Source organism: Schistocerca serialis, chromosome 9, assembly GCF_023864345.2.
Source record: "Schistocerca serialis cubense isolate TAMUIC-IGC-003099 chromosome 9, iqSchSeri2.2, whole genome shotgun sequence".
NCBI lineage: Eukaryota > Metazoa > Arthropoda > Insecta > Orthoptera > Acrididae > Schistocerca > Schistocerca serialis.
The window spans coordinates 281458795-281602973 of NC_064646.1; the positions used below are offsets into that span (position 1 = coordinate 281458795).

A 144179-nucleotide genomic window follows, 5' to 3' on the forward strand; every position below is an offset into this window, starting at 1 on the left:
TCTTTTTACGGCTCAGAGATGTCGGAGATTTGATGTTTTACCGGATTTCTGATATTCACGGACACTCATGAAATGGTCGTACGGGAAAATCTCCACTTCATCCCTACTTGGCCGGTCGGTATGGCCGTGCGGTTCTAGGCGCTTCAGTTTGGAACCGCGTGACCGCTACGGTCGCAGGTTCGAATCCTGCCTCGGGCATGGATGTGTGATGTCCTTAGGTTAGTTAAGTTTAAGTAGTTCTGAGTCCTAGGGGACTGATGACCACAGCAGTTAAGTCCCATAGTGCTCAGAGCCATTTGAACCATCTGTATTTGAATACGAATGCCTACACCAGTTTCTTTGGTGCTTCAGTGTATGTTTTATCTTATTATGCGCATTGTCAATTTCTGTAAGGACATGCATACTTCTGCACATCTTAATGACGTTCCTTATAATAATACGGTATTTTTGTAATACACAAATAATGTCGGATCTTGAGTTATTCTTGCCTTCATATAAATTTCACCCTTCCTATTATAAGGTATTTTAATTCCTTTTGTTATCCATGGCTCACTTGTTTTTTAATGAATTTTTTTGATTAATTTTTAAGAAAGCTACTGTCAAATATTGGCAAAAACTCACTGCGAAGTAAAATGAATTTGACAATAGCATCTCTTTCTGGGTATACCTCATCCCACACCATCACGTTTACCATATTTTTAAAACACTACACCTAGTTCTCATTAATAAACCTCACCACTTGTAAGAATTTGGGTCAGGGCTGTAAGATGCCACATTGTCTATTTCCTGTAATTGTGGCATCCACATAGCAGGAATTTGTATGTACTCCACATCCGTTGTCATATTATCCTAGTACGGATCTGTAACAATAGACTAGTTTAGACACAGATGTTCATATGCATTTTATGAGAAAACATTTATCCTAACCAAAATGCAGTTCTCCGGTACCCTACCAAAATCCGAAATCTGGCGTATGTACTCAGTGGTTATAATTGAAGTCTGAGGTCTAGTGTGGCCTACAATTATCGTATGGCAGCGAAACTGTGTAGATATGTTAATGCGTTAATGGGAAACCGATTTGTGCTGGAAAACAAATTTCGTGCCATCGTGGCCACCACGTGCAAATCTGGCGCTGTACGCTGTTTGTTTGACGGTATGGCATCCACGCTGTCAGCTGACAAGCCACAACTCAAGTGAACAGTATTGGCAACCAGAAGAGAGACCGAGCACGGACAGTAAATCTGTTTTATGTGAAGAGCAGCAGTTATGGTATTGCATTGAGAGCATCGCCAACTTAAAGGTGTGAGGAGAGGTCCGGCGTCATTAAAAGGTTCAAATAAGATGACAAAGAAATTCGAAAACAAGGGTGAGCTTGGTGTGGCATCTGGAAGAGGAATTGTTCTATTCCGTTGGAAGTCATTCACGAGGTTACCATTGCTGTAATTGACCATGCTGTGCGTGCCACGAGTGCCGCTAGTTCTCACGAAGTATCACGAGAATTGTCCATGTCACAGTCAATAGAACGCGAAGTTTTGCGGTCTATTTTACGCCAGTACCGGTAAAAGGTCCAGACGGCACAGAAAAAGAAACCCCATGATCCGCAGCAACGTCCTGAATTTGCCCTTCGGTTTCTGGCACGAATCGAAGTTGACAAGTGGCCGGGCAATATTCTATGGAGCGACGAGGCACATTTTGCGCTACAGCGTGCAGTGAATACACTGAACTACTGAATTTGGAGTACTGTTAAACCGCGTGATTTGCACGAAGAGTCTCTGCACTCGCCGTATGTTATGGTGTAGTGTGGATTCACAAGCATCTTCTATGAAGATGAACTACGTCAAAGCTGAACTGGATACGTATATGATGTTTGCCCTGTGTCGAATGTTTTCTCGCTACCTTGAATTCTTCGCGCTGTAACTCTACGTAAGTAGTGTTATTATTCAGCAGGTTACAAAAGTGACACTCGTCGCGCTTTTGTTTGGCAAACACATGCCCAGAAAAATTAAAATATTTTTTATATTTGATACGCAATCGCATCTACCCACTTTCGCAGTGCCCAGTACGTAGCAAAAAGCCAACCGTTCTGAGATTAGTACAGCATATACATAATTACTTTACCTATTATTACGTATCTCAGTTAGACTTTAGCGACTGACAGTGACTTGAAGAGTCAATAACACCCACGGTTTACGTGTAAACACAAGGCACCAGCATTATCACTTTCAAACCACGTATACGTAACAGCTTCAATTACGTATCGTATTATCAAAACTACTGCTTTATTGGCAATTCTATTATTCGCAAAGACTCTCAAAAACCTTTTTACTTCTTATAGCTAAGCTATTCTCTGTAGGAAATCACTGTAATTAATACAAAATAGTACCTTAAATATAATTAATCCAGTAAAATGTTAAGGGCTCGTCGGATTATTCTCATATACTATTACTGATTGCCGAATATATTGAGACCATTGTTAATATAACTCGGATTAAATTGTTTTAATACATTTTGTATGTAATTATTTTTTGAGTCATGTACTTTAGCGTAAAAATATATATTTTCTTTTGTTCACTCAAATATATAATAAACTTCTCATTCAGATGCCACTATTACGTAAATAGCGTCTCTGATCTAGAATTACTAGTACTAAAGTATTAACGAAAATTTCATTTAACTTTATTTTTTATCTCGCTTTGGATTTACTTCCTATTAAATCTGGCCCTTTTTCGCATTCGTTTGACGTAACACAGAGAATAATTAATACCTTTGATTCAAAATTCTGTTACACATCACGCGTACTCGCAGATAGTTTATCATATGTAAATCACTTTCAAATAGCTAGAAACTGTACGTGGAATTTGGTCGTATTGATATATTTCATCAAAAAAAAAGTTTCCAAATAACATGATGAATATCCACACCAAATAAAATCTTGTGCTTCTCATAGCATACGTTAATATACTTGGTTGGGTGGTTTGGGGGATTAAAGGGACCAGACGTTAATATACTCTCACTACGAAACTAGGAGAAAGGTTTTTGAGTTTTACTTCTTTTACTAGTCTCACCTATCTTTCTATTTGATAACAGCTCAGTTATCATTTACACACTTCGCACACACGTGCGATCGAATGACAAGACAACCATGTCAGGTCCAACAGAATCAAATTAACAAAAAACCAAAAAAATCTACGTGTCACCGGCACTATAAATACTGCAATTGAATGGTAACTCGAAATTCAACCATTTCGGTCGTTGACAATGTGCGGTCCCATTACTTCAAACAAATTACGGAAGTCACTCGTCAAGTATCTCTTCAATAGTCTTAAAATGGTTACACAGTGCCTCGTAATATGGTTCGAACTTTTCTGTTTTCTGATCTTCAATTCCCTTTCTTTACACGTTGGCGTGGATGACAAACTTCACATAACAAGCTGCGTGCAGTAGCAAAATAAGACAAAGTTCCCAACCTATTAGTCGTTAGCGATTGCCAAACAAAATATGAATTACATCGACACCTCCGCTCGGAAATCAAAATAAACCTACAACCAACAACCACCAAATTAGCACGAACTCTATCACCTCAGATTCGGCCGGCAGATTTGCTAATACCCTTTCACGGAACTGTAGAACGAACCCCTAAAGTCCAAATAAACTAAATTCCACAGGAATTATTCAGCCTCACAAATGCACAGCTTTTCTGCACTAGCTTCTAACTCAAGTAGGCGACCTCCCTAATTCATGTAATTACATTCGTGGCTTAATTAATCAAATTCTAACATGCGGAGTTTCTCGGTAAGGAACGCTACTAAATATCGCAGATCGTACAAATTTCGGAACGAGCTAACTCTCTCAACAGTTACATTTACCAATGCGGGCAAACTGTTTCCCAATATTATCTCCCGTCGGACAATCTGCTGCGTCGTGTGGCAAAACGGGGACTCAGCTAACTGTCTGACAGTGTCAGAATCTCCAGGAACCGTATCACAAACAAAATGCAACGGTTTTTTGACTTCACAATAATTTTCACATTGTAGAAAATTGATCTCTCGGCATTGTATAGCAGATAGATATCTGCGATGGTGGACATCTCTGGACTCTGCCGTTCCCGCTGCCCGGTCTCTGATTTACTGCACATCTAATGGGTTTTGCAGCTATTTGTCGATCTGGATATCTACAACATACATACAAAAATGCTGAGACTACAATTACGACATTACGACATTCGTATTTCTTCCCTATAACTCACATGACATAGTACACATATGGAGGCGGGAAACGTCTTCCAATGTATGTCAAATCTGACGCAGTAGAAGAAGGAGTACACCCAGAGGCCCTGCCAGGTGTAACGTGACGTCTGCGTGTTATCGAGGGTTCCTTGTACAGTATGTGATTTCCGCTTTGGAAGAGCGCAGCTGCATGGAAACCACCGTTTTCACGCAAGATAGGCAACATCTCATGTCACTCGCCCAGTGAAAGATCTGCATGATGCAACTTTCCACGAACTTGTTATCACTAGAGGTTTTCCAGATGCATGGCCCACGAGATCACCCGATCTGAATCCAAGTGACTTCTGGTTGTGGGGATATCGAAAAGAACGCGTTCACCAGGGACACGTTCGGTCTCTACCTGATCTGAAGGCCAGTATACAGGAACACGTCGTCTTACGACTGTACTACCTCGTCGACGTCTCCGGTGGTCATATTGAACGAATTGTGTCAGCAGCGGTTAATGATAATATTAACATTATGCCTTTCTCATTTGTTTGACCTTTTTCGCCCACGTCCCGTTCCTAATTCATTGCATATGCTAACATATCTATACGTCTTTCTTGGAATCGCAGCTCCAGATTTTCACCTGGTGACGAAAATTGCACTTCGTTTTTTTTCCAGCGTACATCGTTTTCCCATTAATGCATTAGAATATCTACTGAGTTTCGCTGCCATACGACAATTACAGTCCACACTGGACTCTGTGAGTAGTTGCACTTTAATTATAACCAACCGGTATTAACTTCGACTGAGTCTGTGTGATTATCGTGCTTCATATATACTTACGGTTGTGAAACTTGGACAACTGGAAGAGAAGAGAGAAGACGGCTAGAGGCCCTGGAGATGCGGTGCTATAGAAGGACGATGAAGATCAGCTGGAAAGCCAAAGTAACAAAAGAAGAGGTGCTTAAAAGAGTACAGGAAACCAGATCTCTGTGGAGGCACATCCGAACAAGAAGAGACAAACTTGTAGGGCACATCCTACGACACAACATCATTTGAACAATAACAGAAAGAGCTAGTAAGGGAAGGAATCGGCGGGGGCGACCAAGGATATCATACATGCAACAGATCACGAATGTCGTTGGATGTAACATATACGTGGAAATGAAGAGGAAGGCAGACAGAAGAGAGGAATGCCGCTCTGCTGCAAACCAACCTCAAGGTTGAACACTAAAAGAAGAAGAAGAAGAATATATTTACTGCCGGCCGCTGTGGCCGAGCAGTTCTATGCGCTTTAGTCCGGAACCGCGCTGCTGCTGCGGTCGCAGGTTCGAATCCTGCCTCGGGCATGGCTGTGTGTAATGTCCTTAGGTTATTTAGGTTTAAGTAGTTCTAAGTCTAGGAGACTGATGACCTCAGATGATAAGTCCCATAGTGCTTAGAGCCATTTTAACCGTATATTTACTACAAAGTGTTCAGATGCAGACTAATTCATGTTGTGAGTACGTCACCATGTATTCGAAAGCTACATCTGACGTGAACATTCCTTTAGAAACGAAACTGTATTGAAGAGAAATTAGTGCGAACTGGGAATGCGAGCTTTAAGAACTCGTGGGCTACGGATATTTTGAAGTGTGGCTTTAGCTTTTCTACAAAGGAGGTAACTGCCTTGTCACGAGATGAGGCGCACTATATCGTGCGACAGGAGACTTATCTGCTGAAGTCCAGTGCAGATACGTGGCTGTCGTCTCGCCCTTTGTGCTACGTCCTCCGCTGTTATTGTTATATAACTTCTTCTTATCGACCGGCGGGGAAAATCATTAAGAGCCTGACTCAGCAAACAACTGAGTACTACTGGCCGACGTAGTGCAAGGCTGTCACCTGAGTGACTGCGACTTGCTTTCCGTAGAGGATACTAGTAAACCACATACGAAAGTACGTAAAATTAAATTTTTTTGAAGCCAGCAAAGGTGTTCCTTCCGTGTAACATTTGTATGAAATGGCCTATAACATAAAAACGGTCAGTAATGAACTCCTATCACGGCCTTCTGTTCAGGATACGAAATGTTATTGAACTGCATGAACTCTCTCTCATAAGCACTGTCGTTGCACACAACACTATGGTTTCCAGATACGCAGTACACAATGTCTACGGCATCGACACCCCGTGATATCGAGAGAGCAATGTATGATGTCCTACGCAGAAAAGTGGGATCCTAAATTTCTCGTTTGGCGCGCTGAAGTGTTTCTTGAGCAATCAAAGCAACAGGCAGCTATGCATTGCCTGTGAGGTTGAAAAGTCATATTGAAAGCTATTTCTCTGAAGACTGTCGAATATCTTACTTACATTACATTTCTGTTCGCTTGTCAGTATTATCTCGATGGTTCTGACCTTCCTAAATCAACATTGGCCTACTATTGACCACGTGAATAATGCTTATAATTCTGTTCTCTTCATTTCTGCTTGGTTTCTCTCGCCCCCTTTCCTAATTGTTTCTACTAGAGTAATGTATCTGCTTTCTAAAATACATGGTGTTCGGAAATTGCCGTTACAGTCATCCAGTACTTGTAGAAGGGAGAAGAATGTAATGTAATTCCCTAAAATAGTGACGTTCGGGAAGCTGAAAAAGAGATCAGTTATGTGAAAACCATTTCATTGTTTCACTGTAATTCGAAGATTCCCTTCAAAGTAAACGATGCAATAGACAGTGAGGAAAGGACTGTGACAATCACGTACCACTCGACTGAAAAATATTGACGAGAAAGAGTGTTGGAGTTCGATTGATAGAAGAAGAGGAGAGGAGAGAAGAGAAGAGAAGAGAAGAGAAGATAACAGAAGAGAAGAGAAGAGAAGAGAAGGGAAGAGAATACAGTGGTGCACAAGAATTTATGAAGTAACATTGCTAAGAAGTGGAACAGGTTTTATTTATGATTTTCAGTACTGCTTTGCTTCTTTGCGTCTCAGCTTAGATATGCACTGTTAAATAATTGTTTGATTTCTGGGCTGTGGCAGTATAAACTCTACCACGATTATTCACGTAGAATCATTGAAAAGGAACACGTTAATTCTTAATATATAACGATCTTTCTGAGGTTTCAAACTCCTGTGGGTATCATTCTTTCTTTTTTCATTGTTTGCGAATCAAAGACTTCGTTTTAATCTCCGCAAAAAGAAAAACAAATGAGACGTACAGACGACGAAACACGTATGGAAACACAAAAAGTTAAAGTCTAACAAAGCAGAGATGGAGTCTTTTTAAAAATATATATTTAAAATTATTTTTAAATTTCTCTAAGAAACCTCGCATTAATGACATTAAACCTATTTAGTATCTTAAAATCAATTTCATATTGCAGTATGACGTCTTTAGTTAAGGTTGAGTAGCCGAGTAACACAATGGTCAGTTAGAAGCTTTGTTCGTTGACATTCTGAAGGCATTTGATGTAGTATCTCACTATTGCCTAATTATGAAGGTATGCATTTACGCAATATCGCAGGACAGTCGACTGGATAGAAGCTTTCATATCAGGTAAAACTCATAGTGGCATTTTATGGAAACTAATCGAATTATTTAAATATAATATTTTCCAGAGTTGCATTAAAGCTGTAGCTATATTTTCTGGCTTTTGTCTGTACTGTCTCAGAGTTAAGTTGTTTTTTTTTTTTTTTTTTTTTTTTTGCAGCTACTACAAAAAGATATGGCCATCAAACTCCACTTAAAGTTTTTACAAAGCGTGTTCCTTCGCTGCATATTTATTGGTGTCCATTAGAACCAATAAGAGCTTTCAGATTACTTTGCCTGCCATTTCATAGCAATACGAGGCGGAAGTATTATAGAAATCTTATAGCTAGGTATCATAATTCTGGATGCTGTCAACTGGAGAGACATGTAGCTTGTCTAAGGGGGATGCAGCTGAGGAAACCAGCCAGTGCACTGCTAGTACGTTTATGGACCTGATCCTGTAGTGTGACAACCAAACACGAATATGTCCATAGGAGCCCTTTGAATTCAGCAGTAACAGAGTGCCAATGCAAACGTTTTAGGTGGGAGATTCTACAGGAATTGCTTTTTGCATGAAATGAAGCGTCACTTTTAAGCTTCCGTGATCAAAAATATCCGGACACCTGGCTGAAAATGACTTACAAGTTCGTGACGCCCTCCATCGGTAATGCTGGAATTCAGTTTGGTGTCAGCCCACCTTGGCCTTGATGACAGCTTCCACTCTCGCAGGCATACGTTCAATCAGGCGCTGGATGGTTTCCTGGGGAATGGCAGACCATTCTTCACGGAGTGCTGCACTGAGGTATCGATATCGGTCGGTGAGGTCTGGCACGAAGTCGCTGTTCCAAAACATCAAAGAGGTGCTCTATAGGATTCAAGGTCAGGACTGTGTGCACGCCATTCCATTACACGGATGTTGTTGTCGTGTAACCACTCCCCCACAGGCCATGCATTATGACAGGTGCTCGCTTGTGTTGAAAGATGCAATCGCCATCCCCGAATTTCTCTTCAACAGCGGGAAGCAAGAAGGTGCTTAAAACATCAATGTAGGCCTCTGCTGTGATAGTGCAAAACAACAAGGGGTGCAAGCCCCCTCCATGCAGTACACGATCACACCATAACACCACCGCCTAAGAATTTTACTTTTGGCACTACACACGCTGGCAAATGATGTTCACAGGACTCTGCCATACCCACAGCCTGCCATCGGATCACCACATTGTGTACCGTGATTCGTCACTCCACACAACGTTTTTCCATTGTTCAATCGTCTAATGTTTACGCTCCTCACACGAAGCGAGACGTCGTTTGGCATTTGCCGGCGTGATGTGTGGCTTATGAGCAGCCGCTGGACCATTAAATTCAAGTTTTCTCAGCTCCCGCCTAACTGTCATAGTACTTGCAGTGGATCTTGATGCAGTTTGGAATTCCTGTGTGATGGTCTGAATAGGTGTCCGCCTATTACACATTAAGACCGTCTTTAAATGTCGGCGGTCTCTGTCAGTCAACAGACGAGGTCAGCCTGTACGCTTTTGTGCTGTACGTATCCCTTCATGTTTCCACTTCACTATCACTTTGGAAACAGTGGACCTACGGATGTTTAGGAGTGAGGAAATCTCGCGTACAGACGTATGACACAGGTGGCACCCAATCACGTGACGACGTTCGCAGTCTATGAGATCCGCGATTCGCCCCATTCTACTCTCTCACGATGTCTAATGATTACTGAGGTCGCTGATATGGAGTACCTGGCAGTAGGTGCCAGCACAATGCACCTAATATGAAAAACATATGTTTTTGGGGGTGTCCAGATACTGTTGATCACATAGTTAATAGTGCCTCAATAGGATAGACACATGTGATGATATCATATACTGTGTCCAGACACATCAATGTGACCACCTGTCAAATGTCTGAAGAACGATCTTTTGCAGCCTCAACCGCTGCGAGACGTGCGGGAAGAGGGTCAGTGAGGTTCTGGAAGGTACGGGCCGAGATGTGGAGCCATGCCGACTCCAGTGCTGTGGCCAGCTGCGCAAGGTGTCCCCGTTGAGGATTCATGGCGTGAACAGCTGGATTGAGGTGGTCCCACAGATTCTCCTGGGAGCTTGGTGACCAGGGGAGTACAGTGAACTCATTCTGGTGTTTTTAGAAGCACGCACGTACCCTACGAGCTATGTACATGTTTCATTGTCCTGTTCGTAGATGTCCTGGTATCGAGCAAAGAAAACTTCATATAGCGATGGACATGGTCTCCAATGATAGATGTACACTTTTGCTTATCCACTGTACTTCCGGCATTACGAGATCACCAGGGAATGCCATGGAAACATTTCCCAGACAAAAACTGTCGCAGGATGTTTGCTTTCAGACATTTCAAGACGTACACGTCAACTCCCATCTGTCTGGTGGAGCGTAAAATGGGATTCATCTGGAATGGCCAGCTGTCGCCAATCAGTGGGCGCCCATATCCAGTACTGGGGTGTAAATTCAAGACTTCGAAGCTGATGAACAGCAGTCAGCATGGGTACATGAACCATGCGTCTACTGCGGAGGCTTATGCACCGCCACTTTCACTGGACGGTCGATGAGGAGTCGCTGCCGGTAGTCCCTAGGTTTATCTGGGCGGTCAGTTGATCAAGAGCAACTCGTTTATTCGTCCATACACATCTCCGCAGCCGTCGTTCACTCTTGTCATCTCTGACCCGTAGTGCGTAACAATTGCCTCGGCGTCATTTTGCCATGCGCGGTCCACGTAACCACAGTGGCCCGCGAACGATTTACAAACTTAGCTGTTTCGAAATGCTTCCACCCTTGACCCGTAAGCCAATGGTCAGGACCTTTTTGGGCACCAGGTAAACATCTCCGTACAGTACACGATTTTTACATATTCGTAAAGAATAGCATGTATTGCGCGATAAAGAAAATCGAAGACCGTTTGTTACTTCCCGAAATTAACTGGTGTCTCATATTTGAAAATTAGCAGGAACCTAAGATACTCCGCTTAGGCACTGAAGTTTTGTACCTGGCAGACCATATAAACGTAGAAAAATATGAACTAGTTAGTAGGAAAAAACGTTAAATCGGAGGCAAATGTAAAGAGCAGAAGGGGAGACGGACGAATCGTTGAATAAATCAAACAGATGACTACATACAACTAGAGAGACTAGACTTGTCCTCCACAAGGCGAAATCTCGTGGAAATTAATCTCCATGATTTAATTAGGCCAATTAACACCTGAAGGCATATTTAAATCTAACCTCCTGACAGTGATGACAGAAGAAGTTGTCGAGAGTTCGAGGTCGACATGTCTGCAGCGGCAAGAACTTTGAAGAATTTATGCGAAAATCTCGCAGCAAAAAACTACGATCTCGAGTGAACTGTATAATTTATCGTTTACATGTGTTGTTTCCTATGTACTTCTGCATCGTAACTGCTGTTGTAAACGAAATAAAACAATATCCTGAATGAAAGCTTAATGATCTCGTGTCTGAGACAACTGTTGCAAGGGAAATAAACTTATACGTTCACTCCTCAGCCGACCTAATCTTCTTTCCCAGTTCTGATAACTGTTACAAGTAAAATTAACATTTCAGGTTACTGGCATGACACCAAGATTTTTCAGTTTCCTCTGCTATTGTGGATAACAAAGTATCTGGCATTTCCTGACCAATCAGCAACTTCATTTCTTCAAATTAGCTCACGGTGTCAGCATATACAGTATATTTTCCAACCTACTTCCTGGTCGTTTGTCATTTATTTTTCCAGTTCTTTTCGAAAACTATTCGGAGCAAATTGAATTTCTCTCGGTCTCGACGGGAACTGACGTGTATACACGGTAATTACATTGCACAATATACTGAACGAGCCTCAATATTTTTGAAGTTCTGTAGTCTTCTTCGATATATTACGCAAACAGTCAATATAGCTCTAAGACAGTATTGTGCAATACTGAATATTGCATTCAGCATGCAGAATACAGTGCAATAAATATTGAGCGTGTGATGGCCTCTGTCTCGTTGATGAGGAGTTGTAAGAGACGGATCACGAACTCACGTTGCGGAAAAATGGGAAAGGGACCATCCAGGCATTCAATTTCACTGATTTAAGGAATAGACGGATAATGTAAACCTGAATGGCCGGATAGGGGTTTCAACTACTCCTGTTCCGGACGCGAGTTGAGCGTTTTACCAATGCGCCACCTCACTCGGTACATGGCTCCATAAAAGCAAGAGGAAAAGTTGTGAGAGTGCTTGATACCTGTAGGTAATTTGCACCAAGTATCATGAAATCTGTTAATTTGTAGAATACTTTGAAGATCTTCCTGGAAATCATTGACATTAGAATTACAGAGACAGAAGAAGTTGTAGAAGAGGTTTAATTCGCTTTCAGAAAGTGAAGAACAAAATAATACCCAAAGAACGGCATCATGAACCACCAGACGCTGCTGTAATGCGTAATTATTTTGTATCGACAACCTATTTCGGTCAAATCACCATCTTCAAGGCAATCTGGTTTTGGCGAGAGTAGTTTGAAAAGTTCTCGAAATCACAACCAGATGTGAGCGCTAGCGCAACCAGGTTCCCACGAAATAATACACGAAATATTAATAATAATAACGGGGTGCCTCCTAATTTCGTGTCGGACCTCCTTTTGCCCGGCGTAGCAACTAGACGTGACATGGACTCAAGTCTCTGGAAGTCCCCTGAAGGAATATTGAGCCATGATGCCTATATAGCCGTCCATAATTGCGAAAGTGTTGCTGGTGCGGAATTTTGCACACGAACTGACCTTTCGATTATGTCCCATATCTGTTCGATCGGATTCACATCGGGTGATCTCTGTGGCTAAATCATTCGCTCGAATCGCCCAGAACGTTCCTCAAACTAATCGCGAGATACGTGGCCCGGTGACATGAAGCCCTGTCATCCACAAAAATTCCATCGTTGTTCGGAAATATGAAGTCTGTGAATGGCTGTAGATGGTCTCCAAGTAGCCGAACATAACCATTTCTAGTCAATAATTGGTTCAGTTGGACCAGAAGAGCGAGCCAAACCACGTAAACAGAGCCAACACCATTATGGAGCCACCGTCTGCTTCCACAGTTCCTTGTTGACAACTTGGGTTCGTGGCTTCGTGGGGGCTTCGCCACACTAGAATCCTGTCATCAGCTCTTATCGACTGAAATCTGGACTCATCTGATCAGGCCACGGTTTTCCATTCGTCTAGGATTCAACGGCTATGAGCACGAGCCCGGGAGAGACGCTGCAGGCAAGGTCGTGCTGTTATCAAAGGCTCTCGAGCCACTCGTCTGCTGCTACAGCCAATTAACGCCAAATTTCGCCGCACTGTCCTAGCAGATACATCCGTCGCACATCTCGTACCTATTTCTGCGGTTATTTCACGCAGTGTTGCTTGTCTGTTAGCACTGACAGTTCTAGTTAGTTAAGTGAAGGCCATCGGCCACTGCGTTGTCAGTGGTGAGATGTGATGCCCGGAACTGGTATTCCCAGCACACTCTTGACAATGTGGATCTTGGAATATCGGATTCTCCAACGATTTCCGAAACGGAATATCCCATATGTTTAGCTCCAATTATCATTCCGCGTTCAGAGACTGTTAATTCCCGTCATGCGGCCATAGTTACGTGGGTGGAAATTACAGCTCCATCAACACACTGCCCTTTTATACTTTGTGTACACGATAGCATGACCATCTGCATATGTGCATTTCGCTTTCACATGACCTCAAGATGATCGCTTGGCCAAAACCGGTACTCGATGAATAAATACCAACTGCATCAGCTTTTGGTGGTTGGTTATATTATTCTTCAATTTCATTGAAGCTCTGCAGAGCTGTTTACAGAAAATATTTTGAACGAGAGGATAGTTCTAGTTTGCCAACGATAAGGTAACGTAATGTATGTGGCGCAAGATCGTGATCGGGCTGTTGGCTTCACTCTGGGTGGGGAACGGCAATTCTGCCCCACGGCAGTGGGAGGGGCAAGGTGACAAGCCTATCGTCTTGACCCCATTTACCCCCGTAAAGAACCTCGGTGGACATTTGATAGCAAGATGAGGAGATCTGGAGCCGTTCTGGTGGGGCTGGAACGAGGAAAAATCCCTTCCTCTATCCAAGATCGAATTAGGGACCTCCGTAGCCTGAGTCGAGTGCTCAACCTGCTAGACCACCAGAGCTACCGTTCTGCCCATGGTGTATAACTAACTCTAGAAATTCTGTTTCACACTAACTGGTTTACAAAAGCCTTTCGGCTCTGTTAACCGATAATTTAGGATTAGTCTATTGAAGAAAGTGGGCTTTGACGTAAAAGAAGATACATTCGACTTCATAATAACCAGAAGACAATAATAAAAAGTTGCTGTGAAAATGAATCCCAGATAAAGAAGGCAAGAGGGCAACAAAACATACCGCTTAAGAGTAGTAGCTTTAGGTCAGTACAGATAAAATAGGGCACTAAGGCCTTATCCGTTTGGAGACGCTTCTGACGTTTCCCGGTGATATGTGTTTTTAAAAATGTCTTTCTCACCTCCCTAATTGCCTGGCATCAGCTATGATCAGCCGACAAGTCGACATAGTCAAATACAACGAAAAGGCAAAATACCTTAGTGGCACGTTAGGCAAAATGCTGACGTCTCATAAACACCTTTCCAGCACAGCTAAAAAAGCACAAACACTGGTGAACCTGGCAAATAGTACAACAGTTGTATACCCTGGAGCAAACTATTGCGCACCAGTTTGGCTCAGCAAAGCCCATTTGAAGAAAGCTGACATTCATTTAAATGTATCTGTGAGGACCACTACTGGCACAATCAGATCTAAACCTACATACTGACTTCCAATACAACCGACCATCTGTCCGTCTCACCTGCAACGAAAGGCCGTTTTCTATAACCTTTGTCAGCAAATTTCTAAAAGTCAGTCGGCCCCTCCTTACGAAAATTTACTCTTGGCATCTAGGAAAGGCCTCAAATCCAGAAGAGCAGCATGTGAAGAAGAAGTCGAAAATCTCTCCACTGAATTCAACTGGGGCGCACAGCTCCCGAGCTGGGGAAGGTACGTCAAATACAATTTGCACAAGTGGGGCTTTTGTATTGATAGTACGTGTGACACTGGTGATATCCAGACAATGAGCCCCACTGTAAATGAGTGTCGTAGCAGATGTTTCCCTGGTGGATCAATAAACTGCATGAAGCATCCGACGAGGCGCTCCATTGGATTCAGTCTTTCAACATCCGAGTATAGTCTTGGCGCGTTGAACGTTTATTTGATCTACATAGTTGCACATATGATTTACTTTTCGTCGTAATACAATTCTTTTATTATGATTAATGGAAAATCTCATATAAATATGTGTAACAAATACTAACAAACAGATAGAGGGGCTGGCCAGTACTTACCTCAGCTCAGTACAGCCGATAGATACACAAAAAAGAACAGAAAATTTACGTTCCTTGCTTTCGGAACTTTGTTCCTTCGTCAGGGAGGAGAGAGGGGAAAAAAGGGAAGAAGGGAAAGTGGATCAGTTACTCACAACCCAGGTTATGAAGCAACATGGAAAGGGAGGGTAGCAAGGATGGAGGCATGGTTGTCAGAGGGAAGTCAAAGATATTCTACTGTAAGTACTGTGCCAGCTTCAAACCAAAGAGGATGCGCACAGAAGTAAAGAGGTATGTAGTATAAAGACAAACACAACTATGTAGGGTGAAAAAATGCGTGCATGGCTAAAGAGGAAAGGGAAAGAGGAGAAGACTGAAGAGTAAATGGGAGTGAGGTTGGATAACGTAGGTTCAGTCCAGGGGGATGGTGGATGAAAGGATGTGTTGGAGTGCAAGTTCCCATCTCCGCAGTTCCGAGGGACTGTGTTGCGTGGGAGAAGCCAAATGGCATGTACGGTGTAGCGGGTTCCTAGGTCTCTAGAATTATGCTGGAGGGCATGCTCTGCTACCGGGTATTGGGCATCTCCTAGGCGGACAGTTCGTCTTTGTCCGTTCATGCGCTCAGCCAGTTTAGTTGTCGTCATACCGATGTAAAGGGCTGTGCAGTCCAGGCATGTCAGCTGATAAATGACATGTGTTGTTTCACATGTGGCCCTGCCTTGAATTGTGTATGTTTTACCAGTAGCGGGGCTGGAGTGGGTGGTTGTTCATGGCATAATTCATGTATGTCTTGTGAAGATGTTCATGACAATAGTGTACCGTAGGTGTTGTATCGTAACCTTTTACACCACTCACTGGCTTGTGATGATGTTCATGACAATAGAGTACCATGTTAGTGACAATAGTGTACCGTAGGTGTTGTATCGTAACCTTTTACACCACTCACTGGCTTGTGATGATGTTCATGACAATAGTGTACCGTAGGTGTTGTATCGTAACCTTTTATACCACTCACTGGATGGAGCATAATTCATGTATGTCTTGTGAAGATGCTCATGACAATAGTGTACCGTAGATGTTGTATCGTAACCTTTTACACCACTCACTGGCTTGTGATGATGTTCATGACAATAGTGTCCCGTAGGTATTGTATCGTAACCTTTTATACCACTCACTGGATGGAGCACTATTTTTTTTTCATCTTTCATTCCTTCCCCAGATGGGAGAAGGCGGGCACATGGAGAGCCTAGTGCTCTTTGGTGCCTTAGCTTATCTTAAGGTGTTCTGTTAGGGCTCCATTTATTTCTTCATAAGGGAGAGTTTCTATTTGTTTTCTGCATATTCTTTTGTTTTTGTGTTGAGAGGACGTGAGGACCCTGGCATTTGCCCAAGTGCTAAGAGAAACCTCTCAAAAACCTTAGCAAGGGTCCTTGTGTTGAATGTTGTTGTCTTCTGCCTTTGTTCTTCGGCATTTCTTGTGTTATTCTTCTATTAGGTGGCTAATGTAGTTGGCGTGGTTGGTCCCGTTGTCATTGTCGTTGCTATCGTCGGTGTAGGCAATGCATTCTTTTATGGTTCTAGGAGAGAACGCATATTTATATTCCGGGAAGTTGAATTGTGTTGGTGTATAATTGAGTAGATCAGTCGTCAGTGTTTTGTTGATTTGTCGGTTTCTTCCTATTTTTGCTGTGAGTTGTATCCACCTCTCTTTTATTGGGGAGACCTTTGTGCTTCGGTAGACTGTGTTGTTGTCAGTTCTCCTGTCGAGTCGTCCTGCAATGCGAAGAATTTTTCTCTAGAGGGCTTGTCGTTTTTGGGTGTTGTTCTTGTTCGTTATCCACACTGGGGCGGCATATTCGAGGACCGGTCTTATAAACGTCTTGTATGTGTGAATTAGTGTCTCGTTATTTGCACCATTTGCTCTGCCTCTTATAAGTTTGATGAGATTGCATCTATTGTTTGCTTTTTGTGTCATTTTTTGGGTATGTGGGATACAGGACATTGTGTAATCTAAGGTAGTTCCTAAGTATACAGCTGTGTCTTGCGGTTGGATGGGCTCTCCCCACAAACTTATTCTGAGTTTTCCTAACTGTTGTTTTATCTTTTGCTGAAGTGCTTGTGATTGAATAGTACCAGTTGTGTTTTTTGTGCGTTTGGTTTTATTCGCCACGTTTCCAGTTGTTTGATATAGTTATTGTTTCTCCTGTTGATTTTTTCTATTGATTTTGCTTGGCGCCAGTGGGCTGTGTCATCAGCATAGTGGGCCGGCCCTGCATTCCAGCTCCCCTGGTGTGGTATATCTGGTGGAGTTTATAGTATATCCCCTGTTGTTTCTGAAATTGAATAATTAAGTACGCTCGTCATCATGTATACGACTGCGAGAGCGTAAAACGATCTGCATTTTAAGAAATATTCTAATACTATCTGCGTCTGTGCTTAGTCTCTAATAATCTCAGTGTCGACGGAGAACTACATTCTATGCTTCCTTCCCTTACCATAGTAATGCCCTGTTCTGAGAGATTATTATTCATTTGTAGAACCAAGAAAAATGAAAAAGTAAAACGTTCTTGCAAACTGCAGACAAAAGCAAAACTTGGTATGTGTAAGAAAGAATTAGATGTTCGAAGTACGTAATGCGTGGACTTGAGTAATAGACGTAAGTGAATAATTTACAATATCCACAGTAACAAAATGAATATAACATAAAAATGGCTCTGGGACTCAGCTTTAGACTGCCGAAGTTCGAGGTTGAATCCCTGTTGTGCAAGGATTCTTTTCTGTTACATGTCACTTCTTCCACCTCTGGTAATTATTTACTATCATGAAGAATGCCAACTTATGCTTTAGCTCAGGGTCCTACTACTAGCTGGGCTAGTTCGTTCAAAAGTGGGAGGAAGACGGTGGTACACCACCTCCAATAGGTACTTAAGGGAAGTACAGACCTACTTTCGGACTGATAACAGCTTTGAAAGGCCAATAATAGCAATCGTAAATACACCAGTATCTTACTTTGTGAGGAGTTTACGCACACCACCGACAGCAGCATCTTATATAGGTACATGTTTTAGCTAGAGTTGTAAGTCCAAACTCGTCATTTCAAGACTAGTGTTAGTCGTACTGTATGCTTGCCAACACCCATGTAAACAAACGTGGTCGAGCCCGGCCAACCCGTATCGCCGATTTTCGGCAACTAAAAACCTTAAAATCATACGTCTCTGATAGTAAACAAAAGGTCCTAATAGGGCAGAGTCCGGTATTAAACTATCAAGCATAATGCACCTGGGAATTTATTACTGTTGCGTCCCCACAAGGTATCATCTTGGCGTCCCTATTTTTTCTTGCGTATATCAATAACCTTTCATCAGTAACATTACCAAACACCAAGTCTTATTTGTTTGCAGATGATGCAATAAAGAGCAATTCAAGTCTAGTTTTTGAAAGAGTGGTTAATGAAATTTTCATGAACATTGATAAATGTTTTCTAGCTAGTACTCTGTCACTAAACTTTAAAAAACGTGTTATATCCAGTTCAGAACGTGCGTAAGATTTCTCTCCAGTTTATACCCAAAATATGAAGACAAGTAGATAGAAGAGTTTGACAGTGATTACAACTTCATAATAAATTCAACTGTGAGGAACGTACCTCAAAACTCTTGCAGTGTCTGTACAAATCATTATTTTTCAATACTAGCATACTTCGCTTACTTGCATTCCGTAGTGTCATATGAGATGAGATCAATTTTTGGGGTACTCATGAAGATAAGCTTAAGTTTCAACAACGTATAATACGATTTCCTAGTGGTGTAAACTCGAGAACATCCTGCAAAGGCTTTTTTCGAGGAACTGTGGAAACTAACTACTGACTCATAGTGCACAGGCTGCCACAGAAGGAATGGTCAATAGTCAGTGATGTAACAGGAACGATAACTCGAAGCAAAAATAATTAGTAAACATGAGCTCTACAGTGCATACATTAGAGCTATCAGCACTTCTTCATCTTCGAGAGATGGCAGTGTTGAGCAAACGAGGAAGAAAAGTCATGTGTTGCTTGAGGCTTTCCCGACGGACATGTTGTATATATGGTTCTCGGGCGAGACGTCGGATGTCATAGTGCAAACTCCACAATATTTAGTCAGCGCAACTGGCCGACATCTTCAGGTGCGACGAACACACTGCTAAGGCAGACGCAGACGCACTTGACCGAGGGCTGAACCCTCTGCTGGGGGCGAAGTACTAGCGCTTTGTGCGCTTCACCTTCTAAAATGATGGGGTGAAAATGTGGGATAACATGGTGGGTGTTTTTGCTACTTGACTTTTGTGCTGGGGGATTTTTTTTTATAAATAATAAAAGAAAGATTAAAGGTTAGTCAGAGGAACAGTAAGAGACGCTGAAAACGAACGGCCTAAATGGCTGGCCGGTAGGGTCGGATGACTCACGCTGAGTTGTGATGTTACTCTCTCCATGCTTTGCTACGTAGGCTCCAAATGTAGGAAGGTACCTGGCCCGTCACGTGTGTTTCTGCTAGCCCTGCGAATAATTGCCAGTCGTCTGGCGTAAAGATGGGGTATTTGTCAATTAGGGTTAATTCCTCCTTGGTCATGAAATTTAGCCACTTGAGCTCATACTTGCTAAAGCAGTGGGGGCGATGGGGGAGGGGGGGCGGGCTAGCACCTGCTGGGGAGAGGGGGTACGGTTGCTCGAATGGGTATGACCCGTCCAGTAGCGACGCCGCAATGTTCTTAAGGAACGGCTGCAACTCGTGCGCATCTGGTACTTTCATATTCCGTAGCTGTGACTTCTTGGCGGTAGACTTCTCGGCATGGGAGGAGTCGGTCGCTGCCACAGCACCCTTGCTTGCAGCTGCCTTGGTGGAGTGTGACGACTGTGGCGTCACATCGTCGGTTTCCATAGGGGCCGCGTCCTGCATTGCTGCAGGGGGCGGAGCGGCGGTTGTTTGCGTGGCCGCGTCGACCCCCACCGGACGACTCACAGCGGGGGCGGCGGCGGGAACTGGCGGCTTCTTCTTGATAGCCCGCAGCTCATCGCGCAGCTGTTGGAGCTGGCGATGGACTGCTGCGAGCTCCTCCTTCAGTGCGGCCCTTTCGGCCGCAAAGGCGGCTTGGAAGCCGGCCAGAGCTTCATCGGTAGCGGCCTCACGTCGGCGCGGCTCGCACCCCTCGCCGAAGCGGGGGGCGGGGGGCGCGGCGGCCGTCGAGGCGCTGGACGTCACCGCAGGACGTGGTGCGGCGAGCAGACGGCGTGACTCGCGGAGGTAGCCGCAGCTACGTGAGTTGGCGGCGTGTGGCCCGCCGCAGTTCACGCTGCCGCAGGCCACCCCACGAGGTTTCGTGCAGCTGCGGGTGTCGTGAGCCGCCGCTCACTTCAAGCACGCGACGGCGTTCTTACACCCGCGCGCGGTGTCCCCCAGCTGCTGGCAGTTGTAGCACTGGAGCATCGTCCCGTTCCGCTGCGTTCTCTTGTGCCTTGGCTGCCGTTGGCGGCTGCCGGTGAAACCCATCGCGTTGATGAGGACTTCCAAGGCAGGACCAGGGCCCCCTATTTATGCCAGTTTTAGGCAGGAAGTGCGCATGCGTGGAGACGCCAAATTCGATGGCCAATAGCGACGATATCAGCTGGTAGCTGGAAGGACAGTAACGCCACCTACAGGATGAAGAACCAAATACTTCGGCGCACGCGCGGAGGCTGCCGCCGCTGCTCTGCGCTGCCATCGGCCGCCCCAGCGACCTCTGACGGAAGCCGCAAGCAAAACTGCGCGTCCACGTAGGCGCCTTGATTATTCTCCCGTTTAACTCGCGAATATTGTGGAGTTTGCACTATGACATCCGACGTCTCGCCCGAGAACCATATATACAAGAAAAGTTATGTATACATGTGCTCGAAGCTACATACCTTAACAGCTATAAGAACTCGTTGATCTTTACTACTGTGAAACGCCTCTGTTCTACTAAACCAGTGCTCATAGCTCTTAAGGTATGCATTTTAAAGTCCATGTTTACTGGACAATTTCTTCTTGTTTTGTTCCATAGTACCTCTTCTCAAAATACGGAAAGCAAAGAGCTTTCATTACAAGACATTCGTTTCGCAATATCGAAGATGAGGAAGTGCTAATAGGTCTAATGTATACCTTTTAGAGCCCACGTGTAACATTTTTGCTTCGAATTATCGTTCCCAATACATCCTTGAATATTGTGTGTGTGTGTGAAATCTTATGGGACTGAACTGCTAAGGTCATCAGTCCCTAAGCTTACACACTACTTAACCTAAATTATCCTAAGGACAAATACACACACCCATGCCCGAGGGAAGATTCGAACCTCCGCCGGGACCAGCCGCACAGTCCATGACTGCAGCGCCTTGACCGCTCGGCTAATCCCGCGCGGCCCTTGAATATTGATCATTCCTCCTGTGACACCCTGAATTTATTCCTTAAAAATTAGTCATAAATAACATATTACTTCTTCAAACCAGCAACTCAGTTCATGGAATCATTACTAGAAATTTGAATAGTCTTTAGAAATATTTGAAGCAGTTATTTTGTTCGAGAAAAGTGTCCATTACTCAGGAACACACAATTTCAATAACTTGCTAGTAGTCATAAAACCATTATCTCTTAACAAAGTTCAGTTTAAGAAGAGCCTAAAGATTTATTAGTGGCAAAATTCTTTTCCATTGACGAATTTCTTAACAGAAGCGACGAATGTGTATATAAGTTATTAATAATATCAAATTACGGATTAAGCAAAATCTGACTCCTTTACTTCTTCAGTGCAGTAATGTGGCCAATGTACATAAGTGCTGTAAACTTATTTTTCTCTTTGACGATGCATTGCTTCGATAGAAATGTACACTGTCGGAAAAAAACACAGAAGCAAAATATAACTGATGTACAATAATGAAGTTTCGGGAATACGTATGTCTAGTTAACGTATTTGAGTGATTAACATTGCAACATCACAGGTTAATCAAAGCGAGAGATAAGCCATTGCAAATAAGAACTACTGTTACATTAATAACAGGTGTAACCGCCATAATGTTGAATACAAGCATGGAAACGTGCGTGTATTATTTTGTACAGATGCCGGACACCACTTTGTGGGACGGAGTTCCATGTCTCCTGCACTTGGTCAGTCAGTAAAGGCGGTTAATGCTGGTTATGGACGATGCTGGAGTTGTCGTCGGATGATCTCCCACATGTGCTCGACTGGGGACAGATCTGGCTATCACAGGCCTAGGAAATATGTCGACACTCCATAGAACACCTTATGACAGCCGTATGTGAGCGAGCGTTATCTGGTTGGAAAATACCCCCTGGTATCTTGTTCATGAATGGCAACACAACAGATCTAGTCATCAGATTTACATACATAGACTACTGGCCGTTAAAATTGCTACTCCACGAAGATGACATGCTACAGACGGAAAATTTAACCGACAGGAAGAGGATGCCGTGATATGCAAATGATTAGCTTTACAGAGCATTCACACAAGGTTGGCGCCGGTGGCGACACCTACAACGTACTGACATGAGGAAAGTTTCCAACCGATTTCTCATACACAAACTGCAGTTGAATGACGTTGCCTGGTGAAAGGTTGTTGTGATGCCTCGTGTAAGGAGGAGAAATGCGTACCATCAAGTTTCCCACTTTGATAAAGGTCGGATTGTAGCCTATCGCGATTGCGGTTTATCCTATCGCGACATTGATGTTCGCGTTGGTCGAGATCACATTGACTGTTAGAAGAATATGGACTCGGTGGGTTCAGGAGGGTAATACGGAACGCCGTGCTGGATCCTAACGGCCTCGTATCACTAGCAGTCGAGATGACAGGCATCTTATCTGCATGGCTGTAACGGATCGTGCGGCCACGTCTCGATCCCTGAGTCAACACATAGGGACATTTGCAAGACAACAACCATCAGCACGAACAGTTCGACGACGTTTGCAGCAACATGGACTATCAGCTCGGAGACCATGGCTGCGGTTACCCTTGGCATTGCATCACAGACAGGGGCGCCTGCGATGGTGTAGTCAACGATGAACCTGGGCGCACGAATGGCAAAACGTCATTTTTTCGTATGAATCAAGGTTCTGTTTACAGCATCATGATGGTCGCATCCGTGTTTGGCGACATCTCGATGAACGCACATTGGAAGCGTGTATTCGTCATCGCCATACTGGCGTATCACCCGGCGTGATGGTATGGGGTGCCATTGTTTACGCGTCTCGGTCACCTCTTGTTCGCATTGACGGCACTTTGAACAGTTGACGTTACATTTCAGATGTGTTACGACCCGTGGCTCTACCCTTCATTCGATCCCTGTGGAACCCTACATTTCAGCAGGATAATGCACGACCGCATGTTGCAGGTCCTGTACGTGCCTTTCTGGATACAGAAAATGTTCGACAGCTGCCCTGGCCCGCAAATTCTCCAGATCTCTCACCAATTGAAAACGTCTGGTCAATGGTGGCCGAGCAACTGGCTCGTCACGATACGCCAGTCACTACTCTCGATGAACTGTGGTATTGTGTTGAAGCTGCACGGGCAGCTGTACCTGCACACGCCATCAAAGCTCTGTTTGATTCAATGCCCAGGCGTATCAAGGCCGTTATTGTGGCCAGAGGTGGTTGCTCTGGGTACTGATTTCTCAGGATCTATGTACCCAAATTGCGTGAAAATGTAATCACATGTCAGTTGTAGTATAATATATTTGTCCTATGAATACCCGTTTATCATCTGCATATCTTCTTGGTGGAGCAATTTTAATGGCCAGTCGTGTATTTGTTGTCATGGTACATGCGATAACCAAGAGATTCCTCCCGCTGTCATAAGAAATCACACCCTAGACCATAACTCAAAATGGAGTTCCAGTATGTCTAGCACGCCGACAACTGGCCTCCTTCTAACCCACACATAGCCATCACTGGCACCGAAGCAGAACCAGCTTTCATCAGAAAACACAACAGACCTCCACCGTGCCCTCTGATGAAGTCACAAGTGACGGTGGTTTGGTGTCAATGGAGGGCACGCGAACAGGCTGAAGGATTGGACCAGTCCTTGAGGTAACCGATTTGCAACAGTTCGTTGTGTCAGTGTGGTGCAAAGTGCCCCTCAAATTGCTGCTGAAGATGCAGTACGATGCGCCAGAGCCATACTCCGAACACGATGGTATTCCCTCTGGGCAGTGCCACGTGGCCGTCCAGAGCCCGGTCTTCTTGCGTGACCACCGCTGACAGCAATCGTGTACAGTGGCTACATTCCTGCCACGTCTTTCTGCAGTATCGCAGAAGGAAGAACCAACTTCTCGTACAGGATCTCGCTCAAACAGGTGCTGCTGATAATGCCATCTTTATCACCTTAAGGACATTCTTAACCAACACAAGTCACCGCTCACGGCCATTACAGCGTGTATTTCAAGCAAACCTGATTTGCATCCTCATATTGGCGCTACTATGGCCACTCTTAAGAGGCTGGTGCAAAATTTGAATATATATCGTCTTTCACATGTAAAAACGCGCCTACCAACTTTCGTTTATTTCGCACAAGTCCTTGTTGTTGCGAATTTTATCTGTCATTGATTATGCACCTCATTGTACAGTTCATTTACATGTTTTGTGATAAGCTAGTCATTACCTTTCAATTAAAAATATGTTTAAGACCTTCCCTTCTTTTTTTTTACTTAGTCCGCATCCACGAAGACGACGTCACTTGGGATCTGTGGAAGGTACATCAGCATATATCTTTGCTTTGTAAAGTTGTTTGAAATGTTATACTTCCCTGAAGATCTTCTCACTGTGGATTAATTTGGATGAAAAGTACATTTAATCCCATCTGCACCAAGATAGGAGGCGCCAGAGAGAGGGCTGAGTGAAAGGGGGCGAAGAACAGTGTCCGGCCATTCAGTCACAAAATAACACTGAAGCAGAGGCGTGTGTGGTCTTGTAAATGACAGACGCATGTATGTACTCATGGGCTGAAACGGTTTGCTGTACACTGAACATATTACTATTTGAATCACTCCAGGTTGAATACATGGATACATTACGAAGCGTGTGCGTGAAGGAAAACTATCGCATTCGTGATGGTAATCCGTGGGCTGATAAAGTCAACTGCAAACTTATCGCTGGACTGTGAGACCTTAACGCCAGTAGCCTGATGGGCAAATACGCAGCAGCAGGATATTCCGTCTGCATTCAGGTTAAGAAACTTACAGTACTGGACATAACAGAATAATTTCGGAAATATTTTAAATAATATATGCCAAGCTGACTGTATTTACGTAGCCTGAGTGATGCAGACATACTTTCTAACTAATAACAACCAAGTACGCACTGTGGTCAAAATACACTCTCTGACAAGAAGATATAGTCGGACGTCAATGCAAATTCGCCCATCTACACACCATCGGCGGGTATGTAAAGGATTACGTTTGCAAGTCACTGTGATTGGTAAAACGGCCACCGGACTGCATTAAAGCTGTTCGTGTTTAGTGTTGTTACCGGGCCTGGTAAGGTATACATAAGGCACGTGAGGAGCATGAGAGCCGGCCGTTGTGGCCGAGCGATTCTAGGCGCTTCAGTCCGGAACCACGCTGCTGCAAGGGTCGCACGTTCGAATCCTGCCTCGGGCATGGATGAGTGTGATGTCCTTAGGTTAGTAAGGTTTAATTATACTACTGGCCATTAAAATTGCTACATCAAGAAGAAATGCAGATGATAAACGGGTATTCATTGGACAAATATATTATACTACAACTGAGATGTGATTACATTTTCACGCAATTTGGGTGCATAGATCCTCAGATATCAGTGCCCAGAACAAACACCTCTGTCTGTAATAACGGCCTTGATACACCTGGCCACTGAGTCAAACAGAGCTTGGATAACGTGTACAGGTACATCTGGCCATGCAGCTTCAACACGATACAACAGTTCATCAAGAGTAGTGACTGGCGTATTGTGACGAGCCAGTTGCTCGGCCGCCATTGACCAGATGTTTTCAGTTGGTGAGAGATCTGGAGAATGTGCTGGCCAGGGTAGCAGTCGAACAATTTCTGTATCCAGAAAGGCACGTACAGGACCTGCAACATGCGATAGTGCATTATCCTGCTGAAATGTAGGGTTTCGCAGGGATCGAATGAAGGGTGGACCCACGGGTCGTAACACATCTGAAATGTAAATTCCACTGTTCAAAGTGCCGTCAATGAGAACAAGATGTGACCGAGACGTGTAACCAATGGCACCCCATCCCATCACACCAGGTGATAAGCCAGTATGACGATGACGAATACACATTTCCAATGTGCGCTCACCGCGATGTCGCAAAACACGGATGTGACCATCATGATGCTGAAAACAGAACCTCGATTCATACGAAAAAATGACGTTTCGCCATTCGTGCACCCAGGTTCGTCGTTGAGTACACCATCGCAGGTGCTCCTGTCTGTGACACAGCGTCAAGGGTAACCGCAGCCATGGTCTCCGAGCTGATAGTCCATGCAGCTGCAAACGTTGTCGAACTGTTGGTGCTGATGGTTGTTGTCTTGCAAACTTCCCCATCTATTGACTCAGGGATCGAGACGTGGCTGCACGATCCGTTACAGTCATGCGGATAAGATGCCTGTCATCTCGACTGCTAATGGTACGAGGCCGTTAGGATCCAGCACGGCGTTCCGTATTACCCTCCTGAACCCACCGATACCACATTCCGCTAACAGTCATTGGATCTCGACCAATGCGAGCATCAATGTCGCGATACGATAAACTGCAATCGCGATAGGCTGCAATCCGACCTTTGTCAAAGTCGGAAACGTGATGGTTCGCATTTCTCCTCCTTACACGAGGCATCACAACAACGTTTCACCTGGCAACACCGGTCAACTGCAGTTTGTGTATGAGAAAGAGGTTGGAAACTTTCTTCATGTCAGCACGTTGTAGGTGTTGCCACCGGCGCCAACCTTTTGTGTATGCTCTAAAAAGCTAATGATTTGCATATCACAGCATCTTCTTCCTGTCGGCTAAATTTCGCGTCTGTAGCACGTCATCTTCGTGGTGTAGCAATTTCAATGACCAGTAGTGTAGTTGTCCGTCTAGGGGACTGATGACCCAATATGTTAAGTCCCATAGTGCTTAGAGCCATTTGCACCATTTTGAAGGAGCATCAGATGTTGAGTGATCCTTGTGAAGAACACGTACAAGCCGCATACCCGTATGATACAGCATTATTAGCTTGTAATGGTCCTCATTGTGGGTCTTTGTTTGGCTGGCTGGTAGAATCATGCAGTATCCGGATTTGTTAGGGATTCGGATCTGGCAGTGCTCCATGTTGGACAGCGTGGAAATGTGAGAGAATGCATATCTGTCGTCAAAACCAGATGGCTGCGTTTGGGGTGCCGCCATGACTGGGAAGCATGGACTGCTGATGAATGACGTCACAGTGTGTTCACATACGAATTGCAGCTCTGCACTACTCCGGACGACCATCGTCGGCAAGTATGGCGGCGACCTGGGAAGAGGTCCCATTCTTCCAATGTATTGGAGAAGCAAACCTGTGTTAGCCCTGGCGTCATGATTGTGGGAAGCCATTGGTTAATACTTCAGGTTAAGACTGGAAGTGACTGAGGTAACACTTGCGACTCAACGGTATGTTACGGGCATCCTACGTCCTCATATTAGTTCTCATGCGATAGTATTGTGAGGCCATTTTTCAACGGCGATGATGCCCGTCCACAAACGGTTGGAGTCTTTATAAACTGTGATACTGAGTACTCCCGCTGACTGTAGAATTTCCAGCTCGGACGTCGTCTCCATCTCAGTGGCGGTATCCAGGATATAAAGGAGAGAGCTTGCCCCAGGGGAGGATAAAACGGCTTTATAAGACGCTTCCCAAACGAATCAGACCTTGCAACCAGGCTGCAAAAGATGCAACGTCATACTGACAAGTGGGCCCCTACTGCCAAGTTCTTGATAAATTTGACTCAATATTGTAATCATTGAAATAACACCGCCTACTTTCAACCTGTGTGGTTTCATTTAGTTCCCTTTTCCCGTTCTAACCAGAACGTTTTAATCACGCAATGTAATAGCGAGCTTTATCTTGAAAGGAGACGGTACATCAATATATTTGAATACTGAGCTTGAAATATGGCTAAGCTGGCTGTACAGTATTATACAGAGTTTATTTAGCCTGTGTGACACAGACGTATCTTGTGAATGACATCAACCGCTGTACCCACCATCGTCAAAATAACAGTGAGTTTTACCTTGAAGAGAAACTGTCCATCACTATACATGAAGAGGTTGTAACAAAAGTACTGTCAATATGAGTCGTAACCTTCTGGTGGCCAGTACCCTAGTAGCACTCAAGTGCAACCTATTATTCAGCATTGCAACCTATAGAAGCCCTCTCTAGTTTCACAAATTATGGTCTTCTCACAGCGATTTCATGACACTACACAGAAAGCTTAGCCATGTACGGACAGGGTGTAATGAATGCCGCCAAATTTCGAGTGGTTTAGAGGACGTCTTGAGCAACAAACTGAGGATAAGTAATCTCTTTTGGAAACGACATTCGACGCCTGGCAGCAAATGCAAGTTTGTACGCTGAGTTTCCACAAGCTAAACTTCTCACAGTGGGCTGAGCTTGAAAGCTTTCTGGGCGTTAGAAGACGTCAAAAGAATGCAGGTCTGTCGGTACTGTAGGCTGTACAAATTTACGTTAGGTTTCGAAGAGGTGGCACAACGGCAGATGTTGCGCCGAAGCTTCAACGTTATGTACTATCATTGCGTGACCTTTTCAGGACAAGGTCTGCTGTCCTCAGTCTGTTGCTCGAGACACCCCGTATCACCCCTCGAAGATTATCAGTATTCGTCTGTTATACTCTGCACACCGCACATTATACTAGAGATCGTTTGTAATTTGTATAATTCCATAGGCTCATATACTTTAGTTAAAACTGTGCACAACTTATTCATTTAATTAGTACAGGATGGCCCTGATGTAACATCTACATGGTTACTCTGCTATTCACAATTAAATGCCTGGAGGGGGTTCAATGAACCACCTTCAAGCTCTCTCTCTCTCTTCCTACCGGGAAAATTCACTGTATTCTGTTAAACACTCGCACAGGGTGGGACTGCACTGTTCACAATTAATAATATTCCGCAATGGACGTGATTAGTATTTGTACTCCAAGTACGTGTCGTTGTGACGTATAAGGTTGCTGCCTAAATGATGGCATCCAATGCAAAAACACGGTACATAGAACACAAAAAAATCACTGTTCAATGGATGTTCTATGAGTCGAGATTGGCGCTGTTCTTGCAACAGTACTAAACAACACAATAGCTTATAACACGAGCGTGCGCGCGATCGAATCGCGACGCGAATGGTCCATAAAATTTCGGGCACGATACACGAGCGGTTCTAGGTACTTCAGTCTGGAACCGCGCGACTCCTGCGGTCGCAGGTTCGAATCCTGCCTCGGGCACGGACGTATGTGATGTCCTTAGGTTAGTTAGGTTTAAGTAGTTCAAAGTTCTAGAGGACTGATGACGTCAGATGTTAAGTCCCATAGTGCTCAGAGCCATTTGAACGATATACGAACCAGAGATGGGAAAACTCGTTCATCCTTGGGAACTAGTTCACCGCTGATCGTTCTTTTTTGGGAACCGTTCATTTTTACTCGTTCACCGTTCATTTGTGCTTGGTACGGTTCTTATGAAAAACTGAAATCTAGTAGTGTAGGTGACTGAAGGATGGAGGGCACCAAGAGGGGGCACTTGCCTCCCCCCTGGAGTATAGAGTTTTTATTCATTACAGAATTCTTACACACTTTTAGAAGTAATTTCTGTGATTCTGCAGAACCTCTCGTTTAGTCAACTGTAGCGTTCTGTGGCTGATCGCAGGGAAATAATATAAGGTGGCGCACGGAAAACCGGCCCCAAGTACGGACTGCTCGCCAATTACGGACGATGTGTTGTCCGTTACGAGCAGATACAACAGACAAACATGTAATAATTAGGCAGTGAAGAAATAACAAGCTAATGCAAGCAACAATTGCGAAACAATCGATGACGATGTGTAGAGAGCTGGAGAAGAGAACATGAAAATCTCACGCGACGCGCATGGGCTATAGCTCATATAGTCTTGTAAACCTATTGGTGGCTGTTTCCCACCTTAATAGACCACAAGTGTCAGGTATAAAATTCTTCGTTTCGACTTCCACTACATAGCTATGCTACGTTGTAAACAATAATCGTTTACACCCTATATATACTTCACGTTGTCTCTGAGTTCGTAGGCGAAGTAGAGACTTTATGGAAGCATAAAATAAAATGTGGTTTTCTCATCATACTTGGGTCACATGCTTATTAAAAATTAGGTTTTTATGTTGCATTATTAACGTTAATGCAGCAATAATAATAATAATTAAGTTCGCAGTACTAAAGTTTTTGCTTTGAAAGCTCCTTCTGAACAAATGTTTTTGAGATAATAAGTAAATACGATTTTATGGCAATCTTTGTCTTTTCAAATGGAGAGGCACCGCTTTTCCTACTGAGCCAAAATGACACACAACCCACTTTTTTTTTTAAAGAAACCAAAGTAGCAGGTAATGCAAATTGGAAACAACCGAACATAAAAATAATAAGAGCCTTCCTAAATGTAATGTTTTGTATATGAAAGATACACGAAAATCGTTTTATATGAATTTTCTTACACTAAAAATTAAGCAAATTATTTAAAGTTAGTTGCTAAATCAAGTCGACGAAACCACAAAATATATGAATAACAAAAAAACTTGCCTTGTTATAAGTATGTCTTCTGCTGTTCATCGATATAATGAAGTGAGCCGATATTCCCTTTTGTTACCTGAAAAGACATACCTATTACACACAACGTAACTTTTATGTAATTTACGTAACTGTAAAACACTTTTTGATTACCGGTCGTGGACGCTGAATAGCCAAAGCCAAGTGCAAGAACAGTTTGGAACATATGTAAAATGGGCGAGCGCAGTGAACGGAACGAACAACTGGATAATGAACTAACTAGGAGCAGTCGGAAGTGAAACTGAGACAGGTGGTCATGCGAAGAACGACGAGTGCGGCCGAGGGAAACCGAGACTGAGACGAGCACGCGACCGAGGCTGGAACGGGAACTGTCGAAGTGACCGCCGCGACCGAAGTGAACTAGTGAACTATGAACCGAACGTTCCTCGTTCTCGGGAACTATAAGCAGACCGCCGCGATCGAAGTGAACTATGAACCGATCGTTCCTCGTTCCCGGGAACTATAAGTAGACCGCCACGACCGAAGTGAACTATGAACCGATCGTTCCTTGGAATTCGTTCCTCGGTCCTTTCGTTCATCTTGGTGAACCGTTCCTTTGCACCCGTTCGTTCGCGAACTACCCATCTCTAATACGAACGAGAAACTACCTGCGCTCTTGTATTCAGCCAGTCAAAATGGTATGTGTTTCTTTCTTCTCGGCGCTTTCCGGGCGCAGCGGCGCTGCTATGGACGACTAATGAATTAAGTGTCTTTGAAGCCCCTTTCTGTTTGGCAGTCTCAGATTGTGTGTTGCATCTGTATAGTGAGAGCCTCGCTAGCATCAGGCAGCTTGCCGTGACTGTAACACGTCCAGATATTTAATGTGCATTAACTGTGTTAGATCTTAACGTTCGTTAATCGGTGAGGTGGTCAGTTTTTGAGGTGCATGGCAGAGAGACGAGTTTCCATTAGTCCGTCCGAATACTAGGGCCTTGGAATCCATCACACTCTCGTCTAGTAAAATGCTTCGAACCGTTTTTAATACATATGCAATTCTTTTTATCAATTTTTTTCTTTTGTGGTGAGCTATTACACCATGTGTTTACGCTCACACCATTTCAAGCTTTATTGTAGCAATCACTATGTTTTAGATGAAATAATTATCACTTGGTTCAAATGGTTCAAATGGCTCTGAGCACTATGGGACTCAACTGCTGAGGTCATTCGTCCCCTAGAACTTAGAACTAGTTAAACCTAACTAACCTAAGGACATCACAAACATCCATGCCCGAGGCAGGATTCAAACCTGCGACCGGAGCGGTCTTGCGGTTCCAGACCGCAGCGCCTTTAACCGCACGGCCACTTCGGCCGGCCAATTATCACTTGAATCAGTGCTGTTGGCACATGGTATACACTCAGCCCTTGTGATGCCAACTGAGGAGCTACTTAACTGAGAAGTAGTGGCACCAGCCACGAAGACTGAACAATGACCTGGAGAGTGCTGTGCTGACCACATGCCCCTCCATATCCGCATCTAGTGATGCCTGATGGCTAAGGATGACACGGTGGTCGGAGGGCACAATTGAGCCATCCAAAATCTGTTCAGATGGAGTTAAATTTAAGTATTACTATTGTAATAACAAATGTTGGATTATTATAAAATTTTCCAACGATATTGTTATTTCTTGATAGTTACTTGAATTCGTAATATCTATATTTTCTGAATTTTTAACAAGTCTGTAGCACGCACCCTCACTGTCTGTCTGTGTTCAGCAGGAATACCAGTCGTAGTGAGCCCACAGTATACTTAGTATACACGTTTCTCGAAACTGGAAGCAGCAGTACACTTTATAGTTTCGTTGTACGCTTTTCGGAGCAGTCAGTGCGTCAAAATCAGGAGATTCATAGAGAGTTGGCGATACGTCACCTTATATTACTCATTTAGAAAATATTAGGTTAACAGATTGAGCCATGCATGCTCACTGCACATAACTTGCCTATAAGGTAGGTTACCAATTATTACAAGTGGGTATGATCATAGAATTAAATCAAATGTTCATTTACTCTTTGGTTGCGCAAAGTAAGTAGTACCTATCCTTTCTTTTTAAAATTACAGTCAGGTAGTCTTACAAATCGTTTTTAGGGACTACACTTATGTCGAAGAGGGTATTTATTAAGGGCATGTTTCTGGGTACATATTTTCATGTACTCCGAATACTTTAGAAGGTAGGCAGCTTACAAAGTGTTATTAATCCAGATCCTTTACTGCATGGCAAGATCGCTTTTTGTAATATTGAGTTTTGTTATTTTATATGCGCCTACGCTGTTGCAGATGGGTTACCGAGAGCTAAGCCCGGAGCTGCTAGCAAGAGCCCAGAAGGAGCTGAATGAAGACCCGAAGAGGAGGGACCAAGACATCCAGCACATCAAAGACTGGCTGAAGAAACAACCGCACATCAAGGCGCGTATGGGTAAGTTGAAACTGAAGTATCAATGGCTGCCACCATTGCTTGTGTTAGGTGAGTATGTTGAGAATTATGTAAGAGTGCTTAGGGTGCAATCTGAGGCACTCTTTGCCATTTGCCTTGTATGTTTCTTATAATACAGCCGCTTGTTCCGTATGAAAAGGGGGTAGGGTTAGCAAAATTAAAGTTCATGGTTCGTTCTAAAATATCCTTTCTCTGCTTAGAGACAATCGTTCTTAAACTTTTCATATTAAGAAACAACCTAAGAGTTTACTATGCGGCGGCGCGGTTCCTTTCGTTCCTTTACGACGAACCTGCACCTACCTGTGAACATTGTCTCAGCAGATCATCAGTAGGGAAGCCGAGTGAAACCTACTGTACTTCCACGTGAACCAGGCTGCAATTTAAGTCACTAATCTACGATTCGGGAGAAAGTTTTCACACGAAATAAAAGGTTGGAAATTTTGTCCTTAATTAATATATTCTGAAACTTAGGTGAACAAGTATCACTGCCAAGCCCGTGCTAGTCTTAACACAGTCACTCACAATCCCTTTCACTCACGTTAGCAAGTTTATGGTGTTGCATTTCCCGAAAACGTAGTAGCTGCAAAAATGCGGATTGTTTTTGATTGAGAATGCTCGACAAATATTAAGTCTGTCGGTACCTGATGCAGTCACAGTTTTTAGCCACCGACCTGGTCAATACGCGACGCGGAATATATGTCTTTTCTCGTCATAAAATTCACTACACACCCTCGGAATAATTATGCCGTCACTTTACAACACCTTTGATGTATGAACACTGCTAGATCCGACACTACTACACACGTCTGAACTGTTTCATGGCTAGGCTCCCACTCTTCTGTTGAATACTCTTTCTCTACCAGCAGAGAAAGGCGCGCGAAGAATATTGCTTTACCATTGGTCAGTTTACTCAACAGTCAATATCAAAACAACATTCTCCCGCGTCAGTCCGCGCTTTTCATCAATAACCAATCGCAAAATAGTAAACCTAACGACTGCACTTTTTACCGACGTAATTATCTAAAAAGTGGTTCAAATGGCTCTGAGCACTATGGGACTTAACATCAGAGGTCATCAGTCCCCTATAACTTAGAACTACTTAAACCTAACTAACCTAAGGACAGCACACACATCAATGCCCAAGGCAGGATTCGAACCTGCGACCGTAGCAGTCACGCGGTTCCGGACTGAAGCGCCTAGAACCGGTCGGTCACCGTGGCCGGTAATTATCTAATATACTGAAGTTTTGTTTATGCATAAAGTTATTTATTATTGTTATTTATACCTGAATTAACTTTCCCTTTACCATAAACTTACTTTACAAATCTATTCTACAAAAATCCCCTTTGTCCACATCCATACTTTTTCGAAATGTTCCCACACTAAATCCCACTACATAACTCGTTATCGCATTCGGGAGGACGACGGTTCAATCCCGTCTCCAGCCATACTGATTTAGGTTTTCCGTGATTTCCCTAAATCGCTCCAGGCAAATGCCGGGATGGTTCCTTTGAAAGGGCACGGCCGATTTCCTTCCCCGTCCTTTCCTAATCCGATGAGACCGATGACCTCGCAGTTTGGTCTCTTTCCTCCAAACAATACAATCCAATCCAATAACTCGTTAAACAATTATCTTCATATTAACCTTAAACCACACTCACGCATCATTCATACTGCTAAAACACATTTATAACATTTTACATACACAAAAAGACATAATAACACTTTATAAAAATACTAGAACAGTTTATGGAAAACATTCTATTACTTTAGTGCACTCTAGTAGGTATAATCAAAACTAAATCACAGTCCCCTATCCAATACTGTCCTCTATCGGCCGATACATAAACTACGTGCGCGTCCAGTCTCGCGTCACCATCTGTCACTATCCAGCTCTGAGACACATCTCCTACTTAACCGCCTCCAAGGTAGGATCGGTATACGGCGCTACGCCTCAACTGGGGTGGTAAGCGCGCAATACACCTGATAATACCTGGTAGTTCAGTGAAATCACTTCGTTCAGGGATGATGGATGCTTTGCTGGGAAGCGTCAGCGAACACTTTGTGTTAAAAAAAGTTTTTCCCCACAACGCAATATGCCACCCCTAACAAAAACTTTGAAACAACTTGTATACCTTTGACTGAAGGAAGAGGTGTCACGGCGCGGAGTGGACGCGCGGTTAGAGGGGCCATGTGACGAACTGCTCGGCCTCTCCCGCCGGAGGTTCGAGTCCTCCCTCGGGCATGTGTTGTCGTTAGCGTAAGCTAGTTGAAGTAGTGTGTAAGTCTGGGAACCGATGACCTCAGCAGTTTGGCCCCTTAGGAATTCACACACATTTGAACATTTTTGAAGAGGTGGTTATATGTGTTACACTCATTTCTGTTTGAGCACTTTGATTAGAAGATAGTAATGAGATCGCGTGGACCTTTCAGTTATTAGAAATGCGTGATTCTTTTCTGTAGAATTCTGTAAGAGACTTCATCCACCTGTTTCTGAAGAACTTCCACTACCAAAGGAAACGTGCAGAACTTGGCTGTTTATAGACATCATGCGTTTCCATTAATTTATTTATTGTAATTGTAAAATGTGATCAAAAGTTTCAGTTCGAAGGCCGTACAGTCCAGGATCAGTATGCCAATCAGGTAAAATCGCCGTGAGCACCGAGGCAATCATTCCACCGACACACCAACTAGAAAACACCCATTTGGTAAAACACAGTGTCCTGCTGCGTGAGGAAGACCGTACCTGACTGCTGCCCATCTTCGTCCGACAGGAGTCGTCGGCACACCAAGGCCTTATTTAAGAGAACGAAGGCGTGATAATGGGAAGAGATTACGACTTGAGTTGGCGTAACTTCTGCGTTACAGTATATGCGATATTGGAACGAGCGTTATCATGTAGCAGAACTGCCCCTTAGCGCACCTTTCCACAACGGTGATCTTCGACAGACATGCTGCCCCATACAAATTCTTCATTTTTCAGTGGATGTCTACAACTGTTTGTCTTTCGACAACCAAGGAAGAAATAACCTGGATGTTGGTCCTATTTGGACGCATCTGGAAATAACATCGCCATAGTGCACGTCCGCATTTACCGCACGCGCGTCGGAAAGGCACGAATGCCGCACTAATCCCTCACTTATAAGTCAGTGCTTTTATACCAGCATCGGTTTCGTGCTACGTTTCATATACGCTGCAGCAACGCCTCAAACATAAAAGCATCGGTTTCGTACTACGTTTCATATACGCTGCAGCAACGCCTCAAACATAAAATTTTTGATTGCCCCTTCTAAATTATTAAACGTGAACCACTGGATATCCTCTGTCCCAATGAGAACAGTAGTTTGTTAGTGGTGGCTTCATGTCTATCCCTTAGTAACGTCGCTCCAATATTTCTTGTGGCGGCAAAAACGCAACCACACTAATCTCTAAATCTCTAATCTCAAAAGGTATAACCCGCACGTTTAGAGGATGTCCACTGCCTGTTGATCAAGGGGTCCCTGGTTCGATTCCCGAGAGGGTTGAGCATTTTCTCCGCTCGGGGACTGGGTGTTTGTGTTGTCTACACATACATCTACATGGATACTTTGCAAATCACATTTAAGTGTCTGGCAGAGGATTCATCGACACACCTTCATAATTCTCTATTATTCCAATCTCGTATACCACGCGGAAAGAAGGAACACCTATATCCTTCCGTACGAGCTCTGATTTTCCTTTTTCGTAATTGTAATTCCTAGGTATTTACTTGAATTTACGACCTTTAGATTTGACTGATTTATCACGTCGTAGTTTGACGGACTCCTTTTAGCACTCATGTGGATGACCTCACTTTTTGTTCTTCATTCTAATTCTGAGATATTTACTTCGTCGTCTTTTGTGAAGGCATTTCGGAACGCTGTGTTTAGTAACTCTGCTTTGGCAGCACTGTCTTCGATAGTAACTCCATTGCTATCGCGGAAAGGAGGCAATGACTGTGTCTTGCCGCTAGCATGCTTCACATACCACCAGAATCTCTTTGTATTTTCTGCCAGGTTTCGGCACAAAGTTTCGTTGTGGAAACTATTATAAACATCTCGCATTGAAGTCCGTGCTAAATTTTGAGCTTCTGTAAAAGATCACCAATCTTTGGGATTTTGCTTCTGTTTAAATTTGACATGTGTTTTTCGTTGTTTCTGCAACAGTGTTCTAACCCGTTTTGTGTACCAAGGAGGATCAGCTCCGTCGTTTGGTAATTTATTTGGTACAAATCTCTCAATTGTGCCGATGCTATTTATCAGAATTCAAGCCACATCTGGTCTACACTTACGTTGTTAATCTAGAAGGAGTGGAGATTGTCTCTCGTGAAGACATCATATAAATTTTTATCTGCTTTTTTGAATAGGTATATTTTTCGTTTATTTATGGAGGATTTGGTGGTTTTAGTATTGAATCTCGCTACGGCAACCCTTTGTTAACTAATCCCTGTATCCGTTTTGATGCACGTTGTTAACTCAGGATTATTTGTTGCTAAGATATCAAGTGTGTTTTCACAACCATTTACTATTCGCGTGTGTTCATGAACTAACTGCTCGAAATAATTTTCAGAGAATGCGTTTAGCACAATTTCGAATGATGTTTTATGCGTACCTCCTGAATTAAACATGTATTTTCGCCAACATATTGAGGGTGAATTAAAGTCGCCACCAACTACAATAGTAGTTGTCCTCATCATCCGATCATCATTCGTTAAAGTGGCGACGACATTGGAATGAATAAATATTGGGAAATTGTACGGGCGCTAATAACCACGCAGTTGAGTGCCCCACAAACCAAAGTTCAAATGTTCAGAGGATAGCATACCGAGTGCTAGTATAGTCAACGATAGGAAAACGGATAATGGTTGACTTATTAAAAGTTTGCGATAAAAATAATATTTTCATAACTTCGGTGTAATCAACACAAATCGCTACTTCAATATTTTTGTTCGCGACTATCCATGATCTCGCTATATCATCTAAGGTGACTATCTGTGGATATCTGAAAAACAGTCATTCATCCATGTCGATCTCTAGCCTTTAGAGTAATGAGGATAACAAACAGAGACGAAAACAGGATCCAGAACTCCTTCATTTCACTCCTCGATATGTTGAACATTGAACCATTCGCAGCAGACAAGAGATAGGCGAGTATAGGAAACATTTCCTCCTACCATATTATGAAGAAAATTTAGGAGAGCTACTATAGATTTAGTTCCGTACGTCTCTTCAGACTTCACCACACCACCTCACCAACTCACATCACTTTTCTGCCGTTGGCAAGACTATAAAACTCGAAGTACCGTCGAGAAGTACATCGAATGTGGAAACTCTGCAATCGACACTGCCCGAAGCAGGGCAAGAGTGCGATTGCTGCTAACCGGTTTAAAATATAGCTCGAATAAAATAACTTTGTAACTAGCAGATTGAAGTCCTACGGAGCGGGTGGCGTGCAGCCATCCACACTGTACATGGTTCTGCCTGTATCTGCAGAATAGGCGACAGAGTCGGCGTGTGTCGCTCGAGTAAGAACTGCCGGAGTGAACGAAAATATGGAAACACCAAAAGCACAATACATTACCACGTCTGATATGAAGTAGAGAAAACATTAGCAATCAGAACAGCTCCCATTCGTCTCGGAATGGGAAAGTAGAGGTTCTGTATCGTTTTCGAAGGAGCCTTATACCATACTTCCTGCAAAATACACTATTGGCCATTAACAATGCTACACCAAGAAGAAATGCAGATGATAAACGGGTATTCATTGGACAAATATATTATACTAGAACTGACATTTGATTACATTTTCACGCAATTTGAGTCCATAGATCCTGAAAAATCAGTACCCAGAACGACCACCTCTGACCGTAATAACGGCCTTGATACGCCTGGGCATTGAGTCAAACAAGCTTGGATGGTGTGTACAGTTATAGCTGCCCGCGCAGCTTCAACACAATACAACAGTTTATCAAGAGTAGTGACTGGCGTATTGTGACGAGCCAGTTGCTCGGCCACCATTGACCAGACGTTTTCAGTTGGTGAGAGATCTGGCCAGGGCAGCAGTCGAACATTTTCTGTATCCAGGAAGGCCCGTACAGGACCTGCAACATGCGATCGTGCATTATCCTGCAGAAATGTAGGGTTTCGCAGGGATCGAATGAAGGGTAGAGCCACGGGTCGTAACACATCTGAAATGTAAATTCCACTGTTCAAAGTGCCGTCAATGCGAACAAGAGGTGACCGAGACGTGTAACCAATGGCACCCTATATCATCACGCCGGGTGATACGCCAGTATGGCGATGACGAATACACGCTACCAATGTGCGTTCGCGATGTCGCCAAACACCATCATGATGCTGTAAACAGAACCTGGATTCATCCGAAAACATGACGTTGTGTCATTCCTGCACCCACGATCGTCGTTAAGTACACCATCGCAGACGCTCCTGTGATGCAGCGTCAAGGGTAACGGCAACCACGATCTCCAAGCTGATACTCCATGCTGCTGCAAACGTCGTCGAACTGTTCGTGCAGATGGTTGTTGTCTTGTAAACGTCCCCATCTGTTGACTCAGGGATCAAGACGCGGCTGCACAATCCGTTACAACCATGCGGATAAGATGTCTGTCATCTCGACTGCTAGTGATACGAGGCTGTTAGGATCCAGAACGGCGTTCCATATTACCTTCCTGAACTCACCGATTCCATATTCTGCTAACAGTCATTGGATCTCGACCAACGCGAGCAGTAATGTCGCGATACGATAAACCGCAATCCCGATAGGCTACGATCCGACCTTTATCAAAGTCGGAATCGTGATGGTCCGCATTTCTCCTCCTTACACGAGGGATCACAACAACGTTTCACGAGGCAACGCCGGTCAAGTGCTATTTGTGTATGAGAAATGGGTTGGAAACTTTCCTCATGTCAGCACGTTGTAGGTGTCGCCACCGGCGCCAACCTTGTGTGAATGCTCTGAAAAGCTAATCATTTGCATATCACAGCATGTTCTTCCTGTCGGTTAAATTTCGCGTCTATAGCACGTCATCTTCGTGGTGTAGCAATTTTAATGGCCAGTAGTATAGTTGTACGTTCAGGTAACGATAATGGAGATGGATGTCGATCACCTACACTTCTCTCAAAAACAGACTATAAAGGCTCATCAAAACTGGTAGCTTTAGTGGCCAGGGGAGATGCGACAGTTCATCGTTGTGATTACAAAAACAGTCGTGGACGATGCGGGCTATGGCAACAGCGGCTCTGTCTTCTTGGAACGCAGCATCGCCATTGGGGCACCAATGGGTCGCACGTTACGGCAAGAGAAAGGAATAAAAGTGAAATAGGGTTATTACTTTCATCCTTCTTTACCTCCTCTGCATTACTGCAGATGACGTGTCATTGAGCACATTTGTACTCTGTATGCAGTACACGTGAGGTGCCTAGTTGTTTCCACTGCCCTGTGTGGAGTACATAAGTTCTTGTACACATCACCAACCTGCTGTCTTCTTGATGATGATGTCCCTAACGCAGAAATCAGCACGCAGGACGTGGATTCTTTTTCTTGAGGCTGAAATTAACTTCGCAGGGAACTGTTGCTACGAGTTAACTGTAACTCATTTGGTATGCCACTCGCGTTTTTATTGATATAGACACGAGAAACTATTCTTGATCACAACGTATTGAACATATCTTTCCACAGTCATTATATCTGGCTAAAATAACATTAAATACATCCTGCCACAGACAACATGTCTGTCTACTGGAACCGTCAGAACTGGAGAATAAAATTACATGAATCAAATACTACTATTACAGACAATATGTCTGTACCTAGCGCCGGTTGGAACTGTGGTATTGCATGAAACAAATACTGCTATAATAGACAACATGTCTGTCTACTGGAACGGTCAGAACTGTAGAGCCGGACTGCCCGAGACACTTCGCGCGCCAAGCCAGCAAGGCGTGACCCAAACGCCACCGAAGTGCATCGGCAGTAATATCGTCAGTCTTTTGTTTTAGTAATACTTTGATTTTAATAATTTTGGAATGACTGACTGAAAGCTGGCTGTTGAGAGATGTTTATTTTAAAAAATGAAGTAATTTGGATGACAGGTTTAATTAATAGTAGCTACTAAAGTTTAACGTTTTGGCGCCCTACCGCCGAACACAGCAGCCAATCACAGAGCAGCAGCATCATGCAGGCGGTCTTTCTCACGGGAATGGTACGGAATCTAACGTCACCGGTACCTCATCTCACAATGCGTCATCTCTATGCTTCTTGCATCTCCACTGCCCTGGGAATAGCTTCCTGGAGCCTAATATGATGACTGAATAAGCCAGAAATATTACAATGTGATCAACAAAAATGGTCAAATAATCCTTGTTAGTAATGCGTCCTTGCAGAGTTACCATGGAGCCCACGGAACACCAAGCTATGGCTGCTCAGATCATCACCGGACCGCCACGGCGTTACACTCTTAGCAGCAAGCAATGTGCATCGCAGCCTTGGGACGGCATACGCCAAACGTAAACTGGGCGTGAAGTTTGAAACAGTGTGGGGCAAGACTCATCCGACCAAACGATACTCCTCTCCTGTTCCATAGTCCTGGTTTAATGACTTCGGCACCACGTTTTCTTGTTACGGGCATTTGTACCACTGATGGGGGTTCTGGAATGCGTCTCGCTTTGTATTTCGCAGCTTTGGAGTTTCCTTTGTGCTGTTTCGGTGCTGAAATGGTTCGGTAGATCGACATTCAGTTCTTCATCGACTTATGCATCTGTCGTCCTCTTATATTTTGTCACAGTCCTCTTCAGTGACCGTGCGCATAGTGAGTTATTGGATGATTCTTTCTTTTAACTTTCCCTGTGTGCGGTGAAAATCTTCGATACGGTGCCTCTTGGCTACGGATGCTCCCAGCGTACGTGTGCAAGCAATTTGGCCACGTTCGAATTCACTCAGCTTCAACACAATGCACTCACAATTACATAGAACACTGTTCCGACCACGACTGACGCTTGCAATGTATTCACGACATTGCACAGGTGCAGTTCATGGTCAAATACAACCTTGCAATCTCTAGGCTTGTCTTGCATCTGCATTTATTTTCAAGTATGCATTTCTCGCAGTGTTTTCATATTTTTGTCCAACCCCTGTACGATTGGCGGCCGGCTGGTTCCTACCACTGGATTCGCTGAAACGCCAATCACAAATTTAGTTTGATCGAAGTATACTTACTATTCGGCAGCAAAAGAACTGGACTGCTTTCGGCGGCAATACACCAATGTGAAATTGGCACTGGCGGCTGCCATTATATTGCCACTTCCGCACGCAAAGCACTGTGTTTGTCACGACTCAAGCACAAAGCCTTCCGGTACACGAATATTCTGCGTATTCTTCTCTGCCTCGTGATGGCTGGGTGTTGTGTGATGTCCTTAGGTTAGTTAGGTTTAAGTACTTCTAAGTTCTGGGGGACCGATGACCATACATGTTAAGTCCCATAGTGTGAATATAATCCCCAGATAGCTCGGGAGCCGTGAATTAAGCTGCCTCACGCCATTACGCGTATTCAAGACAAAATTTCCGGCCCTAAATGAATGATCAATACATTCTTGACATGCTTGGAGACATTAAAGAGGTCTTTACCATAATTACAGAAAGGTTGCACGCTCTTTCTAGCAGGTAAGGGCTTTAAGCTTCCTTTTTGTTGTTACATAGCGACAAAACTACAGGGAAATGTCGTTTACCGAGTATTATAAAGAGCAAACACATTGTGATATCAAACTTTTGAAAGAGGCCGTTGCGAAGGGTGTTGAGTTGCTAATCACCGAAAAAATATGTGAGTTTATTCAGTACAGTTTACGAGATATGTTGTGACAAGATTGTGGTCTGTTTCACGGACGAAAAGTTTCACCCGCGGCAAAAACTTTAGTTCTGGTCGTAATTAAACTTAAGAACAGAATTCTAACATGCTTAGAGATGCCATCTATTATCACTACACGTCTAACTCGGTTCATAGTACAATGCCCCAATTGCAGGTTGCCTATCTTTGCGAGGCAAAAAAAATTATTTTCAGTATTCCATACATCTAACGACCTTGTTTAAAAATTTGAAATGCTGTCATAATCTACTCTATAAGACGTGTAATGTTGTGTTGAAGATTTAACGCACTGAGACAAGTATTAAAGTTTGAAACTGTTTATGTGTCTTGAGGCAGCTTAATTCACGGCTCCCGAGCTATCTGGGGATTATATTCACACAGTATTTTAGTTCGCGACTACCAACTATTTTTACACGTAATTTCAAACCATTATCAAACTTTTATCTCTATGGTCGTGGAGAGGGGAGCGCTTTGCGGCTAAGGCTACGCAGGCAGTACTCGTCCCGATGACATCGCCACTGTGGGCCTTAAATGTCAGATGACAACTAGTTTAAATCAGACTATAGTAACGCAACCCGATCCTGTTCCGCAGAACGAAGCCAAGATACCGCACACTCACACGAACACACAAAGACGCGCTACATATGGACAGAGTTCCATTTATGATTCCGAGTCTAACTATTGTTGATTCCAATAAGCGAACTACGATCTTCATGAACTGTTACGATCGGCCGGTAATCCCGCGCCCCAACTTATATTGAGACTTATAATTCCTGTGGTATAATGGGTATAGGAAAGGGTTCAAGGCTAGGACAAATGCACTTCTAGGGGATGCCGGGGGAATACCGACAGATCCCAGTGCTATATTAAGTAATTGGAGGACTTATTTTGAGCATCTATTAAATGTGCACCAGGAAGCAGGAAATGAGCAGGCGTACGAAATACATACAGCAGAACCCCAGATACCTGAGCAAACGTTAAAGGAAGTAAAAGATGCAGTCAACCAATTGAAAAACCATAAAGCACCAAGATCAGATTACACAACTGCAGAATTAGTTAAAAATGGGGGACAGAAAATGGTGGAAGTAGTTCACAAAGTGATAACTGAAGCGTGGAACTAAGAGATGATACCTGAAGAGTGGCAGGAGTCGATTCTGATCCCAATTTTTAAGAAGGGCGACAAAATGGATTGTAGTAATTATATAGGGATATCGCTATTACCAGTATGTTCCAAAATTTTCTCGAATATTCTGCTAAGCAGACTTACACCACATGCAGGTGAAATTGTGGGGGATTACCAAGCTGGCTTTCGGAGGAACAGATCAACTATAGACCAAATATTCACACTGCGTCAAATTTTGGAAAAGAAATGGGAATACAATAAACCAGTTCATAATCTTTTCACAGATTTTACAAAAGCATATGATTCAGTATTGCAATCAAAATTGTACAGAATTCTTTTGGAACTTGGAATACCAAAGAAGTATGTTAGACTTATAGAAGCGAGTTTGAAAAATACAAAAGGTAGAGTACGCGTGGGGAAATTGGAGTCAGAAGAACTTGTAATAAAGAACGGACTTAAGCAGGGAGATGCCCTGTCTCCGCTACTTTTTAATTTAGTCCTAGAATATATTGCACGAATGGCAGCAGATAATTCAGAGGGTGTGAAGTTAAATGGAAATATAAAGATATTAGGGTATGCAGATAATCTAACCATCATTAGCCATAGGAAAGAAACTGTAACAGCAAATGCGAATGCGTTAATCAAGGCTAGTGAAGATGTAGGTCTAAGGATAAGTGAAGAAAAAATAAATATCTGATTACTACTAGAATGCCAACAGCAGTAGATCAGGAAATGTTAAGAGTTGGAGACATGCAGTTTGAAAAAGTGAACACATGTAAGTATCTAGGCGTGGACATCACTTCGAGAAATGAGATTGAATCAGAACTGAAGAAGAGATTACGAGCGGGAAATGCATGCTACTTCTCACTGAATAGATTACTTTCATCACGGATATTGTCTAGGAATTTAAAGATTAGAATATACAAAACTATCATTCTACCAGTTATGCTGTATGGGTGTGAGACTTGGTCTCTCACTGTGCAAAATGAAAAGTCGTTTCGAGTATTGAAAACAAAATTTTGAGGAAAATTTTCGGAGCAAAAAGGGATGACATTAGCGGAGAGTGGCGAAAACTGCATAACGAAGAGGATCACAAACTCTGTTCAAGCCCTGACATAATCAGTATTATTAAATCACGTAGGCTGAGATGGGCGGGTCACGTAGCTCGAATGGATGAGGGCAGGGCAGCGCGCAGAGTACTGGTAGGGCACTTAGAGGGAAAACGTCCTGTGGGGAGACCGAGGCGTAGATGGGAGGACAAAGTGAAGGCTGATTTGAGAAGCATAGGTATTGAAGGTGGATGGTATGAAATAGCCCAAGACAGGGACAGATGGCGAAAATACGTTGCTGCGTAATGGACTATCGAGTCCGGTATGACCAGTGAGTGTGTGTATAGTTCCTGTGGCACGAACGCAACTTGGATGGATAGATAGAGTTAAGGGTCGACACCACCTGGGTCGTTAGCGCGCGTGCTGTTTGTGTATCATGCAAGTATCATTAGATGATATTAAATGATATGAGACACATAACTTCAGTTCGATATGCAGATGCTAACAAGTATAACATGAAGACTATATCTTGTTTAAACGACTTGCAAAGGACTCGTGAAAAATTAAAAGCATTAAAGAACTTTTTAAGACACAGGGTAGGTTTATCATTTAGAGGTATATAGCAACCAGCCTCTCTGAAACACCTTAAAGCAGTCTAGTTGTCACTGTGGCCGAGTGGTTCTAGACGATTCAGTCCGGAACCACGCTGCTGCTGCGGTCGCAGGTACGAATCCTACCTCGGGCATGGGTGTGTGTCATGTCCTTTGGTTAGTTAGGTTTAAGTAGTTCTAAGTCTATGGGACTGATGACCTCAGATGTTAAGTCCCACAGTGCTTAGAGTCATTTGAACCAGTCTAGTTGTACGTAAGCAAAGCTTCAAAGCTTTCTCCTCATTCAACTCATTGTCTCCAGAAAATAATAGCAGGTCACTAGAAAGACAATTTTCTATTCTATTTTTCCGTGTACTAAACACAATCAGTCAAGGTTTGGTGCACAGTAACTGACATACCACAAGCAGCAAAAACCAGAGCTTCTCCTCCATTTTGGAGATGGTCATATGTTATAGGGTAGTGAACAATTGTTAGTCCCGTTAGAGCCACTTCTTTCCACCTAAGTAACTGCAATGATGTCCTATGTGGCCTTGTAGTAGGCCTCACCAGTTGGGTTACCCTACTGACACTTAAGCTTTCTTCAGGAGTTTGAGACGTTGTGTAAATAATTTATCGTCATCGTTAGATCCCGAGACCATCGCCGTAGCAGTAGAACGCGAGAATGTGAGAATCATGATCAGGATCCACAAATCAAAACACCTAAAAGCACCATCTATCGACATTTGAGCGTTAACTTCATTCAGCAATCTTCACAATTAGTCCCAATCACATATTTTCAGAGAAGAGATAAGAGATCAGAGAATTGACGATCGAAGCAACTCCTTATTGTTCTCAGACCGCTAACCTTACCTCCACCGAAGCTGATGGCTCAATATCTTCCTGTCGTGTTCAAGTCTAGAGGAAAAATTCATTTGAGGCGCCTGGACTATTTGCTGTTTATTTAGTGTTCTGTCACATATGCATATAATGTTTAACGGTGACTAATTTCGAAACAGAGCGTTCATTCTCAAACCATTGTCTGCATCTCTAATGTTCGACTGTAAAATAATTCCAATAGAATATTCGAAACACTTGTTCATACACCGGCTTAACACAACAAATGTGATCATTACATCACCAGACTATTCGTTTACGAGTTCCGCCCAAGTGAAATCTGTAACTGTAGAATAGCAAGGAATTGGTCTGCGGTATGGGACATGTATCTCTCGGCGTACGACAGCTGCAGACTTTGCTTGCAGACGACCAGTGGCTGCTGACGTTCCTGCGCGGCTGCAAGTTCTCGCTGGAGCGCACCAAGGAGAAGCTCGACATGTACTACACGGTGCGCCGGCACCTGCCAGAGCTGTTCGCCAACCGGGACCCCTTCTCTGCCGACATACAGAAGATCCTCTCAGCCGGGTAAGCGACCGTCTGAACACACTTGACCGAGAGCTCTCTCAATTTGCTCGCTCTCGACGAGCAGTTTAGCACCACTATAAGTACCTATAACTAGCTTCACGTACCTCCCTCCCATTAATATTACACTACTGGCCATTAAAATTGCTACACCAAGAAGAAATGCAGATGATAAACGGGTATTCATTGGACAAATATATTATACTAGAACTGACATTTGATTACATTTTCACGCAATTTGAGTGCATGGATCCTGAAAAATCAGTACCCAGAACGACCACCTCTGACCGTAATAACGGCCTTGATACGCCTGGGCATTGAGTCAAACAGAGCTTGGATGGTGTGTACAGTTATAGCTGCCCGCGCAGCTTCAACACAATACAACAGTTCATCAAGAGTAGTGACTGGCGTATTGTGACGAGCCAGTTGCTCGGCCACCATTGACCAGATGTTTTCAGTTGGTGAGAGATCTGGAGAATGTGCTGATCACGGCAGCAGTTGAACATTTTCTGTATCCAGAAAGGCCCATACAGGACCTGCAACATGCGTTCGTGCATTATCCTGCTGAATTGTAGGGTTTCGCAGGGATCGAATGAAGGGTAGAGTCACGGGTCGTAACACATCTGAAATGTAACGTCCACTGTTCAAAGTGCCGTCAGTGCGAACAAGAGGTGACCGAGACGTGTAACCAGTGGAACCCCATAACATCACCCCGGATGATACGCCAGTATGGCGATGACGAATACACGCTTCCAATGTGCGTTCAGCGCGATGTCGCCAAACACGGATACGACCATCATGATGCTGTAAACAGAACCTGGATTCATCCGAAAAAATGACGTTTTGCCATTCGTGCACCCAGGTTCGTCGTTAAGTACACCATCGCAGGCGCTCCTGTCTGTGATGCAGCGTCAAGGGTAACCGCAGCCATGGTCTCCGAGGTGATAGTCCATGCTGCTGCAAACGTCGTCGAACTGTTCGTGCAGATGGTTGTTGTCTTGTAAACGTCCCCATCTGTTGACTCAGGGATCGAGACGCGGCTGCACGATCCGCTACAGCCATGCGGATAAGATGCCTGTCATCTCGACTGCTAGTGATACGAGGCCGTTGGGATCCAGCACGGCGTTCCGTATTAACCTCCTAAATCCCCCGATTCGATATTCTGCTAACAGTCATTGGATATCGACCAACGCGAGCAGTAACGTCGCTATAAGTTAAACCGCAATCCGACCTTTATCAAAGTCGCAAACGTTGTGGTACGCATTTCTCCTCCTTACACGAGGGATCACAAAAATGTTTCACCAGGCAACGTCGGTCAACTGCTGTTTGTGTATGAGAAATCGGTTGGAATCTTTCCTCATGTTAGCACGTTATAGGTGTCACCACCGGCGCCGACCTTGTGTGAATGCTCTGTAAAGCTAATCATTTGCATATCGCAGCATCTCCTTCGTGTCGGCTAAATTTCGCGTCTATAGCACGTCATCTACGTGGTGTAGCAATTTTAATGGCCAGTAGCGTACATGTGCCTCAGAACATTCTTAAACCCCTCATTAATATCGTGGGCGGCAGTGAGCAAAAATTTGCAGCCTTACCATATAGCAACTCCACTTGACAAAAAGGACAGGACAATGTAAAACTACGGATGCTACTATTTAACTGCTACACTGATATCTGATATATCTGATGATTTCCTCATAATAAGAATAATAGTATTATAGCAATTACATGCCACGTTAATTACGAATTATAGGCCCTACGGCTAACTATTTTCTGTATTCAAATTCAAAATTTGTTCAGTTTTACCGGAAAAGCTTATTTCATCAATTACGATTTGACGTGATCGTCTGTTCCTAGTACAAACTATGAAGTAATAGTGGTGGGTTAGAAGTAACACGGTTTCTGTCCTGTGCAAGCATTCACCGAAAGGCATAAATGCTATCCCGGAAGCCTAGGATTTTACTGACAAGAGTCATCAAAATGTAACAATGTTGTAGTTTTTACTCCAGTAAGGAATACGCTACGGTGTAATTTTAGGGCTCCCTTTCCTTGTCTCCTTGTATCACAGATCAGAAATTTAAATCTAAATTTGGGGATTCTTATCGGTTTTCCTCTACAGATTTTAATTAGTAAACGAAACCTGGTGTTTATTCCTCATAAAAAATGACGTCATTTAGTTCACTTACGACAAATATTTATCCTTAAAAGATTAATTTTATATTTCAGGAAGATTTTAGACTGCAAAGTAACTTTAACCTACGAGAAAATTTTCAATTGGAGAATTATTTTCATTTTAAAAGAAGACTTTTGGTTTCCACAAACGTCCTGGTTGCTAAGATTGTTTTTTTTATCCAAATAGGTTATATGTTTCAAGAAGAATCTAATTTTGCTAGAAGAGTTTTAGTTTTGGGGACTTCTTCTTAAAAAGGTTTATGATTTCAAGAATGTTTTAGTGAAGTCAACCGCTAATTTCAATTGGCTCTGAGCACTATGGGACTCAACTGCTGAGGTCATTAGTCCCCTAGAACTTAGAACTAGTTAAACCTAACTAACCTAAGGACATCACAAACATCCATGCCCGAGGCAGGATTCGAACCTGCGACCGTAGCGGTCTTGCGGTTCCAGACTGCAGCGCCTTTAACCGCACGGCCACTTCGGCCGGCGTCAACCGCTAAAGACGACGGAATACATTCTGTCAACAGTAAGGTGGACTAGAAAGGGAGCTAGTGGGCAAAAACCACGATAGAATGGCTTGCTGGGTAGCAGACTGCAAATGGATGGGCCTGTGGATAAATCCTCAGTCAGTCTTAGGATACTTGTTTGTCACTTACCACTTCTATCGTCCTGGCTATGATTTGTGTGTGTATGTGTGTGTGTGAAACATTGCAAGTAACACTTCGAACTGACTGAGTCTCAAAGGTCGGAGGAAATGAAGGGCGTGCTCCTACAATGTAATAGGGCCATTTCTAGAAAACCACTGCGCTTTCGTCTTTCAAATAAAATCTTAGCAAATTACAATTTATACAATCCATCACATTTATCTTTTTTAATGTGTCAGTAACTTTCTTTCTATAATATTTCAATTACATGGTGACAGTGTAGATACGCTTAAACAGAAACCTTATACTTGGCTTATGCAGTGATGACACACAAATAAATAATTTCGTTTGTTCAGAAAGTTTTACTGCAGCAGAACATTTTAGTGGTTGCTATTGAATGTGTGACTGGTTGTGTTTCTGGAGAAATAAGTTTCCTACTTCGGCAAATATATTCTTTGTGACAACGTATATACAACAAACTTATAACGTCAAGCCACTCCTCGCTTGCCAGAATAAAAATGTTTATCTCGGCTGTGAAATTAGCATCTACAGCCAGGGATACTTTACAGTATACACATATAAGTTTATTAGAATGGCTATGTGCACAGCAGCAACTAACATAAAATCTCAATACCTTCTTCATCCACATCTGGTATTAAATGTTTCGAATGTTTAATGTTTCGACAATACTAGGCTCATTAAAAATAATTATTAATCATAATGTTCCCAAGGAAAAGGAACCTGAAGTTTTAACGTTCCATCGATGACAGTGTCATTAGGGACAACATATCACAAGCTCTGATTGCGGAATGTTGGCAAAGAAAGAAGTCGTACCCTTTCAAAGGAACGATCTCCGCATTCGTCTTAAGTCATTAAGGTAAATTACGGAAGACCTAAATCTGGATATCTGGTCGGGAATTTGAAGCACTGTCCTACCCAGTGCGAGTCCAGCATGCTAAACACTGCACCACTTAACTCCGTAGAATGTCTCGGCTAACACCTAACTTCAAAACTCATTAACATTAGTTCTGTACTATTGAGTTACCTTATTTCAAACTCTCGGTGACCATAAACGATATACTTGCTTCCAAATCTGTCTTTTAAAGCACCCGTTTATACTTTACCAAGCAGCAACTGCTCCAGTAATGGCATTACATGTCTGCGTAAGAGCGAAATGTATCTCTTAGCTCAATCCGCATACTGAAATTTCTTGAGATCAATCGCTTAGTAACTGCAAAAAAAAATATGTATGAGAAGAGTTTGATGTAATTCGCACCTGATTTTTGTTCTTTAACCTCCGTCCATTCAGCCAAGTTTTTCAGTGACAAAATTGCGCCATGTCATAATAGGTTCAACAGATATTGTACATGTTTTGAAAGTTTAGTTTATTTTTTAGGCCCAGATTCTTTATGAGTAACAGAAGGAGACGGATTAAAAAACAGCGCAGCAGTTAAATTTGTTCTTATCTTTGAAGTTGGATACAAAGGTGTCTGTATTGGTGCATAATTGAATTTTAGCAATTTTCCTTTACAAGGATGTACGGTGTCTTAAAAGACTAGACTATTTCAGTTCTGCAAGTTGGGAATTGTATAAAGTTCTCACGTCTATTCGCCCAGTTGTTACTATTTGAAAAACATAATGGCTTTTAAACAACTACAGTTAGCTTCTGTCGCTAAGAACTGGTTGGTCAAACTTAAACTTTGTACAGGGAGTAAAATACTGAAATACTGCATAGTATTCCTGTTAATTGCCCCTTTCTTATACCAGTAAGCTCATACCCTCACTCTACAAATTAATATCGTTCTTCCTCGTGAAATCAAACAAAACGGTAGACTCGAAAGTTTCATCTTGTGGAATGAAAACCACCCCTCGGTATTCTACGTGCAATTTTGAATCATAACAACCTTCGTACAAGTTGCACATTAATCATTATAATATGTATGGCGACCAGTACACTATCGCCCTCCCAAAAGAGCTATGATTTAAAATTTATTTCATCAATATCACAGCATTGCGTTATGTGCAGATCATCTCCACCAAGAATTTAAACTTTTTGGAGATACACTCTGTAAAATTCGTTGGAAACTGCTCCGATGTCTTTGTGGGAACATCACTACACAAGTAAGACACTGCTGCAAGACACCATTGTCAACACAGCAGCACTTAGGAATTTGTGTCAGTGTGCTGAAATAGAAAGCACTAGTGGGTAAAAGGCTACTGCTTATCAGAAATGACGTGCTCTTATTCATAGGTAGTCTAAATAGCTAACGTGGCCTGCTAAAAATTTTACATCTGCTATCTTACCTTGCAGCTACAAATCAGTGATTTGCAGTAACGTATTCACAAATCCATGGAGAAGAAATAAAAACTTTGAGATTCGCCGATGACACTGTAATTCTATCAGAGACAGCAAAGGACTTGGAAGAGCAGTTGAACGGAATGGACAGTGTCTTGAAAGGAGATATAAGATGAACATCAACAAAAGCAAAACGAGGATAATGGAATGTAGTCGAATTAAGTCGGGTGATGCTGAGAGAATTAGATTAGGAAATGAGACACTTAAAGTAGTAAAGGAGTTTTGCTATTTGGGGAGCAAAATAACTAATGATGGTCGAAGTAGAAAAGATATAAAATGTAGACTGGCGATGGCAAGGAAAGCGTTTCTGAAGAAGAGAAATTTGTTAACATCGAGTATAGATTTAAGTGTCAGGAAGTAGTTTCTGAAAGTATTTGTAAGGAGTGTAGCCATGTGTGAAAGGGAAACATGGACGATAAATAGTTTGGACAAGAAGAGAATAGAAGCTTTCGAAATGTGGTGCTACAGAAGAATGCTGAAGATTAGATGGGTAGATCACATAACTAATGATGAAGTATTGAATAGAATTGGAGAAAAAGGAGTATGTGGCACAACTTGACAAAAAGAAGGGACCGGTTAGTAGGACATGTTCTGAGGCATCAAGGGATCACAAATTTAGCAGTGGAGGGCAGCGTGGAGGGTAAAAATCGTAGAGGGAGACCAAGACATAAATACACTAAGCAGATTCAGAAGGATGTGGGTTGCAGTATGTACTGGGAGATGAAGACGTTTGCGCAGGATAGGGTAGCATGGAGAGCTGCATCAAACCAGTCTCAGGACTGAAGACCACAACAACAACAACAACAACATTCACGATACAAATCCTTTTTTTTTACGTTATATTGCGCAGCATTACTTGAGTATTTCTTCATGTTCTGAATAGTTGTACCATCCAATCTTTTCAGTTGCTCGCCATCAACTTTTACACACGAAACTAACATGTTATCAGTACCAACATGTCACAACATTCTCGAATATAGGACGTCTTTTACAAGAAGGAGGCGAAAACAACTTTCATTCTTATGTACTACCATTTGCACTGCATTTCACTTTCATTTATTCAGCTTTCGACTCTTATTTCAGTTCACGTAATGGCTTGAATAAATACTAGTCGAGTACTCGGCCTGAGCAGTCTAAAGTTTTGTATTGTTTAAGCTTAGTCCCGATCTCTAGGATATTCTCCGCTGGGAGACATTAAAGACGCAGGGCAAAAGCAGTGAAGCCAGGCATCACTGTCGGGAAATCAGAAAGAGTACTGTGAAGCTTACCTGCTGAATGCTTGGTGTCATGGGGACCAGACGACGTTCCCAGGAAATTCTTTGGCGTTTATTGGCGGGGTCACAGAGTGAAATGATTAACTAATGTTTAGGTCACTACCGCAAATAGAGTGTACCAGGATATATGATACTGCTGGAGCAATTCAACGTGAAGTTTAATATACTGACTTCCCTCCTGCTCCTCTAATCCCTTAAAAGAAGCGTAAATAAAATTCGTCGTGTGACTGAGATTAACTTCTTTACTGATTGTAATTAAAGATGGGATTGTACTGGCCGACACTGGCGACTCATGAGGGAGCTGCTTTGTGCATTTTTGACGTGGTGTATGCTGGCGGTCAGGACGAATCACTACGTTATTTTGAACGATTACCGTTCGCTTCCGATTTGCTTCTTTGCATTTAGTTACGTCCGACTTTATTTCTTTGCTTCGAATTCATAGGAAGATCATTGCCAGACTGTATTCACTTGTTTGGCAATGAGGACATTTACGTTTGCTACCTTCCTTGATTTCATGCTTTTGATTTCATGAAAGGAAGTCAACCCAAAATAATTATTGGACTGTTAAATGAAAAACAAAACGTTAATCTATGCACAACGGATAATGGTAGGGAGGGCTCAAGCAACCAAAGAATTTAGAGGATATTTGTTTTACAATCAGACACTGTCTATCTTTCACTGACTTTACCAAAATATTTGACTGATTGATTATAATTCATCATTTTGAATAACTAATCAGAATTCGTGTCAGAATTGTTTTTGGGGCTTAAATTATTGACTACGAAACCAAAGACTCTCAGCTGAATAATCAATTTATTGCGGCATGCAAGTCACAGCTCATTTAAAAAACAGAATATTATTTACTGTCTTTTTCTCGCGCTGATGACGCCAATGTCTAACGTATCAGTCTTGTAATTTAAAATATGCGTGGGAACAGGGAATGAGTATTGTGTTACTACTGTTGTTTCTATTGCTCTCATTCACTCTCAGTCTACTAGAAATGCTTTTAATTAAATTGCAACCGAACGTAGTTACTGGCACTATTTGATTTTGACGGGAGCACGCTATAAAATACCGTTATGTGGACCATGGGGTTAAACAGATAAAAATATTCTTAAATTACGCATATATAAAATTTATTACATCCTACTAAAGTCTTCACATGCACTTATTTGTCCTAATATGAATTTCAACAAGACCGATTATTTTGCACTCATTCTGCAGCCAACACCACAGTGGAACACAAGGCGGTACACTGGAACTCACCTTAGTCGATCGTTGTTGAACAATAATCAAAACTTTACACGAGACACACGCAAATTATAGTCTGAATTACCTCAAGAACGTCCTTTGTTCATTGATTTGTGCACCGAACTACATGTCGGTAGTCCGAAATCAATGGCTCTTAAATTTATGTGGATCATTTTGGCTTTTGTTATAAAATTAAATTTCACACGCATCTCCTATCTGAACTTCACTAAGGACGCAGGTGGTCAAGTCTCCTTGCGGAACTACTCACGCGGCAGTGTGGAGACAATGACCAGCAGGCCAGAAATAAAAGATTAGCAATGAATTTCTCACGCCAGTATCTCGCACAATTCATACCCAAAATGTCTAACCAGGAATAGTACTATAATCTCCAGTACCTTTTGCTGTACAGTGGCGACAACATGGTTATATCAAACACATTGTGCGAGGCCCATGCTGCAAAGAAAATTCGATGAATATTTCGCAAACTACTTTACGTTAATTACACAGGACAAAGAAGGAAAAACTTTTTTGCTGAAAATACCTTATTCTTAAGTTTCTAGGGTGGGAAATCAAAATATGATACTTAAAAAACTGTATCACTCACCATTTCTTCACATTTTGCAGTTAAATTTATTAAATTAAGCGATTTTTAATGAATTTATCAGCTTATTATGTAGTCAAAATAATTTAAAAAGGAGATATAGGAATTTAGATGACGTTGGCAGCACTGCTGAAAAACATTCCCTGGCAAAAAAAGGTCGATTCTATTTTTGTGTTAACCGACGGTGTTTTGTTTACTGTCAACCTAACCTCACTTTCCTGTTTCCTGTACATATGCCCAGTACAATGTCTAATCGTGGTTGTAAAACCCTGCTGACAGTGTTTCTTATAGTTTTGGCTAATTTGTGATTAAAACACACCAAAGAAACATGACAGATTTTGTGAAAAAGGTTTATCTATCTAACTTTCGATCTAAACTTGGTAATCAAGATAAATCTTGGGCGCCAAACAAGGTATGTTATGTGTGTGTTGAAGATCTGAGAAAATGGTCCAAAAAGGAGAAAAAAGCCTTTAGATTTGCTGTTTCTGTGATATGGAGGGGGCCAAAAAATCATTCTGATGATTGCTACTTTTGCAGTGTTGATATTACTGGTCATGATTCGAAAAACAAGAAGTTAATAAGCTTGCCTAACCTTCTGTCCGCCGTCCGACCAGTAGGGCATGGTGTAGATTTGCCGGTTCCTGAACCATCAGATGGTTTAAATTCTATTCCAATAGAAGTATTTTCTGATGTACTATCTGATATAGATGAACCAGATGATGATGAATTCCACTGTAATACAGAAAGTCTAGAGCCAAAATTGTTTACTCAGACCGAGCTTAACGATTTGGTTAGGTATATAGGCTTAACGAAAGAAAAAGCTGAATTGCTTTGCTCTAGATTAAAGGAAAAGAACTTATTGGCAGTTGGAATCAGCATATACATATATAGAAAGAGAGAGCAGTAATTTTCCAAGTTTTTTCAAACAGAAGGTGATTTAGTGTACTGCTCAGACATTCCTGGTCTGATGAATGAGTATGGTATTGAATACAAAAAGGAAGAATGGAGGCTGTTTATTGATTTATCCGAAACTAGTTTAAAGGCTGTATTATTACACAATGGTACCAAGGCCGCTGGAACACCAATATGATGGGGTACTACTGTTGCTCACTTCACCGAGTTCAGCAAGCGACTCATCGTAGAAGAAGCTACACGAAAAGCTTCAATGAAAAAAGAGAAAGGAAATACAGACCAATACCAGCTGACAAGTGAAACCTATATTAACACATATCATTGTTTTAAGTAGCTTCCTGTAAATACAAACCATGCTTGTGTTGTAACAAAGTGTTTCATTAATTTCCCTGTTTACCGTATAGCATAGGATTTTATACTACATAATAAAAAGCACATTGCTCGAAAACTATGTCTGATGCAAAAAACTAAGGCTAGGTTTGGATTCAGTTCATAAAAATCTTTGAAGATCAGCTATCAAAGTAAAAAACGTATTTCTAAAAATATTTTTCGCTGTCCTGTGTTTTTAAAGGCGAGATAATTGATGGCAGAATTCAAATAAAACCAAACGTGGTGAAGGCACCTCGACATCGACTTTGTATTACTGTATTCTACTGTGCTCCATGCTCTCGGCAAAATACCAAACTTCTAACCACTGAGTTTATCTGTAAAAGTACTAGAAAAGGCGATCGCCACATAACACTGACTATAATTTTGTTGAAAAGGAACGGACTAGCAATCTCAACAATAATATACCTCACCCTCTTAAACTTTCGAAACTACTTGACGGAGCCCAGCATAGCTTCCGTTCACCCTCTGGCCAGACCAGGAACCAAATGCCGAAAAATGGCGGAGCGCCCCTAACGGTCTCTCTGCTCTTCCCTGAGGGCTATCCTACCAACCCTCTAAGACTCTGCTGCTTCAGGTGCATCTTTGTCCGCTCCCCACAGTAATTAGCTTGTCACCAAAATCTAGGTAAAGCATGCATATCTTTCCCACAATCAAAACAAACACTCATTCAATAATTTATAGGAACATAATAAGGATAAGGGAAAAGATTTACACAGTGAAATAATTAAATAAATCAATACAGTGGCGTCCATGACTTATCCAGAGGCTCACTGTACCATACCATACTTACAAGAATGGCTAACCACTGTCACAGGGTACAGTGCGACTCAGTAATGAGGCGGAATCATTAGTTTCGTCTCAGTTTGTCTTCTGCACGTAACTGGTCAACATAGGGAACGCAGCCTGTCCGTATGCTGGATAATACAAGTCGATGGAAACCATCCTCATGTTTAAATGCATCGTAATTAAGAAGAGTATCAAAAATAGGGATAATTTTAGGACTTTTCTAATTAATTTGCATTAACTGCACCAGTATTTTACACTGCCTGGCATAAATAGTGCAGCATCCAGAAGAGGAGAAAGAAACGAGAAGGTGGAGAAGGTATGTGCTGTCACCTCAGTGATTCCAAAATTGAGTCAAATTAACAAAGAACTTGCTGGTATGAGCCCTTTTAGCAGTACGATGTTGCACGTCATCTGGCCTGGATGTAAGCACTGATTCTGTTGAAAAGGGGGTGTCTTAGAACTGTTGTATCCACTCCTGAGACTAGCTGGCCCACAGCCGCCATAACTGGTTCATGGTATTCTGGATAGTGGCACTAGGGCGGAGTTGGCGTCCGAGGTGTTCCCACGCATTTTCTACCCGGGACAGATCTGGGGATCTCACTAACCACGAGAATACCTCAGCATCAGTAACGAGTTCATGGAGACAAGTGCCATCCATGAAAGAACATTGTCCTGTTGAAAAATGGCACCACAACAGTGTCGTATGAAAAGTATCATAAGAGGACGTAAGATGTCCGTGACGTACCGTTCTACTGACAGAGTTCATTCAGTATCAGCAGGGACTAGAAATCACAGCTGATGGCTCCCTACACTATCACAGCCGGAGTAACACCGACGCGCCTCTTCAGAACGATGGAAGAATGAGACCTGTTCCCTGGTGGTCGCTATACTACTCAGCGATGGTCATGACGAGTACTGCAGAACCGTCATTCACCACAGAAAACAATGCAACGCCATTCATCAACAACACATGATTTCTGTCCATGGCACCGCTCCGAACGCTGCCGTTTGAGTTTTGGTGTTAACACAACTAACGCATGGGACGATAATTTCTAAATACAGCTCTCATTTGTCTGACCAATGGAATTGGATTACACAGAATGTTGCAAGGATTCCATCACTTGTTCTCTGATGGTAAGAGCGGATGTAGAGGGGTTAAGATGAGCCTGGTGCACAATATGGCGAACGTCCCTTGTGGTAGTCAGAGGCGGTCGTCTGGAGCCTTAACGACGAATATGACTGCCCTCACGTTTCAGTGTAGTCCAACATCTGGCCATTGTCACATCCAAATGTCCCACAAATATGGATGTTGCACGTTTTGACCAGCCAATCAAATGGAGACCGTCAACGAAGGCCCTTTCAAACTCTGCCAGATGCTGACGGTGTTGTCTCATACGGATAGAAGACATCTACGTGTCATTTACAGAGACCACCCAACATATGACACTGTTCACGTCCCTTATCTACCCTACCAGGCATGATAGCAGTATTGAATACGAAGAAGACTTGTTTTCTGTGCATGCCGTTCTACCAGTCACAAAAAATTGCAACTCTCCCGTAATCATTTACATACGCCCGTTGGTATATATGTGTTACATTGTCATCCAACTATGTCTTCTGCGTGTTTAAATTTTTTTGTCAGGTAGTGTATCTGCGTCCTACAGAAGGCTACTTCCCGGATATTCAAATGGTTCAAATGGGCCTGAGCACTATGAGACTACTTAAACCTAACTAACCTAAGGATATCACACACATCCATGCCCGAGGCAGGATTCGAACCTGCGACCGTAGCGGTCGCGCGGTTCCAGACGGTAGCGCCTAGAACCGCTCGACCACTCTGGCCGGCTCCGGATAGTCCTTGTTGTACACTGACACCAGAGATTTTTGAGGTTACCTTCGTCAAATGTAATTCTTTACATTCCATAAACCATCGTTCACACTACTCATTGCGAGTAATCTCTGGGAAGTGGAAATAAGTCAAAGGTGTATATTTTATTTAAGCATAATCTAATTCGTGTAGATGATGCCCATGATGAGAATGTTGTTGCCTGCTAATAATTACCACTGTGCATATCTCCAGGGTGTTAACGAAACTGCCACAGACAGATGCCCAGGGCAGGCGTGTGATCCTGATGAACGTGGGAAAACTTCCGGCAGGAACAGTTCCCGCCGAAGCTGCCTTCCGGACCAACTTTCTGGGACTCGACATATCACTTCTGGAGGACGACGAAGCCATCATCTGTGGTCAAGTGGTCATCCAAGACATGAAAGACATCACGCTTGGCCATATGACTGCCATTACACCCTACTTCATGAAGCGTGTGGCTACCTGCTTCCAAGTAAGTGAAAGTGGCTATCTTCGGACAGCGCGTCTCTGTATTCGTGTCGAGTACCATTTGCATCGGTCACGTCCAGTGGTCCCTGGAACTTCCTACACATTATATAGGTTGGTTTACAGCACAATTTTTATATTAGCTATAATTTCCTGTCATCTGCCTTTTCTGTATTGGCTCTACAGTTACCGCACTCCATTCCCTCTTAATTTTACATCTTTCCCGCCTCCCTGGAGGTCACCATATCCGTAATTTCTAAGGTATTCTACACGGCTATCCATAAAACTTGCAACTTCACGATGACGACATGCACATGATTTGCATTTCATCTCAACGGCACACCCTTGGGCGGGAATAACACCATCTACATTCTGATGAAATGGGAGATACGATACTGCGTGAAGAGTTTGACAGAGCACTGAAAGACCTGAGTCGAAACAAGGCCCCCGGAGTAGACAACATTCCATTGGAACTACTGACGGCCTTGGGAGAGCCAGTCCTGACTAAACTCTACCATCTGGTGAGCAAGATGTATGAAACAGGCGAAATACCCTCAGACTTCAAGAAGAATATAATAATTCCAATCCCAAAGAAAGCAGGTGTTGACAGATGTGAAAATTACCGAACAATCAGTTTAATAAGCCACAGCTGCAAAATACTAACACGAATTCCTTACAGACGAATGGAAAAACTAGTAGAAGCCGACCTCGGGGAAGATCAGTTTGGATTCCGTAGAAATACTGGAACACGTGAGGCAATACTGACCTTACGACTTACCTTAGAAGAAAGATTAAGGAAAGGCAAACGTACGTTTCTAGCATTTGTAGACTTAGAGAAATCTTTTGACGATGTTGACTGGAATACTCTCTTTCAAATTCTGAAGGTGGCAGGAGTAAAATACAGGGAGCGAAAGGCTATTTACAATTTGTACAGAAACCAGATGGCAGTTACAAGAGTCGATGGACATGAAAGGGAAGCAGTGGTTGGGAAGGGAGTAAGACAGGGTTGTAGCCTCTCCCCGATGTTATTCAATCTGTATACTGAGCAAGCAGCAAAGGAAACAAAAGAAAAATTCGGAGTAGGTATTAAAATCCATGGAGAAGAAATAAAAACTTTTAGGTTCGCCGATGACATTGTAATTCTGTCAGTGACAGCAAAGGACTTGGAAGAGCAGTTGAATGGAATGGACAGTGTCTTAAAAGGAGCATATAACATGAACATCAACAAAAGCAAAACGAGGATAATGGAATGTAATCGAATTAAGTCGGGTGATGCTGATGGAATTACATTAGGAAATGAGACAACTTAAAGTAGTAAAGGAGTTTTGCTATTTGGGGAGCAAAATAACTGATGATGGTCGAAGTAGAGAGGATATAAAATGTAGACTGGCAATGGCAAGGAAAGCGTTTCTGAAGAAGAGAAATTTGTTAACATTGAGTATAGATTTAAGTGTCAGGAAGTCGTTTCTGAAAGTATTTGTATGGAGTGTAGGCATGTATGGAGGTGAAACATGGACGATAAATAGTTTGGACAAGAAGAGAATAGAAGCTTTCGAAATGTGGTGCTACAGAAGAATGCAGAAGATTAGATGGGTAGATCACATAACTAATGAGGAAGTATTGAATAGGATTGGGGAGAAGAGAAGTTTGTGGCACAACTTGACCAGAAGAAGGGATCGGTTGGTAGGACATGTTCTGAGGCATCAAGGGATCACCAATTTAGTATTGGAGGGCAGCGTGGAGGGTAAAAATCGTAGAGGGAGACCAAGAGATGAATACACTAAGGAGATTCAGAAGGATGTAGGTTGCAGTAGGTACTGGGAGATGAAACAGCTTGCACAGGATAGAGTAGCATGGAGAGCTGCGTCAAACCAGTCTCAGGACTGAAGACCACAACAACAACAACGTTCTGGATATAATGAATGATTATACAACCTGTTCATCGTTCGGAAACTGCACTTGAATGGTAGCAGTCTTTGAGAAGATCGTGTAATGCCTTGCATGTGAAGGAAGATCGTCATCCACAGAGGTCCGCTAACCTTTTCGTGTCATAGGCTACCTGCCAATTTTTCTGTTTTGTGTACGGCCCCTGCCTTACTGATTTTTTTTTTCAAATTCATCAATTTCAGATTTGTTTCTGGCAGCTGGTACAGTGCTACTTACTTTGCTAGGTTTCGCTGTAGAAGCCAGAGTGAAAATGTTTTTAAAAAGTTGAGCGTTATACATTTATTAATTTAAACAACACAAAATGCAGATGTGTTACAATTAACAGACAGATGCTTTTAGTGGGGAGTTGAGTCGAACCAGAAGTTTTGTTAGCAAATCTGGCTTCAATTTAGTTATGTTTAACCTTAAATATCCTCGGCCACAGATTTTCAAGTTTGCGAAAAAGAAGAAAGAAAGAGAGAAATATTGGCAATCCAAACTGAGCTGAAACCCTTTCTCATAGTAGCTCATAATGCAAGGTAAGTAAAGGTATGTCTCTCTGAAGCCAACTGCTGATATCCCTTTCTAAACTGTACCTTCGGTTCTTGTTTTTTTTACTGCTTATTCCGATCAGTTTTCTTATAATATGATATAACTGCACGAACTAATAATTCACTGTGATATTTCTATATTTAAAACACCTTCAAACCTAGTTTCAAAGTCTCTGTGAATGTTTTGTTTCATTAGTTTCATTCTAACAAGAAAAGCTGAAATTATAGTCTTTTTTTTGTCAGATTTAAACTCGCACCTTGAACTGCAAATTAACCTCATTAAATTTAGGGTACAAATCTGTTAAATAAGCAAGATCTGTTTTCCATTTAATTAAATATTCTTTCAAAATTGGAATTTCAGCATCTAGAAACAGTCTCAAAAAGTGAGAAAAATCTTATCAAACATCAGCCTTTTGACAGCCAGCGTACTTCAGTGTGAAACGGTAACTGATCACAGTTCTCGTCATTTTCTTCACATAACTGTCTACATCACATAGAATTCAATGCGTGACTTCAAATTTTGTTCTCTGCGTTAATGTCAAATTGAAAAGACTGATGCAGTATACCACTCAGATTTTTGGCAACTAAGGGTTTCGGCGGATGACGCAGTTTATTTCAAGCACTCTGGGTACCTTTTGTTTAAACTGACTTGTAAATCCACGATAGCGCCTAGATATGTCAGGTGCTCCATCTGCTGCCTCTTAGACTGTTTGATAAAAGGATCACTTAGCCTATGAAATTATCTTTGACATCATTAAATACTGATTGACCTTTGGGGTCTGTTGTCACTGTTCTCGCGATGATAATTTCTTCCTAGATTTCTTATCCTACAACAAAACTAATATACTCCAACAACAATGCTTCATAATCAGGTGAAGTTGATTGGTGCTCAAAAGAATTCTTTTGAGTATATCATAAGCAGGTTCGTGTGGGACAGTCTTTAAAACTTGTTCAGTGGCTGATAAAATTAACTGATCTCCGACAGTATGTGGTTTTCACATTTTGCTATAAATAGCGAGATAATGACGGTATGTTTTTAGTAATTCCCCACTATGTTATCATCGACGGAGAGTGTTCATCAGAGACAAGAATATCGGCAGGAGTGCCCCAGCCCAGAGAATCGCGATAGGACCGTTATTAGTCTCTATATAAATGATTTGGAGGGCAGGGTGGACAGCAATGTGATACTGTGGCGTACGGTAAAGTGTCGAAGTTGAGTGACCGTAGGAGGATACAAGATGACTTACACAAAATTTCTAGTTGGTGTGATGAATGGGTGTTAGCTCTAAGTGTGGAAAAAAGTAATTTCATGTGGATAAGTAGGAAAAACAAATCCGTAATGTTCCGATACAGCATTAGTAGTGTCATGCTTGACACAGTTAAGTCGTTTAAATACATGGGCGTCACGTTGCAAAGCGATATTAAATGGAACGAGCACGTGAGGATTGAGACAGGAAAGGCGAATGGTCGACTTCGGTGTATTGCGAGAATTCTAGGAAAGTGTGGTTCATCTGTAAAGGTGACCACATATATGACACTAGTGTGAACTGTTCTTGAGGACTGCTGGAGTGTTTGAAATCCGCACCAGGTCCGATTAAAGAACTTCGAAGCGCTTCAGCAGGCTGCTATATTTGTTACTGGAAGGTTCGAACAACACGCATGTGTTACGGAGCTGCTTCGGGAACTCAAATGGGAGCCCCTGGTGGAAAGGCGACGTTCTTTTCGAGGAGCACTATTGAGAACATTTAGAGAAGCAGCATTTTAAGCTGACTGCCGAACGAATATACTGCCGCCAAAACATATTGCGCGTAAGGATCACAGAGACAAGGTAATGAAATGTAGTATCAAGAATTGGATCAACAATCTTTATTGTAGCAATCATCATACAATTGCAATTACATGAGAAAGAGTGGTTACAAATCGAGCAATTATATTCAGAGCTAATATAAGGTAATACAAGAAATTAGGGTTCATAAGGAAGTATTTTCCCTCGTTCTACTTGCGAGTGCAACAAGAAAGGAGTACCAGTGGTATAGGGTACCCTCCGCCACGGACCGTAAGGTGGATTGCGGCGTTTCGATATAGATAGTTTCGTAAGTCGTGCCCTTCCACTAACATAAGCGTATACCACTCTTTTCAACATTTATCTCCGTACTCTACACCTAGTAATCCTCCACTAATTGTATAAAAATTTAATTTATGTTCTTTCGTCTTCTTCATTACCACCTACAATTAGCTGGTCGTCTGCAAACAGTAGACTACATATACTCCAATTTCTCACTTTAAAACATTTTCTTTTATTTTTGTTGTCATGTGTGTTTAGACTGACTTTGGTATCGATTGGCCAACATAAAGCTATCTCGGAAATTGGGCACCCCCTGAAACATTAGTATTAATATCAGACAAATGCTGTTCAGCGTACCGATAACAATTTTTTGGTGAATTTTGTAGCGTGTTGTAAAAGTTCTCATATCCGTAGAGTCTCAATCAGGTCTCATCCCAAGAAAAGAAACACTTAAGTTCCACACGTCCTGATGCCGTTCATTCATAAACCTCTTGAGTAACTGAACACAGACAGGTTAGCCTGAAAGATTTATTTTACACACAACAGAAAATTTATAAGGATAAACAACCAGGTCCTTTTTGATAACACTCTCTTTCGACACTTTTAATCCCACTCGCACAGCTAACCAACATTTGATTTTGCTGGAGTAATTTCAAGGCTATTTTTAACTTGAGAAACGTTTTCTGTCTTCAGACGCGTTTCATATAGTTTTCTAATGATGTCTTATCTATTTAGCTGACGTTGTCACTAAATACCGACATTATTTTTCTTAGGCAATTTTGTTGTGACCATACCGTAGAAATATCATTTCTTTCTTGCCAGTGCTAACATCTGCATCCGTATAACTCCTCGTCCAACACCAGGTATAATCTGTAATATACACATCAGTCTTTATCACTTCCAGCTGTTTTCGTCTTTACTAATGCCACCACCACTACTGAAATGCATGACATTTATCGTACCGCTTGTCAATTTTCTGCCGAATTTCATCTTTCTTCTTTATCTTTGCTTATACCACACGTCTTTAACTGTTCTTTAAATACTCATAGCCACAGAAATTGTTACACCTAGACGGAGAAAAGTGATTAGCAGTAGCGTTTGCTAGATAGTTAAAGATCTGTAAGAACAATAAGTAAGAGTCAATTTGTTGTGTGTAGGCCATACATTTATTCCCCTATACATTACACCTCAGAATAAGATATGAAGACATTTTGTTTACCACCTAATTCGTATTTCTAGTTACTTTGGGCAAAATGCTGTCATTCGTAGGGCGTGAAATATAAACAACTGATGATAGCACAAAAATTGTGCCGGTTGGTGCAGTGCATTTCGAATTTCATAAACCCATATGTACATGAAATACATAACGCTGGAAAATCTGATTTCCATAGTTTTATGTTATTCTAAACTGTTATGTTTTGCACCTGTAAGATATCGATGATTGTCGAAACAAGTTTCAGAAACATAGATACAATCATATAGCAATTCTGATTGTAAACACAATGTTGATTTCAAACTTTAATCAGTGGGAGTTTTGGAAAACAGTCTAAGGTAGTAGTTTCAGTGTGCTCTGATCATTCCTGCGACTGAACTTTCTCACGTAGTTCTAGCACATTTACACGTTTCTGAAACATTTTGGCGTTTGCAATCACCTGGGAAACAACAAGTTATCGAGATATAAAACTGCTATTTTATGGAGATTTCCAGGACAGGAGTAAGGTACTACGAGCGATTTTTTTACCTTTTGCCGTGGGTGCGGTGGGAGATGAACAGAGGAGATGCAGATTTATTTCTTTTCTCCGTGAACTTAGAGAACTGAACTGAGACGAGATGATGACGGATGACAATACACTGAGCAAAGTATTTTCAGATTTCTTATCGTTGTCTTTTAGTGATATTCACCCTGTTTGTGACTTGTAACACTGTCATGAACCAATCGAGATCTGAAGCTAGCTTCTAAGGGTCGAAATCGCCGATGTCTCTGAAATAATTAACCAGTTCTAAATCACAAACTGTAACTATTTCTCTGCAACTCAGTATGTCTGGTATTGTTGTGCACTATTGTTCTGACTGCTGCAGCAACTTAACCTGTAATTCACTTGTAAGTTTGTGCACGATTGCATTTATTTGTCTGTGTGTAACTTGTGCAAACAGTTGTAAAAACAGATTGAAAGGAGTCAACTTTGCATTGGAAACTGCTAGATCTTTTTTTTCCACTGAACAGTTAACAGCACCATAGTGCTGCTGAGTTAACGAATTATTTGCAAGAGATAACAATCTTGACTTTAATGGGAGGCTAATGCTTGTTCTGGCTTTTTCAGGAGGCCTACCCTCTGCGACCCAAGGGAACGCACGTAATAAACGTTCCTCCTGGTGTCGAGAAGTTTATTAGCCTGTTCCAGAGCTTCATGAAGGAGAAGCTGAGACGAAGGGTATGTATAACTTCAGTCTTGAACTGTTTTATCCATGTCGCATATCTACATAGTGGCGATCAGCCATCAAACTGACACGAAAGGAAGAGCTAGAACCCTTCATATTACATCTTCGAGTTTTATGAGGCTAAAACTTTTTTCCAAGTGTCGTACATATCCTCAGTGGCTCTTAGTGAAAATTTTGAGTTTATTCGACATGAAAGTCACTTCAGTGAACAGAACTAATGGTTTGATATTTACGCTGTCCACCTGTCAAAAGCCTGAATGACAAGGCTTTGCAGGCGGACCGCTATGAGACTTGCACGAAGAGAATCAATGAGGTTCTGGAAGATACCGACAGGGAAGTGGAGTCACAGCGACTGCAATGTTGAGACCATCTGCGCTAGGTAGTATGTTGTATGTTAACCGGGGACCTAGAAACGACGGAGAGGCTCCGTCCCCACCGCAGCCGCAGTGGCTCGCGACCCCACGAAACCTCCGCCGCTCCACACCAAACCCAGCGTTAATGTGCGGTTCGGGCCCCGGTGGACCCCCCAGGGAACGTCTCACACCAGACGAGTGTAACCCCTATGTTTACGTGGTAGAGTAATGGCGGTGTACGCATACGTGGAGAACTTGTCTGCGCAGCAATCGCTGACTTAGTGTAGCTGAGGTGGAATAAGGGGGAACCAGCCCGCATTCGCCGAGGCAGATGGAAAACCGCCTAGAAACCTTCCGCACACTGGCCGGCTCACCGAACCTCGACACAAGTCCGCCGGGCGGATTCGTGCCAGGGACCAGGCGCTCCTTCCCGCTCCGGAAAGCCGTGCGTTAGACCGCTCGGCTAACCGGGCGGGCTGCGCTAGGTTTCTCGGCCGAGGATCCATGGTACGAACAGACTGATGGAAATGGCCCCATTGATTCTCTATTGGGATTATAACCGGGATGCCTGGTGGCCAGGAGGGTACGGTAAACATATCCGATGACCTTCTAATCACGCACCCACACTACAAGCTGTATGAGACGTTGCATAGCCCTACTGGTAGATGCCACCGTGCCGAGGGAAAACAAACTCATATATGGGTGGGCATGGTCCCCCAAGGATAGATGCAGACTTGTTTTTACCCACTGTGCCTTCCAGAACGACGAGATCACCAAGGGAATGCCACCACGACACCGTCCAAGCCATAGCCCTCCCTCCTTCAGCCTGGATCCTTAGTATGATTTTTGCAATGTGTCTGATTTCAGACGTTTCACACCATACACGCCAACGGCCATCTGTCGGATGGAACATAAAACTTGATTCACCTGAGAAGGCCACTTGTCACCACTCAGTAGACACCCAGTTGTTGTACTGGCGTTCAAATGCCAGCCTCCGTCGCCGAGGAACAGTGGTCGGCATGGGTGCATGAACGAGACGCACGCAGCGAAGGCCCATACGCAGAAACGTTCGCTAAACGGTCGTTGAGGAGACCCAGTTGGTTGGCCTTGGTTCATCCGGGAGGTCAACTGATCAACAGTTGCACATATCCAGAACGAGATTTTCACTCTGCAGCGGAGTGTGCGCTGATATGAAACTTCCTGGCAGATTAAAACTGTGTGCCCGACCGAGACTCGAAGTCGGGACCTTTGCCTTTCGCGGGCAAGTGCTCTACCATCTGAGCTACCGAAGCACGACTCACGCCCGATACTCACAGCTTTACTTCTGCCAGTATCTCGTCTCCTACGTTCCAAACTTTACAGAAGCTCTCCTGCGAACATTGCAGAAGTTTCATATCAGCGCACACTCCGCTGCAGAGTGAAAATCTCATTCTGGAAACATCCCCCAGGCTGTGGCTAAGCCATGTCTCCACAGTATCCTTTCTTTCAGGAGTGCTAGTTCTGCAAGGTTCGCAGGAGAGCTTCTGTAAAGTGCTTCGGTAGCTCAGATGGTAGAGCACTTGCCCGCGAAAGGCAAAGGTCCCGAGTTCCAGTCTCGGTCGGGCACACAGTTTTAATATGCCAGGAAGTTTCAGTTGCACATATATTCACTTGTACACATCTCAACAGCAGACGTTCACCACTATGGCACGTCGTGCGCCACAGTTGCCTCGGTGCCGGTTTTAGATAGCGTCATTTCGCCATGCGAGGTGCACGTTAAATACGGCGGCACGTGGTTTACAGACTTAACCGCTTCGAAACTGCTTCCAGCCTTGGCCCGAAAGCTAAAGATCATGCCCCGCTTGGACGTCAGGTAAATCGCTCCATTTCCACATTAAGACAACAACTGCACTGTTTTCCACGTCCCCCAGACGCGCGTAATATATACCCCACTGCTAGTGCTTCCACTCGCAGGCTGAGAGGTTATTGCACGTTGATGTCGAACATGGGCGGTAGCTGGAATGACCACAACCAACATATGACGGGTCATACTGAATGTAACTAGAGTCCTGTCACTTAAAAACGTAAGACTGTTTTCAACCCGAGTGTTCTGCTTCGTGCTTTGTGCTTTAATAGGCACGACCCTGTTGGAAGAGGTGTACCGTTGTCTTCCTCCGACCTTTGAAGTAACTTACGCGGCCACTTAGTGGGGTCCTACAGCTTAACGTGGGCTCCGACCCACGGGCCAACGTATTCCCATCTCACAAAGAATACGTCGTCAGAATTCCAGATTTGTACAACTCAGGGATTCGACCGCTGGTTTCCTGTTTCTCGTGCCCATTAGCCTATTTGATTTCGTCTAGCTAGCATTGCACGATTTGAGAACGAAGGCTATCACCAGAGGCGCACCCTTGAGGTGTGTGGAAATAGCAACACGAGCAAAACAGAATCTAGGGAGTACTTGGCTTATCACGCCACAGAGATATACACTGGATTAAATTCACTGAAATGAAATAAATAGAGTGAATGGAAATGAAGTTAAAGAGATGCGTTATTATAAAGCGATATCAACGAAAACCATACAGAAATTCTGAACGCGCATCGTAATGAATATATCATGTCAAATGAAGCGTTATCATAGATTTTTGTCACTGCATACTCATTACATTTCACGTTCCGCATATCTGAGTGGTTTGCAATGACATCATATTAGTAAATATATTTATTTATTGCATAGTTTAGTCCACAGCATGAAACTTGTCGTAATACGATGTTTTAATTTGAAATCTTCCAAGTGAACTACTAATAATTTTATTATGTTTCGTACAATACGCCTGTTTCGACAATACTGTCATTGTCAAGCGCACACGCGAATATTATATATGTACAATGAAATTAATTTTCTTTGGCGATATTTGTATATGAAGTTAATTGTACATGTATACTTACATTCAGCTGGGCGAAACATACATCCATCACTGATGAATCTTTTTGTCAATTGTAGAAATTTTTTATAATGGTAAAATATTTGGTAGCTAGTTGACAGTTCTCGATGATATTATATGCTTACAAACTGGTTATATCTAGTCAGTGGTATTGTTTGAATTCATAATACTAGGAAGACTCACTATGTACATACTACAAGAACTGGAAAAAAATGTTCTCACGACGTACTAACCGGGCAGCCCAACTTCCAACATAAATATTGCCTTGAAAACTTTATTGATATTCTGGAATATGATAGCAGATAAAAAATAAACAACTAAAGATCACATAAACAACTAAATTATATGCAGTCAGACAATACCGATGACTATATATAACAACTTTGTAAACGTACAGCCTCATTGAGAAATGTCAAGTAGCAGCCAAATTACTATGTGAGTTTATTTTACCATCATAAAAACATCGACAATTGACAAAAGGATTCGTCACTAATGCAGTCTGTACGTCTCGCCCAGCTATGCGTAACTGTACACGTTCAGTTGACTCCATATATAAATATTGGGAAAGTAAATGAGTTTTACCAGCTGTTATATCTGCAGGTGTACTTGAAAATGGTAGTACTATCGAAATAGGCGTACTACACAAAGAATAATAAAACTAATAGCAGCTAACTTTGAATATTCATTTAGTGAATTTAATTCAGTTGATACATATCCTCTGTGACAGGGCAAGCCACGATTCTCCTAAGACTGCGTTCCCTCAACCGTGTTATCATAACATACAATGTGTGGGATTTCTTTGCAGAAATCATTGCAGGAAAAATTGAAGATATTCAAAATCCGCGTCAGACCTGGATTCATGCTCAAGTAATGCTCATATATCCTGCTGGGTAAGGCGACTACTTGCAAAAATCAGGAGACAAGGGTTCAAGTCTCGGTAGGATACAAGTTTTCAACCACCGCGAATCCATCTTTCGATAGATTACGGTACGACAACTTTTACTATATCTTTATGTCGTAGGGATAACACCCTCAGCTGTATCTGTATGTCTTACTTGATTTGAAATTGAGTCTGACGTTACATTACACCATTTTCGGATCCTTGAATTCAGTAAATATATATTTGGTCATAAAACGTAGTGTAAAACAATCTAAACTTTCTTTTAAACTGGTCATTAATTGACAGCATTAAAATAAAGAACTACAATTTCTATATGTACACGTGAGTGTATGATCCCATTCTAATGGAAACGCATCCAGCATGTCGCAAACACACTACCCGACCTTAGCTATATGTTACATTTCAAGTTTTTAATACTTTGATGATCACATGGACATACCTGGAATTATTTTCAGCTATATGTTACATTTCAAGTTTTTAATACTTTGATGATCACATGCGCATACCTGGAATTATTTTCTTTGAATGGAGTTAATGCAGATCAGTATAAAAAGTAACTTAAGATAGTTTAATACTGCATTTTTACATGAACTATGAACCGTGGACCTTGCCGTTGGTGGTGAGGCTTGCATGCCTCAGCTCAACAAACAGCTGTATAGTAGGTGTGCTGCCACAACGGACGGGTATCTATTTTTCCCGAGGACATGCTGCTCTACTGTGTGGTTAAATGACGGTGGCATTCTCTTGCGTAATAAATCCCAGAGGTATCATAGTCTCCAGGCGGTGATTACCTAGGAAGATGTCGTCATCAGGAGAAACAAAACTGGAGCTTCCAATGTTAGATCCCTTAATCGGGTAAGTAGGTTAGAAAAGGGAAATAGATAGGTTGAAGTCACGCGTAGTGTGGCTTAGCGAAGTTCGGTGGCAGAAGGAAAAGGACTTATGGTCAGATGAGTATATGGTTATAAATACAGAATTAAATAGGGGTAATGCGGGAGTAGGATTAATAATAAATAAGAAGACAGGAACGCAGGTAAGCTACTATGAACAGCACAGTGACTGCATTACTATACCCACGATAGATACTAAGTCCACACTCACCACAATACTACGAGTTAATATTCCATCGAACTCCGCTGATGATGAAGAGAATGAAAAAATGTATGATGAGATAAAAGGAACTATTCAGATAGTTAGGGCAAAGGAAAATTTAATTGTGATGGGGGACTAGAATTCGATAATAAGAAAAGGAAGAGGAGGAAAAATTGTGGATGAATATGGTCTGGGGGAAAAAAATGGAAAAGGAAGCCACCTGGTAGAGTTCTGAACAGAGCATAGCTTAATCATCGCTAAGACTTGGTTTAAGAATCGTAAAAGAAGATCGTATACGTGTAAGAGACATAGAGACACCATAAGTTTTTAGATTGATTAAATAATGGTTATACAGAGATTTAGGAACCAGATTTGAAACTGTAAGACATTTCCAGGGGCAGATGTGCACTCTGATCACAATTTATTGCTGATGAACTGTAGATTAAAACTGAAGAAACTGAAAATTTAGGAAATTAAGGAGATCAGACGTGGATAATTTGAAAGAACAATGTTGAGAATTTTAGAGGGAGCATTAAGCAACGACTGACTATAACAGGGGAAATTAATACAGTAGAGAACGAATGGTTAACCTTAAGAGATAAAATAGAGAAAGCAACAAAGGAGTAAATAGGTAAAAAGACAATGCCAAGTAGATATCCTTGGATATCACAGGAGATATTGAATGGAACTGATGAAAAGAGAAAATACAAAAATGCACCAAATTAATCAGGAGAAAGAGAACACAAAAGTCTGAAAAATGAAACTGGAAAGAAGAGCAAATTGGCTGTCACAAATGGCTAGAGGAAAAATGTGAGGATTTAGAAGCATATTCCGCTAAGGGAAAGATAGATACCGCCTACATGGAAACTAAAGTGGTCTTTGGGGAAAAGAGGAGCAGTTGCTTGAATATCAAGAGCGCAGCTGGAAAACCATTGGTAAGTAAGCAAGGGAAAGCTGAAAGGTGAAAGGAGTATACAGAGGTCCTATGCAAGAGAGATGAACTTGAAGGCAATGTTATAGCAAGGGAAGAGGACGTAGATGAAAAATAAATGGGAGCTACAGTACTGCGTGAAAAATTTGACAGAGCACTAAAGTCCTAAGTCGAAACAAGGTCCTCTGGTTCAAAAATGGTTCAAATGGTTCTGAGCACTATGGGACTTAACATCTGTGGTCATCAGTCCCCTAGAACTTAGAACTACTTAAACCTAACTAACCTAAGGACATCACACACATCCATGCCCGAGGCAGGATTCGAACCTGCGACCGCAGCGGTCACGCGGTTCCGGACTGTGCGCCTAGGTCCCCTGGAGTAGATTACATTCCGTCAGATCTTCTAGTAGCCTCGGGAGAGCCAGCCATAAAAAAACTATTCCATCTGGTGTGCAACATGTATGAGACAGACGAAATAACCTCAGCCGTCAAGAAGAAAGTAATAATTAAAACTCCAAACAATCAGTTTAATAAGTCATGGCTGCAAAACAATAACACGAATTCTTTACTAAAGAATGGAAAAAACTGGTAGTTGCCGATCTCGGGCAAGATCAGTTTGAATTCCGGAGAAATGTAGGAACGCGCGAGGCAGTACTAACGCTAGGACTTCTCTGAGGACATAGGTTAAGGAAAGGCTAACCAAAGTTTATAGCGTTTGTAGACTAGAGAGAGCTTTTGAAAATGTTGACTACAATACTCTTTCTGAAATTCTGAAGGTATCATGGGTAAAATATAGAGAGCGAAGGACTATTTACAACTTGAACAAAAACCAGATGGCAGTTATAAGAGTCGAGAGACTTAAAAGGGAAGCACTGGTTGAAAAGGGAGTGAGACCGCATTTATGGCTATTCCCCGATGTTACTCAATCTGTACATTGAACAAGCAGTAAAGAAAACCAAAAGAAAAATTAGGGGATGAGTTAAAGTCCAAGGAGAAAAAATAAAAACTTTGGGATTTACCGACGATACTGTAATTTGGTCAGAGACAGCATAGGACTTAGAGGAGCAGTTGAACGGAATTGACAGTGTCTTGAAAGGAGAATAAAAGATGAATATCTACATCTACATCTATACTCAGCAAACCACCGTGAGGTGTATGGCAGAGGGTACGTCCCACTGTACCAGTTATTAGAGTTTCTTCCCGTTCCATTCACGTATGGAGCGCGGGAAGAATGATTGTTCGAATGCGTCTGTCCGTGCAGTAATTATTTTAATCTTGTCCTCACGATACGCGGTATGAAGGGGGTTGTAGTATATCCCTAGAGTAACCATTTACAGCCGGTTCTTGAAACTTTGTTAATAGGTTTCCTCGGGATGGTTTAAGTCTCTCTTCAAGAGTCTGCCATTTCAGTCCCTTCAGTAGATCTGTGACACTCTCCAATGGATTAAAAAAAACCTGTGACCATTCGTGCAAAACAAGGATAATGGAATGTAGTCGAATTAAATAAGGTGATTCTGAGGGAATTAGATTTAGAAAACGACGCACTTAAAGTTGAAGATAAGATTTGCAACGTGGGTAACAAAATAACTGATAATGGCCAATGTAGAGCACATAAATGGTAGACATAATGGCAGGAAAAGCATTTCTGACGGAGAGAAACCTGTTAATATCGAATACAGACTCAGGTGTTAGGAAGTGTTTTCTGATGTTATTTGTCTGAAATGCAGCCATGTGTGGAAGTGAAATGTGAACGATAAACAGTTTAGACAGGAAGAGAATAGAAGCTTTTGAAATGTGGTACTACAGAAGAATGCTGAAGATTAGATGTGGAGATCACGAAAATGATGATGACGTGCTCAATAAAGTGGAGGAGAAAAATATTTGTAACACTGTTTGACTAAGAGGAGGAATAGGTCGATAGGACACATTCTGAGGCATCAAGGGATCACCACTTTAATACTGGATGGAGATATGATAGATAAAAAATCGTAGAGGGAGCCCAAGGGATTTATACAGAAAGCATATCCTGAAAGATATACACTGCAGTAATTATTTGCAGATGGAGAGACTTGCACAGGATAGAGTACCTTGGAGAACTGCATCAAACCATTCTTTGGAATGAAGACCTCAACAACACGATAAAAGATAAGTATAGTGTTTTCTGGGACCCGAAGATTGTCAAATGTAACATCGAAATCGTTTATAAATAAAAGAAAACCTTTAAATGCAGTTAACGGTATCGTCCCTACTAATAAAGGCAAACTTTCAATTATCACGACGAATTAATTACTCTACTTGTTCAACACATCTGAGTGCTTTTTACTTTTATTGCATGTCACTGCATTTTCATTGATTTCATTCCCAATAACCCATTCATGCACTTAATTCAGTTCATGTTCCTTCCTTATCTGTGACTCCTACCAGAACTTGTAATACTCACAAACGGTAATGTAATGCCTTTACGTTTAAATATTTCGTGCCGAAATACGGAAGACGGAAATCAAAGTACTTCACTAGCTCCATTAATAACACAATGACTCTGTGACACGGCGAGCAACGTACAAAACATCATACATTTCCTTAGCGAAGCACAGAAGCTAGACAGAGAAAACAAATGTCACATACCAGTGACCAACGGAATGTGGCTAAAATAAGAGAGTTCGGTTGAACAACTTCATACCCAGCCCCGACACAAGATATAAACCATTTTGCACTTTACTCCAAAGATCTTGAAAGAACATGAGGAATTTTTAAATCTCCTAATATGGAGAACGTGAGATACAATTGTCGATCAGCTCTTCATTAGGCACACGTTTCCGTAGTCATTGCTAAGTGCCGCTTCTAATCGTGTAAAGAACGACTTTGCTGGACTGTAACTGGAAAAGAGTGATTTTGAGCGATGAATCACGCTATACCCTGTGGCACTCGTATCGAGGGATTTGGGTTTGGCGAACGCCTAGGGAAAATTACCTGCCGCCATTTACCGTACCAACAGTGAAGTGCGATGGAGGTTGTGTTATGGTATGGGAGTTTTTTTCACGTTTAGGGTACATCCCCTTACTGTGCTTCAGAAACGCCTAGAGAAAATTACCTGCCGCCATTTACTGTGCCAACAGGGAAGTGCGATGGAGGTTGTGTTATGGTATGGGAGTTTCTTTCACGTTTAGGGTACATCCCCTTACTATGCTTCAGAAAACGCTAAATGCGGAAGGATATGTACACATTTTAAAGCATTGTGTACTACGTACAATAGACAAACAGCTCGGAGACAATTATTTGTATCGGCATGGCAGTGTACCCTTTCATAAAGAATCATTTGATGCGCAATGGTTTTTCTAACAATAATATTCCTGAAATTGACTGACCATCCAGGGACCCGATCTGAACTCAACTGAACACCTTTGGGATGAGTTAGGACGTCGACTTCGCTCCAGGCCCAGCGTTCAAAATCTATACTGTATCTGGTTTCAGCTTCTGAGGAAGAATGGACTGCCATTCCATCACAGACATTCAGATACCTCATTGAATGTGTGCCCAGCAGAGTTCAAATTGTCATAAAGGCGAATGGTGGACACAACCCATACTAATGTCCGTATACTTTTGGTGAGATAATGTATTTTAAGTGCACTTACGAACTTCTTTATAATATCAGTACTGACCAAAACTCCGTCTCCACAAAGTATGTATAGACAACTATGTATAGATAAACAATGTACACTGTAACTAAAATCAACTTATTGTGTTTCTTTGTTCTGTTTTTCGGAACGCAGAAGAAGGCGTTACGTAAATGAGTAACGCATTCGCTACAGTATGAGTTGGAATTCCACAGCAATTTATTTCAATAGGATATAAGAATGCTGACAACCGAATCTAAATTCTGAAATTTAATCTAAAACTGACAGCTTCGGCCTGCCACCAAAAATAAAATAGCTATTAATAATATATTTCTTTAAAATAGTATCTCATTAGCAGTTCCCTCTGTAGATTATCTGAATGGCTGGTTTGGAGGATTGCAGAGCTCTATGCTACAGTAACACAAATGCATTCGAGTGTAAAACAAATAATTATTTTCGTTTTCGCAATACCCATAACGAAAATAAAGCGTATTATGTAAGTAACTAGGGAAATTTCTCAGGCAAACTAACAGGTTTTTATTTATTTTTTCTTAGAAGTTATTGTTTTCATCTTGTAGAATGCTGACCTGCACCCACTCATGTATGTCTGGATTACGTAAATTTATGGATTTACAGAGCAGAAAGCAGTGTTGCACATTTACGTAGTTCACACTATCTGCTTGTTTTCTACTGATGTATTAATGGACTACTGGAAATATCACACAATTGCAACATATACAGTTTGTTAACGAATAATATGAACACAAATTCTAGAAGCAAATAACATCGATAAAATTGAAATTTGAAGTAACACGAGAGATACTCGGGAACTTGATTTAAAACAGATATATTACATGCGTACTGTATTTCAGGTGTTTATTCACTCGAGCATGGAGACGCTGTACGAACATATTCCGAAGAAAATCCTTCCTCAGGAGTACGGCGGGGAAGCGGGTCCGATCGAGGAAATGCAGAGTAAGTACAAAAGATCGTTTAACTGTATTACACTGAGCTAGTTCGTAATGAGCTCAAATGTTCGAATGGCTCTAAGCACTATGGGACTTAACATCGGAGGTCATCAGTCCCCTGGACTTAGAACTACTTAAACCTAACTAACCTAAGAAGATCAAGCACATCCATGCGCGAGGCAGGATTCGAACCTGCGACTGTAGCAGCCACTTGGTTCCGGACTGAAGTGCCTAGAACTGCTTGACCACAGCGGCCGGCTCGTAATGAGTGATATGCAACGTTACTGTAACTGGCTGAAGAAAACAGCTGTATTTCTCAGAGATGATTAAGATAAAAGGCATTGAACATAAACTAACCTAATCGATTGTGGATTGTATAATATACCGGGTGTTGGTCCTAACAGTCGTCAGGCGCATTTTGTCCGGTGTTTCGAGAGATATTTGCAGTTTCGTTTTTGCAGTAGTTGAATGGAGTCAAACCAGACTAATACTGCTCATCACGTATTCCATCGACGCCCAGTGTCCATGTAAAAGCTTCGCTTTGTTTCCCATTACAAACAAAATTGTATTTAAAACGGAATTTTACGGGCCCTTTCGACAGAGCGTTCCGACATTGGTCACGTGCGATATTTATTTTGTCGATATTTATTTAAGAGGGACAGTAAAACACGAAGTACATCAATTTCTCCAACAGCGATTTGGCAGCGCTGCTGCATGGCAGCCGTGGTCAGCAACACCCAGGGCACTATCAGGTCGCGCTGCAGGAGTACTGGTTATACTTCGTGTTTTACTGTCCCCGTTAACAAATGTCGCACTAGACCAATATGGGGTCGCTCTATCGAAAGGACACGTAAAATAACGTTTTAAAATTAATTTTGATTCTAACGGGAAACAAACCGGCTCTTCCCGTCGACACTGGACGTCGCATGAAATACGTGGTGACAGTATCTGTCTGAGCTGACTCCAGATACACACTGCAGAAACTAAAATGCAAATACAGGGTACGGCAGCCTTTATAGCGTAATTTGACTTGGCTAGTACAACGACGTACTGCAGGAATGCGCGCCAGCTCGTGCCGCATTCGTGTACTAATGAGCTGCCATCTCGAGTGTGACAGTGATATGGAGCGGTGGAGTGCACAGCTTCGTGCCTTTGTTGTTGAAAGTTAGTTCAAGAATAACGACTCTGTTGTTGCTACCCAGCGTCTATTTCGCCAACGTTTCAACTTGGGACGTCATGGGAAAGTTCCAGATGGACGGACCATTGTGAGGTGGGTACGTGCATTTCGAACAACAGGTTCTGTTTGCAGTGGCAAACCGGGAAGAAGTGAAAGAACTGTGCGGACACCATAAGCCGTGGAAAATGTTCGTGCTGCACTATTTCGTAGCCTAAAAGGTCTGCTCGTTGTCATGCGCAAACTCTGCATACGCCCGATCGCTCATTCAGGAGAATATTGCACGAAGATTTCTATTTTCACCCACATAAGCTGCCGATTGTTCAGGAAATTACGCCTCGCGATTGGGTTTCGCGCGAAACGTTCTGCTTAACCATGCGTGATCTCCTTCGCCAAAATCCACAAATGTTGCACACAATTCTGATGACAGATGATTTCGAGTTATGTGGTTCAGTGAATAAACAGAATATACGTTATTGGAGTCATGTAAACCCGCATGAACTGCACGTCAAGCCCTTGCACAGTTGTCGTGTCACAGTGTGGTGTGGAGTTGCTTCCTTTGGGATTATTGGCCCTTACTTCTTTGAGGATGACATCGGTGTGGCTGTAACTGTCACCAGTGAACGCTACCTAAAGATGCTGTAAGACTTCGTTCTTCCCCAATTAAGTATGGTCGATGTGGATGTGGAACAAATATGGTTTCAACAAGACGGAGGTACCTCGCATACAGCCAGAATTTGCATGGATTTATTGCGAGAGACATTTCCCGGCAGAGTAATTTCCCGTTTTGGTGACATTTCCTGGCTGACTCGCTCACCTGACCTTTCATGTGCAGACTTTTTCCTTTGGGGCTACCTGAAGCAAGGAGTGTTCCGAACACGTTGTACCACCATTCCTGAGTTGAAGGATCGCATCAGAACTGCCGTCGGCAATGTCCCAGGGAATACGTTACGCCGATTTATGGAAAGCTTCCAACGCCACCTAGGTGAATGTGTTGTGCAAAGGGAGCATCATTTGACAGGAGTCATATTCAAAAATTAATCCTCGCAATGGACAATGACTTACACATTATTAAATGGCATACCTTTAACTATTAATTGACGTAAAATGTAATAAATAAATTACAGTTACTGCCTGATGGTGTGTTTTTAATATCCTACTACGAACGCTGCCGCACCCTGTATATGCCGAAAATCCAGAGAAAATGCGACTGACAGCTCTCGGGAGAGACACGCTGTATAATATAGCGCTCTAACAGAAAGAGTAAAATTTGGAGGGGATGTAGTTTAAACTGAACGTCCAAAATTATTTACGCGAAGTCTGCAGCAGAAGACAATTCACTAATACTTCAAAAATTGCAGTTGCCCTGTTTCACAAGTTCGGAGACAGACGAGACATACTGAAACTATTGACCTATCAGCCTCCTCCCCGTTACGTTCGCAATATTCACTAAAATTATTACCACACGTATAGAAAGATCATTGGACTAGAAGCTAAGAAACAAGCTAGCTTTAGAACTGATGTGACACAACCGACGACCTGCAAGCCATGTACTAAACTACAGAAGGGATCAGTATCTATGTATGAATTGCAGTTTTGTCTGCAATACATAGATACTGACAAAGCTTTGATTTCAACTATAACAGGACGTCTGCCAAATAGCCCTTGAAAAAAAAAGTATTGAGTCACCCGGTGTTAGCGCACTGAAGAACATAAACTTCTGTACAGTTTGGAAGGTAGGAGACGAGATACTGGCAGAAGTAAAGCTGTGAGGACCGGGCGTGAGTCGTGCTTCGGTAGCTCAGATGGTAGAGCACTTGCCCGCGAAAGGCAAAGGTCCCGAGTTCGAGTCTCGGTCGGGCGCACAGTTTTAATCTGCCAGGAAGTTTCCTATCAGCGCACACTCCGCTGCAGAGTGAAAATTTCATTCTGGATACAAAATTTTTCTTTGCTCGTCAGAAAAAAACTGTGGCTGCGTGTGTCATAACGTGCAATGCGCATACGACAAAGAATTTAAAACTCTACTAAGAATGCTGGAGAACGGTTTTACTTTAAGGAAAAACGTTATTGAAAAATTAAACTCTAATTACTGTCAAAAAAGGACTGTAAAACACGAGAAGACTCAAAAAATTATGTAATTCACTTATTACAAAAATTACAGACATCCAAACCAACTGTGTTATTCATGACATGATGAAAACAAAATTTCCGAAAATACTTCAGTTTTATTTTGGCAAGGAATCAGTGGTCTTTCTTTAGCACAGGGACTTCCAGTATGCTTGGTCAAGAGCATTTTCTATTCTAGCCAAAGCTGAAAAGATACCAGTCTACTTCCATTCTAAGGATATACCAGCGCAACGTTCCCAGTGACGACTTTGCTTCTTCTGGTGTAATAGATGCATTGCAGCTGATTTTGTTACTCCTTGATGAACCTACATTTCTTAAAACTGTTAGAAATCTTCATCAGAGTAACATTACTAGTAACGGCCATACTGTTATTTTGGCCCTTAGTGCTACCTAACACCATGGTCAGAACTTTTTGAGGTGCAAAGATTTATTGTTTTGAATTATTCATTTGTCAAATGGTTTAATTTCGATGTGGTCGTCTCAGGAGGAATAAAATCACATTATATAAATGTTGAGTGTTGTTATGAACTTCGCAAATGTCCAGAAGAAAACAGGATTTTCCGCTTCTAGTTTTTCGTTTTTTTGTTCAGCCTCAATGGCCGCTCACTGAGCAATTCTGTTGTCATCCACGCCTTTTTGATGCAGCCATAAGACATAGAAACGATTTTATACTCATAGAACATAGACTGTTAGCAGCTTTCACTATTTGTTCGAATTATCGAATTTAAAAAAAAATGTATTTCCACTTCGAAGTATGCGATCTTTATAAATGTTTTTATGATAATTTCTTACGTCACGATTTCATAGATGCCTAACTTATTTATTTATACATCGTATAGACGTATATATAAATATTGTTAGTCATTTTAAACATAATGAAGTCATCTAACATTTCAATGAAAGTACGTAATTCGTCACATGATTTAAAAAAAACTGTTTAGTGTGTGAAGCACCTCTGAAGATGGTAACTGCTAGCCGAAATAACAATTTTTATGTGTCTATGCTATCGTGACGTAGTAAGTTATTATAAGTGTTAGACAGTCCTCTGTCTTCGAAATATAGTGTGTCTGGGGGCGGTCTGTCAAGATAATCGCTTCGATTTATCGACTGTACCACAACACACACAATTTCTTCGATTCATTGAGGTTCTTTCAAGGAACTGGACAACTAGTTCGATTTATCGAGAAATTCAATTCATATAGGTTATAATCAGCGGGAGTCTATTGTAATTAACACAACACAAGATTTTATTTAACACACACTTCTGCTATTTAGACAGAAACGAGCTAACAGTGACTGATTATTCCTAACAGTGGCTTACGCCCTTCCACGATATTCCTCATAAATTCCGTTGCTGGAACTACCGAAATTTGCTAGCTGCGAGACGAGTTCACTGTGCCGTGACTCAGCATTCCGTCATCTCATGGCGTCAGGTCACATGGCCAGATGAGTGAACAGTTCTCAGGCCCTTTGCACAGATTCTGTATCTTAACAGGTTTGTTTGTCTGTTTCAGCATTCGTTCAGTGGCTTGAAACACACTTACTTCCCGTTATCGTGTGGGATTCTTTACAACTATCAGTTCCACACAGCCGGTATCTAAGGTCAAGTTTCCCCGCTTTGTCTCGGGATCCTTTTGTCGATTTCATTATCCGGTAGCTTTTCGCCAAGAGGTTCAAAGTATTTATCAGCCTAAGTACTTTTATCTCGAGGAGCACAACGTGACATACAACAAATAACAGAGATAATTTGGAAGCTTAGTTCTGAAAATAGAAGACTGCTACTCCAGCGAGCGGTTCTCAAAATGCGACGCCTCGTGAACTACTATTTGTTGGAGGCAAAGGGATCTCGGTGTGCTGTAGTAAGCGAGTCAGAAGCACAGACAAGCCGTGGCTACTTATTCTTTGACTGCTGAATCCGGTGAGGGCATTTTCAGTTAAAGTTTTTCCTGCAAGAAGGCGGAGGAGTGTCTTTCTCTTCATGCTGCTGTCTGTTCTGAAAATTATTAAACGCATTCACAGAAAAAACTTGATAGCATTTTTAGACAATGATGGACGCTGTCCGCGAAATCGCATAGCTCAGAACCTCCGGGAGATTTCACCTTCTTTGGCTGACTGCACCACCGTTTACTGTAAGCATATTTCTGTACGATACCTGACTCAGAAAATTAATTTTTTCAGATTAAATAAGTAGAGACTTTCCTTGTTAAAATTAAGTTTGTGCATTTAAGTTAATTCTAAATATTTGTAATTTATTTTCTAAAACTACGCTGACACGATGTTTCCTCAAAAAAGCTGTCACTGAAAGTTTTCAGTAATATCCAGAAACTAATTATACCAGTAGAAGATATTCCAACAGTAGACTAATATGGTACTACAGGCAGTTCTTTTCGTTTGAGACGTCGTGTTTCAAGAATTAGTTAATATTTTTGTTGTTCCTTTGAATTCTACATCTATATCTTTACTTCGCATACCACTGTGAAGTGCATCATAGAGGGTACTTCCCTTTGTACACTCCTGGAAATTGAAATAAGAACACCGTGAATTCATTGTCCCAGGAAGGGGAAACTTTATTGACACATTCCTGGGGTCAGATACATCACATGATCACACTGACAGAACCACAGGCACATAGACACAGGCAACAGAGCATGCACAATGTCGGCACTAGTACAGTGTATATCCACCTTTCGCAGCAATGCAGGCTGCTATTCTCCCATAGAGACGATCGTAGAGATGCTGGATGTAGTCCTGTGGAACGGCTTGCCATGCCATTTCCACCTGGCGCCTCAGTTGGACCAGCGTTCGTGCTGGACGTGCAGACCGCGTGAGACGACGCTTCATCCAGTCCCAAACATGCTCAATGGGGGACAGATCCGGAGATCTTGCTGGACAGGGTAGTTGACTTACACCTTCTAGAGCACGTTGAGTGGCACGGGATACATGCGGACGTGCATTGTACTGTTGGAACAGCAAGTTCCCTTGCCGGTCTAGGAATGGTAGAACGATGGGTTCGATGACGGTTTGGATGTACCGTGCACTATTCAGTGTCCCCTCGACGATCACCAGTGGTGTACGGCCAGTGTAGGAGATCGCTCCCCACACCATGATGCCGGGTGTTGGCCCTGTGTGCCTCGGTCGTATGCAGTCCTGATTGTGGCGCTCACCTGCACGGCGCCAAACACGCATACGACCATCATTGGCACCAAGGCAGAAGCGACTCTCATCGCTGAAGACGACACGTCTCCATTCGTCCCTCCATTCACGCCTGTCGCGACACCACTGGAGGCGGGCTGCACGATGTTGGGGCGTGAGCGGAAGACGGCCTAACGGTGTGCGGGACCGTAGCCCAGCTTCATGGAGACGGTTGCGAATGGTCCTCGCCGATACCCCAGGAGCAACAGTGTCCCTAATTTGCTGGGAAGTGGCAGTGCGGTCCCCTACGGCACTGCGTAGGATCCTACGGTCTTGGCGTGCATCCGTGCGTCGCTGCGGTCCGGTCCCAGGTCGACGGGCACGTGCACCTTCCGCCGACCACTGGCGACAACATCGATGTACTGTGGAGACCTCACGCCCCACGTGTTGAGCAATTCGGCGGTACGTCCACCCGGCCTCCCGCATGCCCACTATATGCCCTCGCTCAAAGTCCGTCAACTGCACATACGGTTCACGTCCACGCTGTCGCGGCATGCTACCAGTGTTAAAGACTGCGATGGAGCTCCGTATGCCACGGCAAACTGGCTGACACTGACGGCGGCGGTGCACAAATGCTGCGCAGCTAGCGCCATTCGACGGCCAACACCGCGGTTCCTGGTGTGTCCGCTGTGCCGTGCGTGTGATCATTGCTTGTACAGCCCTCTCGCAGTGTCCGGAGCAAGTATGGTGGGTCTGACACACCGGTGTCAATGTGTTCTTTTTTCCATTTCCAGGAGTGTATTACTTATTATTCTTGCGGTTTCATACGAGTATGGTGCGCGGGAATAATTAGTGTTAGTTCAGTGCAAACACAGTATGTTTCAGTAATTGGTTTTTAAAAACAAGAACCTTTAGGAGCGTACATACGTAACAGACTAGCGACAGTTTTCTGTGACAATCCTAGCAGCAGTAGCTGTTATTGTTGTAAAATTGTGCGTAAGGAGACATCAGCTCCCACATTCAGTGCAAAGAAGCTTCGTGGTTTAATAGCCGTGTTACAAAGCTGCTACGTAAACGAAGCGACCTTCGTCACATGTTCAAGAATAGACAAAACCTATCAGACAAACAAATGCTGAAAGAAGCGAAAATGAGCGAAGGGAGGGGGATGAGATAAGCGTTTAATGTCTTTGAAAGTAAAAATTTGTCAACCAATCTGACTAAAAACCCTAAAAGGTTTTGGTCTCATATAAAATCAGTCAGCGGTTCGAAATCACCTACTCTGTCACTCATTGACCTTAAAGGCACCGAAACGGAGGATAACAGAGAGAAGACCGAAATACGGAATTCGGACTTCCGAAGTTGTTTCACCGCAGAAGATGGGAATACGGCCCCTCCTTTCAGTCAGTCAGTCGTACGGACGTCGGAAGAGCAGATATTTGAGATAACCGATCTCAGAATAGAAAAGAAACTTCAGTTGCTTAGCAGTGAAAAGGCATCATTAGCAGATGAGATACCTATAAGATTCTACAAACGTTATGCGAAAGAACTTTCTCCCCTACTAGTAGCAGTTTATCGTCGTTCGCTGGAGCAAGCGACTGGAAAAAGACTAAGCCGCTCCTGTTTTCTGGAACATATTTGTTTTATGCTCCATAATTATGTCGTTTTTGGGGAAGAAAATCTCTTCTATAAAAATCAACAAGGATTCGCAAACAGACATATTGCAAAACTCAATTCCCTCTGTTCCTCCATGACATCCATAGCGCGGTAAATAACGGCAATCAGTTCGAGAGCTTGTTTCTTGACTTCAGGAAGGCAGTTCATATCGTCCTGCACTGCCGATTATTGAAAAAAAAATACAAGCTTACCGAATGTCGGACGAGATTTGTGCCTGGATACACGACTTCCTTGCAGACAGAACTCAACAGGTCGCTCTTAACGGAACAATATCAATACAACTATAGGCAATTTGCGGAGTGCACCAAGGATGTGTGATAGGACCGTTACTGTTTACAATATATATAAATCATTTAGTAGAAAGCATCGGATGCTCTTTAAGGGTTTTCGCAGATGATGCGGTTGTCTATAACAAAACTGCAGTGCCAGATGATAGTATCGATTTGCAGAATGATCTGCAGAGGACTGATGAATGATGCAGACTCTGTCAACTGATCATGAACGTAAATAAATGTAACATATTGCGCGTATAGAGGAAAAGAAAGCCACTACTGTACAGCTACACTATTTTGAAAAATCGCTGGTAACAGTATCTTCCGTAAAATACCTAAGAGTAACTATCCAGATCGACCTTCAGTGGAATGGAAAAAGGAAATGACGTTTGGCGTCATTGGTCGGGAGGCCCTTGCGGGGCAGGTCCGGCCGCCTTGGTGCCGTTCTTATTACAGTCGACGCCACATTGGGAGACCTGCGCGCCGGATGAGGATGAAATGATGATGAAGACAGCACAACACCCAGTCCCTGAACAGAGAAAATCTACAACCCAGCCGGGAATCGGACCCGGACCGGTAGGACGGCAATCCGTCACGCTGACCACTTTTTTTTCCGTTGTGTTTGGTCGTTGCGGACGTCACATGACATCCGTTCAAGTTCGTTTTGTTGATCCTTCCACTCAGTTTTTTATTACAGAGGCCAACCAGCTCTCAAACCGAACGCGCTGAGCTACCGTGCCCGCACCACTCAGCTATCGAGGCGGGCTCCTTAAGTGGAATGACCACATAAAACAAATAGTGAGAAAATCAGCTGCCAAACTCAGATTCATAGGAAGAAGGTCAAGGAAATGTAATTCATCCACGTAGGAAGTGGCTTACAAGGCGATTGTTCGACTGCTTCTTTAGTGCTGTTCATCAGTGTGGGACGCATATCAGGTAGGACTGATAGAAGAGACAGAGAGGTTCCAACGGAGAGCGGCGCGTTTGTCACGGGATCTTTTAGTCGGAGCGAGAGCGTTACAGAGATGCTCAACAAACTCCAGCGGCAGACGATAGAGGCGTTGTGCAGAACAAAGAAGTTTACTATTGAAATTTCGAGACAGTGGGACAACATATTACTGCTCTCACATACATCTCACGAAATCTTCATGACGAGTTAATGCAGAGTATTTCCAACAATCATTCTGTCCCACGCCCCATTCGCGAGTAAAACAGGGAGGGGGATCACTTAGATTTAAGTGAGGACTGTACTACAACTCCACAGTATTTCTCCCATAACGGTCCTGACGAGAAAGGAAATAGGAGTAAACCATTGAATTACAGACCCATACCACTGACCTCAATTTGCAGTAGGATTTTGGAGCATATGCTGTACTCGAACACTGTGAAGAAAATGACTTATTGATACATAACCAACACGGATTCAGAAAATATCGTTCTTGTGCAGCACATGAAGTAATGAGTGCTGTCGACAAGGGATCTCAGATCGATTCCATATTCCTAGATTCCCAGAAGACTTTTGATACCGTGCCTCACAAGCGTCTATTAATTACATTGCGTGCATATGGAGTGTCGTCTCAGTTGTGTGACTGGTTTCGTGATTTCCTCTCAGAGAGTACACAATTCTTAGTGATAGACGGTAAATCATCGAGTAGAACAGAAGTGAAATCTGGCGTTCCGCAAGGTAGTGTCATAGGCCATCTGCTGTTCCTGATTTACATAAATGATCTAGGTGATAATCTGAGCAGTCCTATTAGATTGTTTGCTGTAAGTTACCGTCTAGTAAAATCATCAGACGATCCATCCCAATTACAAAATGATCTAGAGAGAATTTCTGTACGGTGCGAAAAGTGGTAATTCGCACTAAACTAAGAAAAGTGCGAGGTCATCCACTTGGGTACTAAAAGGAATCCGATAAATTTTGGGTATACGATAAATCGCACGAATCGAAGGGCTGTCAATTCGACTAAATACCTAGAAATTACAAGCAACTTAAATTCGACAGACCACATAGATAATATTGTGGGGAAGGCGAAACAAAGACTGCGTTTTGTTGGCAGAACACTTAGGACATGCGACAAACCCACTAGAGAGACAGCCTACATTATACTTGTCCGTCCTCTGCTGGAATACTGCTGCGCGGTGTGGGATCCTTACCAGTAGGATTGACGGAGGACAACGAAAAAGTGCAAAGAAGGGCAGCTCGTTTCGTGTTATCGCGCAGTAGGGGTGTGAGTGTCATTGATACGATACGCGAGTTGGGGTTGCAGTCACTGAAACAAAGGCGATTTTCTTTGCGGCGAGATCTATTTATGAAATTTCAATCACCAACTTTCTCTTCCGAATGCGAAAATATTTTGTTGACACCCATCTACGTAGGGAGAAATGATCACCATAATAAAATAAGACAAATCAGAGCTCGAACGGAAAGATTTAGGTGTTCCTTTTTCCCACGCGCCATTCGAGAGTAGAATGGTAGAGAAGCAGTATGAAAATGGTTCGATGAACCCTCTACCAGGCACTTAAGTGTGAATCGCAGAGTAACCATGTAGAGGTATGTGTAGATGTAGACGTGATTACATTAATCATAGCATGCACAGAGACGTTTAAACAATCATTCTGCCCGCGCTCAATACATGAATGGCACTGGAAGAAGCCCTAATATCTTGTACATTGTCAAGTACCCACTTCCACGCAGTTCACAATGGTTTCAAGAGTATAGATGCAAGCCAAGATAACAGATGCATGCACAAACTAACAACACTGAATGCATCCAATTAGTTGCCTGTAAAACAGATCGACATTGGCACCACTTGGGAAAATTCATAAAGTGCTGCTAAGTACTGCAAGATCAGAGAGACAGACAGTGGACCCTTTCTACCACCCACTTCTCCTTTGCATTATACATTGTCCAGATACATCAGTGTCATCACGTGTCAAAAATCTGAATAACCACATTACGCAGGGCAGTCTGCCGCGAGACGTGCAGCAAGAGAATCATAGAGGTTCAAGAAAGTACCGACAGGTATGTAGATCCATGCCGATTCGGATACTGTGGCCAGAGCTGCCCTACGTTTTTCGATTGAGGATCCATGGCGCATATAGCTCGATCGAGGTGGTGCTAAAGTTTCTCGATTGGGTTTTAATCTGGGGACTTTGTTGGTCAGGTAGTACGGTAAATTCTTCCCTGTGATCTTCGAACCACGCACGTGCGCCGCGAACTGTATGACACGTTGCATTGACCTCCTGGTAGGTGACATTGTGCTGAGGAAAAACAAACGTCATATAGCAGTGGATATGGCCGCTCAGGGATAGATGCATGCTTGTGTTGGTCAATTGTGCCTTCCAAAATGACGAGATCACCCAGGGAACGCAACGAAACAATTCCATAGCTCATAACGCTCTCTCCCGATTGCAGGGTATTTGCTTTCAGGCGTTTCACGCCGTATAAGCCAATGGCCATCTGCCCGACGGAGTATAAAACGTGGTTCATTTGAAAAGGTCGCCTGTTGCCACTCAGTGGGCATATAGCTGCGGTCGTGCATATTCCAGCCTTCGTCGCTGATAAGGGTCGTCAGCATGGGTGCATGAACCAGGAGACTGTCGTCTTTGAGAACACGATGTTTCAAGCCCCCTGCTTCATCTGGGCGGTCTACACCTACATCTACGTGGATACTCGGCAAATCACATTTAAGTGCCTGGCAGAGGGTTCATGGAACCACCTTCACAATTCTCTATTATTCCAATCACGTATAGCGCGCGGAAAGAACGAACACCTATATTTTTCCGTACGAGCTCTGATTTCCCTTACTTTATCGTGGTGATCGTTCCTCCCTTTGTAGGTCGGTGTCAACAAAATATTTTCGCATTCGGAGGAGAAAGTTGGTGACTAGAATTTCGTGAGAAGATTCCGTCGCAGCGAAAAACGCCATTCTTTTAATGATGTCCAGTCCACATCCTGTATCATTTCTGTGACACTCTCTCCCTTATTTCGCAATAATACAAAACGTGCTGCCTTTCTTTGAACTTTTTCGATGTACTCCGTCAGTCCTACCTGGTGAGGATCCCACACCGCGCAGCAGTATTCTAAAAGAGGACGGACAAGCGTAGTGTAGGCAGACTCCTTAGTAGCTCTGATACATTTTCTAAGTGTCCTGCCAATAAAACGCAGTCTTTGGTTAACCTTCCCCATAACATTTTCTATGTGCTCCTTCCAATTTAAGTTGTTCGTAATTGTAATACCTAGGTATTTAGTTGAATTTACGGCTTTTAGATTAGACTGATTTATCGTGTAACCGAAGTTTAATGAGTTCCTTTTAGCACTCATGACTTCACACTTTTCGTTATTTAGGGTCAACTTCCACTTTTCGCAACATTCAGATATCTTTTCTAAATCTTTTTATGGTTTGTTTTGATCTTCTGATGACATTATTAGTCGATAAACGACAGCGTCATCTGCAAACAACCGAAGACGGCTGGTCAGATTGTCTCCCAAATCGTATATATAGATAAGGAACAGCAAATGGCCCATAACACACCTTGGGGAACGCAAGAAATCACTTCTGTTTTACTCGATGACTTTACGTCAATTACTACGAACTGTGACATTTCTGACACGAAATCAGTCACATATCTGAGACGATATTCCATAAGCACTCAATTTGATTACAAGCCGCTTGAGTGGTACAGTGTCAAAAGCCTTCCGGAAATCTAGAAATAGGGAATCTATCTGAAAACCCTTGTCAATAGCACTCAACATTTCATGCGAATAAAGAGCTAGTTGTGTTTCACAGGAACGATGTTTTCTAAACCCATGTCGACTGTGTGTCAATAGACCGTTTTCTTCGAGGTAATTCATAATGTTTGAACATAATACATGTTCCAAAATCCTGGTGCATATCGACTTTAATGATATGGGCCTGTAATTAGTGGATTACACCCATTACCTTTCTTGAATATTGGTGTGACCTGTGCAGCTTTCCAGTCTTTGGGTACGGATCTTTCGTCGAGCGAACGGTTGTATATGATTGTTAAGAATGGAGCTAACGCATCAGCATACTCCGAAAGGAACCTATTTGGTATACAGTCTGGACCAGAAGACTTGCTTTTATTAAGTGATTTAAGTTGCTTCACTACTCCGAGGATATTTACTTCCACGTTACTCATGTTGGCAGCTGTTCTCGATTCGAATTCTGGAATATTTACTTCGTTTTCTTTTGTGAAGGCATTTCGGAAGGCTGTGTTTAGTAACTCTGCTTTGGCAGCGCTGTCTTCGTTAGTATCTCCATTGCCATCCCGCAGAGAAGGCATTGATTATTTCTTGCCGCTAACATACTTCACATACTACCAGAATGTCTTTGGATTTTATGCCAGGTTTCGAGACGAAGTTTCGTTGTGGAAACAGTTATAAGCATCTCGCATTGAAGTCCGCGCTAAGTTTTGAGCTTCTGTAAGAGATCGTCAATCTTGGGGATTTTGCGGCTGTTTAAATTTTGCATGTTTGTTCCGTTGTTTCTGCAGCAGTGTTCTAACCCGTTTTGTGTACCAAGGAGGATCAGCTCCGCCGTTTGTTAATTTATTTGGTATAAATCTCTCAATTGCTTATGATACTATTTCTTTGAATTTAAGCCACACCTGGTCTACACTTACATTGTTAATTTGAAATGAGTGGAGGTTGTCTCTCAGGAAGGCGCAAATGAATTTTTATCTGCTTTTTTGAATAGGTGTATTCAGTTACTCAATGGCTGCACGTGTATTCGCCCATACACATCTCTGCAGATGATGTTCAGCCCTGTCATCTACGGCCCGTGGTGCACCACCAGTTGCCTCGGCGCCACTTTTCGATAGCGCCGTTTTGCAATGGGCAGTACGAGGTGCATTCAAGTTCTAAGGCCTCCGACTTTTTTTCTCCGGACTGGAAGGAGATAGAAACATGCGATTTGTTTTAAAATGAGGCTGCGTTCATTGTCAATACGTCCCAGAGATGGCAGCACCGTATGGCAAATGGAATTTTACCGCCAGTGGCGAGAATGAGAACTGTTTTAAATACTTAAAATGGCGACTTTTCCTTACTTGAACAGCGTGCAATCATTCGTTTTCTGAATTTGCGTGGTTTGAAACCAACTGAAATTCATCGACAGTTGAAGGAGACATGTGGTGATGGAGTTATGGATGTGTCGAAAGTGCGTTCGTGGGTGCGACAGTTTAATGAAGGCAGAACATCGTGTGACAACAAACCGAAACAACCCCAGGCTCGCACAAGTCGGTCTGACGACATGATCGAGAAAGTTGGTTCAAATGGTTCAAATGGCTCTGAGCACTATGGGACTTAACATCTGTGGTCATCAGTCCCCTAGAACTTAGAACTGCTTAAACCTAACTAACCTAAGGACATCACACTCATCCATGCCCGAGGCAGGATTCGAACCTGCGATCGTAGCAGTCGCGCGGTTCCGGACTGAGCGCCGAGAACCGCGAGACCACCGCGGCCGGCGAGAAAGTTGGGAGAATTGTTTTGGGGGATCGCCGAATGACTGTTGAACAGCTCGCCTCCCGAGTTGGCATTTCTGTTTGTTCTGTGCACACAATCCTGCATGACGACCTGAAAATGCGAAAAGTGTCATCCAGGTGGGTGCCACGAATGCTGACGGACGACCACATGGCTGCCCGTGTGGCATGTTGCCAAGCAATGTTGACGCGCAATGACAGCATGAATGGGACTTTCTTTTCGTCGGCTGTGACAATGGATGAGACGTGGATGCCATTTTTCAATCCAGAAACAAAGCGCCAGTCAGCTCAATGGAAGCACACAGATTCACCGCCACCAAAAAAATTTCGGGTAACCGCCAGTGCTGAAAAAATGAAGGTGTCCATGTTCTGGGACAGCGAGGGCGTAATCCTTACCCATTGCGTTCCAAAGAGCACTACAGTAATAGGTGCATCCTCCGAAAATGTTGTGAAGAACAAATTCCTTCCTGCACTGCAACAAAAACGTCTGGGAAGGGCTGCGCTGAGCGTGTGCTGTTTCACCAAGACAACGCACCCGCACATCGAGCTAACGTTACGCAACAGTTTCTTCGTGATAACAACTTTGAAGTGATTCCTCATGCTCCCTACTCACCTGACCTGGCTCCTAGTGACGTTTGGCTTTTTCCAACAATGAAAGACACTCTCCGTGGCCACACATTCACCAGCCGTGCTGCTACTGCCTCAGTGATTTTCCAGTGGTCAAAACAGACTCCTAAAGAAGCCTTCGCCGCTGCCATGGAATCATGGCGTCAGCGTTGTGAAAAATGTGTACGTCTGAAGGGCGATTACATCGAGAAGCAACGCCAGTTTCATCGATTTCGGGTGAGTAGTTAATTAGAAAAAAAATCTGAGGCCTTAGAACTTGAATGCACCTCGTACACTTTAAGCACAGCGGCTCATGAACAGTTTACAGAATTTTCCGTTTCAGAAATGCTCCCACCCTCAGGCCGAAAGCCAATGATAATGCTCTTATGGACGTCAGATAATTTGCTTCGTTACCGCATTCTGACAACGACTGCAGTGTCTTGCGAGTCCCTTCGACAGGCTTTATATACTCTCCACTGCTACTGCTACCACCTGCCACCTGTGAGTGGTCATTCCACGTTGACGTCGAACGTAGGCGGTGGTCCAATGTGACTGGACAGTGTATTAAGATGCCCTTATTAGTGAAGACTGCAGTGATTCAAAAATATTAATGCTCGCTCAATGCATTGTGCGTTATATTGTACCGTGAAAGTGATGTGGGTGGTACCGCGCAGTTTCTGCCGAGAGTGTGAGAAATTCAGTTCGCTCCGAATGATTTTCCGTAAAGAATTGCCAAAAGTAAATGACAAAAGAGAAGGAATTGGCTTGGATTATGTGAATGAAACCAGCTTATGGTGCGTGAGAAATAAAATTCCTGATTTATCAGGAAACGCCAGGTACCTCGTAGTCCAAAATAATAAAATAAACTGTAGATCATGGAGTCATAGCAGTAAGCAGTAATGTTTAAATTATTTGTTGCAGTTGTCAAAACTGGCTAATAAGGTGCGGTCAGTTGTCCAGTGAGCATACACTTTTATTTATTTATTTATTTTTGCATCAGTTGTCACAGCGCAGACATAAGATCAGTAAGTTTTTATTCCGCATAATTGTTTTATTTCGTTTGCAAAACAATTATTACAGCAACGAAATTCATTGAAAACAGCGCACTTACATGATGAGTTACAAAGTTCTCTTTCTAAATTTGTAATTAGTTGTTCTTGTGGATTAAGAATCTATGTTCATGCACTGACATGTTCACTGGATGCTTTTCAGACTTGTTTCATCAGTTCCGCATAATTTCTGCTTGTGTTCTGCGAAGCTAGCAACTTTAGCGTAACGTATGCCAGTTCCAGGTCGTCCAGCGCCGACATGTACATTATGAAATGATCTTTTACAAAACACAAGCAACTCTATCGCAAAATATGAATGGTCCAGATAGTTTACCACCGACTTGTACTCTATGAAACGATCTTTTACAAAACCTAAAGAAATTCTGGTCATATGCAAAGGCCGTTAATGGCACCAAAGATAGCATCCAAGCAATTGTGCATGAGACAAACACTGAAATTCAGGGTAGCAAAGCAAAAGCAGACATGCTTCCTTTACAAAGGAAAACCAATGCGATATACCCCAATTTAATCCTCTTACCCCAGAAAAGATGAGTAAAATTAGTGTTAGTTGTAATGGCATTGAAAAACAACTGAAATCATTAAAACTGAAGCACCAGGGCCAGATGGCTCTGGCTCTGAGCACTATGCGACTTAACTTCTGAGGTCACCAGTCGCCCAGAACTTAGAACTAATTAAACCTAACCAACCTAAGGACATCACACACATCCATGCCCGAGGCAGGATTCGAACGTGCGACCGTAGCGGTCGCTCGGCTCCAGACTGTAGTGCCTAGAACCGCACGGCCACTCCGGCCGGCCAGGGCCAGATGGAATCCCCATCAGATTCTGTAGTGAATTTGCGGCTTTCTAAATTTTATCCATAATCTATCGGAGGTCCTTCGAACAAAAAGCCGGGCCCAGAAGTTGGAACAAAGTACAAGTTACATCCGTCTACATGAAGGGTAGTCGTCATGTTCCACAAAACTACCGTCCAGTGTCCTTGATATCTATATATGACGATAGTATCTGTTCCCGAAAGAACAGTTACCGTGGATGACCATGCAGCTTTGCTAGAAATGAAATGATAATTAAATGGACACCCTAGCTGCAAACAGGGGTTGATGTACTTCATTGGGGACATGTTGGCTTCCCGGCCATTGACCTTCTTGTGCGAACGCACACGCTATGCCCGAACTCGTATGGGACTTGGTAGATTAATCTGCCACGAGTAATGAGTATTATGGGCAAACATCTATTAGGCGCACTACGAATGTAGTGGTGTGGACATGTTGGGAATGTGGATCTCACGGGGAGCGTGCAAGGAATAAGTCCCTGCAGACACACCATCCTCTGTGCCCGCGGTGGCTCAGATGGATAGAGCGTCTTCCATGTAAGCAGGAGATCCCGGGTTCGAGTCCCGGTCGGGGCACACATTTTCAACATGTCCCCAATGAAGTACATCAACGCCTGTTTGCAGCTAGGGTGTCCATTTAATTATCATTTTCCTTTATATCTATTTGTCATAGAACCTTAGAACACATTCTGAGCTCAAACATAATGAGATATCTCCAACAGAGTGACCTCCTCCATGCCAACCAACATAGATTCCGAAAGCAGTGACCATACAAAACTCAACTCACACGTTTCTCACATGACATACTGAAAGCCTTGGATCAAGGCAGCGAGGTAGAATCAGTGTTTATCGATTTCCGAAATGCATTTCGCTCAGTTCCACATCTATGAGTATTATCAAAAGTGCGATAGTATTTGGTAGGGACAACGTAGCAAGTTATCTTGATACCTGGAGCTTATAATTATAGTGCAGCTACTCACTGAGGTCCAGTGTGGGCTGTAATTATCCTAATAGTATCACTAATTCACAGTTGGAACCAGTAAACTCATGCGTGTACCTGGTAGTAACACTTTATAGGACATGAAATGGAATGGCCGGCCGGAGTGGCCGAGCTGTTCTAGGCGCTACAGTCTGGAACCGCGCGACCGCTACGGTAGCAGGTTCTAATCTTGCCTTGGGCATGGATGTGTGTGATGTCTTTAGGCTAGTTAGGTTTAAGTAGTTTTAAGTGCTAGGGGATTGATGACCTCAGAAGTTAAGTCCCATAGCGCTCAGAGCCATTTGAACCATTTTGAACTGGAATTATCACATAAAGGTAAAGCAGGTGCCAGACTTGGGTTTATTAGTAGAATACTAGAGACACGCAACCAGTCTACAAAGGCGATTGCTCACAAGCCACTCATGGAACCTTTCCTAGAATATTGCTCAAATATGTGCGACCCATGCTAAACGAGAATAACGGGGGATGTTCAACTTATGCAGAGAAGGGTAAAGCGAATGGTCGCAGGTTTGTGTGACCCTGGGAGGGTGTCACAGAGATGCTGAAGGAACTGATTTGGGAGACTCCTGAAGTTAGACATAAACTATCCCAAGAAAGCATACTTACAAAGTTTCTAGGACAAGCTGCAAATTATGACTCTAGGAATGTACTAAAACTCCCCACACATTACGCCCGTATGGCTCACTAGGGAAACATTAGATTAATTACAGCCTGCACGGAGGCATTTAAATAATCGATCTTACCGCGCTCCGTACTTAAAGGAAGCGAGAAAAAATCCGTGTGACTGGCACAGTGGGGCGTATCCTCCGCTGTGCACTTCACAGTGCTTTGAAGACTATCGATGTAGATGTAGATGAAGGATGAGTACTAACTGATGCTTCCCGGAAGTAAATATTGCGCAGTATTGTTGTGTCGTTCTTGGCCTGTCACTTCCGTGCAAAATACTGACACAATATTATTGTGTCAGTAATGCTGAGTGTTTGAGGGCCAGCTTTAAATTTGCCTTTTGAGGAGAAGGGTGTCTGCGAAGGGGAAAGATGTAGCTTTTATTTAAGAATAACTCAATGAAATTACTTAATACTACAAAAGGTTAGTATGCCTACGTTAACTACGAAATACAGTGTTTATGTTACGTAATTGCGTAATAAACAAAAGAGATAACTGTAATTGACTCGTTAACATGACGCTCACATCGTTTCTCGCTCATGAGTTTCAGTGTTTATCCGCCTCGATAAATGCTTTGTAGTACACACCTAATACATCTGACATTCGCCATCTGAGTAAACCCTTTTACACTGGGTGTTTATAAAGAGCAGTTACTCACAGAGGTCCTGTGTGGTCTATAACTACCGTATGACAGCGAAACTTGGTACATATGCTAATATGTTAATACGGAACCAACTTACGCTGAAAAAAATTAATTTAGGTTAAGGGTATGAGCAGCGAATTTGTCACTGTACACTGTATGACATCCAACTGTCATTTCACAAGCTATAACGTGAGTGAACAGTGTGGTTATCGAGAAGAGGGACCGTGCGCTGTTAGTGGAACTGGAGAGGCCCGACGTCATTAAATGGTTTAAAGGAGATGATAATGAAATTCAGAAATACAGGTAAGCTTGCTGTGGCAGCTGGAAGAGGAAAGCGTCCTATACAAGTGGAGGTTATTTGCGAGATTTCGGTTGCTGCCGTGAGAGCTGTCCATTGCGTGGTCAACACTACGAAAAGTTTTGTACCTGCATAAGATCTACTGTTCAAATGAAAATGGCTCTGAGCACTATGGGACTTAACATCTGAGGTCATCAGTACCCTAGACTTACAACTACCTAAACCTAACTGACCTAAGGACATCATGCATATCCATGCCCGAGGCAGGATTAGAACCTGCGACCGTAGCAGCAGCGCGGTTCCGGACTGAAGCGCCTAGAACCGCTCGGCCACAATGGTCGGCGAGAACTGTTCATTCCATGGTCAAAGAGTACAGAAAGTGTTGCAGTCTATTTGACACTGGTACCTGCATAAGTTCCAGACAGTGCGGCAAATGAAACCACACAATCCGCAGCAAAGTTTAAAATTAACCCTTCGGTTTCTGGCATGGATCGAAGCTCATAACATGTGGCTGGGTATTCTATGAACTGAGGAGCCACATTTTACTCTACAGGGTGCAGTGAATATACAGAACTACCGAATTTGTGGTTCTGTTAAACTACGTGTTGTGCGCCAAGAGCCATTGCACTCGCCTTATTTGGCAGTGTTATGTGAATTCACAAGCCCCTTTATCCTCGGTCCGTTCTTCTTTCAAGGGAATACACCCAGAGCAGCTGTGAGGTGTACCTTAACGTTTGCACATTATCAATAATTCCTTGTACAGCACGTTATGCCTGCTTTGGAAGAGCACAGCTGTGTGGGAACCACTGTTTTCATGCAAGATGGGGAAGCGCCTCATGTCGCTTACCCAGGGAGAGAACTGGTTAATGCAACATTTCACGAAGGTCTTATCTCCAGAGATTTTCCAAATGCATGGCGTGCAACATCAACTGATCTGAATCCATGAGATTTTTGACTCTGGGGATATCTAAAAGAACGCATTTACCAGCGGCACGTTTGATGTCTACCTGACCTGAAGGCCAGTATACATGAACACGCTGCTTGTACTCCACCGCAGCTACTGCGAGCAACTACCGATCACCTAGCGTGGTGGCGCAGTCGTTAGCACACTGGACTCGCATTCGGGAGGAAGACGGTTCAAATCCGCTTCCGGCCATCCTGGTTTAGGTTTTCCGCGATTTCCCTAAATCGCTTCAGGCAAATGCCGGGATGGTTCCCTTGAAAGGGCACGGCCGACTTCCTTCCCCATCCTTCCCTAATCCGACCTTGTGCTCCGTCTCTAATGACCTCCAACTACTGATCACTTCGTTTTTTGGACGCAGCGTATCATCAACGTCTCCGGTGCTCATATTGAACAAATTACGTAAGTGGCAGTTAAAAAGTGAAGTCAACGGTACGCCTCTCTCACTTGTTTGTCCTTTTCTGCGCACGTCCCAGTTCTAATCAAACACATATGGATACATTTTCTATACGCTTTCTTGCATTCGCAGCGCCAAGTTTGTACTTGGTGGTCAAAAGTGGAACTAATTTTTTTCCAACGTAAATTGTACTTGCGTTAACGCATTAGAATATCTACCAAGTTTCGCAGTCATACGATAATTACAGTGCACAATGAACTTCTTTGAGTAGCTGCAGTTTAATTACAATCACCCAGTACATGCCGCTCCTTGCCCAAAACTGCACCGGCTAAAGCTGTAAACTTTACGTTGATATAATGATGTGTAATAAAATAAAGTAAAATAGGAGTTATTTGTGACAGGACCCATAACAGCCATTTTTTCACTTATGTCTTTCCCGTTTCCTTCTTAGCTACTCTGATGACCATTGTGAAATATTTGTTTTTCTTTTTAAGTCCAGCTTGTTCGTCCACGTATTATTAAGGTCTCATTTCAGAGTTATCTCTCCTTGTTGTGACAATATTTGGCACGTTTTTTTTGTGCTAGTGATATTACTAGGCAACAACAATGTTTTGCTGTCGTGTCTCAGGTTTACTACCCACTATGTGACGACTCTGCTTCATTCCAGAGGCCTGGAAGGCTAAGGTGGAGAGCTACAGCAGCTTCTTCAAAGAAGACGCACAGTTCGGCGTGGACGAATCGAAGAGGCCCGGCAAGCCCAAGACAATGACCGACCTCTTTGGATTGGAAGGATCCTTCAGGCAGCTATCGCTCGACTGAAATGCCAGCGGACGTGCTCTCCCACACACCCCATCGCGTTCGTGCATCGTCTACTATTCATCAACACAAATATATTTTAACGAAGAACTCAGGAGTTGAGGGCACACCTGCTATGTACACGAAAACGGCCTTACTTGAGCAATCAGACTCCAAATCTTACTGATGTCAAGAAATTTTTCTTTCATTTGTCAAATCGCATGGAGGTGAGAGGAGGAGCAGAAAAAAAACGGGACACAGTCACCATTTTCTCGCTGAATCGTCTCCTACTGACAGAATTTAAAGTTTTCAATTGAACGTCCCACCAAAAATGTTTAGTTACAATTTATTATGGGTAAGCTTAGTCGAAATTACTTTCACTATTGTCTAAGCTTTCTGTTTTCGAAAATATCTCGATTGTAAAAACTTCAAAATATACTGTTAATGCAATGATAATTTTGTAGCTTTTAAGTACCACAACTAAATTTCCTCAACTTCTATGTACTGTACAAAGCTCTGTTAGTGCTGGTCACCATTAAAACTGGGTGAAAGGTAGCCTGTTTAAGTCCTTTTGGACATTAAAATCTGAAGGTTATAGTCAGCTAAATTTGATTTATGGTAATGGCAAAAACGGCCGTTCCCACTTTACGTAAGCATCAATAAATATGTGTTGATATTACTGCTAAGGACTGTTTCTTAAATCTTCTGGATTTTTGAAATTTACAAAACAAAAGCTGAAGTATTCAGATCACATGGCCTTCATAGTTTTTCAGAAAAGTAACAATGTAACTTCAGATGCTGTTTTGCAACTGCCCTTCTGACTAACTTGTCTGCTAGAATGAAATTTTTTTGATGTGTACTACATCCTCCTGATTTTCCAGAGAAGTTGTGGGATATTTTATAGGAAAATGTAAATGCCAGTTTAGGGCAAAACCTAAGCAGTTGGACAATAATTGGCATTAGGTTCTTTCCTAGTGAGCTGCTCACTTGCTTGTCTATGGCAATGTGATTGTTGTGTTTCATTTCTGTTGCCTCTTCTGCATATGAATGACAAAAGCTGTTAGCACCTGTAATATGATACAAATAAATGGTGTCAGTATTGAATTAACTCGTTTTCTTTGTTTTAAGTTTTTTAAATGTATGTCATCAAAATAAATCTTTATGTGTAACTTATTAGCCATTCTTTTGGTAAATTATCTGAATATCTAAATTCAGTTTGCAACAAACCAAGAAGCAATATTTTTATAAAGCTACATAACGAGTAATAATTTATTTTAAATCAAACTTAATATTTACAGGTGTAGGAGTATATTTTCTTTCAAAAATACTGTCACAACCTACTAATCTGATGAACTTCAGCTATATGGTAAAACTGAGTAGGCAATAACTTTTTCCAAAGTATCAGCATTCTTCCAGATTTCAAATACTTACCTAGGCTTGGGCAACCATTGCACTGTATCTGGAGTCGCCCTACTCCCCCCTCAAGGCTGAGGGGCCCAGGGCACCAAAAACAAAAAGAAAATAAAACCAAAAAAAGCTTAAAACATAAATATAAATGAAAAACTAGTCAAACTGAGCAGACATAACACACTTAGTTAAAAGACCTCAGAAAGTCACTTGTGATTGAATTTGAAATGGTCTAAATTTCTTGATACATTCAATGAAGATATTTATTGCACACAATACTGAAAGCTAAGTTTGGTAGCAAATGGGAACAACTGATAACCTTGATCATGTCGAACACCACAACTGGCACTAATGTTAATGAGTATGAAAACCACCTCAGCTCTTTTATTGCACATTTATTGTGTTACTATTGGTTTTGTTCATTGAACATCTTCAGGTCACTGAGCTGTGCTAAAGTCATGACACAAATGATCCAGTTGTTATATCTGATGTTAATGTCTTTGCCATGCACTCCCTTTCAGCAGTCATGCGTGTCTACATCTACATAGATACACTGAAAATCACATTTAAGTGCCTGGCAGAGGGTTCATCCAACCACCTTCATTATTCTCTGTTATTCCAATCTCGTATAGCGAGCGGAAAGAATGAACACCTATATCTTTCCATACGAACTCTGATTTCCCTTATTTTATCGTGGTGATCGTTCTGCCCTATGTAGGTGGGTGTCAACAAAATATTTTCGCATTCGGAGGAGAAAGTTTGTGATTGGAATTTCGTCAGAGGATTCCGTCGCAACGAAAATCGCCTTTCTTTTAATAATTTCCAGCCCATTCTGTGACACTCTCTCCCATATTTCGCGATAATACAAAACGTTCTGCCTTTCTTTGAACTTTTTCGATGTACTCCTTCAGTACTACCTGGTAAGGATCCCACGCAGGGCAACAGTATACTAAAAGAGGACGGACAAGCGTAGTCACCTTAGTAGGTCTGTTACATTTTCAAATACAGTCACATAACTGAGACGATATTCCGTAAGCACGCAATTTTACTACGAGTCGCTTGTGTGTTGTTGTTGTTGTTGTTGTTGTTGTTGTGGTCTTCAGTCCTGAGACTGGTATGATGCAGCTCTCCATGCTACCCAATCCTGTGCAAGCTTCTTCATCTCCCAGTACCTACTGCAACCTACATCCTTCTGAATCTGCTTAGTGTATTCATCTCTTGGTCTCCCTCTACGATTTTTACCCTCCACGCTGCCCTCCAGTACTAAATTGGCGATCCCTCGATGTCTCAGAACATGTCCTACCAACCGAGCCCTTCTTCTAGCCAAGTTGTGCTACAAATTCCTCTTCTCCCCAATTCTATTCAATACCTCCCCATTAGTTACGTGATCTATCCATTTAATCTGCAGCATTCTTCTGTAACACCACATTTCGAAAGCTTCTATTCTCTTCTTGTCTAAACTATTTATCGCCCACGTTTCACTTCCATACATGGCTACACTCCATACAAATACTTTCAGAAACGACTTCCTGACATTTAGATCTATACTCGATGTTAACAAATATTCCTTCTTCAGAAACGCTTTCCTTGCCATTGCCATTCTACATTTTATATCCTCTCTACTTCGAACGTTATCAGTTATTTTGCTCCTCAAATGGCAAAACTCCTTTACTACTTTAAGTGTCTCATTTCCTAATCTAATTCCCTCAGCATCACCCGACTTAATTCGACTACATTCCATTACCCTCGTTTTGCTTTTGTTGATGTTCATATTATACCCTCCTTTCAAGACACTGTCCATTTCGTTCAACTGCTCTTCCAAGTCCTTTGGTGTCTCTGACAGAATTACAATGTCATTGGCGAACCTCAAAATTTTTATTTCTTCTCCATGGATTTTAATACCTACTCCGAACTTTTCTTTTGTTTCCTTTATTGCTTGCTCAATATACAGATTGAATGACGTCGGGGAGAGGCTACAACCCTGTCTCACTCCCTTCCCAACCACTGATTCCCTTCCATACCCCTAGATTCTTATAACTGCCATCTGCTTTCTGTACAAATTGTAAATAGCCTTTCGCTCCCTGTATTTTACCCCTGCCACCTTCAGAATTTGAAAGAGAGTATTCCAATCAACATTGTCAAAAGCTTTCTCTAAGTCTACAAATGCTAGAAACATAGGTTTGCCTTTCCTTAATCTTTCTTCTAAGATAAGTCGTAGGGTCAGTATTGCCTCATGTGTTCCAACATTTCTATGGAATCCAAACTGATCTTCCCCGAGGTCGGCTTCTATCAGTTTTTCCATTCGTCTGTAAGCAATTCGCGTTAGTATTTTGCAGCTGTGACTTATTAAACTGATCGTTTGGTAATTTTCACATCTGCCAACACCTGCTTTCTTTGGGATTGGAATTATTATATTCTTCTTCAAGTCTGAGGGTATTTCGCCTGTCTCATAAACCTTGCTCACCAGATGGTAGAGTTTTGTCAGGACTGTCTCTCCCAAGGCTGTTAGTAGTTATAATGGAATGTTGTCTACTCCCGAGGCCTCGTTTCGACTCAGGTCTTTCAGTGCTCTGTCAAACTCTTCACGCAGTTCATATCTCCCATTTCATCTTCATCTATATCCTCTTCCATTTCCATAATACTGTCGTCAAGTACATTGCCCCTGTATAGACCCTCTATATACTCCTTCCACCTTTCTGCTTTCCCTTCTTTGCCTAGAACTGGGTTTCCATTAAAGCTCTTGATATTCATGCAAGTGGTTCTCCTTTCTCCAAAGGTAGCTTGTGTGGTACAGTGTCAAAAGCCTTCCGAAAATCCAAAAATATGGAATCGATCAGAAATCCCTTGTCAATAGCACTCAACACTTCATGTGAATAAAGAGCTAGTTGTGTTTCACAGGAACGATGTTTTCTAAACCCGTGTTGACTGTGTGTCAATAGACCATTTTCTTCGAGGTAATTCATTATCTTCGAACACAATATACAGGGTGTCCAAAAAGTCTTTCCCTGATTACATAAACTGATAACTCAGGCTAGAAGAAAGATACCAATATGAAACTGGTGTATTATCAAAGTTTTTTTCACGCATCAGTAAACTTCCACATGAGCACCCTTGGTAGCACGTAGCACATCTAGGCGATATTCAGTTTCCATCCACACATTAGCCAATATCACTGGAGGGATCGATTCAACGACTGTGGTTATCCGTTGCCGCAGGGTTTCCAGATCTAGTACACGTGTTCGGTAGACCTCGTTTTTGTCATAACCCCATAAATAGAAGTCTAGTGGGATTATGTCAGGAGAGCGTGGAGGCCAAACCGTTGGCCCGTCACGACCAATCCATCGCCCAGGAAAGGTCATATCGAGATAGGCACGGACGTCCAAACCCCAATGAGGCGATACACCGTCTTCCTGAAACAAGACATCGGGGTGATACTGAAGCAGCTGAGGAACAGCATACAGTTGCAACATGTCCAGATACACTGCAGATGTGATGGTAGCCTCAGCGAAGAAGAATGGCCTGATAATTCGATCGTGCAATAGCGCGCACCAAACATTCACCTTTGAACTGGCTCTGGTGCACTCCATGACATCGCCAGGGGGTTGTGAACCCCAAATGCGCACATTATGGTGATTCACTACTCCACTGACAAAAAAGGTCTCTTCATCGGAAAAGGCAATTCGTCTGAGATAACCGTCATCGTCCTCAATACGTGATAGCATATCGACGTTTACTGTCATTGGGCAACAAGGTCTGAACGATTTGCACTTTGTATGCACGAAACAATAAATGTTTATGTAAAATGTCATGGAGAGAGCTTTTTGGCATCTGTAATTCACGTGAGGCTCTGCGCACCGATTTCTTCGGACTTCGCAGGAAAGACTGCCTTACAACTTCCACCCTGTCTGCTGAGGTTCTTGGTCGACAAGACCTCGGAAGATCAGCAACTGATCCTGTGTTCTTGAACTTCTCATACCAGGCTTTGATGCTCTTGACATCAGGTGGATTCCTTCCAAATGTTGTCTGGAAGTGTCTCTGCACTGTGGTTGGTGATCGTGTCTCATGGTACCATAAGACACACTATGCCTTCTCCTGATTGGTTAACATGGCTTCTTGCCACTGCACCTCAGCCACTACTTACGTACTGCGAACCTAAAACAGAAAAAAACTTTGATAGTTGTAGACAATTCGACACAATTTTCATATTTGTATCTTACTTCTAGCCTGCGTTATCAATTTATGTAATCAGGGAAAGACTTTTTGGACACCCTATATGTTCTAAAATCGTGCTGCATATCGACGTTAACGATATGGAACTGTAATTTAATGGATTACTCCTAATACTGTTCTTCAATATTGGTGTGACCTATGCAACTTTCTAGCCTTTGGGTATGGATCGTTCATCGAGCGAACTGTTGTATATGAGTATTAAGTATGGAGCTAATGCATCAGCACACTCCGAAAGGACCCTAATTGATATACAGTCTGGACCAGAAGACTTGCTTTTATTAAGTGATTTGAGTTGCTTCACTACTCCGAGGATATTTACTTCTACGTTACTCATGTTGTCAGCTGTTCTCAATTCAAATTCTGGAATATTTACTTCGTCTTCTTTGTGAAGGCATTTCGGAAGGCTGTGTTTAGTAAATCTGCTTTGGCAGCAGTGTCTTCGATAGTATCTCCATTGTTATCGTGCAGAGAAGGCACTGATTTTGTGTGTGTGTGTGTGTGTGTGTGTGTGTGTGTGTGTGTGTGTGTATTATTGGTGGAAAAAGACTAGTGCTCAAAAGCTAGTGTTAATGCTGTTTTTGTTATGTGCATTACCATTACTACTAAAATATTTATAGCTTACCTGACTCATATGTGACTACTACTATTTTCAGGTAGGGTTCGTATCTTGGTTACTGTACAAATAGTCTTAAATTGTTTGAATCTCTGGGTCCTAGAATTAGAGATAATTTGTGCTGTAATAAATAATTTACTAACCAAATTATCCACCAACTATGCTAACAGAGAAATAATTCACAGTTATTAAAATATACTAGCATATACAGCTACATGAGAAGTTAAACAGAAATAAAGCTGCTGCTATAAAAAGGTGTTGCCTTATTAGTTATAATAAATTCCCTATGGTTTTATTTTCCACTGGTAGGAAATCATAATATTTAGTTGATTATGTCAATATAGTATTCATGAAAAATATGTAATTAGCTTCATATAAAGTATTTGTAAGAAATGAGTTTCACACAGTTTCTCATTGACAACTTCACACATTTTCAAAGACAGATCTCACAAGGAAAAGAGTAAAATTAGGAAATGCTGCAACAGAGATTAGCCATTTGTGTCACCATTGTATATCGACATTAATGGTCATTAATGTCACATAAGTTACTTCATTAATAAAAGACATTCATAATTTTCCATACATCTTCAAAATGATAAGAGATGTCTGTTTCAGTAGTAGTCATTACAAACAATTGGGTTTCTATTCTTATTTTACTACATACTTTATACATACAAGGATTTTCAATTTAAGAAACAATATGTGTAATGATGTTGTGATTTGTCCTGTGACACTACCAAGCAATAAACCCCCATTGTAATATTCAAGCCTGAGAAAATTTAACAATATATAAAAAAAAATCAGTTTTTTCTTTATTCATTCATTCATCTGTCTCTGTCATCAGTAACTATTTATTAGTTGATACACTCTGCCAATGTTCATGTAGACGTTTGAAAATAGTATTTGAGTCATACCAACAAGGCCTCACTCAATGCATGCTATGCACACAATACTGATGTGCACTGCATGACAAGGGCACCAGCACAATAGGTTTTTTTGGAGGCGGTGTGAGCAAGATCTGCAGGCATGGAGTATTTTCAATTTTGGAAGAGAAATGATGATTCTTAAGTAGCCATGGGAACATTCCATTGCTGACCATGTTTAAGACTTATATAATGCTGGCTTCTCCTTCATTTTCTTCAAAGAAGAAAACCTGACTACACTACATGTTTTCCTTTACCTGACAGCTATGAGAAGGGGCACCCCCCCCCCCTTCATCCTAGGTGTGTATGCCCTCGCTCCATGAAGTTAATTGCTTCTGGACATAGGTCCTCATCAGCCTGGAATCACGTGCAAATTTTGGTCAGTAATAAATTAGGTACTCTACCCTTCATTTCACTTTGTCACATTCTTGACTTCAAGTCCCAAAAACATTTTGTACAAGTCATAAGTATTAATACCCTGCACAAGTCTCCCTCTGTTGAGGGGGATTGATAGCTTAAAATTATTTTCTCAATGGTTCTGTAGTCCATAACTGGCAATCTTTTGCATGGCCTACATATGAAACCAGCCTATATATTTCAGGACAGAAGCAGCTTCTTTTGGTAAGGGTTTCTCAAAGGTCCCATCTCTTTGTGTGACTCTGGTAAAAGCCTGTTTGGAAACAGACTCACATATAGTCTGGAGAGATACTGCCAAAGCAGCAAGATGGCACTCTCTGGACTTGGCTCTCAGACTGGCAAGATGTGTCTTCTCCTTCCTCCTTCTCCTTTACTACTTTCTACGTCTTAAGCCATCTCAACTGTGCCATAATGATCCCTCCAATGGTACACCACAACCCAAAGTACTGTGCATGGCAGAGGGTTCCCTATTCCATTACTAGTCATTTCCTTTCCTGTTCCACTCACAAACACAGTGAGCGGAAAATGACTGTCTATACACCTCCGCGTGAGCTCTAATTTCTCGTATCTTATCTTCATGGTCCTTACGAAAATGCATGTTGGCAGTAGTAAAATCATGTGGCAGTCAGCTTCAATACTCTCTAAATTTCTCAATAGTGTTTCTCAAAAAGAACATTGCCTTCCCTCCAGGGATTCCCATTTGACTTCCCAAATCATCCCTATAACAATAACATGCTGTTCAAACCTACTGATAACAAATCTAGTAGCCCACCTCTTAACTGCTTTGATGTCTTCTTTCGATTCAACCAAGTACAGATCCCAAATAAGTCATTGAAGTGGCATCATCCAAAAAGACTTGCTCTAGGCTGCTGAAAAACATCAGTCTCCCACTCAGTAATGCCATGTTATCACTTCCATTGTATATTAAAAATAAAGACTGTGTACTCCACAAACTTGACATTGTGAAGCCCTACAAGAATACAGTATTTTATATGATATTTTTAGCCATTTTCCATTGTTTATTTGTAACCCAGTAGTGTATCTCCCAGCAAATCTGCAGACTGAGCTCCATGAGCTACCACTACTATGGACAAAGCCTATAATAATGTAAAAGGGACTATAATAATGTAAAAGGGAAACTAGTGCAAAAGTCTTATCAGAGGATGGGATAAGTGGAAGGGTGCAACAGAATGCAGGAATTGTATCGTAGTGTTGGAAAGTTGAAGAAGGAGGTGAGGTTGGATCATTCTGTAAAACAAACTGTTGGTTCCAGGAAGAGTCTTTCTCTCTGCTGTGGTATGTCTATTGTTTGCATTGCACTGTACTAAGGAACAATGTATGGTTCTGAGGTCAGGTCCCAGATTACCATACTTTATTTGGTTGTGAAGCATCAGATGGTTCAGTTTAGTAGAACTAGAGACTGAAAAAATGTTAAAGGAGTAAGAGGATATTGGTGTTTAACGTCCCGTCGACAACGAGGTCATTAGAGATGGAGCACAAGCTCAGATTAGGGAAGGATGGGGAAGCAAGTCGGCCATGCCCTTTCAAAGGAACCAACCCGCCATTTGCCTGGAGTGATCAAGGGAAATCACGGAAAACCTAAATCAGGATGTGCGGACGCGGGATTGAACCGTCGTCCTCCCGAATGCGAGTCCAGTGTGCTAACCACTCCGCCACCTCGCTCGGTCAAAAATGTTAAAAGATAGGAGGAGATGGAGTACAGCATCAAAATATTCTAGCAAATGGTGTTTGTTTCTGTTCATGGTAAACTTGTTAAATCTTATACCAATAAACCATCAAACTGTTTTTGTTTACAATGAGCAGTGCAAGGACAACTGCCATACATTTATTATATCAATTATGCATGCATTCAGGTGAAATTTAATGAATGCATCAGTTTATCCATTAATTTTCACTATGTAATTTAGCATATTTGGGAAATATTTCAGTCATGAACAGAACAAGCTACCAGATTTTAGTGATAAGCATTTTTACTGAACACACACTGACAACATAATGATGACTTTTGCAACAACCTTTTCAGTATCTGGTGAATCTTTCAGGTTATATGTTCATTGTACATGAAACACTTTTCCATTTCAGGCATTTGAACCAGAGGTGAGCTGGACATCTTCAGAGTTGCTCCTGGTTCCACTGAGCATTGCTGACTGACGGACAGACATTAGAGAGTGACAGAAATAGCATAAAAGTCGAGTATGTTAGAAGGTTATAGGCTATTGGCGTAGGTAATCCCTGTCGGAGATCAAACTTAATTATCAAACTTACCTGTTGATTCTGTAAAGTTACTGTCCATATATCATTAATTTTCATGGCTTCTTCTTTTGTGTTAAAATTCTTCCCATCGGTACGTATTTCGATAGATTCTCTGTATAGCCATTGTAAATGGTTTCCTGGCTAAAGAGCATGCTCTGCTGCAGCCGATTTGTCTAGTTTTCCTAGTCAAAAATATTTTTGTGTACCTTCTATTTGTAGTTCCAGCGTAGACCTGAACACATCCATGGAGTTATATATATTTCCACATACCGGCAGAGAAGGGCATTTGTCCTTTAGAGATTTGAAGAACTTGGTACATCTCAAGGGCTGTCCAATACAACTGTGGATGAAGGCTGACTCATGGCAGAGGAATCACGAAAAATGATTAATGTGTTATAATATCCCTTGGCTCGTAATAGCTGATGAAAGTCATGGTTCAACGACCTTCCTAGTGTTATTGGTTAAAAAAGTAAATACATATCGCAAGGTTATAATATCCCTTGGCTCGTAATAGCTGATGAAAGTTATGGTTCAACGACCTTCCTAGTGTTATTGGTTAAAAAAGTAAATACATATCGCGAGGTGGCGCGTTTCTCCTGCGCGAGCGAAATATTTATTCCGTGACTTAGAGTTGCTCCATGGCAAGTGAAGAAAGTAAGAAAATCGGAATGTGACGGGACTTTTTTACGAGACGGGATAACGAGAGGACGTGTAGGAAGTGTGTGCGATGAAACAGTAATTCAGAATGAGACATCCCCAAGGCTCTGGCTAAACCATGTCTCCGCAGTATCCTTTCTTTCAGGAGTGCTAGTTCTGCAAGGTTCACAGGAGAGCTTCTGTAAAGTTTGGAAGGTAGGAGACGAGATACTGGCAGAGGTAAAGCTGTGAGGACCGGGCGTGAGTCATGCTTCGGTAGCTCAGATGGTAGAGCACCCCGAGTTCGAGTCTAGGACTTCTAACATTTGGTGGTCGATGTTTGCTGTAGAACATGCTTCAATAACATGGTCTAAATCATACAGAAGGGTTTCTCTACTAAAAACAAATCATTTCACTCGCAGACAATCATCGAATGACCAAATGGCAGTGTTCCAATTCAAAAAGATCCTATAGAAGTCTCAATTTCTCTTACATTTCAAGAATTTTACAGACAACCGTCGGGGTCGGTAGCTGCTTCTACACCATGAGAGTAACTTGTCTACGTGTACGAAATTACGTACAATGTTGGGGGCCGTCGACGCCGTATGGAACATAGTACCTCACAGACATACAAACAGAGACACTACACACACTAGTTTAATAGCAACGAGTTTAATATTACCAGCTTGAAAAACATTAATTTCCTCTTTTGACCAGTAAATATAGTAAAGTGTAAACTCCACTAGTTTTAATAAACCAGGAGCTCCTATAAGTGAAATCATGAAGAACTGCTCCAATAACAGATGGTGCATGGTATTAATAGCAGGTACCAAAGATGTTTTTAAAAATTATCTCAAGGAAGTACAAGATACTTAAGGAAAATGCTGATGTTACTGGAGAAGAAAAAAAATGTTGTAGGAATTCTGCACAGATATGACCTTCCAAATTTCTCCTGTGCAAACAAAGAGATTGAAAAAGCAAACAGACTGTACTCGTGAGTGCAGACTTTCTCGGTGAATTTCATATATGAAGCCCTTACTCTTTATGTGTTGTCAGCCATGTAACACCATCGTCTCGTAACAACGTTTCGATGAAATGCGTCTCCATCATCTTTGCCTGATGAGACGCATTCCATCAAAACGTTGCTACGAGACGACGACACTACTCGGCTGACAACTTGCGAAGACTTCATATAAGACTGTACTCGTATTACAAAGTCTGCCAATCCTTTCACAGCATATTCTTCCTACTCACAGGGGATATGGACCATGAACACTTTACCGGGCGTGATATGCATCTTAATGAGAGGGGGAAAAACTGGTAAAAAAATCATGGAAATTATGAAGAATACTCATCATACAACTAGTTCAGCTGCCAGACAATCCCAAAAGTTCCAGAAAGTGCGAATCATGTTCACACAAAGTGCACTGAAGTGTCCCAAACCTCAGGAAAATCAACAGAGAATTCCTCTCAAACTAACAGTCCACAAACAGTGTCGATACCACATACCTCTCTAGGAATGTGTCCCGCGAAAATTCATGCTAACACATTGAAGCTGAAGTCAGCAGGTCCAACCTCTCCTACAGAAACAAACACACAAGAAACAACATTGGCAGCAGTGTCCAATGACGTGAGCAGAAGAAAAATAAGAGCCTCTTTTCCATCTGAATGATATTTTAGCAGAAAGCAGACCAAGGTAGAACACAAAATAAAGAGAGTCAGGGTGTTATCTGAGGCAAATGATTCATCGGATATGACAAAGTAGTATTAATAAGTAAAACAAATCCAACTTTCTCCCAATTCACATAACACATCATAATGTTCAATCACTTACCAACAAATTACAAGAACTAGAAATAATACTAGACTCTGAGCTAAAGGTTGATGTTATCTGTGTAATGAAGCACAGAAACTGTAAATATACTTGGTTTTCTCCTAAGCAGTTCATTCTACAGATCTCATTATAAACATCTATCTCTGCAAAGCGGAATCTAAGGTATAAATAAATCCAAATACATTCTGATTTGATTAAGGAAAAAGTATTTGAAATGAATTTACTGACATCCAGCTTACCATTGTAACTGTATAGAAAGCATCTGATGCTGACTTTGGGGACTTCCTGGATAAATTTGAAATGATGTTGATTTATGGTGACTTTAATATTGATTTTTTGAAACCATCAAAATGAAGAGATGAATTACTGAACATGGCAAAGAGGTTCAACTTAATCCTCACAGTAAATGCACCAACAAGAATCTATAACCAACTAGACCAAATTTTTATCCAAGAAACCCTCTCTTCATACAATAATAAAGTAGTAAACATGGCTACAGTGATCATGAGGCTCTGTTGCTAACATTGAAGTGATGTGATCAAAATGACCAAGTGCAGGGATCTCAGTGATGGTAATATAGCAAACTTTTGCCAGCTATTAAGTCAGGAAAGATGGGATGAAGTGTTCAATAAAACAGAGGTAATTAGGATGTTTAGTAACTTCCACTGAACATATCAGTACTATTTTTGCATAGCCTTCCCACTTAAGCAGCATAATTCAAACCTGCTAGAAACAAAAGTTTGATCACTATAGGTATAAAAATCTCCAGTGCAAAGAAAAGATTTCTGCAATCATACAAAAAACAAAATACTGTTTCATTAGAGATGCAAAATTACATCAGAGAGTACAGTAAGATATACAAGAAAGTTATTAAAGATGCAAAAAAAGTGATACTTCAGTAAAATAGCAAATGATTTCATCCAAAGTAAATTTTAAACGCTTAATATGCACCACACTGGAAACTACAAACCCCTCAGTGGGTCTATGCAGTGTTGGGCCTCTTCTGTTCTTGATCTATGTAAATGATATTAAATACTGTACTATAAATTCCAAAATTGTTCTGTATGGTGATGATATGTACATTGTGTGTAAAAAGTAATCATGTAATGAACTAGAGGCCGAGTGTAATAATGTGACAAAAGATATTGTTCAGTTTTCTAATGAAAGCCCCTTAAATGTAAGGACCAGTAAAACATGTTTGATGGAGTTTAACAAAAGTAGTTTGAATAATGAAATTAAATTGTACATTAGCAACGAATTGGTAAAAAAAGAGCCTAGTGTAAAATTCCTTGGTGTAACAATCCAAAGCAACCTGAAAGGGGACATACATATTGACTCCTTAGCAACTAAGTTGTCAAAATATATATTTGCAATCAGTACTACTAGCAAGTTCTGTAAAGACACTGTAGTCCTAAAGAATGCATACCATGCTCTTTTCTCTTCTCACTTGAACTACAGTACTGAAATTTGGGGGAAAGCTAGATAAGCTACTCATTCTTCAAAAAAGGGGTGTGAGCAAAATATAGGGAATCTTGTCGCAACTTGTTTCCAAAAACAGGGGTGTTAACTATTATAAACACATATATTCTAAAAGCCATATTTCTTGTGAAAACACTGCACCCACACACTTTTTCAGATTTCCACGAGTACAATACTAGAAATAAAGAAAGATTTTACATTGGCAGCCACAGAACAGCACTTTACGAAAAGGAGCCATAGTGCGCAGGTATAAAATTAGCTAATGCGCTGCCTAGTGGAGTCATGGCTCTTCCTACAGTTAAACTGAAACATTCAGCTTAAGAAATTTTTAGTAAAACACCCTTTCTACAAATTAAAAGAGTACCATACTTATATGAAGAACAACAAATGCTTTGTGAAATTATGTGAATAGAAATTAGTAAATATCTTATTGTAATTTTGTTGCAGATTAATGAGATATTCAGAAAAATGTCTCTTGTGTATTGTACAAATAACTTTAGTCATTACTGTTTCATTGTACATGTGCAGTGTACCATTCGATGTTGAATAAAGCTATTATTATTATTTCTTTCTTTTCTCAGACGTTATGTCTGGTCAAAAATGGAAACTGATGTGGACCTTGATCAAGCATGACTTCCTTTTAACTGTACGGTATATGTTATATTGCATTTAGGAACTTTCGGATAATTGAACATATATCAATAATTACGGATTTCTGTAGTTGTATATATAAGTTTGGATGTAGCTGTATTGCATTGATGTACTGGTGGATATTGTGTGGTATGACTCCTGTAGTTGATAGTATAATTGGTATAATGTCAACTTTATCCTGATGCCACATGTCCTTGACTTCCTCAACCAGTTGGATGTATTTTTCAATTTTTTCTCCTGTTTTCTTTTGTATATTTCTTGTATTGGGTATGGATATTTCGATTAGTTGTGTTAATTTCTTCTTTTTATTGGTGAGTATGACGTCAGGTTTGTTATGTGGTGTTGTTTTATCTGTTATAATGGTTCTGTTCCAGTATAATCTGTATTCATCATTCTCCAGTACATTTTGTGGTGCATACTTGTATGTGGGAACGTGTTGTTTTATAAGTTTATGTTGTAAGGCAAGCTGTTGATGTATTATTTTTGCTACATTGTCATGTCTTCTGGTGTATTCTGTATTTGCTAGTATTGTACGTCTGCTTGTGATGTGACCTACTGTTTCTATTTGTTGTTTGCAAAGTCTGCATTTATCTGTTGTGGTATTGGGATCTTTAATAATATGCTTGCTGTAATATCTGGTGTTTATTGTTTGATCCTGTATTGCAATCATGAATCCTTCTGTCTCACTGTATATATTGCCTTTTCTTAGCCATGTGTTGGATGCGTCTTGATCGATGTGTGGCTGTGTTAGATGACACGGGTGCTTGCCATGTAGTGTTTTCTTTTTCCAATTTACTTTCTTTGTATCTGTTGATGTTATGTGATCTAAGGGGTTGTAGAAGTGGTTATGAAATTGCAGTGGTGTAGCCGATGTATTTATATGAGTGATTGCTTTGTGTATTTTGCTAGTTTCTGCTCGTTCTAGAAAGAATTTTCTTAAATTGTCTACCTGTCCATAATGTAGGTTTTTTATATCAATAAATCCCCTTCCTCCTTCCTTTCTGCTTAATGTGAATCTTTCTGTTGCTGAATGTATGTGATGTATTCTATATTTGTGGCATTGTGATCGTGTAAGTGTATTGAGTGCTTCTAGGTCTGTGTTACTCCATTTCACTACTCCAAATGAGTAGGTCAATATTGGTATAGCATAAGTATTTATAGCTTTTGTCTTGTTTCTTGATGTCAATTCTGTTTTCAGTATTTTTGTTAGTCTTTGTCTATATTTTTCTTTTAGTTCTTCTTTAATATTTGTATTATCTATTCCTATTTTTAGTCTGTATCTTAGATATTTAAAGGCATCTGTTTTTTCCATCGCTTCTATGCAGTCGCTGTGGTTATCCAATGTGTAATCTTCTTGTTTAGTGTGTTTTCCCTTGACAATGCTATTTTTCTTACATTTGTCTGTTCCAAAATCCATATTTATATCATTGCTGAATATACTTCTGTTATCTTTAGTAATTGGTTGAGTTGTTGATTTGTTGCTGCCAGTAGTTTTAGATCATCCATGTATGGCAAATGTGTGATTTTGTGTGGGTATGTTCCAGTAATATTGTATACATAATTTGTATTATTTGGCATGTTGGATAGTGGGTTCAGAGCAAGCCAGAACCAGAAAGGACTTAATGAGTCTCCTTTGTATATTCCACGCTTAATCTGTATTGGCTGTGATGTGATATTATTTGAATTTGTTTGGATATTAAGTGTGGTTTTCCAATTTTTCATTACTATGTTTAGGAACTATATCAATTTAGGATGTACTTTGTATATTTCCAATATTTGTAGTAACCATGAGTGGGTACACTATCAAAAGCTTTTTGGTAATCAATGTATGCGTAGTGTAGCGACCTTTGTTTAGTTTTAGCTTGATATGTCACCTCTCCATCTATTATCAGTTGCTTTTTACATCCTTGTGCTCCTTTGCAACAGCCTTTTTGTTCTTCATTTATAATTTTGTTCTGTGTTGCATGTGTCATTAATTTCTGTGTAATGACTGAAGTTAATATTTTGTATATTGTTGGTAGGCATGTTATGGGGCGATATTTAGCTGGGCTTGCTGTGTCTGCCAGATCTTTAGGTTTCAGAAAAGTTATTCCATGTGTAAGTGTATCAGGGAATGTGTATGGGTCTGCGATGTAACTGTTAAATAGTTTAGTCAGATGTGAAAGTGTTGAGGTGAACTTCTTTAGCCATAAATTTGCTATTTTATCTTTTCCAGGGTCTTTCCAATTGTGAGTAGAATTAATTGCTTGGGTGACTTCATCTTGCAAAATTATCACTTCAGGCATTTGTGGTATCATCTTGTATGTGTCTGTTTCCGCTTGTATCCACCGTGCATGCCTGTTATGTTGTACCGGGTTTGACCATATGTTGCTCCATAAGTGTTCCATGTCTGTTACGTTTGGTGGATTGTCTATTTTAATGTGTGTGTTATCTATTGTCCGGTAAAATTTCTTTTGGTTTGTGTTGAATGTTTGGCTTTGTTTCCTTCTGTTTTCACTTTTTTTATATCTTCTAAATCGTTTGGCCAATGCTTGTAATTTCTGCTTCTTTTCATCTAATTGCTCTATCGCTTCTTGTTGTGAGATTTTACCTAACCTTTTTCGTTTTTTTTTTTTCTGACATTTCATTTCTTAAAAATTATGTTAGCCGTCCAATGTCTTTTCTCAGCTTTTCTATTCTGATCTGTAGCCTGTGTTGCCATGCTGGTTTTGTGGGTTTCTTCTGTGTGTTGGTTGGTTCTGATCTCTGCCTAGTGTGTATATTTAGTGTAGTGAGTGCTCCTATATAAACCAGGAGTTGTAACTCTTCCATAGTTGTGTTTTCATTTATTTTGTTGTGTATGATTGTGTTGATAGTTTTTATTGTTGTTTCAACTTGTGGGTTATTTGGCTGTCTATGCAAGAATGGTCTAATGTCTGTATTTGTGTCTTTGTATTCTATATATGTCAGGTGAAATTTTTCTTCTATATCTAACATGTGTGTCACTTCGTGTTCTATTTGTGATTGTTCTGGTGGCTGTCTTAAGATTTCGTTTTCCTCCGATTGTTTAATTGATGTGTGTTGTCCTTTGTTTGTTTGCTCTGGGATGTTTGAGTCCATTACTGTATTTTCTTCTTCTTCTGATTGCACATTATTTTGTTCCAGTATTTGTTGTACTTGTTGTTTGATGTTTTCTAATTCTGACTGGGGTATCCTGTTATTTTTTATTATTATTCGGATCTGATCAGCTAGTCGTTGTTCTGTTAAAAATTTTAATTTTGGGTATCTGGTAATAAATGTTGTGTATACTTGTGATCTGTATCCAGTTGCGTTGGCACCTACTTTTGTTGCTTGGTAATAACAGAACATGAGGTGTCGATTAACTTCATCTGACCATCTCATCCTCTGTCTTTGTTTTCCTTCTAGGGTGGTTGCAGGAAGCATATCCTGCAAAACGCCTCTATTTGGATTTAAATCATTTTCCAGTTGGCTAGCAGTGTCGTTACCATTGTGGGCGGGCATAGGGTTCAAGCGTCATCCTCGACCATGACGGCGCTTGTCCGAGGCTTCTTTAGTTCTGTCCTGAACCAACTAATCACACTAAAAAGGGGGCTAGCCCTATTAGTGGTTTGTTCTTTTCGTCGCCTTTTATGACTGGCAGAACATACTGGAGGCCTATTCTTTTCCCGGGTCTCCACGGGAATTATTATTATTATTATTATTATTATTATTATTATTATTGTTGTTGTTGTTGTTGTTGTTGTTGGTATGAGCTCAAAATGGCAATTAGATCATTAAAGAGACCTTCATGTGGTTTTGATGATCTTCTATGCCATGTTGCAAATCAAAAAGGATATTATATTGTACAAGCACTGAAGCATATTATTAATCACTCCTTCTTTTCTGGTCCATCTCCAAATCTCCTTAAGGTTGTGAGAGTAATGCCCTTGCACAAAAAGTGGGCCACAGACAATGTTAACAATTAGAGGCTCAGATTAGCTTAGCTTAGCTTAGTGGCTTCTCAAAGATTTGGGAAGCTCTTTTACAACAGTTTGCTAGAGTCTACTAACATAAATTCCTTGCTATCACATCATAAGCATGCTTTCAGGCACGCAAGATCTACACCCACAGCAATCTATGAATTCCTGCATGCTATCCTAAAAGCTATGGACGAAAAAAAATGGCTACTGGAATCTTATCAGACCTATGCAAATCATGTGCTATTATAGATCACTCAATTCTATTATATAAATTGGAAAGAAAAGGAAGTAGAGGTATTCCAATTGAATTGGTTAGGCCAATTGTTCTTAAACAGGATAAAATTACTGGAAACATTATAAGAATGACATCATACACATTCAAAAAGCTACAATGAAATATGGTATGCCACAAGGGTTGACATTAGGTCCAATTCTTCTCCTTTTGTATACAGATGACCTGAATGAAACTGTCCATTCCAAACAGAAAGATTTATTTGCTGATAACAACAGTATTTTGATTACTGGTATAATTCAAAAAGAACTTCACACATCTACAGACACATCATGGCTGGAGCTAACACGGTGTTTTGAAAGAAATAAACTTATTATAAACACTGAAAAAAAATGGTAGCCAGAGACTTTCATATGCAACAAAGGACCACAAAATGAAAAGAAATTACGAAATTTTAAAATTGGTTGATGATGTGAAATTCTTAGGTATATATCTGCAGAGCAACATAAAATGGAGCACACACTAAAATTATTAAGCTAAATTGTCATCAGTCTCTTATATCCAACAGATACTTAACACAAGGTGTGACAGAGAAACAGCAATACAGGCATATCATGCACATTTCCAGTCAGCAATCAGATGCAGAATAATATTCTGGGGGAATGCACCTTGTAGTGAATCCATATTCAAAACCTGGCAACAGAAAGAAAGAAGGTTTGTGTTTCCTCTATTATCAACATTAAAGATACTGAACATTACATACCTATTCATATTTGAAATGATGGTCTATACAAGAGAATATTTAGGAACATCCAATGGATATCAGCAAAACAGCCCTGTGCACAGTCATGGAAAAGAAACAGCAATAACATTCATGTCTCATATGCCAAGACATCAACCTTTCACAAATGTGTTCTTCATAAAAATATGCAATTACATAACCACCTTCCTAACTTCAAATTATTAAAGGAAGAATGCTTGTTAATAAAAAAAGCTGAAGTCATTTCTGATAAATCACAGCTTGTACTCTGTAAATGAATTACGAGGTGCATTCAAGTTCTAAGGCCTCAGATTTTTTTTCTAATTAACTACTCACCCGAAATCGATGAAACAGGCGTTACTTCTCGACGTAATCGCCCCGCAGACGTACACATTTTTCACAACGCTGACGCCATGATTCCATGGCAGCGGCGAAGGCTTCTTTAGGAGTCTGTTTTGACCACTGGAAAATCGCTGAGGCAATAGCAGCACGGCTGGTGAATGTGTGGCCACGGAGAGTGTCTTTCATTGTTGGAAAAAGCCAAAAGTCACTAGGAGCCAGGTCAGGTGAGTAGGGAGCTTGAGGAATCACTTCAAAGTTGTTATCATGAAGAAACTGTTGCGTAACGTTAGCTCGATGTGCGGGTGCGTTGTCTTGGTGAAACAGCACACGCACAGCCCTTCCCGGACGTTTTTGTTGCAGTGCAGGAAGGAATTTGTTCTTCAAAACATTTTCGTAGGATGCACCTGTTACCGTAGTCCCCTTTGGAGCGCAATGGGTAAGGATTACGCCCTCGCTGTCCCAGAACATGGACACCACCATTTTTTCAGCACTGGCTGTTACCCGAAATTTTTTTGGTGGTGGTGAATCTGTGTGCTTCCATTGAGCTGACTGGCGCTTTGTTTCTGGATTGAAAAATAGCAGCCACGTCTCATCCATTGTCACAACCGACGAAAAGAAAGTCCCATTCATGCTCTCATTGCGCGTCAACATTGCTTGGCAACATGCCACACGGGCAGCCATGTGGTCGTCCGTCAGCATTCGTGGCACCCACCTGGATGACACTTTTCGCATTTTCAGGTCATCATGCAGGATTGTGTGCACAGAACCCACAGAAATGCCAACTCGGGAGGCGAGCTGTTCAACAGTCATTCGGCGATCCCCCAAAACAATTCTCTCCACTTTCTTGATCATGTCGTCAGACCGGCTTGTGCGAGCCCAAGGTTGTTTCGGTTTGTTGTCACACGATGTTCTGCCTTCATTAAACTGTCACACCCACGAACGCACTTTCAACACATCCATAACTCCATCACCACATGCCTCCTTCAACTGTCGATGAATTTCAATTGGTTTCACACCACGCAAATTCAGAAAATGAATGATTGCACGCTGTTCAAGTAAGGAAAACATCACCATTTTAAGTATTTAAAACAGTTCTCATTCTCGTCTCTGGTGGTAAAATTCCATCTACCGTACGGTGCTGCCATCTCTGGGACGTATTGATAATGAACGCGGCCTCATTTAAAAACAATGCGCATGTTTCTATCTCTTTCCAGACCGGAGAAAAAAAATCGGAGGCCTTAGAACTTGAATGCACCTCGTACTTTCCAATTTAAATGGAATCTCATAACATAAATTTATCAAACATAATGTAACAATCACCTGTTTGGTAAATCACAATATTTGTATGGAAGATATTGTATTTCATTTGCATTTAACCCAAACTTGTGGAAAATTGTATTATTGTGGTTCTGTATGTAATATTTGTGTTTACATCAAACTTGTCCAAAGCAGCAAATGTGATAAATCCTATTACTGTATATTATTGTGTGTATATATATAATCTTTATCTCATCTGCAGTCTTTATTGACTTGTCCTAAGTGTGTACAAGATGTCACAGAATCAGAATTAAATAAATAAATAAATGAAAAAATAAATAAATAACATCATGTCAGAAATGAAAAAGTTTCATGAATCACAACTAAACAATCTAGAAGATTCAAAGATACACCAGCTACCGAATACTCAATAAAGTTTAAATTCATGACTGTCTGTTTTGTTTTACTTTCTCTGCAAAATATTTCTTTTAAATGTTTTGATCTGTATTTTAGGCAACAAAGAGCAAAACTCCTGTTAAAATTCGGCAGTGGAACTATTGTACAGGTGTGTTAATTATTGGTATTGTTTGCTTCTCAGTCTCGAGAAAGTTTGTTATATTGGAACTGAGAATATGTTCAAGACTTCTGCAGCAAACAGAATTTAAGGATACTGGTTCACAATTTTGTGGGCCCATTCTTTTACCCTTCTTACATACAGGAGTCATCCATGCTATTTTCCAGTCAATTGAGACTTTGTGCTGGGTGAGAGATTTATGATAAATGTAAGTTAGGCAAGGAAACAATGTCATAGAATCCTCTTTGTAAAAACAAATTGGCATTCCGCCTAGATTTGGTAATTTGTTCACTTTCAGAACTTTCAGTCCTACATCTCAAACACGCTCCCTCATTCACTGTTTCCTTTCCCACAACATCATCTATGCATGCCCACCCACCCTCCAAACACACTGTTACTTCCCTTCTTCATCCCTACATGCACGCCCTCCATCTACACACACCGCCACCTGCACCCTGCACACAGCTCACAACGTCACTTTCCACCCACCCTTAGTGCTTGCAAAGTGGGCGATGTGCTATACCATATGCTCCTGTACTGCACACTAGGACAAATCACAGTTTTACCATGCAGCGTACTGGTCCCTGCTTTCCACAGCAACACACAGTGGATATTGTATTACTTGGCGCACACTGTGCATGTCCCACTAATTTCCTTCTCTGCAGTATTGTCTACCAGCACTAACCCACATACAGACACGTTGTTTGTACTGTTAGGTCATAAGGTCACTGCCACATATTCTCACTCCTGCAGTTTTCATGCCCAATAGGGTCTCCAACCAGCAACCCACTATTACCTCTCCCAGCACAGCAACTATGAGCACTTCAGAGGTGTCAGAACTTTGTATGTGACTGTCCGCACTACAGAACCAGTTGACTCAGCTGGCCAACTGGACAACATGCCCACTATGCAGACCGACTCCCACATTGTGTGACAGCTCAGTTGCAGATCCACACCTATGGTTTGCTTCCATTGAGGCAGTTTTCCAAGGGTGCTCTATCACAAGTGATGAAATGAAATTTGAGATGGTTGTTGGCTACCTTGACCTGAGCACTGTCATCACCACTGAAGTCCAGAATGTTTTGTAACACCCACTCCCTCTGGCAGCTACATTTAACTGAAAGGGCACCTCACATCCAACTCTGTGCCTTCAGAGCTGCAACAGGTATGTAATCTATTACCATCCAAGCAGTATGGCGACATGTGCCCGTCCCTGTTGATGGATCACATCAGAGTACTTGCCATACTACATACCCTCCACAGGGGATTGCTCCTAAATTACTGGCTTGTGCCCCTTCTCGCCCCTGTATAGGCTGCCCTGGCCTTGCACATCCATTTATCAGTAGGCGATGCAACATTCTAGGCCAAAAAGCTGTTCAGAACCCTGAATTCCTTTCTGGCTGCAGTGCAGAAGACCAGCTATCACCCTGCAGCTTTGTCTGGCAGCTGCCAGCTTCACAGCTATTTAACCACCCCTCCTGCCTCATCCCAAGCCCCTGCATGTGTGATGTCACTTGCACCATCTGCTGCTAACGACTGTCCACCCAGCACACAGGTTCCTAACGTCTATCAGATTCCCATGTGCCCGAGCTCTGAGACAGCAGCACTTAAGCATCACCCACCTACACCTTACACAATCACTGCCAGTTACTGACTGCTCTCACCCACGCAATACTGGTCCAGATGAAAACAGATGCCCATAGCGACGCAGTTCAACCATCCCTCTGACGACCACTGTCAACTAGGTACAACTTGCTGGTACCAGCAGGGGTTTGGTGAGAGCACCGCCAACTGAAGACATCTGTGCTCCTCATTCCCAAATCTCGGCAGCCACTGGCAGCAGGCACATGCGGTTCCTGTCACACTTCACAGCGCCCATTCATACGGGATCTGAATAATGCTAGTTCCCCTGTCCACTACCTCATCAACGCCAAGTCTAACTTATCCATGTTTTGCCGCAAACTACTCCTAAATCCCGGCCCCTCCTCTCCCCTCCTCATCACTGTCGGCAACAACTCAACCATCCCTACTTACTGGGTGCGTACCCACTCGATTTATGCCTTTATCTTGAATGCTTGTGGATCTTCACAGTCGTGGACATTACTGACCTCATGCTGGGCGCCAACTTCCTCGATTTACATCTGTTGACCAACGTAGCGAAGTGTCCTTTAGTCTATAGAACCTCTGGTAGATCCATCTGCTGCAGTTCCCACTCTGTCAATTTTGGGCCAATACACTCAGCTTCTTGCAGAATTTCACCTCCTCATTCACCCACCCAGTGGCCCCCAGAACATTCAGCATGATACTGTGCATTACATCGCCACTAGCCCTGCTTTCCTGGTTTTCTGCTAGACTCGCCCCCCCCCCCCCCCTCTTCCACAAGCACAAAAATGCAAACTGCTTAAAAGGAGTTTAAAGAGCTGATTTCCACTGGTATTCTTCGCCCTTCCAAAAGCCCTAGGGCCTCAGCTCTTTACCTCAATCCTAGCAAGACTCCAGGAGCCATTGCAGTGATTACTGTAAACTTAACGCCTGCACTATCCCTGATTGCTATACTGTCCCACTCCTCCACACCTACAACAATGCCATCTCAGAGTTACTATTTTCAGTGAGACAGATTGTGCTAAAGCCTGCACACAAATCCCAACCCAAGTGAGGTGGCAGAGTGGCTAGAACGCTGGAATCGCTTTCGGGAGAACGATGGTTCAATCCCGGGCGTGGCCATCCTGAGTTACGTTTTCTGTGATTTCCACAAATTGCTCCAGGCAAATGCCAGAATGGTTACTTTGAAAGAGCACAGCCGACTTACTTCCCTGTCCTTCCCAAATCTGATGAGACCAATGACCTCACTGTCTGGTCTCCTCCCCCAAACAACCCAACTACTCCCAGTCACTCCAGAGGACACTGAGAAGACAGCCATAGTCACATCTTCAGTTTGTTTGAGAGTGCATTCATGAAATTCAGCCCCCAAAATGCTGCATGAACTTGACAGAGATTTTTGTACAACATCCTCAGGGTGCACTGGGGTGTTCGACCTGTAACACCATAGCTTAGACATTACATACCTTTTGTTGATTCATTTAGCTTTCTATTTTGTTCAAAATCCCATCATTGAACTTCTGTAATTAGTGTACAATTAACTCAACACAGTAATGAAGTATAATCTCTGTAATGATCTTTTGTCTTCCTCATACAATCTCTTTGGTTATCTTTAAAATTACATAATTTTGTGTAGAACTACCAATATATGCAAATGTTCTGTTATATTCAAAATGTTTGTTTGCTTTTATGTAAACTACTGACCTTCACTTAGGGTTCTTTGTTGTTTTGTATGTAAAAGGTGTTGTGGTTTCCCTCAGGAATAGAACTTTGTAGCGAGCGCAAATTGTGGTTGGCCTAGGTAGGAAAAGTGGAACCGAGAGTCAGTTGGGGACGAGCTACCAAACTGTGAACTGCTCATGTAAAAGTTGTATAATGTGCTGGTGCTGAGAGAGGCTTTCTGTGCCGCTTTCCAATGCCTCAAATGGATGGATAAAGAGCTGGAACTGTTCTGGAATTGATATCTATAATCGCCATCAAGAAATGACAAAAGTCCAGCAGTTCTACCTGCAAATCCACCTACCAACATGTAATCGCCACCACATTGTGCAATCACTGTAATGGAACACCATAGTAATGTACAGTGAAGGATCAGCTCATTGGATGTTTTAGTGTGCACAAATATAAGGTGACTTATACTCAAACTCTTATACCTACCTTGATTTTTTTATCCCTAGTCACACACTACTTAGGGTCCTTCCCATGCTAAAGTGATTACCGAGTGTCCTTACTGAAAGAACATTAAAGCTCAGTTTTTAGTACAACTGAGTAATATAGTGAATAATGCTTGCTGAAAATAATTTTTCTATTAAAACTGCTTATTAATATTTTGTTGCCAACTTCTAAAGTGAATGTTCTCAAAACTGTGGCTTATAGAGTTTTGCAAATCAAATGATCACAGTGCAGTCTGCTGAAAATCGCCCAAAGGTGAGTTATTGTCTTATAACCACATCAAGTTGTGTTCTACTGCAGTAAAAGTTGTGGACTATCACTGTTAAAAGTTATATCTTCATACTTGTTAAGAGCTTGTTTCTTTGGTGTATTGAAAGTGTGGTAAGTTCGCTCTCCTACAGTGGTCAAGATTAAGGCCCCCCTCCATTGAAAGTAGTTAAAATGCACAAAGTTACTTAAATATATAAAGTTTCACTTACTCTTGCTATTCAAGTGAAATTCTGTACAATATTGAGGTCCTCTTGTGTATTAAAAGTGCATATTAATAGTGTAATAGGATCCACAGTGTATCCTTTATGCTCATGATAAATAACAATTAATAGAAAGACCATTATCTATGAAAACAGTAACTTCTTTTATTCATAATTCAATGAGAAATTATATGTTAGTGAAATACATTTAACTTTCATTCTAAATAGAAAAGTATTTAGCTGAGAGAAACTTAACATATGACCAGTTCATAATTTTGCAGTGAACTACACTTATAATTTTTTGTCAGATAAAATAATGTTTGAAAAGTAATATTGAACCTATGCCCATTTTATGATTCTACAGTGAATATTAATAGTAATGTTCTCGAGACCATTCACTTTGACTAAGTCCTCAAGGTAATAGTGTGTTTTGTTATCTGTTATATTTATGCAAATAGTTTGTTCTGATCTGGTAGCTCCAAGCTTAACGTGAACATACTGTATTCAGGTGCCAGAGTTCACTGCACTCGGGTGTGGCAAAGTATAGGTTGTGTTTGTCTGTTAAAGTTACTCATACCTAGTTTCTTCAACAAGAATGTCAATCATTATCTTGCCCAATTAGGCTGGCAACCATTTTCTTTATTTTTTGAACAGTGTAGATAGGTAAAATATTGTTTGTTACTGTTTAAATATTTACGTAAGTTTGACTTTCACTTCCGATAAGCCACCTCCGTTAGGTACAACACGGTCAACATAACAAAATTCCTCTCAGAGGGTAACACTGCTCTGCTTCTTTATACTATAATTGCTTGAATAAAAATAATTATACTAACTGTCGCCAGCTTTCAGGCTATAGTATAACAGTAGCAGATGGTAGTGTTATACACCCACCTAGATGACATACTCATCTACTCCAGCGACCTACTGAACACCACCAATACCCAGACGAAATTTTTCCCCGCCTACAAAAAGCTGGAGTGATTCTAAACACTGAAAAATGTGTTTTCGGGGCGAGTGAAGTCGAACTCCTGGAACACTTATACTCTACCACCAGCTACCACTCCCACCCCGAGATTATATAGGCAGTAATGGGCTTTCGACTCCATACTATGTTCAAAGGGCACCGGCACTGCATCGGCATGATCCTTTCTGTCACCATCTGAAGGACACTGCTGCCACCCAAGAGCCCATTACTACAGCACTCCGTGGCAACAGAAAAAAAGCAACAAACTCGTCCCTTGGACCCAGGCCTTTGGACTTTGTCAATGTAGTTCTTGTGACCCACCACCGCACTAGTGCCCCCTCATAATTGTGGTGGATGTGAGCCAGACAGTTCTCTGGGCGATCTTACAGCAATGCATGGGCAATATCTGGCAACTGCTAGTCTTCTTTTCATTCCAGCTTACTGATGCATGTCGCCATTGGGGTGCACATAGCTGTGAGCTACTCGCAGTCCAATGCCGCCTGCTATTTCCGATCTTCAGCTGCAGTTTTCTCAGGAAAGACAAACCAGATCTCACCCTGACAGTTTCGGCTACAGGACTACTTCACACAATTCACTACCAACATCCAACTCTGTTACCTAGCCCTTGGACCACAATACTCTAGCCGCTGCTCAGGAGAGTGACCCAGACCTAACCCATGCCCTACAGAATACTGACCCTGGCCTGAACCTACAGCTAAGATCTATACCTGGCTCTGACCATAGATTTGGTATGACATCCTCATGGATCCTCCACAATCTGGTGGTTCCAACGATCACTCTCACTCTTTCGCCCTCCTGCATTTCAAAAACTGGCATTTGACAACGTCCATGCCCTTGCATACCCAAGCATCTGCATTTCAGTCACCCTTCTGAAACAACATTTTATCTAACTGGGCAGTCAACATTACTGCAGCAACTGGGCCCTGTCCTGTATTCCGTACCCGCATGTCATCATTTGATGGCATGTTTACTCCCCTGCAGGCACCTTTTCCCCCACACAACACTGTTTTACATGTGTTCACCTCGACATTGTCAGTCCACTACCCTCCTCCAATGGCTCTTGATGTCTGCTGACAATTACTGACTGATTTATTTTCTGGCCTGAGACCACCACTGCCCCTGACTTTTCAGCTGAAACTATAGCTGTAGCCTTAGTTCAGAACTGTGTGTCCCTGCTTTGGATGGCAGGATGACATCACTACAGATTACAGGTGTCAATTCAACTCCATCCTCTTCCAATCACTGATAGTCTCCTGTGGCTGCAGTTTCTACTGTACTATCAACTGCAACCCTGCAGCTAAATAAGTGCTGGAGCAGTTTCACCACACACTTACAGTTGCTCTTACATGTTATTCTTCTGAATGGTCTGCTGCACTATCCATGGCACTTCTAGGCCTGTACATTGCACATAAAACCAACCTGGGAACTTCTGCTGCTGAGCTAGTATATGAACAGCCACTCGTCACTCCCAGCAATTTTTTTAGAATTAACCCCCCTTCCCACCAACAGCATCATACCACATTACATCCAGCAGCTCCACAGCTTCATAGCCCAGCTGTGACCAACAACTCTGCGACATCATAGTGTGCACCATAACATCATCTACCATGACATCACAGCATGCACACACACGTAATGCTTTCATTGGACATATACCAGTCACTGCTCCACTCACAGTATTCAGGCCCACAGTTGACAAGGCATTCTCCATTCATCTGAACAACTGTAGCCATATACAGGCTCAAGCCAGCCTTTGTCCTGGAGATCCCTCCAGCCAGTGAGCACAGCACCATTAAGGTGGAGTTGTCCCCACCCACCACTGGACGTGCGGTTAAAGGCGCTGCAGTCTGGAACCGCAAGACCGCTACGGTCGCAGGTTCGAATCCTGCCTCGGGCATGGATATTTGTGATGTCCTTAGGTTAGTTAGGTTTAACTAGTTCTAAGTTCTAGGGGACTAATGACCTCAGCAGTTGAGTCCCATAGTGCTCAGAGCCATTTGAACCATTTTGAACCACCACTGGCCCTAGTCACAGCACCACTAACACTGCTTCCGATATGACACAGGCCAACACAGTCCCATACGATGTTCCCAACATGTCACTGGCTGACACCCACCCTGAGGCTGTGTCCAATACACCGCTAGTGGACACCACCCCTGATGCTGCTTCCAGTCTATTGTTGTCTGACTACAAGACTGACATCCCTTTCAGTGCCTTGGACACTGATGTCACAACTGCACTGGCCTTTTCACAGCTTCTGTGTGATGCAGACGCCTCTTCCCCCCCCCCCCCCCCCACAGGCACCCATCACTCCTGACAGAGTGCTGCCACCACTGATGCTATCATCTGCACCATAGGAGCAGCACTGCTATTTCCCCAGCTCCCAATGCCACACACAGGAGCTGCCTATGCCCCTCCTCTCCCCAGAAACCACAGCATGACTACAAGCACAACAGTAACAATCCATGCATGCACCCCATAAAGCATCCTTGTTCAGCTCCATACACACATCCAAATGGTTGGCACTGGTGTTTATCTTTCAGAAAGGGGAAAATGTATGGTGACTCCTGTTTGCATCCATTTTCAGCAGCAGACAATGGGCTGCACCAACTAAAAACCAGCTATCAGCAAAGCTCCTGCTGGCCATGACACTACCACACCTCCCTCGCTGTTCACTTCCATCACAGGTAGAACTTAGACTGAAATGCTTTGTGGGGGCCATGCACACTGAACCGTCACTTGAGCAGTCTCTTCTTGTGCTTCAGTGACGCAACATCTCCCTGCAGACTGTCCAATGCAGTGCTGTTTGGCTTATGTCATCAGCTGTCGAAACTTCACCAGTTCATGCTGATAGCACAATTCCAGAACTGCTGCTGAAGATGGATGCAGACAGAAGGAGTTCCTAAGTTTTTGCTAAGTCCTGATAAAAAGAGAAGTGCTAATTTGTCTTCCACAGCATCTTCTGGAGCTGTGTCCCCCCAATCAAATTTCCCTGACTCTTGCTGTAAAAGTCTGATGCCAGATGCCCAATTCATTCCCCCAGCATAAGCACATGTGTTACTGTGTGCAGTGTAATATACTTTTGTGTGACGTAGTTCAACGAGGTGAGTTTATTACTGTTTCATTCCCTGCCATTTTGGCACACATTTACTGCCAAGTGTGCCACTGAAACAAGTTTTCTCTCCAATCGCACTAGCTCCCCTGTCAGAAAGATGAGTCTGGCTCACTCTCAAACTTTTTCCAATGGATACATAAGACTTGCTTACAAATGTCATCCCAGTGAAAGCCTCCGTTAACGCCCACTTCACAGTGCTTGTCTTCTCGTACCAGCAGATGACATCCCAGTCAAAAATAATATTAACTGCAGTGTAGTTTGCCCTGTTCAGAGGCTCCACCAAGAGCAAGGAACCACTCCCCACCCTCCCCCCCTGCCTTTGATTAAGAGGTTGTATTTCACTGAATTATATTGTAGTAGTTAGCTTTTAGAAATAAATATCCCACAAATCAGCTCACATACATCCTTCAGTACACCTCATTATTTGTTTGTGTCCTTATTAATTAGCATGTCTCTATTAACATGTTGCCTTTAGGAGCAAAGTAGTAAACCTTTAAATCATTCCTTCAAAATCAAACTCTCTGCTAGGCAATCTTTCCATGCCATTCAATATTTCTACCACCTTTTTAGTCTCATCTAGAAAAATTAGTACCTGTTATTATCTCTTTTAACTTCATATTCTGAGATATATATATACATATATATATATTAGTCCCTTAAGCCTTTGTGACCCATAAGTTAAAGACCCCAAGAAAACATTCTGCCCCATCTTACATTTCTGATAAAAATAACATGACTGAGTTTCTGTTTTTATAACTCTGACTTAAGTACTTACCTTCTCTGAAATTTGTTCCCTTCTATCTTTTGCATTTTGTATTTTCATCATGTCATGCACATAACACTAGGTCTATTCCGCTAAATCGGAAAGTATCTTGAGTTATTTAAGTGAAGCAGATTTGTGAATCTGTGCATCATCATCACATCCTGTACATGACATAAATCATTTTTCCTCTAATTTTCTGTTCAGAATTGTACAACATGACAAACAGTTTATTATTGTGAATATTCATTCAAAATAATTATTTTTTATTGTTTTTATACAGCATCTGTGTTTGCTGTAACAAGGAAAAAATAATAAACTGTGTGGCATTTAAAGAATCAAATCTTTTTAGATTTTCTGCAGATGTGTTTTAGTAATTGTTGATACCCAAGCATTACATGGTAAGAGAAAATGTAGCACTGCATTATGCTAAAATATCCTAGATAATTAGAAGTTTTTGGTGTATTTTATTTATTTATTCATTCATTCATTCACGGTTTTTCTCCCAATGATGTGGCATCAGTCATCACAATATAACGAAACTAGTAGTCAGCACACTGGGCTCACATTCGGGAGGATGATGGTTCAAACCCGCATCCAGCCATTCTGATTTAGGTTTTCCATGATTTCCATAAATCACTTCAGGCAAATGCCAGGATGGTTCCTTTGAAAGTGCACAGCCAATTTCCTTCTCTAATTCAATGGGACCAATGACCTCACTGTTTGGTCCCCTCTCCCAAACCAACAAGCAACCAACTATAACAAAACTAAATATCTCAAGTATACACACACACAGAACATAGAAGTATGCTGTTATGAGGGTAGGATAGATGAGCTGTGAAACTGATGAAGGAACCTCATAGCATTTGCCTGAAATGATTTAGGAAAACCAAGGGGAACCTAAATCAGGACTGCCAGTCAGATCAAACTCCATCCTCCCAAGTGTTTGGTCATTATCAGAACAATTACATTGCTCCCATCCTGTTGGTCCCTTTTGTACAGTCTTCTTTGATTTACACATAACTTGCTCCAGATAAGTTATAATAAAAAACAATGTTTTGTTCTTCATTGCTCCAAACACTAAGGGCATTCACGGATGATTCCTTGACCAAGAACATGCAGCTTATCCAGTCTCTTCAGAAAACTCACACCAGTCCTGTTAATATGCAACTATACCCCAGCAACACCACATTCTCTCCCCAGTCCATATGTCAACCTTAAGAAAGTGACAAGACATTACTCTTATGCCCTACAGATGTTGCCACATGATTTTCTTGTAAAATCATTATTTTGTGATCACGTATTGTACTGAAGTGTAGTGTTGTAGTTATCCTCTTTCATTATTAACCACTACTTTCCTTGTATAGTATGCACTGCGAATAAAGAATTTTTTAGCTACCTTTTTTAAAAAGGTGTTATTTAGTCATTTATTTTTTTATTACCACTTCCAGGAGATAGAGAAGATCCAAAGAAGAGCGGCGCGTTTCGTCACAGGGTTATTTGGTAACTGTGATAGCGTTACAGAGATGTTTAACAAACTCAAGTGGCAGACTCTGCAAGAGGGGTGCTCTGCATCGCGGTGTAGCTTGCTGTCCAGGTTTCGAGAGGGTGCGTTTCTGGATGAGGTATCGAATATATTGCTTCCCCCTACTTATACCTCCCGAGGAGATCACGAATGTAAAATTAGAGAGATAAGAGCGCGCACGGAGGCTTTCAGACAGTCGTTCTTCCCGCAAACCATACGCGACTGGAACAGGAAAGGGAGGTAATGACAGTGGCACGTAAAGTGCCCTCCGCCACACACCGTTGGGTGGCTTGCGGAGTATAAATGTAGATGTAGATGTAGAAGTTCCATAGGACCAAATTGAGAAGCAAATCTCCAAGGTCACTGAAGATGTCAGTACATGAAATTACAAAATAACAGATAAAAATAAAATGTTTCTGAAGCCTAAAAGAAGTGAGTCCGTAAGTTTAAGTAAATGCAATCAACAATACTTTTTGAAGGAACTCCTCGACAGAATAGAAGGAGTGACTCTTGAGGAAACTCTTCAGTTTCAATTTGAAAGCTCGTGGATTACTGCTAAGATTTTTTAATTCGAGTGGTAGCTTACTGAAAATGGATGCAACAGTATACTGCACACCTTTCAGCATAATAGTTAAGGAAGTCCAATCCAAATGCAGGTTAGATTTCCGACAAGTATTAACTGAATGAAAGCTGCTTATTCTTGAGAATAAGCTAATATTTTTAACAAGAAATGACAGTAAGGAATATATATCTATATTGAGAGGCCAATGTCAAATTATCCAGACTTGTGAACAGGGGTCGACAAGAGTTTCGTGGACTTACACCACTTATTGCCCGAACCGCACATTTCTGAGCCAAAAAATATTCTTTCAGAATGCGAAGAGTTACAACAGAAGATAATACCATATAACATAAGCAAATAAAAATAAGTAAAGTAGACTAATTTTCAAGTCCAACAATCACTCGCTCCATATACCGTTCGAATAGTAAAAATGACCGCATTAAGTCTATGAACTAGATCCTGAACATGGGCTTACCATGACAGTTTACTATCTATCTGTACACCTAGAAATTTGAACTGTTCAAAACTAATCATATGCCCATTCTGTGAAACTAAAACGTCAGGTTTTGTTGAATTGTGGTGTTAGGAACTGTAAAAACTGAGTATTACTGTGATTTAGAGCTAGTTTATTTTCTATAAGCCATGAACTTAGGTCATGAGCTGCACTATTTGAAACTGAGCCAATGTCGCACACAACATACTTTACTACCAAGTAGTGTCATCAGCAAACAGAAATATTTTAGAGTTACTCATAATACTAATGGGTATGTCATTCACATAAATAAGGAACAGTACTGGCCCCAACACTGATCCCCTGGACACCCCACACTTGACCATACCCCACTCAGACCCTACATCACAGCCATTCTCTACATTGTGAGTAATGACCTTTTGCTGTCTGTTCCTAAAGTTAACCAACTGTGAGCTACTCCCCATATTTCATACTGGTCCAATTTCTGTAGCAATATTTTGTGATCAACACAATCAAACACCTTAGTTAAATCAAAAAATATGCCTAGCGGTTTGAAACCTTTTGTTTAACCCATACAGTACCTCACAGAGAAAAGAGAATATAGCATTTTCAGTTGTTAAGCGACTTCTAAAGCCAAACAGTACATTTGATAGCAAATCATGTGATACAAAATGACGAATTATCCTTACATACACAGCCTTTTCAATAACTTTAGCAAACACTGATGGCATAGAAATAGGTCTAAAATTGTCTACATTATCCCTTTCTCCCTTTTTATAAAGTGGCTTTACAACTAAGTACTTTAATCGTTCAGGAAACTGACCATTCCTAAAGGAAAAATTATGAATATGGCTAAATACAGCGCTAACATGTGCAGCACAGTACTTTAATATTCTGCTAGGCACTCCATCATAACCATGAGAGTTCTTACTCTTCAGTGATTTAATTATTGACTCCATCTCTCGTGTGTGTGTGTATCACAGTGGAGTATTTCAGACATCAATCTTGGAAAGGCATTTGCCAAGAGTTATATGATTCCCTGTAGGAGGTAAATTGTTATTTAATTCACTAGCAATGCTCAGACAATGATTGTTAAATACTGTACATATACCTAATTTATCAGTAACAGAAATATTTTTACTACGAACTGACTTTATATCGTCGGCCTTGTGTTGCTGACCAGGCACTTCCTTCACAACTGACCATACAATTTTAATTTTATCCTGTGAATTAGCTGTTCTATTTGCATACCACATACTGTTTAACTTCCTAATAACATTTTTAAGCATCTTACAATACTGTTTGTAATGGGCTTCTGCAGCTTGATTGTGACTACTTCTAACATTTTGATATAATTCTCACTTTGTTCTACATGATATCCTTATCCCACCAGTCAGCCACCTGGGCTACCTATTACTGCTAGTACCCCATTTAGAATGTTCTAATGGAAAGCAACTCTCAAAGAGCATGTGGAATGTTAAGGAATGCATTATATCTATCATCTATGTTATCGGCACTATAAATATCCTGCCACTCTTGTTCCTTGACAAGGTTTAAAATCTCTCTATTGCTGTTGGATTAACTTTCCTACATAGTTTTTAATTACATGTGCCAAATCTTTTAGTGTTACAATTTGTGAATCATGGTCTAAAAGGCCATTCACGCTTTTAATAACAGAATGCCCATCTAGTAATGAAGAATGAATAAAAATATTGTCTGTGGTTGTGCTACTGTTCCCCTGCACCCTAGTTGGAGAACACATAGTCTGCATCATATCATATGAATTTAGGAGCTCTACCAACATCCTTTTTCTTGCACCATTTACATTGAAGTCACCACATATAATTAATTACACGTACTTCCAACAAAGCAAATCAAGAGCCCTCTCTAGCTTGATCAAAAATGCTCTGAAGTCAGAGTTAGGGGATGTATAAACAACAACAATTAGAAGTTTAGTGTCACTAAATTCAACTGCCCCTGCACAACATTCAAATATCTGTTCACTGCAGTGCTGTGATGGATCTATGGATTCATGTTTTTTCATTTCCTTGCATAACTTATTAAACAATTTTATTCCCTCACTGAAAATGTTGTTTTGAGTTTTTTGTTTTTTTCCCCTTGGTCAATGTGATTCCGAACTGGCTCTTTTTCCATTGTCATGTATAGAACTATTAGTGAAATAATTAGAAATGTTTTCTCTGAATTGTACAACAGATTGGTAAATGTAGTCACTTGGTGCAGTAAATATACTCAGTTTTTGTATGTAGTTCTTTGCAGTTATTCTGACTATGACTAGTTGTCATTCTTAATGCCTTTTTCTGCAGTTTAAAAACTGTGTCCATTTTCTGTGCTTTATTTCAAGAAAATAATCCCATAGCTGAGAATAGTTTGTGGGAATAGTAGGTCACAAGACACTGGCTGCTACAAAATAAATTTGAATCGTATGAGCACAACACACTGATTATATCTTTACCAGTATCTTTGTATTCATTCCACATTAATTGAAAATCCATATTTATCCCTAAAAGCTTTACACTTGTTACATGATCAACAGATTTATAATCTATATTTACACAACAGAGTTGTTTACCCTCTTCATGCTTTAGTGTTCACTCTATGTTTTCTTATGTTCAGTGTTAACTTATCAGATACTGCCAAATTGTAAACATTCTTCATGATTTAATTTGCTTTGTCTAATAGGAGTTCTGCTGTTTTATCAGCGACTATAATGTTGCTATCATCAGGAAGAGAACTTTTTCTCCATGTCTTATACTCTCTGGAATGAGAGCTATATGTACACTGAGAACAGAATTGGACCTAACACATTACCCTTTAGAAAACTTATGTTTATGTGTTTAATGTCTGACAACTGTTTTACTAAAACTGTAACATCAGCAAATGTGTTAACTATCTCTATTTTTGCACCCTGTTTTCCAGACAAGTTTGTGATTACTTGTTCACTATTCCTCTTATACTTTGTGCTTTAGTCATACTTAGTATTATTTAGTTCATTAGTTTCATGTTCCATGGATAATTTGTACCATCATTGTAACAGTGTGAAATGAGTCATTTTACATTCACATTACACATTCATATGTAAATATAGATATATGCTGACTATTTACAAATGTTTTCTTTTTTCTTTCCTTTTTTTATTCAGTCTTGGAAGGAGTTGCTAAGGAGCAACTATTTTGGTTTTATCTTTGATGGCTGTGGGGCTTCTTCTTTCATTCGGTAAGTGATCAGAAGTTTTGATGCAGCATTGTGCACTTTGTTTTGTGCTTATGATGACCTTAATATAGAGTAATGAGCATCATTTTTTACCCTGTGATTGTAATTATGTACATCATTGTTCCATTTGAACACACTTCCTGAGGGAATAAATTTACTTTCAGCCAGTACTAAAATTGCCCAACTCCTTAAACAGATGTCAACAAGGTGGTTGTGGGTCAGCACATATTATTCATACAGCATATGTTTGAGCGATGAACACTTTAAGAAGGAAAGCTGAATTACTTCAAAACACTACTGCACGTAACATTACTGAAGAAAGTATGGAAAAATATGTCAACTTACTGATTTGTCTCTCCTCAAGATTTTCAATGATTAGAGCTGTAAATGTGGTTGAAGTACCTGTAAGTCACTTTAAGAGTTCCAAAATGTATTTTCATTTTTTTTTTTTTCAGTTGAAATTCCCATCAATATGGGTATTTAAAATATTTGAAGTTTCCATTCTATTTATTATTTCCTCACCGTGTGTTATGCCTATCACTGGAGCGGTAACTCTAGATCTGCAGAACGAAATAGGTTGTCTCTTGAAAACTGATTTGAGACGATTCTCAGAGAAGTAGTCACTAGTTATTTCAAGAACATTATTTCCCATTTCTTCTGTTGCTGTATGTATGTTTTGCAATATAAGAGTCACCTGCAAAAAGAATTAATTCTGCTTGTTGTACATTAGATGGAATGTCATTTACATATATGAGAAACAATAGTGGGCCTAAGAGCAAGCTTGTGGAACCCTGTAAGTGATTCATCCACAGTCACAAGGATATCCTCTGCTTACATTGGTCGAATTATTAAGTACAGCTTTCTGCATTCCTTTAGTTATCTATGACATTGTCCATTGGTTGGCTATATCATTAATACCTTAAAATTTCGGTTCATCCAGGAGAATATTGTTGTTCACACTGTCAAATGCCCTGATACAGGTCACAAAAATCCCAACTGTTGCTGTCTTGTTATGTACTGCTTGTAAAATCTCATGACTAGAGGTATAAATGGCATTCTCAGTTGAGCAACTGTTCTGAAAACCAAACTGTGATTTACCAAGAATATTGTTGTTGCTCATGTGGGATACTATCCTAGAATTCATGTCCTCAAAAATTTTGTCAGATTGTAATGGGCCAGTAGATACTGACGTCTCTTCCATCACAAGGAGGATTTAACAATGGCAAATTTCTATCTCTCTGGAAAAATGCATTCCGTTAGTGATACATTGTATATTTCAGAAAAGACAATGCTTGTTATATGGAAACAAGTACTCTGTTGGAAACACTACCAACTCCAGATAAGCTTTAATTTTTGAGGTTATATATAATTTTCTTAATTTCATCTGGAGAAGTGAGTGGGGTCTACACATGTTTTAATTTTATGTAATGCTTTTCAACATACTGTTCTGATTTTTCCATTTAACTGTTCATCCTATATTTTTTTGTGCATTTAAGAAATGATTATTACATGTGCCTGCTACACATCACTGATCCTTTATAGCTCTTCCATTTAAGTTAATAGTGGATTTATCTTGTTTGTGGCTTGGTGTCCTGTTTCTTGTTTTACTACATTCCATACAGCCTTAAATCTGTTGTCAGAATTACTAATGTCTGACATAATGTGCATTTTTCTTGGTCTTTAAAAAAATTCATGGCAAATTTGTGTAGTTTTTGTGTCATGGTGCAACTGCAGGATTATTACTTGTTCTTGCCAATAGATACATCTCCCTTTTCCCTTCACAAGATACATTATTCCCTCTAGTAATCCATAGTTCTTTACACAATTGCTTAGTGACCTTTGTGATAAGATTGTGTAGAGAGCTATTTTCAAACAATGATATGAATTTATCATGGGGTAGATTAAATTTTATGTCAGAACATGGTTCATTATAAATTTCACCATGGTCATCACTGGTCAAACAACTTTAAACATTTTTGTCATCAAATCACTAATTATTCTAACTGATTTCCAGTGAGGAGTATCCATACTGCAGGGCATTATGTTATTGATCCTAATTAACTGTACATCATGCTCAGAGAGAGCATTTGTTGCTGGATATACATTATTTTCTTGTTTCGAGGTTCATCAAAGAAAACATTATCAATTATAGTCCTAATGTATTTATCCATTTATATTGGAAAGTTAATTACCGGGTTCAAATTGTAGGATCCAATATCTTTTTTCCTATCAGAATACCTTAGGAAATCCACTTTGAAAGCACCACAGGTTATTAGCTGCTTATTCCTGTCTGATCTGAGTTGAAACAAGGCCCCTGGAGTAGACAACATTCCATTAGAACTATTGATAACCTTGGGAGAGCCAACCATGATAAAACTCTACCATCTGGTGAGAAAGATGTATGAGACAGGCAAAACACCCTCAGACTTCAAGAAGAATATAATAATTCGAATCCCAAAGAAAGCAGGTGTTAACAGGTGTGAAAATTGCTGAACTATCAGTTTAATAAATCACGGCTGCAAAAAAATACTGACATGAATTCTATACAGACAAATGGAAAAACTGGTAGACGTCGACCTCAGGGAAGATCGTTTTTGATTCTGTTGAAATGTTGGAACACGTGAGACAATACTGACGCTATGACTTATCTTACAAGATAGATTAAGGTAAGGCAAAAATACTTTTCTAGCATTTGTAGACTTAGTGAAAGCTTTTGACAATGCTGACTGGAATATTCTCTTTCAAATTATGAAGGTGGCAGGGGTCAGATATGGGGAGGGAAAGGCTATTTACAATTTGTACAGAAATCAGGTGGCAGTTATAAGAGATGAGGGGCATGAAAGGGAAGCAGTGGTTGGGAAGGGAGTGAGACAGGGTAGTAGCCTATCCACAATATTCAATCTGTATATTGAGCAAGCAGTGAAGGAACCAAAAGAAAAATGTGGAGTAGAAATTAAAAGCCATGGAGAAGAAATAAAAACTTTGAGGTTTGCTGATGACATTGAAATTCTGTCAGAGACTGCAAATGATCTGGAAGAGCAGTTCAATAGAATGGGCAGTGTCTTGAAAGGAGGATATAAGATGAACATCAACAGAAGCAAAACGAGGATAACGGAATGTAGTCGAATTAAATCGGGTGATGCTGAGGGAATCAGATTAGGAAATGAGACACTTAAAGTAGTAGATGAGTTTTGCTATTTGGGGAGCAAAATAACTGATGAAGGTTGAAGTAGAGAGGATATAAAATGTAGACTGGCAGTGGCAAGGAAAGTGTTTCTGAAGAAGAGAAATTTGTTAACATCAAGTATAGATTTAAGTGTCAGGAAGTCCTTTCTGAAAGTATTTGCATGGAGTGTAGCCACGTATAGAAGTGACATATGGATGATAAATAGTTTAGACAAGAAGAGAATAGAAGCTTTTCAAATGTGGTGCTACAGAAAACTGCTGAAGATTAGATGGGTGGATCTTGTAACTAATGAGGAGGTACTGAATAGAATTGGGGAGAAGAGGAATTTGTGGCACAACTTGACTAGAAGATAGGATCAATTGGTAGGACATGTTCTGAGCAATCAACGGATCACCAATTTAGTATTGGAGGGAATCATGGAGGGTAAAAATCACAGAAGGAGACCAAGAGATAAATACACTGAGCAGATTCAGAAGGATGTAGGTCGCAGTAATTACTCAGGTTCAAATGGTTCAAATGGCTCTAAGTACTATGGGTCTTAACATCTGAGATCATCATCAGTCCCCTAGACTTAGAACTTCTTAAACCTAACTAATCTAAGGACATCACGCCCATCCATGCCTGAGGAAGGATTCGAACCTGTGACTGTAGCAGCAGCGCTGTTCCGGACTGAAGCGTCTAGAACTGCTCGGCCACAATGGCTGGCTAATTACTCAGGATAGGGTAGCATGGAGAGCTGCATGAAACCAGTCTCTGGACTGAAGACCATAACAACACAACTCATGTTTGATAGATAGCATAGTAGGGAATCCATATTCCCCACAATTCGGAATTTACCAGTGGTGATTCATCTTCTTCTTCATCCTCTCGACATCCATTCCTGGATATAAGTCTCTTCCAAAGATCTCCATGTTGATCTTAGCTGGGCATTTTGGTCAGTTTGAAGTTGTTCTTGGCCATGTGTCCTGCCCAATGCCACTTCAGTCTCACTATCCATTTGACAACATCATAGACCTGGATGCGTCTCCTTATCTCATCATTCTTGGGCTCACTCTAAGAACTGCTCTCTTTATTGCCCTTTGATAGACCTGCAGTCAATTTGTACAGCTTGTTGTAAGTGTCAACATTTTGAGCCTGTATATTGCTACTGGCAAGATGAAGGTGTCATAAACCTCACTTTTTAAATTAACAGGGATTGTCAGTTTATGAAGAATGTAATAAAGTTTATCAAATTCCATTTAGATGAGACCAGTTCACTGTGTGATCTCTACTCCTGCCAATCTCTTCCAAGTCTAATTTCATGTCCCAAATAAATAAAAAACATAGATGGAAAATGTCTCAGCATCTTTGCTTTGAAGATGATATCACCTTCTTTAACAGCAACACAAACAAACTGTTAAAAATTATATGAGAACCCAGAGATGCCTCGAGCTACAGGCCTCAAAATTAACCTTCAAAAGACCAAAGTAATAAGCCCTGTAAATATTACACTCTGCATCAGAAACCAGTATTTTGTTGTGATCGGGATCTATACACAGCTACAATGAAAATTTAACCATTTTCTAGTATTAATTCACCAGTATGCACGTCTATGCGCTGATCACTACAAAATCTACTACTTTCAATATTCCTAAACTTGTGTTCTGTCTTACTATAAGTAATTTTCTCACTCTAACCTCTGCCTTCATTTAGACTGAAGGCAGAAATGCATCAAGAGACATCCCTGGCATGCATTGGTGTAATATGCATATGACAAAATATAAGCATGAGGCAAATTTTTGCAACATAGTGAAAAAGTCATGTTTGATAAGGAATAAGTTACATAGCTTGTCTCTTGTGTGTAGTCATCACAGAGTTTATTTTAGTTGGCCCAGCATCTATCTGGTTCAGTCTTACTTTATGAGGAGAGATCCAGGTTCTCCAGTTCATGTATTAACTTTAGAAATGGAACACTGCAGAGCTTAATTGGGCTTAATTATTTACATAATTTTTTGCTTCCACGACACATCACACATGTGATTATCTTTGAGAATGCAGGCAGTGAAACTAGCCTGTAGTTTTCAATACTCTTTGCATTACCCTTCTTTAGAAAGGGACAGCTCTTGCATACTTTAGGTACTCTGGAAATGGAAACTGCAACTTCACTGATGCCTGCTGGCTTCTTATTTTCTTAATTTCTGTATTGTCTTCTTACCTTAAACCTCTGATGTCATAAACAATCTCATGGTGCTTGATGTGTAAGTCATTGTGGATGCTACATCAGTTTTAGGAAGATTTTGTTGCAACCTCTCTGCAATACCAGGATAGTCATTTACAAAGTTTGGCAATTCCTGAGGATTTTCTATTATTCTACCCCCAGATTTTACTTGTATGTTATTATATTTGTATCTGCTTTTTCCAGTTCTGTGTTTTACAAAATGTCTCACAACCTTGCTTTTACTTCCTGCATTAAATGTTATTTGCTCACTGAATGATTTTTTTATCAGGAAACAGCACCTCCCTGAATATTTTTGATACCTGTGATAGTAATCTAGAAGTGTGTATTAGGGTAGTGTTGCTGTAAAGAACTGAAAGATTGAAGTGTTTGAGAGGACTTTCTAATATCCACTGTTATCCGTCTATTTTCCTTAGCTGCTGCAGTTCAAGTGTATTTTTTGGAAAAAATCTCCTCAAATATTAATTTAAACAATGGACAGAATTTACAGAACTTACAGTCTACACTGTTTTCCTGGTATACTTCATACAAGGTTTGATTTTCCCAGTGTCCTAGAAAAAGTATGTATTTTACAGGCCAAGAAAATCTTTTCACTGTCCTGCACCAAAAAGACAGCTGTATTCAAATTATAACTACCACAGTATGCAATGTCACTCAAGAACCAAGACAGAAAGTGGGAGTACAATTTCATTCCGAGTTAAATTTTTAATTCTGATTAGTGAGATGTGATGTAATGTTGAAGAAATGATCAATACTGGAATATATTCATGGTGAAATCTATGCCCATGTGGAGTATTTATGACATTTAATTTCAAGTCACAGTTTCCCCTCTTCCAAGTGTTGTTAAGAATATTTTGGTAATTGCATTTCTGGTGTTTGTCCTTCTAGTATTTCCTTTTTTAGTTTTTAACCATCCATTATTTTACACATAAATTTATAGCTGTGAAATGATACACTGATGACAAAATACAAGATTTATTTGTTTTGTCAACTTTTGGAGTGTTCTGGCAATAAATTTGTGGAATCCCAATGGAACATCTTCTACTTCATAGATTTTGAACACCACGTCAGACAATCTTCTAATTCCTGCATTTACCACTGTTTTAATGTATCCTGAAAACTGCTACTGACTAATTTGACTATTTAATATATAAATTTCCAAATTTCTCACTGAGTGTTCAGAGAATAAAATAGAATGAAAGTCAAAAGTCCTGAAAATGACAAGAAATTCTAACAACTATGAGCCATGCTTAACACAAGGGACTTTTTAGTTTCTTGGTGTAGGTCTGCTCATACAGATGGCTCGTGGCCTGACTCCCTGCAGAGATCATTCCAGACAGGGAAAGCATTCATTCACAGGTTAACCTTATCTGCTGCCAAAAAAAATCTGACATGGTTTGTGAGTTCAGAGGTACTACCAGCAAACCACAGGCTGTGGAGTAAGGCAATACTCAAAGGAAAGAGCCATCATGGAGGAAAAAAATAACGGAAAGATTGACTTCCAAACAAAAAGAAATCACTGAAAGACACTACATTCCACTCATATAGCTGTAGATTGAAGACTTGTGTTACAATAGTGGTTCTAAGTGAAATGTTGATAATGGTTTGTGCACTCTATGATTTTACAGTGCCTAACTATTGACATTAGTTTCTTGCTACTATAGTTCTTAACTCAATCACATTACACATGTTTTTCTAACATTTTTGTAAGAATCCCTTTCAAAAGCTGTATTTCTTAGAATTACTATTTCTTGAAAGTTACGCTAAAGTAATGTACTATCAACAGATCTAAAGAACTTATTATTTCTCTTATTATTACTACATTAAAAATTAATTACTTTTTCAATTGAAAATTTATAGTTATTACATTAAACATCAGAGGAAGGCAATGGCAAACCACCTCTGCAAGGACCTTGCCTAGTACAGCGGTGTGGGTCTCCTGCATCATCCCCTGCACTCTGTCAAAGAGTATGGGACTCCATCATAAACATCATATTAAACATGTTACTGGTGCAATGTTACAATTATAATAATTGTTATTAAAATCACAGGCATCTGGGCATGTTAAAGATGGGGCGGGGAGCAACTAGTTCAGCAGGAGACAGGGAAGAAACTAATGAACCTTGCCACTTCCCTCCCCCTTCAATTTCCTTCCTCACTAGAACTGAATCCTACCTCTATCAAATTTAAACTGTATTACCA

At 41.5% G+C, this 144179-nt stretch overlaps 1 protein-coding gene across 1 annotated transcript; it reads left to right on the forward strand.

Annotated features, from left to right (window-relative positions):
* The first annotated feature begins 33232 nt into the window (after positions 1 to 33232).
* LOC126419550 (alpha-tocopherol transfer protein-like) lies at positions 33233 to 100120 on the forward strand. The gene is made up of 6 exons (XM_050086740.1): positions 33233 to 33371; positions 47306 to 47465; positions 59929 to 60187; positions 67044 to 67154; positions 77848 to 77950; positions 99969 to 100120. The coding sequence occupies exons 1-6, from the start codon at positions 33233 to 33235 to the stop codon at positions 100118 to 100120; spliced, it is 924 nt and encodes a 307-aa protein (XP_049942697.1).
* Positions 100121 to 144179: the final 44059 nt, after the last annotated feature.

What these genes read in the sequence shown, in the direction of transcription:
- LOC126419550 (XM_050086740.1), top strand. Translation starts at nt 33,233, where the DNA reads ATGGGTTACCGAGAGCTAAGCCCGGAGCTGCTAGCAAGAGCCCAGAAG. An exon ending in CAGAAGATCCTCTCAGCCGG is followed by an intron (nt 47,466 to 59,928) that starts GTAAGCGACCGT and finishes GCATATCTCCAG; the next exon opens with GGTGTTAACGAAACTGCCAC. An exon ending in GTGTGGCTACCTGCTTCCAA is followed by an intron (nt 60,188 to 67,043) that starts GTAAGTGAAAGT and finishes TGGCTTTTTCAG; the next exon opens with GAGGCCTACCCTCTGCGACC.